Below are 110,399 nucleotides of genomic sequence, written 5' to 3'. Positions count from 1 at the left end.
TTGGTATGCCGTCTTAGCAATAGTTTGACTTAACGATGCCGGCACACACGACTATGCCGACTTTGCCTTCGTCTTCTCAGCTAAAGTGTGTCGTCATGACCCTACCCGGGGTCATTCCCCCAACACTAGTCTCCGAAGCTGTTGCAGTCCGGCAGGGAAGAATGTTGGACCACGACAGTTTCCCATAAACAAACCACTGAAGCCAACCAGGGCTTAGCCGAAGAGGATGCTGAAACAGCCCCGAGTTCTCTTAACCGAGATCAAGCTATTCCGACATATTGAATCGGCGTGCTTATTCAGCCCTGAGCCGAGATTCCTCTTTCCTCCGTGGCCTACAGTAGTAAACTTGCTCCTGTCGACACAGCTGCCACCTGTCGCTCGTACTTTGAGTTTTGCTTAAGTAACGCGAAGATAAGACCCGAAGTACTGCCGGCACGCTTTTTGAGGCGAGCGCGTCATCCCATCGGACAGTAAAGTCGACAGATCCATTAAGAGGGGAATTTCAGTTCCCACGCAGATACTTATCCTCCCGGATTCGACGGGATTCTTTGTGCCACGCTGCGCGGTTTCCGAACGCGTGCGCGTTAATGGGGTTGAATGCCCCCATGATCGTGTGCGTTCTTTCCGTTAGCCACAGGGACCCATTAGTGTGCCGCGGGTATAAATAGAGGGAGGGGGCGAGGGTAAAAAAACCCTTCGCACTCCTCATCTCCCTCGCTCTCCTCTGCTCCTTAGCTCCTTGCGCAATCCGCCATTGCTGCTAGCTCCAAGTTCTTCCGCCGTCGCAGTTCCTAGCTCTTAGCCACTGAGCTCGCCGCCGCAAACTCGCGCACGCTCTCTTGGCCCTCCGCCGCACTTCCTTGCTCGCTTGAGCCTCGTGCCAGCACCTTCTCACCGGAGAAGCAAACCCTAGATCTAGTTTTCCAAACCATGGCTTCTTCCTCCCGTGACGCCGCCGCCGTCGAGCCTGCTGCTCAGCAGGCCGAAGAGAGGATGGGCTCGGAGCGAGCTGGCAGGGAGGGTTCCGACGTCACCCCGGCGGACATCGCGTGGCTCTGCTGCTCCCGGCGGATTCCAGAAGAAGTGGAGTATCGGATCCCCAGCAACGAGATCGTGCCGACACCGAAGCCTGGTGAGCATGTCGTCTTCCTCGCTCATTTCAAACACGGTTTTGCTCTCCCGGACAGTGAATTTACTAGGAAGTTCTTAGATTTCTTCTGCCTTCTGCCGCACCACCTTCTGGCGAACGCCATCCTTACTCTCTCGGCGTTCGTCACCTGTTGCGAAGCCTATCTCGGCCTCTGGCCTTCCACCGACTTGTGGGCCAAATACTTCATGTTTCGGCCACAAGTTCTTCCCGACAAAGATAATCCCAGCGCCCCTAAGCCCATGACTCAGTGCGGCGCCGCCACCGTGATACCTCGCCGAGGTTCAGCCTTTCCTCGGATTCAAGGTCTTGAGTCCTGTAAGAAATGGCTCAAGACCTTCTTCTGTGTCAAGAACTCCTCCGAGGTCGACCAGATAAACCTGCCGGGATTCGTAGTCGCCCCCCGGAGCAGAAGAAGAACTGGACGTACGATCCGAAGGAGACCATCCCCGAGATTAATGAAATCCATGCCGGCATCCTCGAACTCAAAGAAGACGGGATGACTGCCGACGATTTGTTGGCAACTTTTGTGTACCGGCGGTGCTGCGCACTCCATCGCCGGACGCAGAAGATGTGCTTCTACGACGGTCAGTTCGACCCGAACCGAATGTCCACCGTCCGACTTGACCAGGGGCGAGGTCCTGCGCCGGGTTAAGGCAATCGCGAAGACGAATATGCCTGAGCGCTGGGAATGGGGTTTACCTGCATATAGTCAGAAGCACCGCGCTCCCCAGGTGAGTTCTTGTTTATACACACTTTCTATTCATATCCGACATATGGTTATGCCAGCTTTTATTTGACAAAGACTTATCTCGGCACAATCTGATTTCTCTGTGCAGAAGTTCACCCTTCAGCGCAACGAAGACGGGAAGTCTCCGGATGAACGCTTTGGGAGCCAACGCACAACCATCGACCATGAAGATCCGGACTTTGAGGATCACATGCCGATCGCCCACGCCGGCCCCCGTCGCACCGAAGGTAACAATCTCCGACATCTTCTTATAGTCATTAGAACATTTATCACCAAGATACTTACGTATGCACTAATCCGAAAACTGTCGACTCGGATGAGCCCGCCGCTGCTGAGGCGTCGGCTCCAGTTGCTACTGAGGCGCCGGCCCGTGAGAAACGTGTCGCCGAGAAGGATCTTCCGCGAACTGTGAAGCGGAAGAAAACCGCCTGTTGTGGACCCAAACCGAAGCCCATGACCGTTGGGTAAGGCTTACAACGCTTCAATCCTTGATGTCGATTTTCTTCTTTACTGTCATGAAAATAACCAACTTTAATTTCTACAGGGCGGCTCTGACGGCCACACAATCTCAGACGTGCATCGCGTCTGAGATCTCGGCGGCTCCATCTCCCCGTGCTGAGCCTACAACTCAAGCTACGGGTGGGACCGAGACTGCTGCGGATTCGACTTCCGTCCGAGATGTCGGCCCAAGCATCGACGCTACGAGCGTCGCCCAAGCTAGGACATCCGCAGCCGGGACCTCGGCAGTCGGGGCTGCTCCTTCCTCGGCGGCAGCCGAGACACAAACGAAGCCATTCGTCACGGAGACCCCGCAGCAGCCGGCAACGGGGCCCCAAGAACCCCAAGAACCACAGACGACTCCGCCACCGCCACCATCATCACCGCAGCCGCAAGTTACCCAAGGTTCGGGCCGGGTTTAGAATAGTCGGCCTGAAGCTTAAAAATTTCAAACACTTATTCCCCGAGGTTCGGGCCGGGTTTAGAATAGTCGGTCTGAAGCTTAAAAAACTTCAAACACTTATTCCCCGAGATTCTGTGAACCTTCCACTGTAATAAACTTATTTGTGGATTACTATTTTGCAGACCTGCATGAATAAGCGCACCGCCACCTTCAAGACTTTGCTAGCGAAGTATAAGAAGATGGAGGCGGAGCACAAGGCTTTGGTAGCCGATCGCCAGAGCCAGATTTAGTATATTTTACCGTCATAAAAGCTTTGTCCGAGTATTGATGCACAACAGAAACTGATACGTGCTCGTGTTTACAGCCGGGGACAATGCTCAAATATCTGAGCTCTTGAAGCGCGTTGCTGAAGTTCAAGGTATCATCTTATCCTTATTCCGGGTTCCTTCAATTTTAAACTCAGGCTTCTGTAACACATATCTGCTAAATAGATGAGAAGACCCGGCTCGAAGAGCGGCACCGGGATGAAGTTGCCCGACTGAAGGCGCAGGTCGCAGCGCAGGCGGAGGCGCACAAGATCGAGGTGGGTCAACTCACTTCAGCTCTCTCTACCCAGGCCGACGAGAAGATTCGCCTGGAAAGCGAGGTGCAGAAATGCAAGGATCTCGTCGCTGAGGTTGAAACCCGCGCCAGTAGTGCCGAGAAGGAAAAGGCCGAGAACGCCCGCCTGCTCAGCGTGTGCCGGCGTGACCTCATCAAAATCGACGCCATGTTGACTAGTAAGTGGCCCTTGTCCAAATCTCTTCCTATGATCACCTGTCCGTTGATAGCCATAGGGTGCCGAGACTCATTACTACCTTTTGCCTTTGTCAGAATTTTTTCCACAATCTGTTGAGACCGCCCAATCTGCCGTGATTAAAGCCTGTAAAAGGAGGGATCCAGCCGGGGCAGAACCCTTCAAATACGACTTGGAGGATTTCCTAGTTAGCATTGCGAGCCGGGTAAAGCCTCTGAAGTCCTTCGGGGTGAACATGCTCAACGCTGGCTTTTCGAGCTTTGTGGTCGGGAGAAGAAGCTCCGACCGGCATCCTAGAACTGGCAACACACCTTCTGGAGGTGGAGGATCGTCTGGATGAGTGGCGGGAGTCGGCCGCTCATGTCGGCACCGATGAGGCCTTGTCGTTTGTACTTTCTTGGTACGACGGCATCAACCTCGACGTGCTGCAGTCGATGCGTGTCGGCTCCCCCTACCTCTCGGACAGGAGCGAGCCTACTCCTTCATCCAATATGCCAATGTGCATAAATTTGTGGAGGGCCCGGTATCCGAAGCAGAGGCAGAGATGGCCGAGGGATAAGATGAGGAGGCAGTCGACGAAGAGATTGTCGTCGAGTCAGCTTCCACTGCAACAGATGCTCCGGGTTCTGGCGCCGCCAATCCTTCTGTCTCTTCTTAGGCATGTCGGACAAAATACTTTAAAATTATCAGATCCTCGGGATGCCGGGTGCAGGTGTAACCGAAGTATAACACTTTTGTTTGTGAAGCACTATATTTTTAATTTATTTAAGTTTTTAATTACCGAGTTCCCCAACCGAGTCACCGAGTCTATTTTTTCTGTTAGTGAAGTTTTATGACTTCGGTTCTTTTGTCTGCCTTGTCGGCGTTCGACGTATGAATCGCGAAGTCATAGAACAACTCTTTCAAAAAATTAAACTCGACAGACTCGCTTGGAAATATCCGAAACCGGAAGGGAATGCCGGGTTAAGTGAAACAACGCACACCTCGGCTCGCTTCTTTGTTGGTTTCTGCAATCGTTTTTCATGTGTTCAGCTATCTCGTTCCCAATCTCTAGCTTGCCATGAAGCCGGGTTGCGGACAGCAGCGAAGTCATAGAGGGGATTTTCAATACCGACACACTACTAAACCGACATAAGATTACACAATTAAGCCATACCGACATACAAGGGATAATTTCAATATAACACGTAAATAGCATGGAAGTCACCGGTTCCTTCTGAGAACCCGTCGGATAATTTCATTGTCTCAAAATATTGAACATAAGGAGAAAACGATACAAATACTCATCTTCCAAGTATAGAACGGACGAAGTAAAGCTACATTCCATGGCCTCTTGGTCTCCTCGCCTGACCGGTCCATCCTGTTTGCTTTGGGATCCTACGCATCTATAAGATAGTAGGAATCATTGTGCAGCGTTTTGCTCACAATGAAGGGTCCTTCCCGGGGGGCGACAGTTTGTGCATGCCGGCTGTGCGCTGCACAAGTCGGAGCACGAGGTCTCCTTCCCGGAATACTCGCGGGTTTACCCTCCGGCTGTGATAACGCCTCAGGTGTTGTTCATAGGTGGCCGACCGAGATAGGGCCAATTCCCGTGCTTCTTCGAGCAGGTCGACATCATTTTCTCGGGCCTCTTTTACCTCGACCTCCGTATACATGGTCACTCACGGGGAGTCATGATCAATGTCGGCTGGTAAGACAGCTTCCGCCCCGTATATGAGGAAAAATGGTGTGTAGCCGGTAGAGCGATTTGGAGTTGTCCTGAGACTCCATAGCGCAGCAAGGAGTTCATCTAACCAGCATCCTGGAGTGCGTTCCAGTGGCTCAATCAACCGAGGTTTTATGCCGGCCGAAGTTGATGAAGCGGCCCACGCAAGGAAGCGGTGCATTGTTGAAGCAGCCCGCGTTGTTGTCGGTGAAGCCCAGAGAGCCGAATCTCTGGACCAAACCGGAGACCACGCGCTCTCCGGTGACGAGGAAGTTTCCCGTCCGGATGAAAACTCCAGCCAGCGCCGCTGCTGGTCCCATGGTGGGCGCCAACTGTCATGGTGGTGTCACGGCAGATGCCATGGGATGGCTTATCTTGGGGCCGATGGACGAAGGAGGATCCGGAGGAGGGAGGACGTGAAGAGAAACACGCACGAATACACAAGCACACACAAATTTACCCAGGTTCGCGGCCCTCTTGCCGAGGTAAGACTCCTACTCCTGCTTTGTTGTATTAGCCGAGATAACAAGCTCTACAATGACGCTCCTTGAGCTGTATTCTTGAGTAAGAAGAAGAAGAGGAAAACCCTAGATGCCTAAGTCTTGGATCCCTCTCCTAGGAGGGGTAGTACTCTATTTATGGACCGCCCATGTCACACTGACATGCGGGTCGGAGCCTAACGTTATCTTCTTTGGACCCCGCCGGGCACGCGCCTTGGTTCCTTCCGGGTGGCGCCACAGGAGACAAGAAAACTTTACTTTTCCTGGCGCCCTGCAACAAGTACAGCAGTCATCTGTCGGCTTCCGTCAGAAATTCTCTTTCGGTGCTTCTCCGCGCAGTCGCCTGGCACCGCAACGTAAGCGGCGACTACTATTCCGTGATAAAGACAGCGCTGCTTACTTTACGCCACGCGATGAGGATAAGACCGTTGAGACATCTCGGCGATCAGAGTATTCGTCCTTATCCTGCAATCTTATAAGACGAGATAGTCGTGCCGGCATACACTTGGTATGCCATCTTAGCAATAGTTTGACTTAACGATGTCGGCACACACGACTATGCCGACTTTGCCTTCGTCTTCTCGGCTAAAACGTGTCGTCATGAGTCTACCCGGGGTCATTCCCCCGACAGCACCCATTCCCTTCCAATCCTCTCTTAACCCCGTGTAACCGAACAAGGGTGCACCGCCGCCAGAGGAGGAGGCCCGTTAACGGGCAACCTTTACCTGCTAGTGGTGACTCGTCTAGGACATGGTGGAAAGTCTTCTGTGATAGACAACACTGACGGTTGTCACTGCCTTGCTGATCAGTGGTGGCTTGTTGTTATCACTGATCACCAAGCCAAATACAAGCAGAGGGAATTGCATTTTTGATCCTTTAATTTTAGTTTTTTTTACTGTTTTGACCCAATTTAGTGGGAATTTTGTTTTTTTATCCGATTTAGAAAAACTTCTGCCACTGATGACCCCATTTAATCTTTTGATCTGTATCCCTCTGTCCTGACATGTGGGCCCCACTTTTCACGCCCACATGGCATGCAGCTCGGACGTGTCTTTGTTACGAATTGGTCGTCAGCTCTTGCCAAACGGGGTAGAAAAACGAAAATCGAACTAAATCGGATCAAAGCTGTAAAAAAAAGTGAAACCAGGATGAAACTCACTCCAAATGCAACCACATTTGGCCTGTTCAATTTATGAAACGAACACGCAGTCACGTGTATACACGAGGATGGAACAGAACAGTGGGATACAGTAGAAGGCTGCATGGGCTGTGCTAGGAAACCGGAGAGCGTGGCTTGCCCGGCGGTCTCTCCACTTGTCTCGTCTGAATGCTAGAACCCCGCTTAACGCTCCCTTCCCTCCGTCCAAACTCCCTTCTCCCCTTGAAAGCCACGACGCACTCTTTCCGACCACACCTTAATTCCCAGTTTACACATTCACACGCCATGCATCATGCATGGAGCGCTCCATGCTCTTCCATTCTAGCCAAGAACTGAATTTTGAATCGAATCGAATCCAATCGATCGGGAGCTCAATGCAGAGTACTACGTGTTCCTGGTCGTGGGAAATTAACTGAGCTAGCCCCTGATTCCCAGGTATATATACATGTGTGTTCGTCTTCGCTGGGTTTGATTTTCTGAAATTTTGTTGTTTTTTATACGATTATACGAATCAACTTGCACATTTGGTGATTTCTTGTTCTAAATCTGTCTCAGGATCTGGTTGATCTTTGGAGATACAGAGGTAGGGGGAGAAATTAATTCTGAGGAAGCGGATATGGATTTATGAAGCTGAATTGCATGAGCTGAAAGAATAAGGGGAGGAAGAGGGGATTGATTAATGGCACTGTTCGATCGGAACCAGAGGGGGCAGCGGTCGTCGCTGTTCTCGACGGCCACCATCGTCCTCTTTGTGGCGCTCTGCCTCGTCGGCTTCTGGATGGTCTCCACGCCGTCGGCGCCACCGGAAGCCCTCCCGACGACGACGACAGCCTCGGCGGCAGCCGAGGTCGTCAAGAAGGCAGACGCCGCCGGCGCCGCCAAGGAGAAGGAGGAGGACAGCTCCATTGACGCCACCAACAACTTCAAGCAGGACAGCACCAACGTCGTTGCCGCCGAGGTCGTCGCCACCAATGCCGAGACCAACAACCCCGACAATGGCGGCGGCGGCGACGGAGACAAGGCGGCGTCGTTCGACGACGAGAACGGCCGGACGGAGGGCGGCGAGCTCGTCAAGCCGGAGACCACCGCCGACGCGGACAGTGCCGCTGCCGCCGCAGCTGTCGCTGCCAGGAAGACCGTCGATGACACCACAACCGCGAAGGACGGCGAGAAGACGTCGGGCGACACGAAGAACTCTGACGAGAGTACGGTGTCGGCGGCGTCGAAGAAGCAGACGTTCGACGACGAGAACGGGAAGATGGAAGGCGTGGATGTGGTGAAGGACGACGCCGGCGCTAACAACAGCAACAAGACGTTCATCTCGGAAGACATCACCGTCAAGCCAATCGCCGACGAGTCGTCTACGGCAGCAGAAGCCAAGCTGACGTCGTCGGACAGCACCGGCGAGCAGCAAGCACTTCAAGAAGAAGATCAGATGAACCTCCTCCCAGAGGCCCTCCCTAACGGGCAGGCAGAGCTTCTCACCGAGCGCGCAGCCCAGAACGGGTCCTTCACGACACAAGCGGACGAATCCACCAACGAGAAGAACAAGCGCGCCGCCGAGCTGAAGAACAGCACCACAAAGAAGACAAAGAAGAAGAAGGCCAAGAAGCCCAAGGGCGCCAACAACAACAAAAACAATGGCACATCCTCCTTGTCTTCTTCTTCCTCGACGACGACGGTCTCATGGCCCTACGCATGGAAGCTCTGCAACACGAGCGCGGGGGCCGACTACATCCCGTGCCTGGACAACGAGGCGGCCATCAGCAAGCTCAAGACGAACAAGCGGTACGAGCACCGGGAGCGGCACTGCCCCTCGACCCCGCCGACGTGCCTCGTGCCCTCCCCGGCGGCGTACCGCGAGCCGATCCGGTGGCCCGCGAGCCGGTCCAAGATCTGGTACCACAACGTGCCGCACGCAAGCCTGGCTAGCTACAAGCATAACCAGAACTGGGTGAAGCTGTCCGGGGAGCACCTGGTCTTCCCCGGCGGCGGCACTCAGTTCAAGACAGGAGGAGCGTTGCACTACATTGATCTCATCCAGGAGGCGCTCCCGGAGGTGGCCTGGGGGCGGCGGAGCCGGGTGGTGCTCGACGTTGGCTGCGGGGTGGCTAGCTTCGGCGGGTTCCTCTTCGACCGGGGTGCGCTCACCATGTCCTTCGCGCCCAAGGACGAGCACGAGGCCCAGGTGCAGTTCGCGCTGGAGAGGGGGATCCCGGCCTTGTCCGCCGTGATGGGCACGAAGCGGCTGCCGTTCCCGGCGGGGGTGTTCGATGTGGTGCACTGCGCGCGGTGCCGCGTGCCGTGGCACATCGACGGCGGCATGCTGCTGCTGGAGCTCAACCGGCTGCTTCGGCCCGGTGGCTTCTTTGTGTGGTCCGCCACGCCGGTGTACCAGAAGCTTCCTGAAGACGTCGAGATCTGGGATGACATGGTGAAGCTGACCAAGGCCATGTGTTGGGAGATGGTGAAGAAGACAGAGGACACGCTGGACCAGGTGGGGCTGGTCATCTTCCGGAAGCCCAAGAGCAACCGGTGCTACGAGACACGGCGGCAGAAGGAGCCGCCGCTATGCGACGGCTCCGATGACCCGAACGCGGCTTGGAACATCAAGCTACGGGCGTGCATGCACCGGGCGCCGGCAGACTACCCATCGGTGCGCGGGTCCCGGTGGCCGGCGCCGTGGCCGGAGAGGGCGGAGGCGGTGCCCTACTGGTTAAACAACAGCCAGGTCGGGGTCTACGGCAGGCCGGCACGGGAGGACTTTGCGGCGGACTACGAGCATTGGAGGAAGGTGGTCCAGAACTCGTACCTCACCGGCATGGGCATTGACTGGGCGGCCGTCCGCAACGTGATGGACATGAGAGCCGTCTACGGTGGCCTCGCGGCGGCGCTGAGGGACATGAGCGTGTGGGTGATGAACACCGTCACCATTGACTCGCCGGACACCCTGCCGGTGATCTTCGAGCGCGGACTCTTCGGGATCTACCACGACTGGTGTGAGTCCTTCAGCACCTACCCGCGGTCCTACGACCTCCTCCATGCCGACCATCTCTTCTCCAAGCTCAAGACCCGGTACGCCGTCTTACCCTTGAGTCCAAGACGACGGCCATGAACCCATCAAATAATTCATTGAATGTGTGTTAATTCTCTGCATGTAGGTGTAAGGTGTTGCCGGTGATCGTGGAGGCGGACAGGATCTTGAGGCCGAACGGGAAGCTGATCGTGAGGGACGACAAGGAGACGGTGAACGAGATCGTTGAGCTGGTGAGGTCGATGCATTGGGAGGTCAGGATGACCGTCTCCAACCGCAAAGAAGCCATGCTCTGCGCAAGGAAGACCATGTGGCGGCCAACGGAGGTCGAGGCCAGAAGATGACCTTCATTTGATCTTGGGATTTAACATAGGAAGAGAGGATGATCCGTCGAGGTCACCAGGTATGTAGGTTGCGGAAATAACTGAATCTAGATGATGGCGTCCATAGATATTTGTTGTTGTTGTTGTTGTTGTTTGTGTTGTTCTTCTCATTGTTGCCTTCTCAGTGAGGAAGGAGAGTGTGCATAGATATTTGTGTGCCATGTATGCTATTGGGAATATACATCTATAGTTCTAACTTTGAAAGCATGTCATCCATTGTTTTGACACTGACAGAATACCAAAATGTGAATTCGCAAAGCAATTAGGTATCTGGGTCACTGGGTGAAGGCCCTGAAGGGAAGAATATAACAATAACGAAGGCCACAGTCACCTCACAGCGTACTGTAATTCGAACGTTACGCAAACCCTTGCCCTACAAAGCCAGACACTCCTGGCCTAAGGCCTACTTCAGTAGCGTTTGGAAAGGCCCATCGGCCCACGACTTTAACTCGAAACCAAATTCATTCGCGCCCTCCTCACAAGATGACCGGTTGGCAGCTTGGCGCTACGCAGCTCAGCCCCATGTAATCACAACTTATACAACACACAAGACAGCCTCTAGGCACTTCCAAGTTTAAAAACGAATTTATAAGGAAAAAAACATGCATGAATGTCAGTTTATAACATGCAAATTTGGCGAAGATTAATGAATGGTGTACTTGAAACAATGGTCAGATTTTATCTGTTGTGGAACTACTATACAAATTAGGAAAACTTGCCAGACATGACCACGTGTAAAATCTCAGCAAGTTACAACATCACTTTGTTACAATTCACCAAATTACAAGATGAGCTGCTATACCTTACACGTCAGCAGCTCACCGCTACACCAATCATTCTATCTACCAAGGTTGTTGCTGCCAATGGCAGGAGATACAAAGTCCCTGCCAACTAATCCGGCATGCAGATGAACCATACAGCAAGCCTATCTCAAAGCCCATTCTGACTAGAAGGGCGACCACTAATCGTCATCACGCTGGCCCATAGCATCATGATGCAATCACATGATCTGGCAGCAGCACGCCACTCGCAATTACGCCTTTTTGCAACACGTATGGAAATGCGGGTTGTCAGAGAGAAAACGCGAGTTGTCAGATTTCTGAGAGGACTCAGAAGTCCCAGCGATCGAGCTGCACCCTAGCTTCAGCCATGTCTTTCTGCGCTTTTCTTCGCCGGTAGAAAATAGGGCAGTCCCGACTGCGATGATTGCGCCAATAGGAGTTTTAAGCTTGTGGTTTAAGTTTAAAGATTGAAATGTGGTGATGTGCAATCGTTGAAGCATTTGCAAACCTGGTACAGAGAACATCCTGGTGTAGGGAGCCTTGGCACTCTTGGCACTGTGTCCATAGCTTCCCAAAGAGCATCTCCAGATCAGAAACTATGGATGTTAAAGATAAACCAGTCAGTCATTAGTCACTTGGAGAGATAGTACCTTAGCACATGAGAAACATTTCAGAGGATTTACGTCCTACCATTTGCTACAGTTTTGCAGTATAATTCTGCTTCTCTCCCCTTGCAATGTGAGCAAAGTGTTTGATTGGGGCCACTGCAGGTTGAGAATTAAAAGAATGCTTTACATCAAGGTCGTAGGAATATGATTTTAGTTCTAGAAGAGGGATATTATAGTGAAAGCTCCTTTACGATAATAGGGCAACTGCACGGCCATATTAAATACTGTATTTGAAAGCAAATGCTCACAAGTCCAACAGGAGAAGAACAAAGTGCCGGTTTTTTTGCAACATAGAAGGAGAATTACCTTATAACAGCTTTGCATCCAAGGCAAGTCAGTTGTTTCTTAGCAAATTTCATTATCCCGCTATTTGATGGAGTTGAGATTGAAACAGCTCTGGTGTGACTTCCATGAAGCAGTTCTCTGCTGGCGTTCTTCAGAATTGGTTCAAATATTCTCAACAGTGGCTGACAATTAAAAAAATGATTTGTTAGAAGTGGGAAAGAGAAGCTTTGAATATCAAGAAAGGTGTTGTGGACAAACTTTGCTAATTTGGTTCTCAAGGTAGTATTGAGGATCTATTGGTATGTTATTATCCAGAACATAAATAGGATCTTCTGACTTCTCATATGCCTGTATGCAGAAAGTGTATCAAAACAGATGCGATCACATAAGAAAATCATGACTCCACAACAGCAAGTCCACATGAGTTCACCTTTGCCCCTTTTGCTGCTTTTATTATAACATAAGGAACACGGTCACCAACAGTTGGTGCAGTAGCAGCATCCCTCTGCTCAAAAGAACCAGGATTGATTTCAATAGTGTCAGTTACGTCTCTATAGTCTCAAGGAATGGACAAAGAAAAGCACCGTTCAGAAAAAGCATCAAACATTCGTACCTTCCGCATCCTCTCAGCAAGCTCTACATGGGCAGCTTTTACAGCATAGTCTTCTCCTGTTTTAGTCAGACCCTGCAGATCAGAGTCATCATTAGCAACCAGAGGAGGATTTCAAGCTTTATCGCATTTATAGATACATTGCACAATAGTTCACCTTTGTTATAACTAGAAGTGACAAGTCCACACGGTTCATTAATAGATCAGATATGGTGTTCTTAACATATTGAACTGCCCCGGGAACATCTCGGTCCACTAGTATTTTGTGAAGGCACTCGGTTACCAGGTTCTTTACCAACAAACAATTGTCCCTTCTTACTGTTTCAATACCTGTAGGCAAAGGTAAAAGAACGAACGTTAAAGAAAGAAAGTAGGATAACACCTCAGACGAATAATACAAGAAATACCTTTTGTATCCATTTTGTCAAATTTCTCAGGATTTGTCCAGTACAAACCAGCATATCTCTTCTTGCTGATCAGCAGATATGGGAAATAGACTTTTTCAAACTCTAGCTTGATGGGCTGCAGGACAGATGTCAAATCAACAAAAAAAAACATTTCAAAGTTATTATTTCAGAAAATTGGATACATGGGTTACAAACTTTGAGCAGGAAGATACAGATTTAAACTTGGTTAGGATTTATTACAGGAACAAACATGCTATACTCTGATGCTGTACTTATGCATAGCAATACCTAGATCTGATCTGATACTGCGGGATACAGAAAAGCATGCTGCTACCAAGAACAAAGTAGATGAACCTCATAGAGAGAACCTAAATAATGGCAACGAAACAACAACGACAAGCGAGAAACGAGTTGGCAAAGCCGACCACCAATTCCTTGCGCACAACCTAAACAGTAGATTATGGCTCTTTCACAACCCTCTTGAACCCTTTACAACCCTTGGAACTTTGCTCTATAAAACAAAACATAGTGCTAAAAGAACAATGTAAGATAGTGATAAGTGAACAATGTAGGCATGTAGCTAAAAGAACAATCAAGTTCAAACAAGATGAACAGGTTGAACAAGGATTAGAGCTGTGTCCAAATAGGGCCATTACAAGATATTAAGTTTCAGGCTGGCCAGCCATTTTATATGGATATCATTATACAAGCAGAACAGGGCATCTGGTCTACAAGAAATGATCTCATCTTCAAGAGCATTGGGCATCCTTTAAGGAATCACCAGTACAAGCGTGGACTTGCCAAGTTGCCATCCTTGTACATCATGCAAGAAAGCCTTGCCATGTACTCCCTCCATTCCTAAATTCTCGTCGTTGTTTTAGTTCAAATTTGTACTAAAACAACGACAAGAATTTAGGAACAGAGGAAGTACTTTAAGAGAGATAGCTGACAATTTGTAATTTATTACTCCCTCCGATCCATAATAAGTGTCTCAGATTTTGTACTAACTTAGTACAAAGTTGTACTAACTCTAAGACACTTATTATGGATCGGAGGGAGTGCTTTCTTGATTTACTTATATAATCTCCAAAACTTCTTATTTATCAATATAAAATTATACGGTGGGATCTTTTCCCACTGTTTTCCCTCAAAACTTTGTTACGATATTATGTCAATAACAACAGCATTCAGAAGTACTTCGGATCACCTTAATAAATGTTCCACTAATATAATCTGCAGCTTCTCTGCCCAATTTCATTGCGTCCTCAACTGTCGAAACACCAAACTGTACCATCACAGAATCAGTATCTCCATAAATCACCTGGAATGTCCCAAAGAATTTGTGTCAACTATAAGAACATGAATGGAACAGTAAAGCAGGAAAAAGGATACAGATAGGAAAATGATCATTTTATGCTGATATCTAGGAATGTGTGGGAGCAGGATACCATATGAAGGTCAAGCGCTTGCTGGTTGCATATAAAATATAGCGAATATTGGGGCCATGCCACTGCAAAGTTGCATTTTGTATAGAACACCACAGCTATGAGAGTGACACATGGGTCCAGGTCCCACTCGTCATTGAGTACCAGTATCTTTTTCCCAAAGCTGCCAGCTTTGCAAGGGCATGGCTCATAATTCCCAGTTATTTTATCCTCGCAAATAGTTCCGACACTACATTGTGCTGATATATCTACCCAAAGCTCTTGTTGTATAGTTATACAAGCAGCACCGTACCAGAGGCCAATGTTTCCTTGGTTGGCGTGCCAGACGAATTAAGGCATTAGCAGTGACAAATACTTCAAGAAAAGGAACTGACTGGGCAGTTCCTAAATTTTCCCTAGCCATAACTCATCGCTTCACATCCTACAAAGGGCCTTTTAAGTTAGTGGTGGAGTAATGTAGTCTGGTGGCAGACCCTAAAGTTTTTGTACCCATAAGTCATTGGTTCAAGGAAAGAAACCTCAAGTTCATGGTAGAGTGCTAAGACGTAAATCATCAGCTAGAATCTGATACAGTATCTCTCAAGAATTCATATCTGAGGTATCAATGGGAAATGGCTAACTAAAGGATTAGGACTTACTAATGTTGAGCACTCAAGCAGGCAAGTTAGTATGAAATGTAGCAAGTTTATAAGAACACGAGAATACAAGATATGGCAACCAATAATTCACCTCTGCGTTATGCTCATAGCCTCCAAGTGTTGTGAATTTATCTTCAACAAGCTTCTTTGTATGCTCAATCATCTGTCTTCCTGTGGAATCAAATTGCTTCAGTGTTACACAATTCATCATATTTAGAACCTGTTAGGATACTATACTGCACAATCAATATGTGGAGTATATTAAATAAAACATGTTCTCACCGTAGCTTGTCACACTTGAAGAAATCTCTAAACAGGGCAATTGACCAACAGTAGCTCCAGTAAAACCGTAAACTGAGTTTGCACTTATCTGAAAGAAAACCATTAAACGATGTCAAGATTCAAGGAGTGGGCATTTTATGTACCACTGATTTGAGAGGACTGAGAGTGATAAGAAGATGTACTTTTAGGGCAAGCTGACGACCATCAAGAACCGCCCTTTCAAATGGGTCTTTTGCTTCCTGAAAAAGTAGGATCAAAGACCTGTATGCATGAATACCTACCATTTAAAAGTAAAAGATCTTGAGTACAATCTTGGCTCACAGCAATAACATGGGAGAAATATACCTTCAGATCTGCTTTTGCTCTTTTTCGAGCAGTCAACAGTTCTTCAAGGATTTCAGGAAGTATACCCTGATATTGGGGACAGATTGTTGGTTATGAAAAACTAGTTCTGTCAAGAAAACCTTTTACCATGCCAGGAACCAAGAAAAAATAGAAAATGGAGGTGGTACCAGTGGCCTCTGCATCGATCGATGCACACAGCCATCACTGTTTTTACAAAGTTATTACAGTAGTGTAGACTTTTCAATAATCTCATAGGAATTAAACTTTGCCTGGATGGAAATACCTTTTGCAGTTCTGGTTTCACAAATATTTCACCAGATGGGGTTTTGTACAGGCTTTCTGGAGGCAAGTTGAGTTTACGGACATCCTCAGGGGGCACCTTAAAAAAGCATGTAAATACTCGTTAATCAAATTTTCAGATAGCATTGTTTTTTCAGATATTAGCATAGAAATTAAAAGCATTATGTTTACCAGAGTGCAGTAGCATAGGTTATGTGCCATCATGATGGATGGATATAGAGAAGCAAAGTCCAAAGTTGCAATGGGCTTCTCATAAAATCCAGCCCTTGCCTCCAAAACCTAAAATTTAAGGGAAACTTAAATTATGGAAAAACAAGAATCATTGAATAATAGAGCGCAAATCAAACTATATTTTTTTTCTCGAACACGCCTTGCGGTATATTGTTCATGCATGACCCATTCAAAAAAATGGAGAAGGAAAAAAATATTGATGCATTTACTTCCCAGGTGAAAAAAGAGTCGGTGCACGCAAATATATGTTTCTGGTAAACAACAAAGATGCATTACACATGCATCAACAATAACTTCTGCATAACTCATGATAACTTAGTTTCAGTCTGGAAACTTCCCTGGGCTTACACAGTAAATATATGTACTGTCACTTCAAGGAAAGTAGTGTAAAGGGTATTAATGTGCAGTATGAAGTTTTTCTGGCATGTTAAACATATATCTTATAAGTGTGATAGCTGCTGCTGCTGCATGCCAGAAAAAAATTACAATAATAAGAAAATGCAGATCATGTCCATCAACTTACAGTTGCACCCTCAAAGGTATCTTGTCCAGAACCTTGGCCCTTTATGTTTGGTATAACAAGGTTTCTTTGCTTTGCTTTCCTGAGTAGCTGCGAGAGGACCTGAAGAACAAATGAAATTCTTGTTTAATGATAGGCTGGAAAATTTCCGTTGGCAGGATTTGCTGTTGTTGTCACCTTAATGCTCTGTCCTCTCGAGAGCAGAAATGAAATGGGAACCCCTGTGACCCTCGCCATCTCTACGTAGTTGTAGATGTACATCAATTTATCTAAGAGTCTCTGCGGAAGGTAAGCATCCTGTGGTTACAGTAATAGAAAGGGTTAAAGCATGTAGGGGGACACGCTTTCAGAAAAGGCAAGTGATAGACTCAAAGATACAAATAGTACAGGACATTTGCAAGTATCGTCCTAAGTTCCTAGCTTACAACTAAGCTACCGTCAGACCTACTGGCCAGATTTAGAGAGCAAATGTTTCAAGCCATTATTCATTCATTGTGGCAAACAATGTAACTTTCTTGGGAAATTTCTGAAGCACACCTCATATTGTGATCAGGCAAATAATGCAAGGTAAGTTTTCAAGTGAAGGAGATTATTAGAAATAAGATATATCAATACATTGTATTGGCCCAAATCATAAATATCTTGTTTTAGTCTCAACTAAGAATTCTAGGTTGATGGTAATTTGGCCATCCAAACCCGCACGTGCACTAAGAAAATGATATCTGTGAAACAGAAAATTGCAATTCACGGGTCACAAGGTGCATATTTTATGATCAGAAGTGTGATAACAACATCTAAGTATTCCTTTGACAAATTGGTCTGAATACTTCAAAGAACCTAGGCCATCATTTGAAAAGGGGGAACCACCTCAAAGATCAATCACAAATGTGGAACAAAGTGCAACAACTCAATCAGCACACGCCATAGAACAGTTCATCAGTTTAATAGCAGATAACTTAAAAAACAGTGTGGTTGACCTTTAAGCAATAGACTGCCAGCCGCCTTCGTGTCTCTGAGTTCCCATTTTGAAGATCAGATATAATTGAATGATGAACGTCTTCTTTCTGTTCATAACAATAGAAAGAAAGAGTATCCAATGTAAATATTACTAGAAATATAGTAGTAAATACTAAAATGACTTGTTCGTAAACAAAAGATTTAGAAGAAAGCCATCCATTAGATAAGCAACTTTGCAGCAGATAGACTAGAGAGCTAGCACACCTTCAAGTTACTTTAGTAAAATCAAATTGATTTCATATACAATCCAAAGAGTGTGCTGAACGTCAGTTTGGGTAGGGTGAAGGTCTGAAGACTGGAGATAGGGCACTCATCCCAACCGGCATGGCTCATCCATGACGTGGAAGACATGCTCTGGCTTACAGAACTTTTGATTATTTCATTGCTTAATCCAAATAATTACATGGTCGCCCTTTATATAGGTGATGCGGCTTATCCCATGAGAATAGGGTCTTCACGTTCCTAAGAAACTCTATCTCTATTTCCCTAACTAAATCAATCTCCTTTACAAAAGCATAACTCTCCCCCTAAATCTTTACCTTCAAATCTGATTGCTTTCCTGAGTACTAAAGGCCCAATGGGACCATGCTCCCTTGTATGAACCATTTAGCCCATAACAAAGGGACTGATCGAACACAAGAGTATGAATGATATTGGTATAAACGAGTATAAATACTTTGGGTGTGCTGACAGCAACTAAGGGCACTTAAAATGCTTGGACTTACTTGCTCCCCAAGAAAATGTGCAGATACAGAGTTCAGCGAATAAGAACTCAGCTTGTAATCCCTTTGCACAGCCTGTCCACATGCAAAAATTAAAGATAAAGAATGAGATACTGTTATATGATAAGAATAATAGCAATAACTACTGCTCTAGTTGTTACGTAAAATAGTAGATCACAACCTGCAGAAGATCAAATTGTACCCTTCCCTCCACAGTTACATCTTTACTTTCACGCACACCATATTGCCTGGATAAGTATAATAGATGCATCATCAACTTTGTTTTTAATGAGAATACTAGAAAAAATTCCTCAAAAAAACTAATACTCCCTCAGTCCCATATTAAGTGACTTAAATTTGTCTAAATATGGACGTATCTATATAGTAAAATGCGTCTAGATACATGTAATATTTCAGCACTTAATATGGGACGGAGGGAGTACTAGAAAATTACTGAATTTACATGTCTAATTGCTAAATTTGCACATCAAAATCATACATCACTGCACTGTGCAGAGTCGTGAGATCTTGTACCATTAACATGTGATAATTAAGGCATGGTAAAAAATTGTAGAATGTTGTGAAATCCGCAGTGATGGTGTTTTCCCTAATTCTCCTCCATTGCAATGTTATGTAAACAGGAATATCAAGTTGTTACTCCTCAAAGACTGTTGCAGAGACCCCAGTGATAAAATGGATACTGCATTATCCGACGATCTCATCACAGATTACAAATCTAAAAGTTGCCTACGCATGACCATAAAAATATGCCCCCAGACATGGATAAAATATCTGGAAACTTCTGCACAAGCAATAATATGTCCTCATTGCTGACAAATGAGCATGCTTAGCATACTGCCAGCTAGATCAGATCATAAATCGCTACATCTGCAATCAGAAATTATGCAACACTACAATCAAACAGAACACAAAATATGGGCTGCACGTGTAAGCACACAAGAAAAAATAAAGGAAACATCAATATAGTGGCTCACTGGAAAGAACCAGATAAAAATTGGAGAACTTCACAGCTATTTGACCGTAAATGGACTACCAGTCTACCACAATAGATACCTGAACACTTAATTGGCTAAAATGTGCTATGGATGAACTGGCATGGACTACAACAAGCAAATAAAAAATGCACAAAAGACTTAAATCACAAAAGGCAACCTTGAGTTGAAGGTAGTATCACGGACACGAACACGGCTATTTCTGATTCGACCAAGTAGCGGAAACTCCACTATCTTCAGAACTTCAGCTCTCTGCAAACGTGTGAAACCGTATTGTACTAAGGTATAGAAAATTGCCAGGTTGTCTAAAGAGTAAGAACGTGTGAACTTTACGAAATCTCTTGTACCTCAATAAGATAGGGCAGATCAAATTTGCAGATATTGTATCCAATTATAATATCAGGATCCGCCTCGCGTATTAAATCCTGCAAAATACCAAACCAGAATCAGGTTGTTCTTAATAAATTACTTGTCTGCCATCTGACAACATATTTGATTTTGGAAGAAGGAAACACAAAGAAACAGATGCAAACTGCTCTTTAAACCATAGATACAGGTCATATTTATATGCAATCATAAATCAAGTAAATTCAACTGAGGCTGTGAACTCAGAATGAGGTACACTCACCCTCCAAGCAAGTAGAATATCTCTCTCCGTGTCAAATGACATCACATCGACTCCAACAATAGGTGAGCATGATTTAAGGGTCATGACATTCCGTACGAAAGGTTGGGCTTCTCCTTGAAGCGTCAGTAAATTGGCTATCTATTGTACTCCAGAAAAGCAAGTTATTATGCACATAAATACATTTGCATTTGTAATTAAATGAAATCAAGTATCATAACATGAGGATGATGAAACAAACCTGAATAACAGGATCATGAGTTGGTTCTGGGAAGTGCCCTTTGCGACCAGCACATTCTATGTCAAAACTTAATATGCGAAATGGGGCCATCTTAGAGTATTCCCCTTCAGCAGCATGGCTTACTAAATCGGAATATCTGTTAGTTGTCTTAAGGAAAGAACCAGTGAATGATATTGCGATTTAGAAATAAGGATGAATGCATTCAGTTATGGAGGATACATGCAATCCAGCTCTAGTTGACAATACGACATGATGCGAGCTGCTTTCCTATACTTCCCACGAGGAACTTCAATCCAATTGCCACCAACAATGTTGCAGTCAATCATAAAGCGAAGGGCAAAAAGAATGTTGCTTTCATATGTCAGGAAACTCTTCGAACCAAAGCCTTCAATCGTTATGCCCCGTTCCAGGATGCCTATAATGTAAAAACACATGGCAGTTGTGGTAAGCTGGCAAAATGGGATGATGCTGCTAGCCGCAACCTCTTGAAAAAAAGAAAGAAATGGTGGGCACAAAGTAAATGCCAAAATTTCACACAATAATTTACTGCCAACCATGTAAAATGTTTTTTTAGGTTATACAGGTTATTCATTGAATGGAAAAAGTAGCGAGGCCAATTGACAAGCACTAACCGCGACAACTAGCAACCATTGTAGGTAGGGCAACTACTATCTTGAGGAAAGACTGAGATTTCTGTGTCTGGTAATGCATAATTGTCTGCTTCTGCACAAGATCAACTCTCTTCACAAACCTTGGCACGTTGCTACTTCTATTTGATTCCTTCATCCTCACCTGTAGTACATAGTGAAGAACATATAAGGAAAAATGTACAGCAAAGTAACGTGTTTATACGAAAGGGGCAACTAAAATAGAATGGGATATAAAGTAGAAAAAAAACCTCAAGTGCTTGCTGGAAGCGTGAAATATCATCCGGACCCATCCCTGATGGGCAGCTAATGTAGAAATATGGCTCAAATCCATGCACCTGACAGCAAACACTGTGACCTGAGAAACATAAAATTATAGAATAACACATCAGAAAAAAGCATGTGATAAAGAAAAATATTATTTGAATATGATAAAGAAAAATATTATTTGAATATAGAAACAAATAACCTTCTTTGGTGACACCAAAAATTCTGATTATAGCTGCAGGTCCGGAAGTGTTGGGGAGCAATTCTCTGTGGCTCTCGCCAATAACATAATCTATATCCAGCTGCTGAAAAGCTAGAAAATCCAACAAAAGAAAAGAGCATCAAGAATAAGATAAAGCTATATGTCCAACATAGAGCTTTATCGAAATTACATTTAGCGACTATTTGTGTAATGGCAAAGAGACGTTGAACATAGCATGCATAATGTATGAGGTTCATGATTCAATAATTTAAAGTTCATTTCCGAACAACCGTATGTTTGAAAGCCTTGGTGGTGGCACACAGATTGTGATTGCACAAAGGATAGGTCATATTAGGCTTTGCAATATTCAGCCCCAAGCCCTACTTTATAATTCCTTTTCCCGCCTCTCTGATTTTGGATTAGTTACCACAACTCTGCTTTGTGTGTGTTGTTCACTTGAGATATAGTTGTCGATAACATTCTGATGGCCATTCTGGTGTGTCCTTTGGAGTGAGGTATTTTGGTGACAGACAATTCAGGTATGTCTTTGCAGATTTATTTATTATTTTACATATGAATAGAAGGTCTAACAGACATGGAAACAACCCAGGTACGATCCTCGCAAAAAAAAAACCAGGTACGAAATGATAGAACACATTCAGTGCAAGGAATAATTTGTAACTATCAGTAAAAATGTCGACTGAATTGCAATATCCAAGAAAAGGCTGTTGCCATAGATAGATCAAGGTTTCTAGATTCCAAAACCATCATTCCTAGTTCTCCACCTTCCTATTCAACTCCGTTTCAACTCCGGGCACACCTCAGAAAGCTTTGTTGATCGCTTCTAGCTCTCTTCCTTCCAACAGAACATTGTGATCCCCTCCAGAAGCTGTCCTTTCCCAAGGGCAGCTTCTCCAGCGACTCCATGGCTCACCCAGGTTCCTAATTGATGGGTGTAATTGCACAACCCATGACTTCGCAGCTGCAGCACGAAGGCAAGGAGCAAGCAACGATTCAAAGGCGACTTCTCCATTCCCTACTACCCCTTCATGTTTGTTAGCTTTATATGTTGCCCAGAATCAGAGTAATGGACAATTCTGGTAGAATTGCCAAGAGTCAGGAAGAGCGCGGGTTGGTACAGAATGAGATATCTGCGGTGGAATGGTACATTGCGACCATTCTGGCCAGTTGTGGAACGGTATTGGTAAGTGTTGGGATTTGGGGAAAATAATTTCACACATCTGCACAAAGCCACCTGGAACCCGAATTTGAGAGTTCTCGAGGCCAGGCATCATCAAATCAATTCAATTAAAGCAGCATTGTGAACAAAAAACACCAAAACCTATACAGTTAACAGTTGCTTAAGAGCACGGCAACCCCCAATCTGTCCCCCAGTCACGCATTTCTCGCGGACCAAAACTAACCCGACTCGAGATCGACGAAGAGCGGGTGGAGGTAAGGGGACTGTACCAACGGAGCGGGAGCAACCGGAGACGAGGTCGGCGGGGAGGGCGGGCCGCTTCCACCGGGAGAGGCGGGAGGCGAGGGCCTCGTCGCGGTCGAGCAGCAGAAGCGCCGCCTCGTCCTCCGCCAGGATGGCCTCGTCCAGGAACACGTCCTCGTCCATCATGTCCTCCTCCTCCGCCGTCGCGGCCGGCGGGGCCGGAGGCGGCGGCTGCGGGGTGCCGGTGGTCGGCATGGGGTGGGCCCGCTTCGCCGCCGCCGCGGAGGGCGCTTGGGGCGGCGCCGTCCGCCGCTTGCCGCCGCGCCCGCCTGAGCTCATCGCCGTAGAGCGGGAGTGGGAGAGGGGATGTGGGTGGGGACTGGAGAGGCGGGAAGGCTGGGAAGGGGGAATTGGGGTTCCCGCCATTGCTGGAGATGTAGGGTTTATATTGCGGGCGATTAGTGGAATACGCCAACCCACAAGCTTTACGTAAACCAGAATTGACGCGAGCGTTCGGGGCTTTCGGGCCCGTCGAACGCTGTACAAATGTGCTGCTCTCCTACATTGGACAAGAAGGAGAATTCACGTGTAAAGTTTGTCCCCTGTAGAGTTTTTTCTGCCATTTGTTTATCATGTTTGTTTTTCAGCGAGAAAGCCAATGTCAAATATTAAATCAATCAATCTTCACAGGGCCATCTTTTATGTAAAAGAAAACTACACACAAATCCTTGTAGGAAAACGACGTTGTCTCTCTCCTACACTCACCGATGACACGTCGTGAACGAAGTTCGATGCTGCATCTGAATCTTCGAATCACGTCGGAGCCATGAACACGTTGTTGACTCAGCAGCCGGAAAGTCGCGATCGAAGCCAGAAGATGCCGACGATAGTGCTATGAGAAACAGACCTTGTCCAGGAGAAGAAGTTGACGAAGAGACCTAACCTCACTAGCTTCGTGACGGAGTCGAAGATGGCCGAACCTCAACGATCAGAGAAGAGGCACCATGAAACGAAAACCAACTGCAAAACACGAAAACGAAACCAAATCCACTATTCCAAAAGAGCAACAACCAAACGATACACTGCCCTCCCCTACACCGCCGATGAGGTGGATTGCGGATCGAGTAAACCTTATTCTTCTACCGTGACATATCCATATCCACCATAGTGCCATTACGGAGAAACCAAACCTTCTTAGAGTCCTAACCATCACACAACCCAGATCAAGGGTCCCCACCCCTTCCCGTCGTCGGAGCGGCAGGCAGCGGAGGAGGGGACTCGTGTTCTAGACGGTGGTCTGCACTTTCTTGGGTGAGATTGGAAGGGTGGTGGCTAGGTTTTCCTCCCCTGTGGGTGGCTGTGTTTTTTATATGGTAATGATTCATTGTTTACCATGTTAGTATCGCTTAATTACTAGTTTGCTAAGAATCAACATGTGCCTGGTAAAAATTTGGATCAATGCATTTTTATGCTTTTGATAGCATCTCTTAGTTGTTTAAACACTAAAATATTCATTCTATCAGCTTGAATTGCAATGCAATGTTTAAATACAAGTTTTTAACTTGCTAACCTTATCTCATTGATGGATCAATTATTAATATGGTAACCCTTCACAAATAAAATGGCAGCCATGATAATTTAACATGGTAATCGATGGCGGCGGAAAAATATCGTCAAAACATATTAAATTATGGTCTTGTCTTGAAGCACTTGTATCTTTAATCAGATTACTGGTTCGAGAGATAAAAAAATTTAAAAATTAAAATGAGCACATCTACGAGGGTGCGCACGTTCCGGAATTGGATCATCTGTTCTTTCAAAAAGTTTTGGAATTTTGTTCTTGATTGTTTTGGATCTTCCTCCAAATTTCTGAAATTTTATTTTGTATTAGTGAAAGTCAAGTCACAAAGTTTTTGAGTTCATCATGAATTAGTTTTAACACAGCGTAAACCGAAAACAAGTCCCGTACGCGCTACCACGATTCCAGAACGGAATCATCCCGTGCCATCGACATGGGCAAGGCTCAAGCCGGACCCGGCGAGACGCGGCGCAAGTACGAGCTCCTGGACTCCGCGGCCGCCCTGGAGCCCGGCACCGCGCAGCGGCTCTACTCGGCTGTGCGCGACATGCGCCGCTCCTCCTCCGCAGACGCCGACGGCATGAAGCAGGCGCGGCAGCTCCTCCGCGGCGCCATGTCCAGCATCGACGACTAAGCCGCCGTCTACAGGGCCTGGATCGCCATGATGGAGACCGAGGACAGCGGCATCGGCGTCGGCGTCGCCAGGGAGCTCGTCCTGGACTGGGGCTGCGTGTGCGCGGCCGAGGGCACCACCGACGAGTACGCCGCGTTCTGGATCGGCTACCTCGCCTTCGAGCTCCGCCACGGCGGCGCCGCGAGCGTCCGGGCCGTCGCGGCGGACGCGGCCAGGGCGTGCCCGCACGACGCCGCCGTGCGCGCCATGTGCGCCAGGGCGGCCGCTGCTCCTGCTCCTGCGCCGAGGACGAGGCTCCGTCGCTGGTGGACGAGACTCGCGCGGCGCACGCGGACGACTCCGTCGTCAGCGGCCATGGCGATGACGAGCTTCAGAACTAGACCGGATTCATTAGATCCTTTGTAGCACAATGTCGATGTAAGAAGATTCGAGCTTCAGAACTAGGCCGGATTCATTGGATTACTGATTGTACAGTTTATCTACGTGATAATTACAGCGATCCAGTGTATTGAAAGATTCAGTCGAGGGTTGTAAAACACGAAAAAGAAAATAAAGAGCAAGCTTGAGACCAAATCTATTCGCTCTCGTATGCCAATCTGCCAAGAACGAATAGGGTCCTCCGTCAGAAAACAGATGCAAACTTACATGGGTGTTTTCTTGCTCTAAACACACACCAAATACTTAGAAATTCTTTTCTGCAAAACACAAAAGAGAACATTTAGATGAAATCATGAACTCTTGTGCGATTATCTGAACCAGATGCAGCAAGTAGAGTTCTACAAACACTTAAATTTTTTTGAGTACTACCGGATTTCGTAAAAAGAAGCGAGGGTGGTGAGATCATGCACGTGCAGATGGGCAGATACAGAAGCGTGGAGTGCTGAAACGGCCGTTCCTCAAAAAAGAAAAAAAAGAAAAAGAAAAAGAAACAGATCAGATCAGATCATAGCAACAGGCAACTATTGCAGGCTGCAGCACAACCTGACAGACCAATCAAGCAATTCGATCGACTGAATTTATACAACTCTCAACTGAATCTTCCGATGTTCTACATTGTCCTACAACTACGAGGATCCAATGAATCCGGTCATCTACCTCCGAAGCTCGTCGGCCATGTCGCTACGAACCCACGCGGCGGCAGGCGAACAGCGACAAGCAGCGACGGCCATGACCGCCTTCGACGGAGCACGCCCGAGCCTCGTCCACCAGCGACGACACCTCGGCGTCGCAGGAGTACCCGCGGCGAGCCGGCGCTCCGCCAGGGCGCACATGGCGCGCACGGCGGCGTCTTGCGGGCACGCCCTGGCGGCATCCGCTACAACAGCCCGGACGCCCACCGCGCCGCCATTTTTTTTTTTTGAAAAAGGAGCACGCTCCCGATTTCATTAAGGAAATCGGACTACAAGATCCAAGTCTTAACGAGGTCCATCCTCAAGAAAGGTAAAGACAGGAAAGTAAAAACAGCCAGACCTCCAGCCTGACTGGACTCCACAAATTACAAGTAGAAGCATGGCTCCAGGCCAAAATCAAAACCAGTTCTCAGCAAAACACAGAGCTCCTCAAGTTCCCAGTATTCTTCTCTGACAGAGACTCCAGCCATGCCGAGGATGCAGAACATCGGTCGCCACCAGCTGAAGTAACTGCGCCCCCATCATCAGCTTCTCCTTCATGCTACCCTTCTGAAGACCCGCCCAGTACTTCAACCAATAACACAACAAAAAAAACCACGTTAGCAGGATCTTTTGGGAATTTACTTTGAAAAGAAGCCTCATTCCTTGTTTTCCAAATTGTCCAACAAAGAGCCGCCACACCAATAAACAAAATCTTACGATGAATGTAAGGAAAACTGTAAATCCAGTCACTAATTTGATCCATAGTAGAAGGTAAAGTCTTAATGCCGGTAGCACATCCAACAATACCCCATGAGAACTTAGCTACTGGACAATGTAAGAATAAATGATCAATAGACTCATCCAGACTACAAAATAAACAAGTACTAGGGCCTTTCCAACCTCTATGTAATAAATTGTCTCTAGTAAGTATGCTTTTCTTAGCTATCAGCCACATGAAAATCCTAATCTTTAAGGGTATCTTAATTTTCCAAATATTCTTAAAAGGCACAGCAATCTGATTGGCAACCAAAGAATTGTATAAAGACTTAACTGTGAAGACCCCCTTCTTATCAAGAAGCAAAACACATTTATCATTATCTTGACTAATGGGTATCCCATCGCAAATCCTAACCATCTCCATAAAAAGCTGTAATGTATCACCCCACAGGTGTCTCCTGAATTTAAAGCAGCCCCAACCTTCTTTTCTAACAGTCTCAACAGTAATATATTTCCTATCAGTTAAATTGTAAAGTCTACTGTATGTAACTTTTAAAGGGGAGTCACCTACCCACCAATCTTCCCAGAAACATGTATTTTTTCCATTCCTAACTTCCTTTTTACAATATCTGTAAAAAATCTCTCTAATATGAATTAGGCCAGACCAGAATTGAGACTTGGCAGTTTTAACATTGAATTCATGAATAGACTTAGCTCTAAGATATTTATTTCTAATCAATTGTTGCCAAATACCATCGCTAGTTTCTAACTTCCACAACCACTTGCATAGTAAACAAATATTTTTAATACTGACATCTGTCACCCCAAGCCCACCTTGGTCTCTAGGAGGACAGATAAAAGGCCAACTAACTAGATGATATTTCTTAACATTTTCTTTCTCTTGCCATAGAAGTCTAGCTCTAAAAAAATCAATTCCCTTAAGAACCCCTCTAGCCTTGCCTGAGCTCGAAGGCGAGGTAATCGATCCAGAACGCGGCGTACTCGTCGGCAGTGCCCTCGGCCGTGCACACGCAACCCCAGTCCAGGACGAGCTCCCTGGCGACGCCGATGCCGATGCCGCTGTCCTCGGTCTCCATGGCGATCCAGGCCCTGTAGACGGCGGCGTAGTCGTCGATGCCGGACATGGCGCTACGGAGGAGCTGCCGCGCGTTCTTCATGGCGTCCGTGTCGGCGGAGGAGCTGCGACGCATCTGCCGCACCGTCGAGCAGAGCCGCCGCGCGGTGCCGGGCTCCAGGGCTGCCACGGCGTCCAGGACCTCGTACGTGCGCCGCTGGGTCTCGCTCTCGCCGGGTCCGGCATGAGCTTTGCCCTTGTCGATCTCACGCCGCCGGAGAGAATCGACTAATCGAGGGACGGAAGGCTGCAGAGAGCAGGGGAGCGTGCTGGGCGATTGGTCGACGGGTAATTGGGTACGGTTTATAAGCTGCAGGGGTTCCCGGAAAATTGGTCGACGGCATGAGTTTTTTAAAAAGCTGCAGAGAGCAGGTGAGCGTGATGGACTTCTAAAACTTTTTTACTCAACTTGCACTAATTCAAAACAAATTTCCGGAAAATTGGACCGTTTCAACCTAAATATGGGCCCTTTTTAAAGCAACTCTCGTTGCTGCCTAGCTTCTATAGAGCTGCAAAATTGTGACCCTCAGGGTACCCTGACCCTCCTTAGTTCAACCAAACGAACTAAAATTTTAAAATGACACAACTTTTTTTAAAAAGACTCATTTGTTTAAACTAAGGAGGGTCAAATGGTCACTGCTCCACGCCTGGGCCTGGGCCTTGAACGATCTTGCTTCTTGGGCCGGCCACTGTGGGAAAGCGAAACGCGTTTCTGAACAAGGATCGATCAATACGGAGCACCGCGGCCCAGCGCGTATCGGTAGGCAGCTTCATCGTCTAGTTCACTCGCTCGACTAGGTGGAATCCTAGCGGCCAGGAGTCTTCGGATCTGCGTTTTTCTTCCGGTTCCCCTCCTCTCCGACCGCCGATTAGGCATCGGGTGACGAGGGAAATCATAGATCAACGTCTGACTGCAGTTTATCTATCTTCTTTGTGACGTTTTGTGTCCTCGTGACGGCATCTTGGTGGAGAAGGGACGGCGTATGGAATAATAGTCTCCCGGCTCTATCCTCTTTCTGGTGTAGTCAACACGATCTACTCCATGGAGCTAGCGGATCTCGCGGTTTGTTTTTTCGTTATTTTGGTCTTCTTTCTAGTTGGTTCGGCGACAAATCAGCAGATCGACAACCTGCCTTGCAAAGGGTGTGTCTCCGGTCAGAGTGCGTTCAACGATATTAAGTTCTCATCGGTTGCAGTGAGCGACTCATGTGGCTATTCAAAACCTACAAGGTTAATCTAGGTTGCGCATTTTTTGTCTTCTGCAATTTCATCACCGGAGAAATGGAGAGTTTCAAGATACGGATGACGGATCAAGAGTTTTTTACTTCAAAAACTCTTGACATAACTTTTAGTTTCATCAGAACTTTTTGTTGTTGGTTTTAGTTTCAATTGTACATTGTTTATTGAATCAAATAAAACCTGACGTTTCTTAAAAAAAACTTACTGGTTAATTAACCACTCGGAGTCGAACTAATCACGCGCTAACCAACCCATTGTATCTGCCTACGCACATGCAATTGGAGGCCGACGCCCGTACAAGAGCAAACGGGATACATGCATACAGCAGCCAACAGGATTATGGATCATTCCCGACCCTCCTGCTCCAACAAACGCCGCCGGCGGCCTGCACCCTCCCAGACGACGTAATCATCTCGGAGATCCTGGCGCGCCTCCCCGCGAAATGCCCGATGCGCTTCAAGTCCGTCTGCCGCGTCTGGCGCGCCGCCATCGCCGACGCCGGCTTCGCCCGCGACCACCGCCGCCGCTCCCGCTGGGCTCCGCCGGACGTCCTCGTCATCCCCCGCATCGCTGACGGAGACCACGAGCTCTCCGAGGATATCAGCTTCCTCCGCCTTCGCCTTGGACAGCTCCAGCCGCCGGCAGATGATGACGACAGCGCCATCGAGCCGGAGTTGATGCTCAAGAAATCTCTTATTAATCATCAGCCAACTGAGCAATTAGCAGGCATGACGAACATGATCTTCCCCACGCACTGCGACGGGCTGGTCGCCCTCGCCACTGCTGGAGACCAGGTGTTCGTGTGCAACCCGGCCACACACGAGTTCGTCGCCCTTCCACAAGGGACCCCCGACGTCCGCGAATGCCGGCCGGAGCCCGGCGCGGCGGCGCTCGGCTTCAACCCGTACACCAACCGGCACGTCGTCGCCACGTACTTTTACCGCCGCTACGAGGCCTGCAGCGCCGACGATGGTACCCTGGACTACGACATCGGCCACGAGTTGTTCACGCTCGGCGGCGGCGGCGGCGACGACGACGACTCCTGGTCATGGGAGCTCACCGAAGACCCGCCGCTGCCAATCATCTCGACCCGTCCGGTTTGCATAGAAGGAACCTTCTACTGGGCATCCACCAACAACAGGCTGCTGAAATTCAGTCTCCGTGACAACAAGTTCGCCGTGATCCCGTTGCCGCCGGGCACCTCCTACCATTACACACTAAACACCTTAACGAGCCTGGACGGGCACCTCTGCTACCTCCACACAGCATCGGCGACGGTCTATGACGTGTGGCAGCTTGCGGACGATGGCGGCGACATGACGTGGTCGCTGCCGTGCCGCATCGATACCTTCGATGAGGGCCTCGGCTGCGAGGCCTTCTTGCCGGTGTGGGCTGGCGCGGGCAGGATGCTGGTGGCCGTCGACTACGAGAAGCTCTACTGGTGCCGCGAGAAGAGCGGGCGATTAGAGGAAGCGCTGGACCTGGAAGAGGACGTGGATTTGGGGAGACAGGATGGCGAATTGTACCGCCACCACGCCGTTCCTTACGCTGAGAGTCTAATTTCTATCAGGAGTTGTACTTAAGTGTATATATATGATTAGTGAATTATATCTATCTGGAGTTGTAAGTGTGCATAACTAGTGAGGGGTCAACCTCTCCCATGTATTAACGTCGTAAATTTTCAGGAAATCTTGTAAACTAGTAGTGTGGCCCATCTATTTCTGTGACATTCAGATCTTAATCCAACGACTTTTGCGCATCGACTGAGATTTAAAACATTCTTCTGAAAAACCAATCGATTGAGAAATAGTCGCCGTCTTATTTTTATACATGTTGTTTTACTACACAATTTTGATCATTAGTGCAATTAAACAAGACAAAAAGGGGGAGCCTCGGCCTAAGCTGGCAGCCATACACAGCAAAAACTAAACCAGGTTCTGCTTTCCAAAATACAAGTTCAGGAACTCAAAAGCAACATTAAGACATCAACAATGTTCTCGGGCCAGAGTAATTAGTCTTCCTAGTTGCACATAGCATCATAAATATACTTTCCGTATTAAGTGATTCAAATTTGTTCAAATATTGATATATCCATGTATAAAAAACGTCTCACTTGATATGGGACGGAGGGAGTAGATACAACCGTACAATAGAAATTGGTGGCAGAATTCGAGTTTCTGATCATCTGATCGCCGGAGCAAAACTTTAGTCGTGCTTGTACAGAGCCACTTGGCGGCGATCGATTCTATTCTACTCTCTGTCAGAAAAACTCGGGAAACAGCAACGGACCGCGATCTTTGAGTACAGCGCCGCCAGCTTCAGTTCGAGGTGGCGGCTGCTCTTTCCACCGTGGCCGTCTCCGGTCGCCAGCTCGACGTCGACGAACTCCCCGTTGTCCTCCTGCCACGTCGACGGCAGCGGTGATGCAATCTGCGCCGTCGATGGCGTCGCCGCCTCGATCGAGAACACCGCGACGTCTGAACTCATCGTGTATTCGAACATACGTTTGCGTTATCGAGTCGTTGGTTAATTACGTATATTAGAAGCTGGGTTAATAACCTTAATCAGGAGACGACGAAATTATTCCGAGTCGGGGACGAAGACCGGCCAACTTGCCAATTGCAAGCGGACGAATCAGATTCAGATTCAGATTCAGATATGGTGCCATCCATCTGCGGACCGGGAAAATTAACAACCTGGCATAATCAGAGGTTAATTAACTTACCTCTGCCGAGGAGAAATAGTTAACAGCCAAGTGCTGAAATTGCTTCTTGCTTGGAGTACCCGTCTGTGCACTCTCCAGGGTGAGTTAACCTGTAAAATTAGTTGCGTGCAGGGATGGTTATGACAGGCGGGGTTGATGTGAAATATGAGAATTCATTCATTCAGGTTAAAGAACCACATTGCCTGTTTTTTATACTCACCACAGTTCTTTGTTACTCAAGAAGGAATTCAGAGATACTTCTTCGTATTCTTCATGAACATCGTTAAGATTAGTTGGTCTCAGCATGATGAGAGCGAGCCAAATCCATCTGATATGAGATTTGAGGTTAACGGATCAAGCATGGTCTACACTGGCTTGAGCACAATTCTGAATAGATGATCAAATCCATATTGGTTGCATCATATAGTAAATGCAATCATACAAACAGTACAAGTAGAAACTGCTGCAGAAAATCACCTGTAACCGTGTCAGTGTTGCTGCTGCATTTGCATAAGAACAGTGAGGAGTGAGGAACACAAATTTTGCGTAACTCCCCGAGATAGCTTATCAAATTTACACTTATGTTTGCCATTATATATAAAATGTAGTACTAGTTCGATGAAAGTCATTCAGATCTCCCGTACAAAATATTGCCAGTAAAATAACAAGTTCTGATAAACAGTCCAGTAGTCCACACAAGCTTCACAGCAACTGTTCCTTTTACTAAACTAAATGAAAGGAAAATAAGATTACTAGAACTTATACTGAGCTTGTCCTCTCCAAGCACATATGTTTTCCTTTTGCCTTCATCTATATCTAAATCTTTACTCTGCCCCTAATTGTAAACGGCGAGCCATACAAAAAAAGATAAATTATACAGTTTTTGCTATTTATCCGTTTTACAATAAGGCTTACTGGAAATTTAGAAACTGTTTACTTTGTGCTTTTTGCATTTTTCTAAGAGCTCTTTTACAGTACCCCTAATTTAATATTAGCCGTTTATTTGTCCTGATCCAGTGGTTAGTGTTAGATGGTACTCCATCCTTAGTCCCGTGGAGTACTGAGTCAGAAACACCGGAGTATCTTGAGTTGGAGGGCAAAATCGTAATTGTCTTGGGATAGTTTGGTCGATCCTGTGGTTTGCAATGAAAAAAAAAAGCTTCGTCCGCGCGCGGATGGGATGAGGTCACTGCACCATTAGAGCCGACCGAAGGCACTGCTGCAGCTGCAGGAAGGTCCGGTCTGGCGGTGGAGGGAACGAGGTGCTGCACCGGCAAGGCGGAGGAGGCCGCCGTGCGGCGATTTGAATTTTGGCAGTCGCGACACTCGTTTTGGCCGCCGCGGCGCCGACGGAGGAGACGAGGCCGGTCAGCCAACGGCGGAGATGGTACTTTCCAGCGGGCGCTGGGAAGATCGAGGTGACCCAGCCGGCGACGAGGACCATGCATCGATCGATCGAGCTGGGACGGCCTCTGATGCTCGATGGAGAGGACTGGGCGGCGCTGTGGCTCGATTGGCTGGGACTGCGGCGAAGAACGGCAGTGGGGGCGATGGGGAGCGGCGCTGCTGCTCGATTGGAACGCGCGGGCTGGGGTCGGCGAATCGATTTCAGGCGAGGAGTTCTGGCGTCGGCGATGGAGATCAGCCTGGGCGTTCTGGCGGCGATGACGGAGACCGGTCTGGCCATCTGGGTCGGGCTGGGCTGGACACACCGATTAGAATAGGAGAAAAGACCAAATTACCCTTTTGCTATTAACCATCAGATATGTCTGGTACGCCATGTTACGATTTGGAGTACCAGGATACCGTAAAAAAGCTCTTTTCTAAAAGTGACTCCGTCATTTTCGCATGAAACCTCGTATTAGCTTTGTCGATATCACCACAAGATGAACATGCATAACCATATGAACACTCACAACCAAGTAATTAAGATGAACATAGACTCATGCATGGAGGAAACCTTATTCAAGCACCAACCACATCTTTCCTCCTCTCTCTCCCGCACTCATCTAGCTAGCTTCCCGATCAAGCTCATCGAATCCACTGCCGTTAACAAATTTCTCCGATACGTAGCACTATCAACCCTCCGATTGTTTCACCGATTAATTTTTAACTTGTCTCATGCAACTTCGGCGTCTGTGGTGCATCATCCTTGGCGACAGCGATCATCTTGAGCGCGGATTCCCCAACGAACAAGGCCTTCTCCCGGAGGCCCATGTACTCACGCCAGACAACAGGACGGTAAGCAGGCCTGGGCCTGTCCAGCGTCAGGGCCTCATCGAGCGGGGCGACCACGGCCTGGGCCGGCGGGCCGAGGAAGTAGCCCAGCGAGACCCGGTGACTCTCGCGACTAACAACAGCACGGTGGAACACGTTGTGGAAGCGTCCGTTGGTGACAATGTTGAAGAGATCGCCGACATTGATGACGAAGGCGCCCGGCATCGCCGGCACGGCCACCCACCGGTCGGGTTCTCTGCGGAAGAGCTGCAGCCCGGGAACCATGCTCTGCAGCACGAAGGTGAAGTAGCCCGAGTCCGTGTGCGCGATCAGGCCCACAGCCCGCTTCGGGTCCGGGCACTTTGGGTACCAGTTGAGGTGCATGCTGGCGGCCATGGTGTCCGCGATCTTGGCGGCGGCAGCGCAGTCGGCGGCAGTGAGCCCCAGCGCCGAGAGAAACAGGCCCAGCAGCTTGTGGGCCAGCGCAAACATCCCCTTGTGGAACTCCTCCATCACTTCACTGCACGTTCAGAACGTAAGCCAACACAGAACTACAGAAGACCTCGATACATGCAGTGAAATTAAAGAAATTAGCGAGCATGGATACCAGAAGAGGAGGTAATGGGGGCCGGCGTCGGGCCAGAGCTTGAGGAGGTCAAGGCGGACATTGGCAGGGGCGAAAGTGTATCCCTCGGACCACATGGACTTGTCGAAGAAGCCGGAGATGGGCGGCGACCCGTAGCCGCAGGACTCGCCGCGCCCACGCACGGCGCGCGTCTTCTCCGACGCCGGCAGCGCGAACATGGCCTCAATCCGCTCCTCCACGCGCGCCACGAGATCCGCGGGAACCCCGTGGCCCAGCAGCAGGAACGCGCCCCACTGCTCCGCCGCGCGCGCCATGGCCGCCGCCACCTTGGCAGGGTCGGCGTCGCGGAGGTCGACCACGGGGACCTCGTCTTCCCCGGCGCCGGCGCCGCCGTCCACTACCGGGTGGTCGTGGAGGACCGGCCACTCGTGCGTCTCCGGCACCCCCCGCGCCGCCTGGAAGTCCAGGTGCGTTGCCGTCGGCATTGCTCGCTAGCAGCTACGTACAGACAAATTGGATCAGCTGGATCTTTTGGAGTACTAGGAATGACTGAATGAGGCACGAGGAGCGCCGGAGCGGGGGTATTTATAGGTCTTTGGAGCGTGGCGGATTAGCACGAGGTAGAGTGGAAACCATTGATTACTTTACTTAGCAAGAGAGAAAAAGATAAGTATTCCGTGTAGCTTTCGAGAGAAGATGGAGAGGATGACGTCCGGAAATTAATAAATGTGGGGGAGGAGAGAAGAGGAAGGTATTTAATTTTGGAGCAACGTGGTATGGATGTATATTGATCGGTATATATGCCAAATACATTGTTGGTACGTACGTATATATTGATGATCGGTACAGCTGTATTTTACAGTAGATTTTTCTGGCCTGCGAAACCACGTGCGCAGCAGGAGAATTTGAACGGGCCGGGGGCATCATATTCATCGCTTGGGAAATCTCACATGCAATGCGAGATGATCCCAGTGTAGGAGTGACACACACGTGGGTTAAGGCCTGTGTGTGTATTTGGTGGCTATATGGGGTGTGTAGTCTGTCACGTAACATCTTAGAAAAAGCTTTAGAGAAGAGAACAAAAAGTCAGCACTATATATCTACGGTTTTACACTGCACGAATACTCCTGGCTAGCAATAGCATACTGGCCTTTTTCGAAAAGGAAAGGAAAAACTAACACTCCACGATACTCCTAGCTATATAGCATAGGTAAAACGAAGCTCCATATATAGGTAATTTTAATCAATCGGTGGCGGGCAGTAATGTTATACTCCGAAACGTTCAAAAAAGACCAGTTGGCTTCACGACTGGGACATGAAAATTGAAAGGAAACAAGGACAAGGGGCCGGGTATAGCAGACACTTAAACACTTTAAACAACATATTTGTGCAGGTTCCGATAAAAAAACAAACATATTTGTGCATGTTACCAGGTCATATTTGTGTACATTACCAAAGCACGTTCGTAATTTTGATTACTTTGAATTGTCCCTGCTAATTTTGATGTGTTTCCCTGTCAAAAAGAAAAAAACAATACCACGGACTGAACTCTAGCTTGGACTGCTCCTACCACCTGGCCGCCACTAGACAACCTCAGATTTCATCTCTCGTCTCGGCCGGCCGGCAAGCACCGACGGGTCCTACCTCCTCAGCTTGCCGCTCCTGCGGCAGGAGGGAGTGGGGAACCCGGAATTGCGCTTGGCACTATAGCTGGTCTCTGAAATTAGGATTTGGTCAAATGACAGGGTGTTATGCTGACGATGACGGTATTTTACGGGTCAAGAATAAGTTTTACTTAACTGCTCTTCCATCTCGTCAACGACGATCTCATCGGTGTTGTTGAGGAGTGTGGGCCGGTTGGTTGCTACTCTTTTGCAATGGTGGATCTAGTTTTCTCATCGTGTTTTGCAGGTAGTATACATATTTCAGTTTACTGGTTCCTTTTTCGATCGGCGAGTCTCGACTAGTTTCAACTTCGTCATAGAGTTAGTGAGGCTATGTTTTCCTAGGCGGATCGGAAATGGTCATCCAACCCTCTTTTATCTCCTTCTTCTTCGGAACGGTAGTCTGTTTCTCATATCACTGTTGCTGGCGTCTTCAAGCTCTGACCGGCGACTTCCCTGCTATTACGAAAGCAATGTTTTTCTGGCTCCAACGTGATTCAGAGTTCAGAGATACAAAGGCAGCATCGATCAGCTTTGCTCATGGCGCGGCACAGGCGAGTATAAAAGGAAGACATCGGCCGTTTGTCCACGAGGGCTCGGAAATTAAAGGTGTGGGTAGATAGAAGAGTAAGGTTTTTCATTTTCGGTATACGTACCAAACACATTGTTTGTACATACTCCCGTCCAGTATAGTGGCTAGATTTCTAGCCTGCGAAACTACGTGCACGTGCAGTAGGAAAATTGAACGGGTGTTGGGAGGTCTATACGCACGTTGGGCTTGGCCATTGGCATGCACGAACCGGCCCACAAAACACACAAAGCCCACGGACTGAGAGAAAGCGAAACGCGTTTCCGAACAAGGGACGTACAAAGGATCGATCGCATTTGCATGCATGGATCAACGGATGGTGTTAACCGATCGAATTAATTAGTTAATTAGCGGCCACCGGATCGATTAATTCTGGTTAACCACTCGGACTCGGGATTAACTAACGCGGTAATCAACCCCAATATATACGCGTACGTACATACACACATCGATCCTGCAATTGAATCAGGCCGACGCACGTACAAGCAAATTAACGGGATACACTGACAGTCTACAGGATTATGGATCATCCCCGACCCTCCTCCAACAAACGCCGCCGCATCACCAGAAAACCGCCGGCGGCCTGCACCCTCCCAGACGACCTAGTCATCTCGGAGATCCTGCCGCGCCTCCCCGCGAAATGCCTGATGCGCTTCAAGTCCGTCTGCCGCGTCTGGCGCGCCGCCATGGCGGAGCCCGGTTTCGCCCTTCGCCACCGTGAACACCATCGCTTACCCCGCGGGGTTCCGCCGCCCGTCCTCGTCATGCCCCGCAAGAGCTCCATCGACGAAGAAGAAGAAGAAGACGAGCTCTCCAAGGATGTCAGCTTCCACCGCCTTCGCCTCGGCCCGCCGACATCCGCCGACGCCATCGACGAGGAAGAGTTGATGATGAAGAAATCGTTTGTTGTTAATCACTCAACACACGAGCAAGCAGCAGCCATGACGAACGCGATCTTCCCCACGCACTGCGACGGCCTGGTCGCCATCGCCACCGCCGGAGACCAAGTCTTCGTGTGCAACCCGGCCACGCATGAGTTCGTCGCGCTGCCGCCGGGGACACCCGATGCCCGCGAGTCCCGGACGGAGCCCGCCAGCGTGGCGGCGCTCGGCTTCAACCCGCACACCAAACGTTACGTCGTAGCCAGGTACTTCTACCGGCGCGACGACGAAGACGGCACCTGCGTCGACATCGGCCACGAGTTGTTCACGCTCGGCGGCGGCGGCGACGACGATTCTTCCTGGTCCTGGGAGCTCACCGAAGACCCGCCGCTCCCAATCGTCCCGTCCCGTCCTGTCTGCATAGGAGGAGCCTTGTACTGGGTATCCACCAACAACAAACTACTCAAGTTCAGCTTGTCCGACAACAAGTTCGCCGTGATCCCGTTGCCGCCGGCCACTTCGTACCATTACACCCTGGCCAGCTTGACGGACCTGGACGGGAACCTTTGCTACGTCCACACGGCGTCGGCGACGGTCTTTGACGTGTGGCAGCTTGTCGACGATGGCGGCGGCATGTCGTGGTCTCCGCGGTGCCGGATCGATACCTTGGATGAGGGCCTCGGCTTCGATGCCTTCTTGCCGGTGTGGGCTGGTGAGGGCAGGATGCTGGTGGCCGTCGACTACGAGAAGCTCTACTGGTGTTATGAGAAGAGCGGGCGTCTGGAGGAAGCGGTGGACCTGGAAGTGGATGTGGATTTGGGGAGAGAGGATGGCGAATTGTACCTGCACCATGTTGTTCCTTACGTTGAGAGTCTAATTTCTATCAGGAGTTGTAAGTAGTGAATGTGGTCCTCTCATCATGGAGCAATCCAAGTGAGTTCAATCAGCAATAGTTTGATAAAGGTGCTAAAGATGTACAACATAGTTTCTACATATTTGTCATACCTGTATTATATTTGGGCTATGCCCCTGTGAATACAAGTTGCATATTTTTTCACACTTTGATCTCCGTTTCCAGAATGAACCACATTTGCAACAAAAGCCAGTGATCCGCAATTTTCAACTAAAAACGTTCGTTTTCACTCAAGTGTAACAACGCAAAAAATTGGCGAGGCATGCCAAAAGCATAGAAGCATAGAGCCCATGACTGGTATTATCCAAAGTTTCTTCCCGGATAACACCAGGGACACAAATGTGCTCCTTTCATCAAGCAGCAAGTCAAGTGAGTTCGATCAGCAACAGTCGTGAATCACCACCCACGATCGTGAAGACAGCAGCAGACACTCGTGTGTATTGCTCACATCAGGCCTGTGAAATCTTAGAGTACTCCGTTGCCTTCTGCATCACAAGCTCCATTCTTTCTCTGTCGCCGTGAGATTTCTCGTATGCCAGGTATTTCTTGAACAAGAACTGCAAACAATGAGCATCGTAACGGAGAAACCAACATTAATAGAAGGAACGGTTAATAAAGCCCTTGCTGAAAATGGTGACATGAAATTCTAAATGACAAATATCAGGTAGTGTTGGGTCCTCGCTAAAAATGTAACAATCTGTTTAAATATTAATTCTGGATATCCCACAGGAAAAGAGAACAGGTCAGAGATATGCTGGGAAAGAGGACAGATAAAGAGTAAGGGTAAAAGTTTGAGCTCAGCCCAACTAATCAAGCTAACCAAGAAGGCATAGCAGTGCCAAGTTCCTGAAATTTAATTCATTACTGAAGAGACATTGCTTGATCACCGCATGCTCTCTCACGGCCAAGACAAGAATTCAGAATTACAGAACGTTGATTAGTCATTGTTTTGCTTTTTGTGCGCTAATCGTCCGAGTGAATGTTCATAGTTTTTTTGTGTGTGTAAGATCACAACATTAGGCATGTATATAAAAATTATAATCATCATATAACTTCAGTTCATCACATTAACCATCCAAACATGATTTGGCATTCAACCTGAATATCAAGTGTGGATTCCAAATACCTAAACATCCAAACAAAAATATTGGCATTCAATCTCAATATCCCGTGATATTGGCATTGGAGCCAATGCAATGCCAAGCTTTCCAAAAAGGTCCTCCCTCCGATCCTTAATTATTGTCGTGGTATTAGTACAAATTTGAACTAAAACCACTACAAGAATTTAGGATCGGAGGGAGTATAAAACAAGTGAGAATTTAGGCTATTCTAGTATGTGATATGTTCCAATGACACGTTCCTTTAGTTGAACACAACTTCATGTTCCTTCTTATCTATTGTTGACATGTTAACGTGTTACAATGATGACACAACTACACACAAGAAAATGAACTCACCTAGAAGAGTACAAGCTGTAGAACGTGCACGGCCTTGAACTGATGCATGATCCTCAGGCAAAAGTGATTGTATTTAGTGTCATGTTGTCCATATACATAAAAAACACCGGGGCTGAGCCATTGCAAATGTGCCATCTCGCCAAGCTGGACAGAGCATGGATCATAAGCATCCATCCACTCAAGCAACACCAGCTGGGGGGCGGAGATTTTGGCATTGGCAATCGGCCGACTCAGACGAAAGCATCGCCTCAGACACAACACTTTGAGCGCTGGTGCCATGACAGTGAGCTGCTGGAAGCCATCGCCTTAGTCTGTGAAGATGGTGACTTAGAATTTTTCTGAAAAACTTGATTTTGTGGTTTTCTAATTATTCGCACAACCATATTGAAGCAATCTATGTCCATATATTCGTCCATTTTCAATATGTTCCTTATTTATCTTAAAGATAAACTAATCGAATAAGGCTTAGAGCTTATCACCCATTCTCTTCTCTGAAACAACAAATTTTGTCAAGTATGACAACGAAAGAATAGTGTATTTGAACACAAAATGAATTTTGTTGGTACCTTTTCCTGCAAATCGTACACAAAACGTACACAAACCCTCTGCTAGGCTGCGCGGGTGCACGTAGGGGCCACGAGGCGGCGCGGGCGAGAAGGAGCACGGGCGCGTGCGGGCTTCCAGTGTATCCGCCCGGGTCACTGATCTATACCTGAGTAACTTCATGGTACAAGGTCCATGCGTGCTCGGTGATGCTGTCTCCTCGCCCTAGTGCACGTGCTTGCACAGACTCACCATATTGAATGTCCATGGTATTGACAAATTCACCATCACTTCGGAGTCCCTCCTGCAACTGGAGCTATCCGAGCTATATAGCTTCTAGCAGCTCACTGTCATGGCAACAGCGCTCAAAGTGTTGTGTCTGAGGCGATGCTTTCATCCGAGTCAACCGATTGCCAATGCCAACATCTCTGCCCCCCAGCTGGTGTCGCTTGAGTAGATGGATGCTTATGATCCATGCTCTGTCCAGCTTGGCGAGATGGCACTTTTGCAATGGCTCAGCCCCGGTGTTTTTTATGCATATGGACAACATGGCAGTACATACAATCGCTTTTGCCTGAGGCTCATGCAGCAGTTCAAGGCCGTGCACGTTCTACAGCTTGTACTCTTCTAGGTGAGTTCATTTTCTTGTGTGCAATTGTGTCATCATTGTAACACGTTAACATGTTAACGATAGATAAGAAGGAACATGAAGTTGTGTTCAACTAAAGGAACGTGTCATTGGAACATACCACATACTAGAATAGCCTAAATTCTCACTTGTTTTATACTCCCTCCGATCCTAAATTCTTGTAGTGGTTTTAGTTCAAATTTGCACTAATACCACGACAATAATTAAGGATCGGAGGGAGTACCTTTTTGGAAAGCTTTTGGCATTGCATTGGCTCCAATGCCAATATCACGGGATATTGAGATTGAATGCCAATATTTTTGTTTGGATGTTTAGGTATTTGGAATCAAGACTTGATATTGAGGTTGAATGCCAAATCCTCTTTGGATGGTTAATGTGATGAATTGAAGTTATATGATGATTATAATTTTTATATACATGCGCAATGTTGTCATCTTACACACACAAAAAAACTATGAATATTCACCCGAACGATTAGCGCACAAAAAGCAAAATAATGACTAATCAATGTTCTGTAATTCTGGATTCTTGTCTTGGCCATGAGAGAGCATGCCGTGATCAAGCAATGTCTCTTCAGTAATGAATGAAATTTCAAGAACTTGGCACTGCTAATCCTTCTTGGTGCATTTGTCTGCCCACCATATAACTTGGTATACCCCTTCTTGCTTGCATGCTTAGTTTTTATGGTTTATGAGTGACCGTTGTATGAATTTACTTCCATTCTAGACCATATAGTAATCATATATCCCAGTCAAATGGTATACTTGTTTGTAGAGTTTACAAGCACCTTTTTCTTGGTTCTGTTCAATGTTTTGTAGCCTGGAATTTTGAGCAATCTGGACAATTTACTGTCAAAAGAGCATACAACTTGGGTTTGTCGGTTTTGCTACAGGAAAATGGTACATGGCAATGCAGTAGCAGACCGGAGGGTGACCGTGCACTATGGGAGCAGATATGGCATGCTGCAGTTTCCTCAAAAGTGCGTGTGTTCAGGTGGAAACTTCATATGGGTTATATGCTAATACATGATAAGTTATCTGTACTGTATGTTAGTTTTTAATCTTTTGAGTGAAGCATACTCTTTTAGAGTTAAACGTTAGTACCAGACCATTGCTAACAATTGTTAGTGGTACAAAAGCATATATGCTTAATCTTGTTCCAGTTTGCAGAAAATAGCTAAGGGGATGCTGGAACGGAATCGTGTCTTTGTAATACTATGATTCGTTGATTTTGAATTTCACCAATAAATCTCTTTTGCCTACATTCATCTGTCTTTTATTTCTTTGCTAAATATATTTATTGTGTTTTTAGATTTTATCTGAGACATCATGCGTGGATCATGTGTTACATCTGCAAGCTACATCGCTACAATGACAACTTTTAAGTGGTTCGATGAGATTTTTTTAATAAAAAACAACTTGAAGAAAGATGAGATTCAAAAGAGATGTTTAATCTTCTCTGTGACGTGCATGCACGTGCAAACTTACTAGTAAAGTAAGGGTAAAAGTTTGAGCTCAGCCCAACTAACCAAGCTAACCCTGCCATGCTAGCCATCGATTTCAGCTACATACAAATGAATAACAACGATAAATGGGTGAAGCACGGAGTTTACTAGTTTGGAATTAAGTACACTCAGAAACTGAAGATGCATGACAAAATATCTCTGACTGGATTTTATGCATGTATTTGTTGATAGTAATATATACTAAGAATACACGGAAAATGTGACAAACCTTCATCTTTTTTGGAGGAAGACTAAGCCATGTCACCCTATCAAATAATGCTCGTATAACATCCGTGTCACCAAGCCGAACTTCCTGCAAAAGATAATGCTTGTCAGGTGACAGAAAAAGAGAAAAATCGTTACAATTTGCAGATGCAATATTACTTGATCAATGTAAACACTCCAAAGATCTGTTCTTTTTGGATACTCCCTTAAGAGAAGCTCAAATATGGATCTCCCTTCCTCAGGCACCCCACACTTGAACTCCAGGATAGCAGTCTGTGAGAGAAATTTAATACGCTTGCTCTGTGGCAGACTTAGAAGCGCGCGGTTTATGATGGATTTGATGTATTGAACATCCCTGCCTTGCTTGAGAGAAAATTGAATGCGGCGCAACCAGATCTACAATTGCATAAGGGAAGTCATAAATGTAATCCTAAAATAAGCAGGAAACTGACAAACTAACCTTGCATGAAGTCTTGAATCTTTTGGTCATTCTTTCGAAAAGTTCATCTGCCAGTTCGTGCTGTTCAGTTATCTCATACATTCCAAGAAGAGCCAAGTACACCTTTTTGGGATCACAATATTGCACGGCTCTCTGGAATATTTTGTTGACAGCATGCTGGTATATACAGCAAATCAGTGTCATCAACTGAGACAACAGAAAGAAGCTTAATACTGTCATCTCAACTCACCTCCCGTGGACAACCGCATTCATTTTCAAGATTAAAGTATGCTACCCAAACATTGAGTTTCTCCTCCTCTTCTCTAATGTTTATTGTTTTCAAAGCCCTAATAAACACAAGGGACAACTGTATTACGATGAAACTGTGTTCAACGGGTTTGAACATGATATAAAGTAACCAGATCTCTTTGTGAAAGAGATTGATATGAATGAAAATTCTCATGGAAACTTTTCAAAGTGGCAGCTCCGTATCGCCACCAGTTGAAAAAAAAGAAAGCAGAAAAACAATGATCCATAACAGCAGGTGTACCTTTCAGCTACTGAACGTGCTTTCTCAACATCTGCAAGGTCTAACAAAAATGCCATATAGTTTATCCAGATAAAGCTACTGTTTGGAGAGCTCCGGACCAACATCTCGAATTCATCTAGAGTTTGTGGTTTATCTTTCTGTAGAGCCTTTTCCTCCAAGGCACTGATATCTTGTTCCCTGAAAAAAAAATACATGATGCAAAGAGTCTGTAATGCCACTGTTGAAGGTACAAGGAGAACAAAATGTGTGAAAACCTTTGTTTTCTCGCCTTCTCCTTCAAACTTCTATTGCTCTTTTGAGCATTTGATCCAGTTCCATTAGCAATTTAACGACCTTCGTCATCACTCTCTTGGTCCGAACCTTCATATTCATCCAAGGAGATTTGAAGTGGTTCCTGCTGCTTTCCACCACCCCTTTTCTCCACCTCAAAGCTCCCCTTTCCACTATATCTTGCACGCTTGTGACTATTTGCATCTCCAATATCAGCAACACGACGAACAGAAGTAGGAGGAACATCAACAAGAGCTTTTGGTGATTCTTCATTGTCACTACTGCCATCATTCTCTTCGTAAATTTCAACACTTGGGATCCATGGACTAGCCATGCCTAGAACAGGAGAAAAGATCATATAAATAGCAGTCCATCACAGATCAATACCCCCAAAAAAAAACCTATATCCAAAAACCACAATAATTTTTGCCATGCCAGCACAAAATCAAAATAGTCAATACTCACAAATTGATACTCCCTCCGTTCCTAAATTCTTGTCGTTGTTTTAGTGCAAATTTGAACTAAAACAACAAGAAGAATTTAGAAACGGAGGGAGTACCCAATAGTAAATTCTCACATATTCACAGATTGATACGCAATATTCATTAGTACTCAATAGTCTATACTATACCCACAAATTCACAAGATTGATACACACTTATACAAAAATCAAAATCTAATAAGGTACTGTAGTACAATTGTGCCATGCCATTACAAAAATCAGACAACTTTTTGCCATGGACAGTTTCCTATCGCCGAGATGGCCACGGCCACTGCTGGCGACGCCGGACGAGGGAGGCGGGGCTGGCTTCAGGTCTGCGCGGGTGGGGCACCGTCGGGATGGCTTCACGTCGTCGTCGGTGAATGATCACGTCAGGTGTTACTCCCCGTCCAGCGGTAAATTGGACGATTGATTGAGGAGGAGAAGTGCCTGTGTGTCCCGGAGGGCTGGACCGCTGGAGGATTGAGGACGGCCAGAGGCCATGGTGGCGGCGCGCGGTGGGAGGAGAGGAAGGCCGTCACGTGGCGGGAGGAGAGGGAGGCCGGTCGGAGGAGGAAGCAACGGCGGCGTCGAGTTTCAGCATGCTCGATTGGGGGCGCCGCCAGGACGTGGAGAGTCGAGTTTCAGCATGCTCGATTTGGGGCAGAGCGGGCCTGTTTGGAATTTGGAGTCAGGCCACCTCTACCGGGACCGGGACCGAATGCGCGGTCTAGCTTGGCGATGCATTTGCGTCCGCTTTTCGTTCCGCGGAGAGACATTTCGAACACAAATCTGTGTTGGATTTGCGTCTCAAGGACCGAGAATCGGAACGCCGCTCGGTCCGTGCTTCTGCGCTGGGTCAAACCCTTTCGCCTTCTGGTCCCACTAGCAGCGATGTGGAAAGCACGTCCCGATCATATTAAATGGGGACCAGCCCCGTCCATATCCCACTCACCCACCCCACTTCGCGCTCTCAAAACCCTAGCTCCCGCCGACCACCGTCCCTAGCGATGGCTCCCAAGAAGCTGTGGCCGCCGGTGAGGCACGACCACGAGGCGGGCTCGTCCTCGGGAGCCCGCCACCGCCTGGCGCCGATTCCTCCGGTGACATTCTATATGTCGCTGCCGGCCCACCACCGGGGCCGGCATTACGTCGACGTCAAGCAGGCGGAGTACTTCTGGGACCACGGCATCCCCTTGCCGTGGTCCGATCTTCACCTCCCGCACAAGTGGCATCTGAGCCCCGAGCGGGTTCCAGTGCCCCCCGTCCCGGTGAGCGACCGAGCTCGCCGGCTCGAGATTATCCGCTGCCATGCCGCGCTCTCGGAGGACCTCCGCGACGACCCCGACTACGCGAAGGAGTCCCCCTTCTGGGACGCGTGGTTCACGGCGGAGCATGACCTCCGCCGTCGGGGCTACGTCGCTGGCGTCCCAGCGAGTAACGCCGCGCAGCCTCTACCTCCTCCAGCTTGGCCATCGTGAAGCAGGAGGAGGAGGACGAGCTGGTGCCGCGCACCGCGGAGGAGGAGGTGATGCTCCAGGCCGCTGGCCTGGCCTCGGCGCGGCGCTCTACGTCTCCACCCTCACCGACGAGGATGGGGGCGTGCCGCCACCGCCTCCGCCGGCGCCCGAGGTCGAGGAGGAGGAGGAGGACTGGGACCCCTGGTCCGACGACGATGAGGAGGAGATGGTGGCCTGGTCGCCGGAGCCGGAGATCATCGACTTGGAGTCGGACTCCTGAGTAGATGATCTCCTTTATCATATGTAGTATATTTTTATGTCTTTTAGTAGGAGTTTAACTATATATGTATGAACTTTGGACTACTATATATATGAAATGAGTACCTTTTGTTCTTGTCCTCTGGGTTTTTTTTTTTTGAAATGGGTCGTCCCACTGGACGTAGGGCACGACCCAAATGGACGATGGCCGGACACGAGGCCTTTTATGTCTGGCTAGCGACCTAAACGGACCAAAACGACCACAAAAAGTGGTCCGTTTGGCTCGCTTGGCTGGAGTTGCCCTTACTACAGCTAAGGTAGAAACTTCGCTGAAAGCCAGGCCTTCAGCGAATATATTTCATCAACAATAGTACTCCCTTCGATCCATATTAATTATCGAAATATTGCATGTATCCAGATGATTTTTAGACATAGATGGATACATTCATATTTTGACAAATTTGAAACAATTAATATGTTAATACGGACGAGAGGGAGCAGCAGATTTCTTCTCCTACGACTGTGGCGGGCCTGGCGGCGGCCACCAGCCCCCTCTTCCTCAGCGTCCAGCCTCCAGCGGCTCGCAGCCTGTGGGGCGCGGAGAGCGGTGGACTGCTTTTTTATTTTATTTTTCTCTTTGTCGAGCGTCGTGGCCTAGGGTAAAAGAAATGCCATCGAATTCATCTGCCTTATGCTTTTTTTTTGCCGAGACTGGAAAATGCCCGCGGCAAAGGCTCCGCCAAAACCCCGAGAAAAGGCCTTCGGAAAAAAAAAAACTTGCCGTGCCACGCGAAAAGGCCTTAGGCAAACATGGTTTGTGCAATAAGAGCCAACGCTTTACCCAATTCAAGGATTTTGAGGTTTGGGTTTGATGTGGCCCGAAGCTGAAGCCCCGCATCACATGGATCGGACGATTGTTAGCCGGGTCCACGGTTGCGTCGCACCGTGCATGGGTTGGAGAAGATTTTTTTCTTCAGAAATGTCGGAGATCATGGAAAGGAAGAACAGAACAAAGAAGATCCGTGCTGTGAATGTCAGTTTCGATGCTAGTTGAGCATGTTCCTCTGGTCGCTATCAACCTTTCCAGATCGAGAACAACGTCTTGCATGAATAGGAGTAGCTATTACAATCCAGATACCAAGGAAAAAACAACCTGTCTAACTTAACATCCATAACACCTAAAATTTTCACTATCAACTATATGAACTGGTTGAGAGAAATACTATAGTTCCTAAGAAAATCCTTCTTTTGCAGCAACTGATTGGCAGAACTTTCAAAGCGCATGCTGGAAAATAATCTAACTGAACAATTGATGGAAGCAATCTGTCATATAAATAAATAAGAAGCAGAAAAATACCATCATTATTTGCAAAATTGATTAAGTAATCCAGCACATTAGTAAGTTACTTCTATTTTCTTTCAGCAACAGAAACCATCTGTCATAGCCAAAATTACATTAGTTAGTACGCCCTCCGATCCATAAAAGGTGCCGTCCATTTTGTACTAACTTTGAACAAATTTTGTACAAAGTGTGCGATACTTTTTTATGGATCGGAGGAGTAGCAAATCAGGAGAATATATTACATTGTACAAAAATTGAGTAACTTTCTCTCAGCACATTATCAGTGACTGAAATAAATTTATTTGCCTTAATTACCTTGAAACAAATGTAGAGATTCTGAAACTACATCATTTTCCCATCCATTGATAAGCCAAACCAGTAGCTTATTTAGCGAGACAAAAAAGAAAAGAAAAAACAGCATTTGAAAATATATTGCTCGATCCATTGCCATGAATAAATCAGTAGTCCAGAGAGTATAGCCAGAAATACTAAAAGGAAAATTCCAACTGTTGTATTCTAGGGAAAAAAAATTCCAACCATAAATTTCACATAATGATCTATCCTGTTATGGAGCAGTATCAAAACAATGTCAAACTATGGAGGATGGAAGGATCAAGAATAAATGCAAACATCTGATACCTTAAACGTCCATGCAAATAGGACATCTCACCAGTCATGATGTATATACAAAGATACAAAATGGGAAAGAAGATTGAATAAGTGCAAAAGACGCACAGATACACTGATGTACACATATGTACTAAAGAACTGTACATTACCGAGTATGGAGCAACAAATGAAGCAGCACAAAAATAGCTTCATTACATGAAAATCGCTACAAAAAAGAGCTAATTTTAAGGGATCACTTACTGCAGGGGTTGGTGCCGAGTGCCGACTAGTACCAATGGTTAGATGCTGATTCTGCCCTTGAAGACGCCAGGTTAGAATTTGTCAGACAGAATGCATGGATGCTCTTGGTTCTCAAAATAGTACAAAAGTAGACAAATTAAGACCAAATCACTCAAATTTCGAAGGGAAATTCAAGAACAATTGTTCCATATTGCAACCCACGTTGCAGCCACAGTTCTACACCCTGAATATTTACAAAAACTAAATGGCTCTTTGACCATTTATAAAACTAACAAATAAATCGAATCAAACATGCTAAGAATCTAAAAGAAAAAAAACATGCATGCATGACCTGATCATTCATCCGATGCACGGACGATAGATCGAATTTTCCGCTAATTGGTAGTCCTGCTAATGACCTAAGGATGGATCAACCAAAATGGCTCTTTGACCACCATGCCATGCCTAGCTAGGTTTCATATTTACACATGCGAAGGAGGACTTCGCTGGAGTCCGGGGTCACCGGCACCACAGGCACAGGGGACGTCACCTTGAGCTGCTTCATCTTCTGATCCCTGATCTTTTCCACATTCCTGTGGCGGTTGGAGTGCTTGAGGCTGCTGAACTCAGGGCTCGTCGAGGGCCGGTACTCCTCACAAAGCTTGCCCATCTTGTACCGGATGCCGCACGCGTTGCACAGCGTGCCATTCCCGTTCGGCCCATGGCGCCACTGCGGCGTCTGCCACGAGCAGCAGTGGGTGCACGTCCTAAGCCGCCCGTCCTTGTCCAGCTGCTGCTTGGGCTCGGCCGAGCGTCGCTGCTTGCCATTGCCCACCCCGACATCATTGCAGTAGCCGACTAACTCGAAGTCTTTGTCTTCCACGTTGTCCTTGTCCCGCTGCCGCTTCTTCGGCTCTGACAAGCGTCGACGCTTGTTGCCATTGCATTTACCAACATTGCAGCGGCTGATCAACTTGAAGTCCTTGTCTTTGACGTCGTCGTTGGCATTGCTGTCGTCGTGGGCGGCGGCGGCAGGGCCGGGCGACGTCGTCAGGGCGAGCGGGAAGGACACGGGCCAGACCTGCCGCCTGCGGGCGGCGGTGCGCCGGTGGTGCGGCTTCGGCAGCACGGTCCAGCTCAGGTCCTCGCCGAAGTCCGGCGCCTCGAGGGTCCCCAAGAACGGGCCGGCGGACGTGGTGGACACCGGGATGGACGACGGCGCCCCAGGCACACCGTCGAACACCTCGCGGGCGCTCCTCTTCGTCCCGCCGGGGCTGGCGGCAGCAGCAGCAACCGGCAGCGCGCCGCCCCCGCCCTCCTCCAGCGCGCTCCTGGAGGACTCCTCGTCCAGCAGCGTCGAGCAGTCGATGCCGAGGTCCTCGAGGAAGCCGTCGTCGAGGAGAGCGACGTAGGTCATGACCTTGTCGAGCGGGTCGTCGGGCGAGCAGAGGCCGCCGCCGGGCGGGGAGAGGTCGAGGCCGTCGACGACGTCGAGGGCCAGGGGGTCTTCATGGAGGTAGACGTACTGCCCCGGCTTCCGCATGCGGTGGCGTCGGCGGTGAAGGCTAAGGCGGCGGCTAGGGTTCCGGGTAGTCGCATGGACGACGTACGGGCGGCGGCGTGTGGAAAAGGAGGAGAAACGGGGGGTGAAATTATAACGAACCCCCAGAATATAATACGGAGGAGTAATATCTAGTCGTAATTATCTATACTTCGTAACTAAGCGAGGCGGCGGCGTTCCGTGTGACGTTTACTTCTCCAATTAGCTTTGGCCACGTCAGCGGTCTCGTTTGGTCTTCCCCTCGGTGGGCTCTCGTATGTGGGAGGGTCACACCCGTGTTTCGCGCCTCCTTCATCGGCTCTCGTTGTTCCTCGGAACGGAACGATTTATCGTGCCGTGGATGTACCGCTACAACTGCTAGTACAACGAGTACAAAATATGAAAAGTACGCATAAGGATACAGCGATACTACATGGCACGTACGACATGGTGTGTGTTCAAAATTGTTTCACAGGACGCTATGACGAACAGGCTTCTTTTAAAACACAAATGAAAGTCGGAGTATCTTGGAAGTCCTAGCGTGCATCCTGGAGTAATATTTATCCATACACAGGACTCCATCCGCTTTTTGCTAGATGTTGTAACTTTTTCCCAATTCAAATTCCTCTTATTGGAAAAAAAAACATGAATATAACAAGCAAGAAATTTAACATGATGTCATATCAAAATTCTACAGGAATTCGAAACAAATGAAATCAAAACATGAAAAGTTTAATCAAACTCACAGCCCTAAGGCATGAAAGAAAGAAACTGGGTCGTTGAGGTTTTTGTCCTGGTGATGATGGCATATGGAATAATGCTCTCCCGGCTATATCCTCATCGGCGTAGTCAACATGGCCTACTACTTCATGAAGCTAGCGGATCTCACGGTTTTTATATAGAATTATTATATTTGTCTTTTTTTTCGTTGGTTTGGCTACGACCGAATCAGCAATTCGACAGACTTTCTTACAAGGGTTGTGTCTTGGCACATTGTGCGTTCAACAATCCGGTTATTCAAAATCTATGGGGTTAGTTCATCTATGTTCTTTTTTCGGAATTGTATGCAACTAGTCGGCGGGGCGGCCACGGGAGGTAGGAGTGGAGTCGGATTGGGGCGAGGGGGCTGCTTGTGCCGTCTGGGAGGATGAGGCGGCCACTGGAGGAGCCGAGGAGGGGGAGGGGCGTGGGGGGCCGTCGGCCACGGGAGGAGGAGGGGGGTAAATCCATTTTTGCAAAAAAGCCCAGTTCCGTCCTTAAATAGGACTACACGTTGATTCTTAAAGAAACGAAGGGCTAAAACGAAAAAATGCACCGATGGACGAAACCCAATGACGGAAATCTTACTCCTTTTATTATTAGGGGTAGATTAGGATTTTTATTGTTGGTTATGTTTTACCCTTTTTATCCTTTCTCTATGTTTTTTTGAATCAATAAAGTCGGTTACTAATTATTTTTTTATAGATTTAGGTTTTTCTATGATTTAGTTAAACTCAAAAAATTGACTTACAAGGTAGAACCACGGAGGGAGTACTCTAGTTGGATAAGGGGAGTGCTATCGTTACTAAGGAAGTACTGTAATAAGAAGTGTAACAATAATTAAAGTGGAAGTGTTGCGATAAACAAAAGAAATTCACCCTCATGTTGAATTTTAGTGCGTTAACACACAACAAGAACTTTTAGTCACGACGTACAATTCGTTATCACACAACGAGAACGCCGGCGAGAGGGCGCGCATGATGGATTTGGGGATCGAACAGTGGACGCCCGAAAATCGGCTCCCTTCACCCTCCTTTTTCGTCGTTTGTCGAATTCTTGTCCCGCACCCTCGCACGCCTGGGCCAACAAAAGACCGCAACCCTTAATGGCCCAGCCCAGAGTCCCAAACATGTTTTCCTCCTTCTCTCTGACCCGCACGCACACGAACGGATCGAAACTGCCTAAAAAAACGCGAACGGATCGAAACGAGCGTCGCCTAGGGTTTGGCTGCACCGCCACCCTCTTCAACCTCGCCGATGGCAGGAGCAAAGCGGCGACCGCGACCTGGGAAGTGGACGGTGGTTCCAGGGACGCAACGGGAACAACGGCGGATAGTCGACGCAGGCTGGGATGAGGGCGGTGACCGGCGCGGGCTTGGAGAAGAGCGGCGCACGCGGCCTGAAGGCATGGGCGAGGAGGGTGGAGCGGGACCGTGTGCTGAGAGGCGGCGGCCGGCGCGGCGAGTGCGGGGAGGCAAGAGGAGGGTGGCGCGCTGCCCCGTCGGCGTTTGCTGGGAGGAAGGAGGCGGCAGGTGCATGTGCTAGGGCCTAGGAGGTGGCAAGCAGGGTAGAGGGAGGCTGCGGCCATGCGGACGCGGTGAGGCACGTGTGCTGGGTGGCGGTCAGCGTGGGCGAGGACGGCGGCCGCCCTGCCGGCGCGTGCTGGGCACACAATGCTTCCCCGATCTAAACAATGATTGCTACAGGACACGAACACAGGGCACACAAATCCACCTCTATGCAAAAGCAGCGATGATCCAGATTCAGTATGCAGAGTGACAATGGAAAGCTTGCATTACTCCATGTCCAGAACGTGAGTGATTTCCCTATTCTAATTGTAGGTTTTACCTTTTGTTGCTTTCCTAATGTTTGGGTGCTTAGTAGTATTGTCATCTTGCTTTTCTGCATCTTTTTGTTTACATCAAATTGGTTGTTTGCTGCATGTTTGATTCATGTTGAGCTCTTTTTGAATATCTGAAAAAATGTCCTGGATATCAAAAGTTTGTCAAGGTCAAAGGTAGAAGCTAAAATTCAGTCAGGACCTTCAGAATCAGACGTAACAGTTTTAGTTGCTCCATCGCTGAGTGGGTCGAGATTTTTTCCTGCTATTCAGGTAAATTTATTTTTGTGAAGAGCATGGATTTAGAACTGTATATCTTTGCTGCATAGAAGTTAAAATGGGTTTATGCGTGCAGGTATAATGCACATCTCATGATATGTTGATAAATTTATGAAGTTATCAAAGAAGGTTGTGACCTTTTCAACTATCTCCATATGCAAGCATTGGATGTTACCCAAGGTGAATTTTATTGGGAAAGTCCAGAATGCCCTTCTCTAATACTCCATTTGGTCTATGGGAGTATTGGGTACCGTATCTACCTTATATAACGATCAGAATGAACATTGGTAATTTAGTGTGATAATTTTTTTTTTGCCGAATGCTACCTTGAGCTGAAGGCAATACTAAGAATATTCAGTCATCAGAATGGTTTTGTCCGTTACATACTCACATGAATTATGTGCTTTGCATTTACAGTAGTCATGACAAATCCGATAATTTCAGTTGACCTTTACAACTTGTATACAATATGGTTCTACCGTGACAACTATGATTAATTTTCAAGTTGCATGAACGGCTTCAAAAATCCCATGGTTATGATGTATTGAAGGCAGAAGCAAGTGCAAAGGTAAGTTAACAGAATGGGCTCTGAAGTGCATTGGATGTGTAGGGAGAGCAAGGACAGAGGAAACCATGGCACAATCATTGAGTTCGGCAGAGTCCGGCGGTATGATGCCTGCGACCATCTTTCAAAGTGGTCGTGACGACCATTGTGCGCCTGCCACGAGCGCATTAAAAAAGTGCCGTGGCAACGCACGGGCAAACTGCTAGTGTAATCAAAATACGAAAACTGCCAGAGAAGAGCACGTACGGCGTTGATCGATCCATCGGATTTGAGAGCAGATTTTGAAACCAGATTTTTACGATGTGTGATCTTTTTTTCTCCAACCATGAGCAAAAAAAATTAGGATCATATATTAGGAAATTAGACTTTATGCACACAAAGTTTACAGATCTAACAAATTTTGGACCTAAGAAATTTCAGATCAGAGAAAAGTCCCCATTTATGGATCTAAATTTTTTTGATCAGATAAACACCGCCGAAATACACACACTTGCCCACGTGCTCAATTTTCCTGCTGCACACTTGTTAATTTGGCAGGACATAAATTACATTGCTGTAAATACAGCTATGTACACTACGGATCAATATAGTACACGCATACCACATTGCTCCAAATTTAAAGACCTTCCTCTTCTCTCCTCCCCCACATTTAATTTCCGACGTCATCGTCTTCGTCTTCTCCTCAAAGCTGTAGACCTGTAGTATTTATCTTTTTCTCTCTTGCCAGGTAAGTAATCAATGGTTTCCACTCTACCTCGTGCTAATCCGCCACGCTCCAAGCCCTATAAATACCCCGCTCTGGCGCTCCTCGTGTGCCTCATTCCCAGTACCCCACAAGAATACTAGATACAGCTGATCCAATTTGTCTCTACGTAGCAAGCTTTAGCCATGCCGACGGCGACGCATCTGGACTTCCGGGCGGCGCGGGGGGCGCCGGAGACGCACGAGTGGCCGGAACTCCACGACCCCCAGTGGTGGACGGCGGCGCCGGCGCCGGGGAAGACGAGGTGCCGGTGGTGGACCTGCGCGACTTAGACGGCGACCCTGCCAAGGTGGCGGCGGCCATGGTGCGCGCAGCGGAGCAGTGGGGCGCGTTCCTTCTGCTGGGCCACGAGCTCTTCCGCAGAGAACCCGACCGGTGGGTGGCCGTGCCGGCGATGCCGGGCGCTTTCGTCGTCAACATCGGCGATCTCTTCAACATCGTCACCAATGGCCGGTTCCACAACGTGTTCCACCGTGCTGTCGTTAGTCGTGAGAGTCACCGGGTGTCACTGGGCTACTTCCTTGGGCCGCCGGCTCAGGCCCTGGTCGCCCCGCTTGAGGAGGCCCTGACGCTGGACAGGCCCAAGCCTGCTTACCGGCCTGTTGTTTGGCGTGATTACATGGGCCTGCGGGAGAAGGCCTTGTTCGTTGGCGAAGACGCCCTCAAGTTGATCGCTGTCGCCGATGATGATGATGCCACCGCCGACTCCGAAGTTGCATGACAAATTAATTGCTGAAACAATCCGAGGGTTGGTAGTGCTACATATCAGAGAAATTTGTTAATGGCAGTGGATTCGGGGAGCTTGATCCTGAAGGCGAGCGAGGAAGAGAGAAGGAAATAAAGAGGGTGTGGTTGTCCTCAAACCGAGTCTATGTTCATCTTAATTGCTTTGGTGTGCATGTTCAATCGGTTTTATGCATGTTCAATTTGTGGTGATATCGACAAAGCTAATATTGAGTTTCTCGGCAAAGTGATGGTGTCAGTACAGAAAGACCCTTTGCAACAAGCCTTGTTGCTTCTTCGAAAAAATATATGAAATAAGCCTTATTGCAAATAGAAAAATACGGAATATAGTAAACACAGACGAGTACTTTATCTTTTTTGTATGGTCTGCCATTTGCAATATCAAGAGCAAAACGACTGGAACCATATATGTGACCTTATACATTTTCCTTTGCAAGGACCTTAATTATGCAATTGATAAAGCAAATATTCGGATAATTATAGCCCACCTTATCTCTGATAAGGAAAAGAGCTGGAGCCATGTGACTGTTTGTAGCAATATTGAAAACGGTTGTCTAGCTTCTAGCAGTTTGCAAAGTTTTGCCAAGGTAATTAAATAGATGAGCCTAGACACGCAGATCTAATTTCTCATATCCGTATTGATTGTTGTGGCTAGTTGGCTATTTGGAGTCGGTTTTGGGATTCTGGTTCGGAGATTTGACGTGATTTCTTGGTTAATTTTGAAGATCTCACTCGATATTTGATTTCCCAAGATAGAAACTCTTCAAGTTAGCCATTGTCCCAGCGGCTATTATCGCACCATTGTCCCAGCGGCTATTATCGCACTATTGTCCCAGCGGCTAGGTACCTGGTCAAGTTACTCAGCCCGCCTTGACGTGTGTTCACTTATTTTTTGTTAATATTTCAAACTTTCGTGAAAAAAAGCTTGATGGGAATCGAATTCTGGTTTTAGGCGTTTAAATCTAATCTAATATCTAATTAAAGTAGCATCTATCTAACATCTAATTAAAGTAGCAGAAACTTTACTGTCTAAATTTTACAAAAGTTACCGTACGGTCTATATTAGTTACAAACTAATCAATCGATAAGAGATATATGAAGCCAATCAGGAAACCGATCAGCGTGGAGATACTAATCCAAAAAAACATGATACGGACTCCACGTTTGGTACGCCAGATAGCAAATCAATACTTTTCCTATTTTATCTCTATAGGACCTTAATTACTTTCGGATTAAATCCTCCTCTCGAGTCCTCCTTGCATGAGCACTAGAGATACCCCTGCGACACGGAACCAGACGATGCCGGCCGCCCCGCCGCCCGGGAACTGCTCCATGACCAACATCCTCGCCCCACGGTACTCAAACAAGAACAGCATCACGTATACCAGATTATACACTGGAGAACCACGATCTGCACCATGAGAATCCCCGCCACTGAAAACTAGCAGCCCGGGCACTGAAAACTTCAGTTCAGAATTCATTTCGGGAGCAGCCCGGCCACTCCTCGGCATCTCGCGCGACAGGCCTGCCGGCTCCCCTTGGTGAGTAGTGACCCTTACTCAGTTTGGTTCTGCCATTAACTAAGCATAGACATGCCAAGGCCATGCGTACAAACATGGCTAAACAATCAGGGGCTCAATTTTACTTCCGCTGACATTTTGTACTGCTGACACATGTTGCGCATTTAATTGCTCTTTCTACCTGATTATATTGAGATTATATCTCATTCACAATATCGATAATGGATAAACGATAGATGCCTAAAATTTATTCTCTATCTATACAAAGAGGAAATTTTGATTTGACTAGAATGTCAACAGTATTTGCCTACATGTATGTACTTTTCTATAGCCAAAAAATGCAAAAAAAAAACATTTTCGAACATGTAGTTATCCGTTTGGGCGACGCCATTGCCATTGGGGATGAGGGCGGACACATGTCCACTTGCCCCTCAAACGGACAAAAAAACCATTTGGGGGCACAATTTGGAGGATCCCATTGGACACGCTCTAGCAGCCGGAGCAACAAATCATGCATGTCCGGAGTAAGAGATTTCATTTGAAATAAATTAAGACATAATCAATATATATAATGAGCATGATAAAAAAGAACAAGCTATGTCAAGAAAAAAGAGAAACTATTTTTACTAAATTCTTATTAAATGCACCAATAAAATAAAAGGATTAAAACGCCATCACGTTCATCGGATAAGTTAAAATATACCTACCGTTGATTTTAGATTTTAATAGTTACGATCAGATACTAAGAATTCAATACAGATCACTTATGTAGCAGCCAGACCGATTGAATTTCACGTACGTGGTCGTACTCCACAGCGAATCGTTCGTAAGCCGGACGCCGTGAGGGTGCACGGATTAACTTTAAGTGCTAATTAAAATTAGTACTAGTGCCCTAAATATTTTTTCTATAAAGAAAGCAATCCCGTATGTCTCCATTGGGAGGGAAGCCATCGAAACCGGCGATCCGACAACATAAACTTGATCGAGTTGTTTCAAGACACACGACGACCCAAAAGATAAAGACACCAAGGACAAGCAACTTGCCAGAATTTATTCATGGCAGCTTTAGCAGCGTCATGGGAATTTAATCCACATCAGCTAGCCAGACTAACCAGGCGGTTGCTGACACCACAACGCTAGGTGAGGAATGAACGAAATAATTGAGTCAATCGAGCAATGTAAACGATTATTTTTGGTTTTCAAAATGGGAAGCTCGGTGGATACGACCAAAATACGTATTAGCCATAGCCAGACGTACCGTGGTATTCGGACCAACTGTATCAGGCACTGATGTGCGGCTTTCGAGCTGTAGCCATGAAACCAAATGCAAACTAAACAAACCATACATCGAATCTATGAACCCATTTAGAAAAAGCCATATGTGCCAATGGATGATGGGCATACAAAAAATAACTCAGGATAAAAAAATCTAAACGAAGATAATCGATGTCTGAAATGAAACTTTTCAAATATCTAAAATATGAATTTTGCCCGCAAATCAAAACAAAACAGAGAACACATATGTTACCCATAGAAACTCAACACTTTTGTATTGCACACAATGTTAATAAAAAAAATTCTCCTGCAAAAACATGTAATGACCACCTAATCTACGATATATTATGTTACATACATCGGTTCATCCACATAAGTTAAAATATACCTACAATTGGTTTTAGGTTTTTAATGTTTACGATTAGATACTACTCTCTCCAATCCATATTAATTGTCGAAATATTACATGTATCTAGACGCTTTTTAGACATAGGTACATCCATATTTGAACAAATTTGAGACAATTAATATGGATCGGAGGGAGTAGAAAATTTTGGTACAGATCACCTATACATAACTGGCAGATCGATTGATTTTGAACCCATCTACATAACTATATATTTTGGTAGGTAAAAAATGTAGCAAATCAAATATTTCAAAAATCATTGAACAATTCCAACTATAAGCATCTAAATTGCATACAAAATGAATATATTAGATACCATAAACATAAAAATATCATTTTATTATAAAAATCTAACTGCGCAATCTGCACGGGTTACCCGTTAGTTCAAAAAATTCAAACAAAACCGGTATTTTTTGCACGGTAAGAACATTTACTGTGGGTAGATGGTAAACGCGGTTACCGGGCGGTAACCAAAACCCTATATGATACGCGAAATTGATTCAAGCACGACACTTCACGTCGGACGGCTGTACGACGTGCAAAAAAAATCAGAATTTCTCAATGACTTTTCCTCTCTCATCACGAACATGCGAGAGGAAAACATGCGGGCCCATCTTCACAATCTCTTTCTGGCTGATCTGCAAATAAAGGTGTAATCTGCAAGTCAGATTTGCAAGCCAGATTTCTTGCCCGACGTTTCCTTAGACTTAGACTTGGATGAGCACAGCAAGACAAGCCATGCATTCTTTGCTATACGCGTGACCGCCGGCGACCGACCAAGAGAAGGACGAGATGGCTGCAGTGGCAGCAACGACGACCAAAGATGAGGACGACGTGGTTGCTGCAGCGACCAAGGCAACGACGACATGGTTGCGGTGGCGACCGGAGACGAGGAAGGAGCTCCACAGCGTTGCGAAGGAGAACCACAAGCACGGGCAGCACTCGCAGCATTCCAGCGATGGGTCACGGGCACAAGAGAGAAAACGACCGCGAATGGTTCATATTGGTCTTGGGCTTGGGCTTGAGGCTTCAGTTTGGTCCTGGGCTTGGATTTTGGCTAGGCAAAGAAAGAGTTACCAGAACTTGCATGCCACGGTTCGCAGCCACGAAGCGTCGTACAACCGTCGGACGTATAGCGCGGCCGTACAATACGTGCTTGCCCACGAGTTGATAGGATAAACATGTCCTTGCTGTCATCGTTGCTCTCCTAGGCGGTTGGTTCTCTTGTCAGCCGGCTGGAGAGAGTGTGAAGCGGCGTATGAGGACGAAGCTGTTCGGCGTGGAGGCATGCATGGGAGCGAAACGTGGCACCTTCCTTCCACGTGTCCCTAGTCGTCTCGGCATGGCTACTAGCCTTCTTCGATTCTGCAAGCTTGGCCTCGTAGGTTTTGCCATTAATCCCCCGGTCCAAGCTGCTTCTCCTCTCTCCAATGGATCCAGGACCCCAACACCCGTCCACGTACCGCCACTTCTCGCCAGGAAACGCGGCGGGCAGCGGCGGCGGCGACCTCCTCCTCTTCCTGGCAATCCCGGCGGGCCGGCTCATCGGGCTCTCGGCCTCCCTCTGCTCCCGCGCCTTATCCGCCTTCGTCGGCCTCCTGCTCCTCCCGCCCGCCTCCCTCGTCGGCGCCCTCCGCCGCGCCGCGCCCTCCCTCGCCCGCGCGGCGCTCGCCTTCGCCGCCCTGGCCGCCGCTTTCGCCGCGTCCCTCCTGCTCGGCTTCTTCCTCGTCCGCCGCTGCTCGGTCGAGGGCCCCGTCTCCGTCCGCCGCCCGCTCTACTTCGACTACACGGAGCAGCAGCCCAGCGCCGCCGTGTCCCTCGCCGGCGCCGCCGCCTCGATCCCCGCCGGCCACTCCGTGAAGGTCTCCGTCGCGCTTCTCCTCCCCGACTCCGACCACAACCGCCAGATCGGCGTCTTCCAGGTCCGAAATTCCCACCCCCAAATTCAACTTATCCCCTTTTGCAAAATCCCCCAAATCCTTCCATTCTTCCGTGCCTCTGATTCCTGACCTGGGGAATTTCAAATTCAGATCAAAGCGGAGGCGATCGCCGCGACAGGGGTCCCGATCGCGACGGCGACGCGGCCCTACATGCTGAGGTACAAGAGCGGCGCCGTGCGGCTGGCGCAGTCGGCGCTGGCGATCGTGCCGCTCGCCACGGGCCTTATGGGCGAGAGCCAGAGCGCTACGATCAGGGACGTGCTGCAGTACAGGGAAGAAGGCAACAAGAAGAAGAGGACAGGGCTCGTCAGGGTTTCGCTGCAGCCGAGGGCCATGACGGTGGCGCTGCCGGAGGTGTACAGCGCGGAGGTGCTCGTGCAGACGGCGCTCCCCGGCTGGAGCAAGGCCCTGGCGCGCGTCTTCAGGTGGAGCCTCTGCGTGTGGGCGTCGGGGTGCGCGTACGTCCTGCTCTCCGTGCTCGCCGTCTGCGCTTGGGTCCGGTGGAGACCGGCTGACCGGCGGCGGGTTGATGGTCGGAAGGCGATCGCTGATTTGGGTGGAAGAGATGATGACGGAGCTGGGGAATTGTCTGGAGATGTTGTTGTCAGGTGGAGGGAGAGGAGAGGAAGGCGACAGCGAAGGATTCATGGCGGCAGGGATGGGATCAAGCGCGACGAGGGCTCAGCTTCTGCTGCCGCAGTCGGTGATCTCTTGGAGCCCTCTGCTTAGTCGTCCTCTTCTGAGTTCATTTAGTTTAGTTAAGTTAAAGGAGCAGTTGCTGTGAAGTTTGTGTGGGCTGTTGTTGATCAGAGCATGTTAATTACCGGCAATCTTTTGTAGAGGAGATCCAAATGACTTCCTTCCATAGGAACTATAACTACACATATAATGCAAATAATGGCAAGACATAAGTGTAAGTTGATAAGCTGTCCCGGGGAGTCACGCAAAATTTTGTGTTCCTTATGTCACTCACAGGACAACTTTCAACTTCAGTTACCTTCAGACTGTTCTTATGCAAATGCAGAAGCAACAGTGACACGGTTACAAGTGATTTTTTGGAGCAGTCTATACTGGTACTGTGTCGTGTTGCTAAGCAATAAAATTCCTCTCTTACAGTAAACAGAAAGATTATTGAATAAGACTTCAGAGTTGTGCTCCATCCAGTGTAGACAATGCTTGATCATCTCCAAACTCATATCAGATGGATTGGCTCGCTCTTACGGTCTTACCATGCTGGGGTCAGCTAATCTTCACGATGTTCAGGAAGAATGAAGAAGTATGTCTGCATTCATGCTTGACTGTCGATTAACAAAGAACTGTGGTGAGTATAAACAAACAAACAATGTGGTTCTTTAACCTGAATGAACGAATTCTCATATTTATTTAGGTCTCCCACCATACGAGAGGGCCTCTGCTTCATTCTGGTGGAATGGTATCATCAAGCTAATTGATAGATACAAGCAACTCTCTGTTTGCAAGGTTAAGAGTGGTGCATCTACCATCTTTTGAAAGGAACGATAATTGGAATGGCACACCTCTGGAAAGACATTGGCCCCATCTTTTCTCATTTGCTATTAACAAGGATGCCACAATAATGCAAGTTCTTCAGGGTGACACTCTGGAGTCTGGACACGTTGTTCCAGCTTCCTCTCTCGATTAATGCATATGAACAGTTCACTCAACTTCGGAACCTTATTGGGAATTTTCAGCACTCGGATGAACAAGACACAAGGACATATGTTTGGAACAAATACTATTTCATCCCTGCTAAAGCTTACATGGCTCAAATCAACCATTTGGACCTACCACTGGAATTTGGATGGCTCTGGGCATCATGTTGTAAGCTGAAACACAAATTCTTTTACTGGATGCTTCTCATATGGCCTTAACACCAGAGCTATGCTTCTCAAAAGGAGTTTTTTCATTCCATCTTATGAATGTGTCCCGTGTGGAGAAATGCAACCTGAGACAAGAGATCATTTATTCTTCCACTGTCCATTTGCCAAAGCCTGCTGCACCTATTTGTGCCCGGACTATGTCCCTCTGCCCAATGTACATGCTAATGTAAATCAGCTCAAGCAAAACCTTAAAGTGCCATTCCACATGGAGACCACAATCCTTGCTGCTTGGAGCATTTGGAAAAGAAGAAATGAGTTCATCTTCAATGGCAGAACTCCAAGCTTATATAGATGCAGACAGATCTTTAAAAAAAAGCTCAATCTTGTATTTCATAGGGCGGAAAGAACATATGAAATTTATCATATTTTGCCCAATTATCTTGTATTTTGCCACTTGGCTCCAGAACTTTAGACAGCTCTGATTTCTTATTTTCCTTTTTCTTCACCTGTACAGTTCAGATTTTATTTAATACTCTTTCCGTCCCATATTAAATGACTCAAATTTATCAAAATATGGATGTATGCCTAAAAAATCGTTTAGATACATGTAATAGTCACTTAATATTTGATAATATGTGACGGAGAGCCTAAGACAGTTCATAGGCATCCCTGCACGAATGAAGATCGGCGCTTCTAATTGTTGCAGCTTGCACTTAAACTCACCCTGCAGAGTGCACAAAAGGGTACTCCGAGAAGTTACTTACATTGCAGGGCCCAGCTGCAGGTGGGGACAGCATGACAGAGCAATTTCACCACGGTTGTTATTTCTCCTCTGCAGAGCTAGCAGACCTCTGAATCTGATTTGCCTGGCCAAGAAGTCTTCCCTCCAAATTAATCAGCCCCCACTTCGCAATGTTCGCATGCATACCGCCATGGCGAGAACCATTACAGGCTGACATGACAGCCTTATTACAAACTAACGTGCGTACTCCAAATTTAGCAAACGGGACAGCAAGGGTCTCTCCCCCAGCAACGTGCTTGCAGGCCATTCGTTTCGCCACCACCCAGAGAGACCGATCGATCGAATAATGAGCCACAAGGACGACGGCGGCAGCGAGGTGTCCGCCGTCCTCGTCGAGAGCCACGGCAACAACGACAATGGCGTCCCGGCTGCCGCGGCGAGCGACGAAGAGTCCTTCTTCCATTGCCACGATCGCCCCTGCGTCGCGCCGCGGGCCAACGACGTCCCGGAGTTCCCCTCGGACGACGGCGACGACGTCGACGCCCGCGCCTCCTTCGCCACGGCCGTCGGCGACCACGAGGAGCAGCTCGACGAGGCGGGGTTTGACGAGGATGATTTCGAGCTGGAGGAGGACGAAGACGTGTCGAGGTACGACTACGGGCTGTGGATGGCGGACGAGCCGGCGCTGCCCATCAAGGAGCGCCGCCGCCGGCTGCTCCAGGGCATGGGGCTGGGGCTCGCCAGCAGCCGGGACCTCCTCCGCAGCCGCAACGCGCGGGCGGCCAGGGCGGGCCCGCGCGGCGCCGTGTCCAGGCGCCTGCCGCCGCCGCTCGCCGACGCGCCGGCCGCGGCCGTGAAACGGTGCCGCTCCGACAGCCGCCTCGCCGCCCGCGGAGGTGGACGCGCGAGGAAGCCGCCGTCGTTCCGGCGGGTCTACTCCGTGCCGCACTCCCTCCTCCACGGGGGCTCGCCGGCTCTCCGCCCCCGCTGCCCGTCGCCGTCGGCGACATCGAAGAACGGCGCAGGAGAAGAAGAAAGGAGAAAAGGCGTTAATAATGGCGACGACGGCAGATGCAGCACGATCAAGGACGGCAAGGAGGAGTTGAGGCAGTGCGCCGATGGCGGCAGCAAGACGGCCAATGCTGCTGCGGCTTCCAAGAGCACGGGCATGGACGATCTGGAGCGGTTCGCGGGCTACACGCTGCTGGCGAAGCAACTGATGCGGCGGAGCCAGAGCTCGGCGGCGGGGAAGGAAGGCGGGAATAATAAGACGCCGGAAGGGAAGAAGAAGACGCGGTGGCTCCGGAACATCAAGCTCGTCGTCTCCGCCGCCGGCCTCATCCACGACAAGGACAAAGACAAGGACAAGGACCGGTCCCCGTCGTCTTCCTCGTCCGCGGCGGCCGCGGTGATCATGTCGAAATCCAAGTCAGCGCCAGCCTCGGCATCATCGCCATCGGCGGCATCGACGTCATCGTCGTCGTCGTCATCAACAAGCAGCGGCACGGAGCGGCCATTGAAGGTGCACCAGGCGGGGGGGAAGTCGAGCAAGGAGCTGACGGGGCTGTACCTGCGGCAGGAGGTGCGCGGCGCGCACGAGGGCTCCATCTGGACCGTCAAGTTCAGCGCGGACGGCGGGCTCCTGGCCACCGGCGGCGAGGACCGCGCCGTGCGCGTCTGGCAGGTCGTCGTGGTGGACGCCGGCGCCGCGCCGGACCTCCTCCTCTTCCCCGGCGCCGGCGCCGCCGCGCAGCTGCCCCCGCTGGCGCCCACCGACGGCGGCTCCCTGGCGGCGGCGGCGCCCGGGCTGGCGGCGCAGCTGTCGAGGAAGGTGACCCGATCAGGGCGCGGTGGCGGGAAGAGCGGCAGCGGCAAGCACGCGCTCCCGGAGCACGTCGTGGTGCCCGACTCCGTCTTCTCGCTCGCCGAGAACCCCCTCTGCGTCTTCCTCGGCCACGACGACGACGTGCTCGACCTCTCCTGGTCCAAGTCCCAGGTAATCAAAATCAAATCCCCAATGAAATCAAGTCAAATCGAAAAGAAAAGGTCAATTCAAATGAACGAATTGTGAGCAGAGGAGGCTGCTGTCGTCGTCGATGGACAAGACGGTGAGGCTGTGGGACGTGGAGAGCAAGGCGTGCCTCAAGGTGTTCGCGCACAGCGACTACGTGACGAGCATCCAGTTCAACCCGGCGGACGACGGCTACTTCATCAGCGGATCGCTCGACTGCAGGGTCCGGATCTGGAGCGTCGCGGAGCGGCAGGTCGTCGACTGGAGCGACCTCAACGACATGGTCACCGCCGCTTGCTACACCCCCGATGGCCAGGTACGCCGCTATGGACGGACGCTCGATTGAAATTGAATGCATCCGTGTTTGAGCTGTAATTTTGTTTCCTTAGGCTGCCATCGTTGGATCACACAAGGGGTTCTGCCGATTCTACAAGACAAGAGGTACTAGTGAAATTTAATTATTTCTTGGTGATGCTCATCGATGTATGATCAAATTTTCTTGCTAGATTGCAAGCTGAACCAGGAGGCACAGATCGACATGAGCATATCCAAGAAGCGCAAGTCGCAGGCCAAGAAGATCACCGGATTCCAGGTTATTAACCTGCTTGCTTGCTGCTTTGCTTAATTAAGCCAACAATGGCTGTTCTGAATTTGTGATCCGGTGTGGATCAGTTTGCGCCGGGGAACCCGTCGGAGATGCTGGTGACGTCGGCGGACTCGCAGATCCGGGTGTTCAACGGCATCACCGTGCTCCAGAAATTCAAAGGTACGCGCCCGCAAATGCCCTTCAATTAACAGCAAAAACAGCAGCAGCAAACTCCAAAACGAAACAGGGAACTCGTCTTGTTTCTTCTTGCCAGGGTTCAAGAACACCAGCAGCCAGATCTCAGCGTCCTACACGGGCGACGGCCGCTACGTCGTCTGCGCCAGCGAGGACTCCCACGTCTACGTCTGGCGCCGCGCCGCCTTTGCCGGCGCCGGCGCCGGAGGGGTCGGCGTCAAGGCCAAGACCTGGCTCACCAGCCGCTGCTGCGAGTACTTCTTCTGCAGGGACGTCTCGGCCGCCGTGCCCTGGCCAGGCGCCGGCGGGTCGTCCCCTTCACCCCCGGCGGCGTCTTCGTTCCGCCGCGACGGCGACCGCTCGGGTTCTTCGAGCTCGTGCCATGGCGGCAAGGTGGGCGGCGGCGAGGTGCCGCCGTTGCCGCTGCGGCCCAAGTCCGGGCCCATGGGGTACCCGGGCGGCGGAGAGGCGCTGCGGAGGGGCGCGTCGTCGCGCGCCGGTGCGGCGGACGCGTGGGGGATGGTGGTGGTGGCCGCGAGCCTGGGCGGCGAGATCAGGGTGTACCAGAACTTCGGGATGCCGCTCGGGATCAGGGGCCAGAGCAATCTCTTCCACTAGCTACAAAGGAGACGATCGGGCAGAAGGAGATTAATTTGGATTTTGGAGTGGATTCGAAAGGAGCCAAGGACAGAGGAGATTTGTTTTTTTTAGGGGATGGGTCCTGGATTTCGAACTGGGCTTACAAACAGATAGTAACATGAAGAAGAAGGAAGCGAGTTGGGCCCAACTAAACGTGGCCCGTACATGGGCCGAAGAGGATTGATTCCTTTCCGTTGGGATTGTCCTCTTCTTCTTCTTGGCTCACCTTGTTTGTTTGGGTGGTGCCGGGAGAAGTTTTGGAGCATGCAGGACCCAGGAAAGGACAATGTACAGTATAGTTTGACAAAGTTAGCGGCATTACTGTTGTGCTTTAAAGTAGTTTAAAGTGTAAACAGATACAACTTTGTAAAAGAGGGAGATATTTTGGTATGATAATGCATTTTTGGGTGCGTTTGGTTTGGTGCCAAGATGTGCCATGCCAAATGTTTGGTCTTTGATCAATAGTTGTTTGGATGTTGCCAACTATTTAGCGAACAATTTCATTGCCAATTTTTTTTGTGTCAAAGTTAGCTAACTTGAGGCAACTAAAACTGCAACCAATTATTTGACTTGTCAAATGTGTGAGGTCAAACCAAACACATTTTTTACGTAGCATTAGAAACCCTCTCACTCGTCCTCCTCGGTGAATCACTTTGATTTCAAAACCTACGTACTCCCTTTGTCCCATATTAAGTGACTTTATATTACATGTATGTAGATATTTTTTAGCCATAGATACATCCATATTTAGGGACATTTGAGTCACTAAATATGGGACGGAGGAAGTACATGGTTTCCATCTGCCCAATCATTTTACTGGAATGCTCCACTTAGGATTAAATTCACTTTGGTTTTAAAATCTACATACATGGTTTCAATCCGTCCGGTCGTTTTACGGGAATGCTCCTCGTACGATTAAATTTGTATGACACAATGACGAGGACAACTCGTTTGGCATCCATTCTTTCATTTCATTTAGTTGAAATGAAATACTACTCCCTCCGTCCGGAATTACTGTCGAAATCTTACATGTACATAGATGCTTTTTACACATTAGTACATCCGTATTTGGACAAATTTGAAACAATACCGGTCGGAGGGAATAAATGAAATAAAATGTAATTTTTGATAGAATTTCATATGGTTGAATTTGAATTCCGAGTTCAAAAATCATGTTTGTCTACCACATGCATTTGTAGAATGTGAGACAATCACATAGAAATGATGGCTTTTGAAAAGGAATTGGTGTTAGTTATAATGTAATTTCATGAAATTTAAGATTGATTTTTGTGTCCAATTCCGTGCCAACCTCACAAGTTGGCCTTTGAAATTCAAAATAAATTTCAGAATTTTACGTCCAAATGATGAGTGCCAATCAAGACGTGATGATTTGTTTTCATTGTATCAAATGTTGTGGCCTTCTGGACCGTACCAAAATTGTACGAATCGATCGTACGCTTGGGGGTCGTATAGCACCTCTCGTCATTTTATAGAGAAAATTACTTAAAACCACCACATTTGGGGCACGTGTCTAGGAAAACCACCATTTTTTAATTTTTTACAAATTACCATTGATTTTGTCTCTGATCGCGTTTTGACACGAAAACTGACAAGAGGGCCCACACGTCAGGTCCATATAGGCTCCACACTGGCCCAGGCTGTCCACGCCGGTTCGACCGGACCGAGCTCGAGTTGCTCTTACTTGGCTGGACCAGACCCCGAGCCGTAGGCACATGCGAGCAGGGAGGAGTTCCACTTACTGGGACGCCGCCGTCGCCGCCGCCATCGCCGAAGCAGCCGCACGCCTAGAAGATGGTGTCCTGGAGTGAAGATTCCTCAAGCGACAACTCGCTCCCGCGTGACTATTCAGACGTGGTAAGTTTTTCCATTAGTTCCAGGGTTAGGGTTTGCCGATTTGGGGGTTCAGTTCTTTGCTTTTGCTCTTTTCTGTCGTCGGAATGGACTTGTAGTGTCCGGACTGGTTGTATGATTCCGATTTCCCTGGGGAGGAGGAAGAGATCCGTTGCCATCATGGGCTTCGCGGATCAAGGCGAGTGGCCAGAGGCGGCGAGCATACATGCAGACGCTACATTGGTTGCTCGAACATTGTAAGCCTGTGAGTGTAGTTGGAATTTGCATGATTAGCTTAGCGATTGATTGTTATTCTTCATGTGTAGATTCAGGACTGTGATTTTGTGCACTAGGTTGATCCGGAGTGGCCAAACCCAATGAAGAAGAGGCTGCTTCACCTGTGGAGCAATTATGAAATGGGACAGAATTGCCAGAGAGAGATTGAGAAGGCTGGTATGATGGATGCTGAAAGGAGGAAGGCAATGGAAGAGAAGATGAAGGCAGAAGAACTGTTTTTCAAAGCTGTTGAAGAGAAGAACATAGCTGAATTTGCACTGAGGAAAGCAGAGGAAGAAAGAAAGAAGGCAGAGGAGATGAAGATGCAGCTAGAGCTCCAGCTTGCTGACATTGAAACTGAATCAAAACTTAAAGTTAAACGGCTGAGACAACTGGTACTACAGAAGGAACAATGGCCGATGTATGTTGGTGGTGTAGTCTTGCTTTTACTAGGTTTTGTCCTAACTGTGGTAGTAGAGAAGAATTATGTGTAGTGACAACAGAATATGTAGTGTGTTCTGTGTTGAATATATCTCTCTGGTGAACTAGTGAATGATGTTGTTGCTTTGAAGCTCTTAACTCAGTTTGAACTAGTGAATGATGTTGTTGCTTTGAAGCTCTTAACTCAGTTTGAACTAGTGAATGATGTTGTTGCTTTGAAGCTCTTAACTCAGTTTGAACTAGTGAATAATGTCATGTCATGGTGTGTATGCTATCTATTTATGTTTGAATCTTACATCAGGCATTAAATTCAACATGAAAGCTTACAGACCATACAGGGCAAAACACATAATAGCAGCACAACTTCATCTTACAGACCATTAATTCAACAAAATAGTTGTTCACTGCCAGTTCACATCTGCCAGTTCACATCTCTAGAAGGGCACATCAGCTAGTTTCATCAGCCATAAAGCTTACAGGAAGCATTACAGCACAAGTATCAGCCTACATCACGCATTACAGAACAAGTTCATCAGAATTAGTTAGCTTACAGACCATTAAGTTTATTGACTAGCTCACAAGCACCACTTGAGATCACAGTAGATCACATCACAGTGGGCTTCACAAAATAATTGTGTCTTACATCACAGCAACAACAATCGCTCCCGTCTGCCATTACCAACAGTGAAGTATTACATAATTTTGTTTCCCTTCTTCCTGGGTCTACTTGCTCCAGCCTGCTCTTCATGTTCTGCACCTGATGGCCTTGGAGCTGAGAAAGCAGTCGCTTGTCTTGTTGATCTTCTTGGGGCAGGAGCTGGAGCAGCTGTGCCGGCTTGAGCATGCCTTGGTGACCTTCTTGGGGCAGGAGCTGGAGCAGCTGTGCCGGCTTGACCTTGTCTTGTTGATCTTCTTGGGGCAGGAGCTGGAGCAACTGTGCCGGCTTGAGCATGCCTTGGTGACCTTCTTGGGGCAGGAGCTGGAGCACCTGTTCTAGGTGGTGTAGTTGCTGTTGCTCTGCTGCTAGAAGATGTTCTTGGTAGTTCTTGCTCTGCTTGCTGAGAAGATGTTGGAGCTACTTGACCTTGTGTTGGAGAAGGTGGGTTACTGACATAATCAGGGACAGTCCTGTTTGCCTGCAGAAGAATGGAAATAATAGTGAATTGCATAGGAAAAAGGTAATCAATTGACATGTTACAGTACATAGCAGTCATTATTGTTCATACCTTGTGATTATTTTTCCTAATCTGAAGTTCAGGCCTCAGTGCTTTCTTGCAGCTTAAGTAGTTATGTCCTTGCAGCTTGCAATTACTGCATGTAATAACTCCCATTATAGAAGTGTCCCTAGCAGCTGGAGGCTCAAACTGTCCCTTTCTCCTTTTATGCTTTGGTCTGCCAGGATGCTTCAAGAAGATAGGGGGATCAATGTCATCAGTGTTGGTCTTGGTCCAATCATGCTGACCAGGTACAGGATAAATGACAGGGCTGTAGGTTTGGAGATACAACTCTTTCTCGAAAAATGGATGAACATAATCCTCTGGATGTTGTTTAGCCTTGTAGATTGCTGCAATTGCATGATTGTAAGGCATGCCAGTTAAATCCCACTTCCTACAGCCACATGTCTTAGCTTCAAGGTTCACAGCATGGGTATTCTCACCACTTGTCACTTGCCATAATCCAGGTCCAGCACAAATTGGTCTACAAAACCTAGCATACTTTTTTTCATTTTCCAGCTTCTCACTATATGATGTTGTAATATCCCATCTGTTTCCTGCAACTCCATCTCTTTTGTTCACAAATCTGGCCATCATTTTTGTCCTGATACCATCTATCACGGTGACTATTGGTTTGGACCTGACATCTAAAATGAACCTGTTGAAGACCTCACTTAGGTTATTGACAACTAAATCTATATGAACAACAAAGTAATAGTTTAGCACAATGTAACTCATTTAACAAGTGTTAAAACACTACATAATAGTAAACAAGTTATGGAGAAAACTCACCAATGAATGGTCTGATCCATTCAGAAAACCTTCTTTTGGGCCATTTACACAGAAGAACAACCCATGGAATCTAGGATTCTTTCCAGGTTTTGGCCTGACCGTTTGGACTATGCATCTGCTACCAGGATTGGTATCTATTACAGTCTGCATGTAGTCCCTTATCCTTGTATACTGCTTGACATGATCACCAAGAACAACTTCTATTGCTTTATTCTTAGCCCTGTAAGCCATCATCTTGGGCACTTCAACTCCAAAATCTTCCATTGCTTTATCCATGATTGACTTGACATTTGTTGTGGCGTCAGATCTAATGGTACCTTCATATGCCTTGCTCAACCACTTTGCATTGATCCTTGTACTCTCTTTTGTGATCCCACACATGTGGTCCAAAAAAATCTTCTTAATGCAAAAGGTCTTCTCATTCTTGATTTGAGATGCAACCATGTAGAATGGACAGTTCTTTTGCTTGAAATTAACAATAACCCTTTTCTTACAATTCCTATGATACCTGAAGTCCCTGCTCTGGACAATGTGCAGATTAACTAAACCTCTTCTAAACTGATATACATCAGCAAAGCACAACTTCAGGCAGAACTGCTCATGAGCTGCCTGCCTTGATTCATCATAGTATATCCTCTTTGCCTGCTTCTTGGATCTGCTTTTCCTCCTTAAAGGAGCCACAAATGACATTCCCTCTGCCCCATCATCATCTCCATCAGATATAGGACCAGGATCACTATCTTCAGAAGAAGAAATGATGCGGTCAGGAATGAAGCTAGGACCTACACTTGCATGTGATCTGGTTGTGGGGCCTTTCCTTGTTGGTTTCTTCCTTTCTGGATTAAGCATTGGTTGCCCATCCTCAACCTCAATGTCTGAAACAAGTTGAGGCTCTGGGTCATAAAGGTCTTCAACATCTGTATCCCCCTCCAAGTGTTGCTGTGGATCATTCCTCTCAACTCTCATTCTGGCTACCAACTGCGCAAGCTCATCTTCTTACTGCTTCTCATCTCCTGTGTTTTGTATTGGTGTACATTGTACTCACCACAATCAATGTCTGCATCTGCATTGCTGTCACTCTCAAAATCCTCAGAGTCATATTCTGTTGATGTATCATCTGCTACCTGTGCTTTTCCCTTATCAATTGCACCTCCAACTTGAGCTTCACCCATCATGTTTACACTAGCTTGAGTCTGAATGTGCTGCTTAGCTTCTGGTGCTTTTCCCTTATCAACTGCACCTCCAACTTGAGCTTCAGCCATCATGTTTACACTAGATTGAGTTTGAATGTGCTGCTCAGCTTCTGCTACTTCTTCATCCTCAATTGTAATCACATCTGGCCTCTTCCTCTTCCTTCTGCCCACCGTCGGTATATTACTGTAAAATTCAGCAGCTCTCTTCACGGGAGATAAACCATAACCCCTGCCCTTCATCACTGTAATATTCAGCAGCTTGGAGGACTGATAAATCTTCATCATCTTGACCTTGTCATTTCCATCAATCATAGCCGGTCCTCTCAAACCAACCCCTTCCTCCTTAACATAATGCATGTAATAATCCTTTCCAGACCCAACACTCTCCATCAAACCAAGAAGATTGAGATAAATCAAATCTAACCTACCCATGTACCTCTCCACCGTATGCCCGCTCTCAAATTTCATTCTAACCTGCCATATCTCGTCATCCAACCTACACAGAAATGCAAAATCGACAAAACTCAAAAAAAGAACTAAGATTACTTCCTACATCGATGGAATCGAGAAACCCCACCCCCCAAATCGAGCACATTGAGATGAACCCTAGAACTGAAGCAACCCCATCCCCCAAATCGAGCACATTGAGATGAAAAAGAGATAAGAACTTACTGTGTAAAGTCGATGTAGTCGGTCTAGTGCGGGCTGTTGCTCGACGCCGCCGGCAATGGCGGAACTGACGGCAAAGACCCACCTCCGCCACTTGCCTCCGCCACGCTTGCCTGGGTCAGGAGCGCTGCGAACTCGTTGCCTCCCTCATCGCCGGTGCCGCCGCCATCATCGACGACCTTGGAGGTCGCCATCGCTTCCGACGTCGCCAACCAGAGAGAGACGGGGACGGGTACGAGATCTAGGGTTCCAGGCCGAGGGCAAGGTCGGGCTCGGGTCGTGCTAAGGGGCTAGGGTTAGGTCGGGTTCGGTCGGGTCCGGACACGGTGGACGCCCTGGGCCAGCGTGGAGCCTATGTGGACCTGATGTGTGGGCCCTCTTGTCAATTTTCGTGTCAAAACGCGATCAGAGACAAAATCAGTGCGCGGGAGTACAACTAACGGAGAAAGTGGTGATAATTTATAAATTTTTTTAAAAAAATTGATTTTCCTAGACACGTGCACCAAAGGTCGGTGGTTTTAGTAATTTTCTCTCATTTTACAACCCCAAAGCGTAGCCCCTTCCAAACGCCGCTGACACATGCCCTCGCGAGCTCACCTTGGCCCTTGCCACCACTGCTGCGAGGCGGCCTGCGACCGCCTACCTCCTGCTCTCCCCTTCATCTCCCAAGCTCCTCACCGCCGGTGCCGCGGCCGGAAGTTCCTCGTCGTCGTGGAGCTGAATGATTGCCCGCTGCGCGCGGTGGATCGGGATCACGCGAGGTCTTCTGACTGCAAGGTCGTGCGCTTGTACGTGCTGCAAAACCAGGGGCTACATTGACATCCATGCTGCAATGCCCACGGTCCACCCAACCTTTCACTATCTTCCAGCCGATGGTGGTTCATTTAGCCTTAGTCCATGCAGCCAAGGTGTTCGACGAAATTACCAAATGAGTAGAAGTTCCTTTTCTAAATCCTTTCATGGTCTGCTACATGTTGGTTAATAAGGGAAACCTGGTTTGCGTATGTATGATGCTCGTTTGTGTACTCTAAGCTATGCCCGTGGCTCCAACATTGGCATTAGCCATTAGGCATGAGTACTTACTAGTTACAACTAATCAATTTGGTTTTGTGTTTTGACTGTTTTTTCTTGCTTTCAGCTCGGGCCAAGAGGCACTAGTTCAAGAAGCTGCGTACTCACTCAGAAGGATCACCACCATCAAGAAGATCATATAGGCAGCTGATTATGTCAAGAAGCAGATCCAGCCAACACAGGGTGAAGAGAAGATTGTGGAGATGTGGTAGATGGATAGCAGGTTCGTCGTGACCATATATATGCTCAGCTTTGGGATTCTTTTAATAGTAGAGTGTGATTCTTGCTTGCTTTTTGCTGTGGATGCAGTTCTGGATGCGTGAGTGAGCCTGGAACACAAGTAGAGATGATGGCGCTGATCGAGTGCCAAACAAGGCCTAAGGGGGTCATCATTCACTAGAATGCCTGAGGTCAGAGTTTTTTAAACCTCTGATCAGTAATTAATGAAAGAGTGTGGCTATGTGGTTATGTCTTATGCAACTTTTTTAAGCAGAAGGTTTAAATCCCAGTCGACGTAAGAAGGTTGTCGGATTAGTATCTAGATGTCATCCCCGCTCTCTCTCTCTCTCTCTCTCTCTATTTTCGTTCCAAATCTTTTAGTACAAAGCAGATCTGACCGATCTCTAAAAAGAAAAATATTTTTTCCTCTAACAAATTAGCTAATAAAAATGAAGATATTGTTATATAGAAACTACAACCCACCATTATATTTTCGTGAAAAATAATTCAAAGTATAATTTATTACAGTTACTTTTTTTTGCTTAACTAGTTATTTTACTTACAAACAAGTACAGATGCAGAATCACAGTCAAACTTGCCAAGTGGATACCGTGCAAAAACAAAAATCTCATCTATTGTTTCAAAAAAAAATCTCATCTACTTTTGGAATGGAGAAGTGCATATTTAGTTAGTGTATCAGTTTTTGTGGACTAGTATACCTGCCCATAAATTAAGCAAAATCAGAATTAATCATGCACTAGAACAAGCAGTGACTTGTGGGGATTAGGAATTAATTCAAAATGTCAATTTATTCTCTCTGATCTTGATTGTATATTCAAAATGAATGTTATGGTTGGATCATAATACACAGAAGCTCATGAAAAATGTGTACTCTGCGTCAGGCAATATATGTGAACTGAAACTTGATACTGTATTATACCCCACCAATACATTTTCATTCACAGGATCTCCTCACATCTCCCACTAATGTACATTTACAAACCACATTAAAACCCAAACATTAAAAAGAAAAAAAAAAGGAAAGAAAGATGAACCCATAGAGGTACTAGATGCCACTCCAAGCTACAAATCACTCTATGGCATCTGTTGACCACAGCACATTCTGACAGTCTCTCATGCCACCATATATATTATATATGTTTATATGGCTTCCGAGAGAGTAGACTGCCGAATGGCACTAACACACATCTGTACTTAACAAACCTATTTAGTTATATCACAAAAACCCGTATGTAATTAATTGTACACTTAATTAAGTAACTTAACAGGGCAAGAAGAAGCTGAAGCTGAATCTGAAGCTCTGCAGGTGCATAGACATGTTGTCTGCTGCTGTCTGCTGGGCTCAGGTTGATCAGTTCAGTCTTCACTCCACCAATTCCTTGGCTGTCGCTGCCGCTGCGGCGAACCTGGGCTGCTTGTCTTGGAACTTCTGCTTCACGTACACCTCCATGTAGTCCCCGAACATGAAGCTTGGGTAGTCAGAGTTGGTGTCGGTGGTGGCGGGTGTCGCTGGAGATATGGTGGCCATGCGTGCCGGGTTGTAGAAGGAGGCGATGGATCGCCGGTTGCCGTCGCGGGTGGCCAGCACGCGGTGCCAGGCGCTCTTATACCGCCCGTTGCTCATCACCTGAAATCAAATCAATTGAGTTGCTTTGCAATGAGTAATCATTCTTGTCCAAGATTGGGCAACTAGCACTAATTCTGGTCAAACATTTGAGTATAATGCTTTGGGATTTCAATCTGGAGCAAACTTATTAAAGCGATCTTTTTGACTATGTAAGGAATTGATCAGGCAACACAGTGTTGAGGTGGCTTCTTCTTGGGTTGACTCAAATATTTTAAATAGCAGCAGCCTCTCCAGATCACTAAGCAAGCAGGCACAACACCACAAATCTCAACTGTTATCAACGTGAGCTCAAGTCCACCAAGACCAGCATGGTACTAGAATACTCAATTAACCTCGCCAGAAGCGTGGTCATGGACATGGTGGGCTCACTCACCTCGATCTGGTCGCCGGTGTTGATGACGATGGCGTTCTCGACTGGCTGGACATCGGCCCAGACGCCGTCGTGGCCCAGCACCTGCAATCCGCCGACGCGGTCATCCTGGAAGAGCAGGATAAGGCCGCCGGCGTCGGTGTGGGCACGCAGCCCGTCCACCATCTCCGGCCGCGGGCACGGCGGGTAGTGGCTCACCTTGGTGCCGTAGAAGGGCTCGAAGTCACCGTCCTTGGAGAAGACCTTGGTGATGTGCCCTTCCTCCAGCCCCAACAGCTCCTCCATCACCCCCAGCATCTTCTCCGCCAGCTTCTTCAGCTCCCTCCTGTACTCCATCATCGTCTCCCTGCACATTCAAGCCCCACATGTATGCCTGATCGATCAGAGGATGATCAGCAAAAAGGGGTTGCTGCGGTAAGCGACTGATGAATTGGGGGCTTACTTGAAGGTGGGGGGGATGGAGGGCCAAGGCATGTCGTCATGGAGGGTGAAGACGTCCTCCCAATCCATGCCTTGGACCTTCCTCGCGGGGAGGCCCTCGCCTTCCTGGTCAATCAGGGCAGCGAGGGCCTTGACTGCGGGGTTGGACTCCTTGAACCCCTCCTCGCGCAGCTTGTAGCAATCGCTGCACACCTTCTTCACCCTCTCCAACAGCTCATCGGGGATGCCGGTGTTCACCAGCTGCACCACAAGTCCTCTCTTATAATTAGCATCATAGAAGAATGGCATCCATACATTGATGAACATGATCTCCTGAAAAGCTATGCCTATATGTATGCTTACCTGGAAGAACCCCCACTCTTCGAACCCGGCGGCGATCTCCATCAGAGCCACCGCCCTGTCATCTCCGTCGAGCCTTGAGAAGTCAATGACAGGGATCACCATTGTTCCGAGTGAGTGTTCCGGATTAGCAAGCTACCAACAATTGCTAGAACTTGGAAGGTGGAAGAAGAAGAAGAAGAAGCAGAGATGGTGTGTGGAAGCTGGGAGACCAATCCCCCCCTTTTATAACCGCAGCATGTTAGGTGTCAAATGTTTGTTTATTCATCACACAAAATATTATATTCCCCTTCGCTGTGGGAAAGCTAGCTATGGCCCCAATTAAGGGGGGGTTTGAATTGGTTTGCAAGCTAGGCAGAGGCGATGAGATCATTCTGGCCGGTGTTTACCTCGGTTCTTGCGAATTGCGATGCAATTGTTTTGTATTTTTTATATGTGTGTGCTCGATGCTGAGGTGCTGGTTCTTAATTGGGATTAAATAAATGTGTTTGCAAGGTCAATGCAGGGGGTACACATAGATCAGATGAGATCAATTATAGAGCGTGCAGTGTAGACGGTTAGCTCGTGGTAACCGATTTTGATTAGTTTTGTAAGTTCATTTCTTTGTCTTTCTCAACTGCTAAATGTAGGTCTTGTATAAGCGGTCTTGTATGATAAGAAATTACATTCTTTTCCGCAAAAAAAAGAAAAGAGATTACAGTCTCTATTTTTGTTTTTATACAGTCCTTTGCAATGTTTCTCAAAATATTTGTATATTTAGATTTCTAAAGCCTACTAAACCATTTTGCTCTTACTTTTCCTAGATGAATAATTTTAACGCTACCATAGTATAGTTATTGGGTTAGGAGAGGTGGAATTGAGTAGATATTGGAGGAATACTGAATAAGTACTGCAGCTATTGCATAAAGATAGGAAAAAAGAATCTGTCCACTACTTTATTTTGTCTTAAAAGACTGCATGTATAAGTAAAAGAAACAGAATGAGGATAAAGGTATGTGTTCGGGAGAGATTTTGTGTGGGAGCCCAGGAAATTCCCACCAAATTTTTGTACTGTATTCATGAAATAAAAAACTTTCCAGATTGGGTTTGTTTGGGAGCTATGGTGAGAAAAAAAATCGGCTTTGCTATTTCTAAGGCGACTGAAAAGTAACTATTTCTAAGTCGACGCAAACAAAACACCTGATCCAATCACTGAGATTCGTACAAGATTCATATAAGTATAAAATGATGAGAAAATCTTAATTGGATGACTATGATCGTCGACCGAGAAATAACTATTTCTAACTTGACCGAGAAATAAGCACTCCCCAAAAAAATCGGGAATGACCCTATCCTATCCTTGACCATGGGCAGGCCTAGCTGAATTTTTGCAAAAAAAAGAATATATGTATTATGTACTCTATATATGTATGCATCTAGAAAGAATTTTGGGCTAAAACTCAAAGTATTGAAGCATTGAGCCCTAAAATGCACTGGCCATCTATCTCATCCTTCCCTCGAATTGGCCCAATGGTCTAAGTAGGATTTTATATAGTTGAAAATCGAACTATCTCGTGCCTCCTCGCCTCTTTTTAAATCCTAGCAACTTCTCCTATGCCTCCTCCTCGGCGTCTCCGCTTTTGGGTGTTGGCCGGCTAGGCAGGGTGATGCTCCGCGCTTCGCCACTTCCGTCATAGAACAGCTACACGCACTACACTACACTACACACAAGAGGATAGCACCTCACGGATCACTCGATTAGAGACGCAAATTAATTTTTCACCAATTAATTTGACCAATGAAATTTCGAAATAATTTTGAACAATTTTGAATACCCGGTGTTAAAATCCTGGGCCAGCCCCTGAGATCTTGACCCGTATTATTTATCTGGTCTTGGAAAGCAGATTCGGACAAGAATCCGGAATCTTGAGGTCCGAAAAATAGGGGTAGTCAAAATGGGCATTGGATGAATATAACGAATTCAATTGGGCAATGTGTAAATTGGCGAATAGTGCGGCCATGAGAAAGACTAATTTGGTAACGAAACCGTAGCTACACAATTAGCTATCAAGTTTAACATTCAGCCTACTTGAAAAATCTAACATATAAATGTAAAATGATGCTAAAGTTCTACTATTTGTAATTGTTTGCTTACAATTCAAACAATCTTCATTGGAAAAAATCTTAACGGATTCCTTTGAAATTTATGTGGGTAAAAAATGCCCTTGTCGTACTTGCATAGTTGCATGCAAAGCATAAGGATGTACTACCGGAGCTAGCTAGCTCTCCCTTGGGAAATACTAGCTACTAGACACTACTCCACTTGGCACGTAGGAAGAGATCAAGTTTAGAAGTGTCGACCATGCATGTGACGGCAGCTGCTAATTAAGCTAGCTTAGACGTGTAAGCCGGTGTCCCCTTATCTTCTCTACCGCCCCTAGCTTGAGTGAAGCTGTGAAGGAGTTGACCCTAGCTTACGCGTACCTTGAAAATATTACTAGCTCCATCCTTTCACTCGCTTGTTGCCGTTGGGGATTAATGTCTTTTGGCAGTTGCACGCATCCATCCATCGATCGCCTCTTCTCTTCTTATTTGTGTTTTTACGCAAACTTTAGTTATTTCCCATTATCATGGCAGATCAGCGTCGTAGCCCAAGCTGACACATTGACACATGCGATGCGTTAATTGTTGGCTCAGTCATGTACACTAGCTACAGTTGCCGGCCTGATGGGCAGTTTTTCTTTCGTAAGGAGTTTATTTTAACTTTTACTTAGCCATGTGCATTAATCAGAAAAAATAGCATGCTTGCATTCATGCAACATATTTGTCGATTGTGGTTTTTAGATGAGCTTTTGGCGCTCCAACGGAAATTCTCTCTGCCCCTGCGGTACTCTAGCTTTGTAGTTTCCACCGCTGTCCAAGGTTGAGCCCTAGGATTTGACATCGGACTGGAAAAACCACTTACAGACTCTTTACGCCCACATTCCGGATGCTGGCACGGAGTTAGCCGATGTTTATTCCTCAGATATCGTCATTGTTTCTTCTCCGAGAAAAGAACTTGGCGACCCGTAGGTCTTCCACCTCCACGCGGCATTGCTTCGTGAGGCTTTCACCCATTGCCAAAAATTCTCCACTGCTGCCTCCCGTAGAAATCCGGGCCGTGTCTCGGTCTTAGCGTGGCTAATCATCCTCTGAGACCAGCTACTGATCATAGCCTTAGATGTTGGGCACATAGAATTGAAATCCTATAGCTTAGAGTTCTCATAAGAAGTTGTATTTCTGTATTGAAAAAATAAGTTGTATTTTTATTTCTTTCCTACTTATAAAGTTTCCACTTGGTGGTCGTCAATTCAGTTCCCATGCATTTTCTCCCTGAGCACTGGCAACTAACAAATTGGCCTGTCCAAATCACAATGACCTCACTTTGTTGTATCACTCCATATCCTCTGATATCTTCTTCCTTTTGCAGCCTTTCCCCCAATCAACCGGTAGCTGCCGCCTCCATTCTCCGATCCCTAATTTCCCATCAACCAGACTATTAAAGCAGAATAAATAGTGGTAACAAAAATCGAATGTAAGGTGTTCCGTAGCATTGCACAGGTGATGCATGATGTTTACCTTGCATGATGTATGAGACTTCAATAATATTTAGGCTATGTGCATCGATTGAGGCCGGGAGGTTTTTCTTCTTTTTGAAAAAAAAATGGATGGTGTTAAAACTGATTTGAGTCGAAGACAGAAACATGCAGTTCTGTAGAAGAAGAAGAATCATACCTTTCAAAAGATGAGAAGAAATCAAACATGCCAACACGGCAACTACATGAGCATTTCTCTTTTCGGCAATGTACCCCTCGCCAAAGTACAATTAACAAACAAGGTGGCGCTTCTGTCTAATACACAGGAAGGCGACATCTACAGAAATATTAGATTAATATCTGTCAACAACTCAGGAAGTCTGCAGCTTACATATTTGTTCATTTATATATGCCATATTAGCGTATGAGTGATCAATCATGGTGCATGCTTGAGCACGTTGCCGACTTCAACTAGTTGACTTGTCTCAGTTAATTAGCATGGTACATTTTTGTGTTGTGTATTCATTTATATGTTAATTCCATATCCATTTGGCAGAAACAGAATTGCTGAGGAATTGGCACGGTTTGATAGACGACATGGGAGTAATACAAGGAAAGGAATCCCTTGATCCTAGCCGAGTATCTTGGAACAGAGCATTTAGCCTAGCGTTTCTTTTTCTGGTGACCAATGCTTGCCAACATATTTACCCTTTGGATGGCCGGCGAGGTGTATCTCTGAGCCATCTCTCTGCTGCAAGAGTCATTACGGAGCAAATGGTGTCATGGAAAATTACAAAACGTAAATTGTCTTGAAATTCAGATTTGGATTTGGACAATAATGTAGAGGGGAAATGATAATTAAACGTCCTACTCCTAGTAAAACTAACCCCTCTTATCTTTACTCATGGGGCTTATGTGTAAATTTCTATTGCCGTCCACTTCTTTTGTGTAAAAGTGGATTGGTTGTTTGCCATAGAGATTATAGAAGCTATCCTGCAAATATTTTTTTTCCAAAAATTGTCATGATCATTTGCATCATGTCCAGAAGAGAATGAGCTCCGCCGCAATCGCGGGAAGCACGGGGAACTTTCTCTTATTAAACTTGGGCCCTATTTACCCATTCCAAACAGTCGAGAGTCAAATCAAAGCAACCCTGGCAACGCAAGGTTTCTGTCCGGGATTTTGGTGGCAGTGCTTAGCAGTAGTAGCATGCGTCAATAGAATTATGGAGCATCTTAAGATCACATTGCGCTGACTTTGATTAATTGAGATTATTTACTCTTGTTTTCTTGTTTGTTGGCTGCTGGCCCAACCACGTAGCTGGCTACTCGCTTACAGGGGAGCACGTACGCATGCCTGGGGCCCCACTCATGAGCTCCTGATCTCTCTTGGCATTCTCCATTTGGCTCTTCCAAGGCTTCACATTTGACTTTGTGATTTTGAAACGTCACTGGTTAGTGAGCAGGGAGGGTAATTAACTGATAAAGAAATGGTTTAGCAAACGTAAACATGCATTATCAGTCATTAATCAAGTTGTTTGAGGACCATTAATTAGTTAGTACCATCGATCAATATGATCGGTAATTGGCTAGACCGGCGACAGAGGCTTCGTTTAACTATTTTGTTGCCATGGCTGCTCTGTGTGTTTGTCTATTAATTTGGCTAAGTCAAAATGGTATGATTTTCGACAAGATAAATAAACTCCAATTCTTTGTAACTGGCATCTTTTCGTGTACACACTGGCTATGATCCTAATCCAGATTATAGTTTTTGGACAGGACAAGAGAGCATTTTTTCTTGCGTGCCATTCTTTGAAGGTGGTAGCCGAAGAGCTCTTCGTCGAGCATAGATGGCGGTTTTCACACTACGTTATGTGTGGTTTAAGCCCTTGATGTGTTTCCGACCTTTTTCTTACCCTTTATTGTTATTCATATCCTCTGTTTTTGGCTATGACTTTGTTACGGTGGCCAGATGGCTGCACTATCTTAATTATGCGGAAAAAAAGGCAATAAAACTTTATGATTGTAGAAATAGATAACTGATGTGACTTTTATCTAGGTTGTAAGATGATATATTTTGTCTGCCAACCGAAATAGATATGCTCAATTTCTTGAACTTTCTCAAACTGAGGATAAATTTTGAATTCTTGAGCTGGGGTTTCATCATGTAAAAATAAGCACTCTCTGCTCCTCGTCACAGAAAATGACATTTTGGATGTTGACACATTCTTCAAGATGTAACTATGACTTCTAGTTTTTATTGCAAGATGTTTATAATACCAATTTTATTGTAATATTCGAAAAATACTTTTCAGGACATATGAAGTTCCCAATTCAAAATGATATAAATGATATTGGCAATCAAATCTTTCATAATTTGAGTGAAGGCATTTTGAAAAAGTCATTTTTGGTGAACCGCAAAATAATTTTGTAAATACTCACTCATAGAATCAAGCACCAATATATATTCTAGTAATCTTAACGTTAGACAATTCGAACATCTTGTTTTCACTAGGGCAAACTAGGTTGATTAATTACCAAGTGGTCGGCGCCATTGATTGCTGGAAGTTACTGATTAACTTGAGATGAAGGCAAGCGTGTACATGCTATGCCTTGCTTGTCAACCAACCTCAGCTAAATTAGCTGCAGAACCCCATAACATGTTTCCCAGTTGCTGTTGTGCCTTTCTAGCCACTCGGTAACTCGTCGACAAAGATATCTTATGGCGCATGTGGACGGATCAAGGCCTGCAAGTTGCGTAGCTGATGATCCTCGATGCAGCTGATTAATCAATCAATTAACTCGATCTCCGGATTAAGTTTATGAGTTTATGATCCTGGGACCAGGTAGTTTAGTTAGACTGATTGGTTTCATTCCTCGAGGCGATTAATTAGTAGTAGGCCAAATGCTCGACCATGACTGTATGGATTAATTTTATGTATTTGTCAAGTAAATATTGTGATCATGTGGCACGTCTGAGTTCTGAAAGTTGGTTCATGGGTAGATTATTCAGGCAAATTAAAGTTGGTTCTGTTGAGACTGCAGGAAGTCCCAGCTCTGAGGTAGCCATTGCAACCGCTGGTTGATGGCTCCAAAGATCCTGGCAAATGACAAATGTAGTAATATGTCATCAACTACTGTTCATATATAAGTAGTATTGGCTCAGCTCTGAGGTATCCCATCAGCTGCTGTTCATATATAAGTATTTCCTTCTTCTGGTTCGATTTCCCCCCTTTTTAGTTCAGTTTTTGAAGACTTGACCTTTGAAAAGAAAAGGATGTGTTAGTAGTTTGAGGGCTGGAGTGTTGAATATTTCAGAAAGCTGCTCAATTTGGTTTCTTCCTAACCATAATGGATCTTCAGAGGTTCAGACCTGAACCAGGAAAACCCTGAACACCATAGTCTAGTCATTGCAAATCAAAGATATTATTCCATAATTGAAGATTGAAATTTTCCACTTCTTTCCTCTTTTTGATATATAAGAAATTAATGATCATGTAGACAGATTAGAGCTTACACCAAATACAGAGACTCAATGCATGCATATATGCTCTGACTCTTTGACATGTTCCTAAATATATATAATTTATACATCTTCTGAAAGAAGCATCCAAACATGAACCGAACTTCCATTTGGACTTGCCGATTAGAACAACCAGTAGACTGAAAACGACCAGCAGGTCGAAATTAAAGAAGAAGTCGCATGCTCCATGCTGCATAATAAAACTTGAGTTTCAGAAGATAAGAACAGTTTTAAACATAAGGAATTATTCAACCTTGCCTCTTTCGCTGGATCCATCACAGAATTGAAAATAAATTAAACATATGATTTCATTCCATTGGTTCTTATGCTTGAGCTGACAGGTGTTGCTGATCTCTGCTGTATATTATATATCTGAGGATGCTGCGTTGACAAGAAGGAACAAACATAATTAACTACAGGTTAATTAACAAACAAAAAGAACTAATTGTAGGTCCAGATTGATTGACATCATGTGGAGATAGTCAAAAGGGCATACCTAGCATGCGCCAAGTCATCGATTGAGCAGACAAAATTAAGTGTGTTATTTTTCTAATCGAGAACCTTGCACCAAGTCATAGATCGGCTGCTGAACTATGCATTGTTTCTGAAGGATTTATGGGATGACATGTGGTAGAAAACAGCAGCTTCGTCCTTAATTTAGCTCGTGATGATCTAGAAGGATGGCTAAAAAAATCCTGAGACTTGGCACGATGAACTGAACCTCTCCGTCAAATCTGAATGACCATATCTAAGGAAGCAGTAGATTATTCAGGCTGCATGCATGTACCAAGTCACCAACTGCCCCGGGTAATTAATTTAACCTTGTTTACCCGTCAGACTATGATCAGTGATCACCTACATGCAGAGAATTCCACTGATTAAACAACACATTGATCAGTTCATCCTGTCATGCTCTGCAAATTTGGGCTAACCAGTAATCGGCAGCAGGAAGTTACCAGTGGTTTTCTCAAAGCGGTTTTGGAGTCCGTTGTTTCAGGTACAGATAGCACGAAGTTAATAACAGAAAATGGAAATATGTTCCTTGTAGGAGGTAGAATATTTATCATTTATCACACAGCACAGCTTAATTCTTCGAAACGCCGTCCATTTAATCCCTAATTGCTTTCGGCTCCAACGCTAGAAACTCACATGCTATATGGCCATACACCATAAAAATATGCAAACTGCAGAAAAGAATTATTATTATTATTTGGTGCTTTTTGTTTTGAGAGGATTTTGGTGCTTGTTTTTTTTTTGAGGAAATTTTGGTGGGCTACAACCCCTACAGCCCCGTTGAAGAAAGGCTCAAACTGGGCAGCAGCCCAGGGCCCATATGCTTTTCGTTCCGCTTTGGTATTCCTCCCTGAAGGCCTGAACCGATGATCTCAAAACCCTGCAGTTCCGGGGATCTGACACACGGGGAGATTGAAGACGATCCACAGGCAGAAGGCCAACGCAGCGCCGCACGACGCCACACCGGCGCTCCGTCGTCCACGGAGCCGCAGCTAGCAGGTACGCAAATCCCTAAAATCCCTAAAGCTGAGTTCAATTCATGGTCTGGCGGTCGTCGGAGACAATGTACGGGAGGACCGCGCCGTCGCCGCTCGCGCCAGCAATGACGCTTAGTTGCTCGTCTAGTGTTCGACCGCGTGCTCGTCCGGCCTTGGCGCCGGCGCGTCATCCCGTGGCGTCCCCGGCGGCCCACGGCCGGCGACGCGTCTAGCCGCGCCGGTGCTTCGCGGCCGAGCTCGCTCGCGGCATCGCTTCTGGCCTCGCCGTCGATCTCCACCGTCCATCCACCGCGGCGTTCAGTTCATCCAGCTGCCGCCACGTACAGTTGTTTTCACGACCACCAGGTGTTTGACAAAATGCCGTAGCCACAAAGCGCCAGCCTGCCATTGCGCCTGCCTCTGTCTGCTAATTTGCTGTGATCGTGATGAGGATATGCATGGCATCGGTGCGGTTTCGACCTGCATGCACCATTCCCAGACCTAGTTAAGACCAGCTGTGTACGTTGCTGGGTTCAGTTTTAGTTTTTTCGTTCCTTTCAGATGCTGGGCATATAAGCATTGGTTGGGTGATGTTTGAGGCAGTGTAGCACAGTGAATTATTTTGATGCTGCTTCAAGTCCAGAAAGGCTAGTATTCAGAGTAGAATGTTAGTCAGTCTGGGTTGTTTGTGGTCTACTGCTGACAGTAAGGATTGAGAGGTCCTCCTGAAAAAACAAAAACTACATTGTATGCATAAATCGGGCTTTATATGCTGCAAAATGCAAACCACTTTGGTACTTTGATTCCTGCCTAATATGTTTCTCTCTTATAGTGAAGAGGAATGAATGCTCTTGGTTTATCTGTTGCACCTCTCTTTTCAATTATTAATGACTTGTAGAAGTTAATGTGAATAATCTCTCTTTTAACTACTTCAGGTGTGGAATCTATTCAGCGGAAGGGGTTATAGTATAATCTTTTGAAGAGTCTGTTTGTGGCACCAAATTGATTTCGCCACTCGACTAGTGACACGCGACCAGCTCTAATCTTGGAACGGCCAGGCTTTATGTTTTAGTGCTGCAGCATTTTCATGGAGCATAACATAGCAAGTTGGTAGACTAAATACTCTTTTCAGTTTCTGCAATTTTTGCTCTGAAATAGATATGCAATTTCTGCTCTGTAACACATAAGTGTGATCTATGCAATTATAAATGTAGGTAATAAAATGATTTTGCGTGCTCAAACGTTATGTATCTTGTATTGATTACGTATAAATACTTTAATTCAATTCATTAGTTTGATATGAATATACTTTGTCTGTTTACAGCAAAATGAGAGGACCAAGCTGCGACGTTTATATATAAATTCACTCATAGATGTTATCGGAATTCAATCTTTAAATAGGATTTGAAAATGTATATGGAAGCACACCCGATTGGTGTAAATATATTCTTTCTTACGTTGCAAGAGTTACTAGGTTTCGAGTACTTCCAATATGCTGGTGTAGTTAGTATTCTCGTCAGTCTATCATGCAGTCTAGCTTATATGTTCCATAGGACGCTGAAATTGGTGTTCCTTAATTGCTGCCATATAATTCACACTCTAATTCGGATAATATTCTGCAATGCTTTGTGTAAGGAGTGGGAGCAATTGAGCAAGCAAGCAGATTCCCTCATTCCTTTCTTTTTTCCTTCTCATACTAGAAAGTGAAAAGTGTTGTCACGATTTCAAATCTTCGATGCTTTCCATTATTTTCTATTTGATGTGCAAAGTAATATGTTGTTCATAGTTTTGTTTGCTCAATTGTTGATTTTTAATAATTAATTAATTGATTTTTACAGGGATGGATTTTCATAGTTGGCTTCGGTCCCTTGATGATGCTGTTGGGTTTAGATGCCCAAACCCAACAGATGCTAGTGCCAAGAACACCAGGCTAGAAAGTTATGGGAAATTATGTGTCTTAGGATTGATAGTTATGTGCTTCGGTAGAACTGCTGATGTGTTGAAAGTCATTCACGAGACTAACAAGCATCATGGATACTATTGTGTCATATACTTTACTTTCTCGTTGTTAATCATGTTGATGGGATTAGTCACAGTTGCATTTTCGAAGTCAGCACCACTGCATATGTTTGTTGCTGCTCTGGGAGCATGGCAAGCAATGGTTTTGGTTTCTTTGGTTGCTTTTTTGCACTTGGGTTTAGTTGAGTACCTCCCCTCACCTGAGAATGCAATATACTTAATGATGGCAACTCCTGTCCCATTTACTTTGTACTGGTGGTTTAGTGCAAGTGACCCATGGGTAAGAATTCATCGTCTTATGAAAAAATCATTTATGTATTGTACTCCATACTTGTCATAACCGAATTTTATATTTCCAGATTCTATACAAAATTGGGCGGTTGGTGATGTTGATCATCATGTTGCCTTACCATGCTGTGTTCTGGCTTCAATCAGTAGGATACCAAGCCGGTATTCGGATTCAAGCAAAAGGGATAAATGCTGGTGTACATGCTTGTAGAACATTGGCACGCCACTTTCCTTGGTATTGGCTTGCATTACACACCATTTCTACATTTCGCTGCACCAACCTTGCCTTGTAGTGCACTTGAGAGAAATGCACGGTTATCCATTTCTACTACTCCCTCCGTTCCTAAATACTTGTCGCTGTTTTAGTTCAAGTTTGCACTAAAATAGCGACAAGTATTTAGGAACGGAGGGAGTACTTGTGAAGGAAAAGAATAACTAATGGAGTCATGTTCTTCTCTTACGGATGGTTACAGGTACCACTAGCCACTGTTTACATGTCAAGCAATTTCATAAATAATGCAGACAATTCTTGCTGAGTGATGAAAATAGTCCAGGTAATGTAATGCTTCTTTGTTTTTCTTTTCTTACCTAAACCAAGGCAACTGCTCGCTCTGGCAATGGTCTAACCTAAACTCTACATGCATTGCAGATAGCTAGCGTGAATACAAACTGGAGAGCGTAACCTACATGGAGGACATCCTGGTCATCTCGCAGGTTGCTGGGGGACAACAAGATGCCTCAGTTTTCCTGATGCAGTTTAGTTAGAATAGCAACATAGAAGATTCTTCTCATATCCCATGAAACTATATGATGTTCATTCTCTTGTCTCCTTGGGCAGAGTCCCCATGTTTTATCTCATCAGATGGATCTCTTATCTCTCCAGCCATTGATAATTGATTGATCTTTAACTGCGCAATTTGACTAGCAACAGTAGTGTTTCTGTAGTTTCCAAATTGATGTTGAGCACTTGTTCTTGTTGGCACTTTGTATAGTGGTTCAAAATTCAAACACAAATGGCTCAGAAGCAAAGTGTACTCCTTTTGGGTTGAAATTACATCACTCATCTGTACAACCGTAATTATCAAACACAAATGGTTTTGTATCTGGTGTAACTTCTACTCCGAAGTACCAGGAAAAATACGTTTTCTGATCTGCTGGCTGCTGCGAGTAAAGTGTAATTTCACATCAACTACTCTAAAGCTGTATGTACAAGAGTTACTGGGCAAATTATGCTTGTTTCCTTTTTGCAATTACCTGCTTGAAAAGATCATCGATGTTAATTCAGCTGGGATTGACTGGGAACGTTCCTTCTATTTGAGTGTAGTCACTCACAAGGCATTTACTGTCACGCAGTTCCAATATGCAGGTACGCCTCTGTAACAGTCTGTCAAGGTCAAATAAGTTTGTATGCACAGAACAATTGGCTATCGTTGTCTATAAGAACAATTAAAAACATATTTTAGTGATCCTGTGAAGTAAGTTTCTTCATGATATTATATGACATACCTGGCATGTAATTAGCCAGTAAAAATCTTCCCAGATTTTTGGATTTCAACTCAAACCCATTTCAACCTTGAAAAATCTTTGTATCGGAAAAAAGGCAGTTTTCTCAAACATATATATCATCTTAATTTTGAAAGAGATAACCTTACTTTTTCAAAAATGAAGAGACAACCTTTACTAGTGGAGAATTTTAAAGTATCCTAGTACTCCCTTAGAGAAGCTAGGAGTACCTACCAAATCTAATCATCCATTTATAGGGGTGATTTCACTAATGTTGTGTTTTCAAGTCTGGATAGAATCAACCGCAACACCTGGCTCACGACGGAATCGGCCGCCGGGAGCCGCCACTGAGGCACTGAGTCAGGGGTGGAAATTGTACGGATAGTTTTTGAGGAGTCCATCCGAAGGGTACAAAATATTACATGCAGACAGTTTTGGTTCAATCATGGTCGTTGGCTAGGCTTCTCCAAGAAAAACCGTAAACTTGATAGCACACACGTCCCAACAAAAAAAGAAAAAAAAATACTGAGATCATACGGGAGATGCTTAGAACAGAGAATTAATTAAAAGCTAAGAAGTAGTTAGAATGCAGTGAACTGAGAACTAAGAAAATAATGACTCATATGGAGGTTTGTACTATGAATAAAACCAAGGACTTGCTTCCCGTTTATGACATCATGGACAGGATTTACCGAGAGACTGTTGCAAGCAAGGTAGGCAACTTGGATGAGGTACATGGATTTTTTGGTGATCTTATGATCCATACCCATAGGAGGCGTGAGACTACCGAGCTTTTGGATGTGATGAGTTTCTTATGGCATAAGATGTATTCCATTGCCATGTATAGAAGAGTGCCTTCATATGCATCTCATGTCTCATGGCTTTGATTCTCTCTAAGATTATTTCCAATGGAGTCACCTCCAAGATTTGAGGAAGAGCCATCCGCCGAAGCAAGTGAAGAAGGGGATGATGACTTTGTTGTGCAAGCGAGAGCTCAAAGGAATGACAATTGAGGTCTTTTGGCTCAAATGAGTGTCGAAAGATAAAGAAGCTATTTTGCTTTGAGCAAGCCAATGAGAAGCGTCTTTATGAAGCCCATGTTGACTCCAAGCACAACCGCTCCAACCCAAAGAAGATGATGCAGAAGATGGAGTTAGATGTTCCAAATGGTAGTGAGGAGAGCATCACTCCATTTGAGAGCAATGAGGATCCGTTCATGGCAAGTCTTGACCGGAGTATGAAGTCATTCTTCCACAAGGTAAAGAAGAAGAGAGCGAGGATGAGGACGAAGATGAGGATCCCCAATAGAGTGTAGCTAGTGAGGGGAGTATTAGGAGTGACCAGGAATTTCGAGAACTTATTTGCATTTTTATAAGTTTAAAAAATATTTTTGACCTTTCATTAGAGGTTTTTATGTTTTGATACATTATGCATTATGCATTGTGTGGTATTCCTTCGTGGCATAGTTTGTGAACTATTTGTGTAAGACATGGCTATCTTTATAATGGGGCGGCGTATCTGACAAAAACCCTCGTTCGGTGCAAAGTGTGCAAACTTCATAAAAATCATGTTTAGTATGATGTTCTATGCATTTAGAAGGAATTAAAAAGAGAAATATGCAAATGAATTGTGTCAAGCAGGAAGGACCACTATTTTTACTGAATTTGTTTGAGTTTGGAGTGCGATGTCGCCGTAGTTTTATTTTTTGTCTCAGGAATTTCCGGCTCGTGTCCGGGATTACACTGTGAGTGACTGTTGATTGAATCTGAGACATGGACTAATTGCCGTACGTGGTGGACATAATGGGACAGTAAATAAAATCAAGGGCAAGTCAAATACTCAAATGGCAACTTGGCAAGACGCAAGCCACAGCCTCAAAAGCTCTCGATCGAGAGACCAATTAGCCGACCATTTATTTCCTCGTGCTCACCAGCCACCACAACAATGGCGGGGGCGGCGGCGTTCATGGACGGCGAGCTCGGGACCCTCGTGAAGGCATCGGCGGCGGTCTGGGCGGCCATGGCTTACGCCCGCATGGCCGCCGCGGACATCCGCCCAGGCTCGGGCCGCCTCCTGGCGCTTCTCCCCGTCGTCGTGCTCTTCTACGGTATCCCTTTCGCCTTCTCCTCCACCACGTTCCGCGGCAGCTCCGCCTTCTTCCTCTGCTGGCTCGGCACCTTCAAGCTCCTCCTCCTCGCCGCCGGCCGCGGGCCCCTGGCAGACCCGTCCCTCCCCTTGCTCCACTTCGCCTGCTCCGCCGCCCTCCCCGTCAAGCTCCGGCAGCCGCCGCCCAAATCAAAGCTGAAGCAAGATCCCCCTTCCGCCCCTGCCGCTGCTTATAAGATCCTCGTCTCCGGCGCCGTGATCCCCTTAATCATCTACGGGTACCAGTTCAAGGATTCCATGAGCCATTGGCAGCTCCTGGCCATGTACGCCGCGCACATCTACTTCTCCCTGGAGCTCCTCCTGGCCGCCGTCCGCATCCTGATCCACGGTGCGCTGGGGATGGAGATGGAGCCGCAGGTGGACCGGCCGTACCTGGCGTCGTCGCTGCGGGACTTCTGGGGCCGGCGGTGGAACCTCATGGTGCCGGCGATCCTCCGCCCTTCCGTCTACAACCCCGTGCGCGCTTGCTTCGGCGACGCGGCCGGCGTCATGGTGTCGTTCCTAGTTTCGGGACTCATGCACGAGGTGATCTTCTACTACATCATGTGGCGGCCGCCCAGCGGCGACGTGACGGGGTTCTTCGTGCTCCATGGGGTCTGCACGGCGGCGGAGGCGTGGTGGGGAAGGCAGGCCGGGTGGTGGCGGCCGCCGCGGGCGCTCGCGGTGCCGCTCACGCTGGCGTTCGTGGGCGGCACGGGGTTCTGGCTCTTCTTCCCGGCGATGATTAATGGGGGTTTGGATGAGCTTGTGATGCAGGAGTGCCAGGGCTTGTTGGTGCTCATGGAGCAGGCCGGCCGGCGGCTCGCCGGCGCCGGCGCCAAATGAGGCTGTCTGTCTGTATGATCTGTGTTGTGGTCGCCGGATCTTGAAAAGATGTGCTGCTGATGCTGGCTTTTTGTGATTGATACTCGTTAGGAATTAAATACTCCTCAGATCTCGAATCGCTCATATGGCCAGTCTGGCGATATAGTTTCTTTAGCCCCTTTTCTGGTCCTATGGAGTTTTTTTTTTTAAACTCGAAGACCAACTTATATTAAACTGGGTGCGCAGCAAAATCGCTTGCGACCAAAGAGCGCGCGAAGGTAGGAACATCACCCGGCCAAACGGCTTGGGGTTCATCATGAACCATCTTCGCGCCGAACGCCGCCATGGCGTCCGCTACTCTATTACAAGCCCGAGGGCAATACACAACATCAAAAAACATAAAGTTTAACGAAACAAAGGAACGAATCTCCTTGAAGATCATCCCATTGATGGCCAGATCATGTTCACTGCTCTTCAGCGCATGCACCAGAAGCAGTGCATCTGTCTCAACCTGGACTCTCGATATGCCCCAATCCTGGGCAGTATGTAGGGCATGGAGGCTCGCTTCTGCCTCAGCCTGCAGGGCGTCTTGCAAAGAAGGAACACGACCTGCACCTGACACAACCACATCGCCATCACAGTCCCGAATGACAAAACCCCATCCGCCAGAACCATCACTGAAACTGCCATCGATGTTAACTTTCAGAATGTCGCCCATTGGTGGAGTCCAGTGTTGTGGTTTCTTCAGTGGCTCGTCCTTCACGGTAGCACAGTGTCGCTCATACTCTAAAGCAGCTCGTCCAGCCAACAAGACAACAGCAGCGGTATCGCAAGTTGATTCTCCAGCATTTTCTTTATTTCTGGCACACCACCATTTCCAGAGCAAAGCCAAACAACGAGTCTGTTTCCCCACACTGAGACGGAGTAAAAACTTCAACACCTCCTTCGGACCATTACAGGCAACACACTGAAGTCGGATATCTTCCAGGCCCATGTCTCTCCATACTTGTTTGACTTTCTTGCAACGGAAAAACAGGTGCCCACCATCCTCGTTCTGCCTGTGGCATAGGAAACAAAGTGGCTCACAATCAACACCACGTCGTTTAATGTTCGACAAGAGTGGCAGACTGTTATGTGCTAGCCACAGAAAACTGTTGAACATTACGTGGACATGGGGCAGACCACACTGTTAGAGTTTGTAACAACTTGATTAGCCGTAGATATCAATCTTGTATAGTCGGCATGATTCTCTAGTTGTATCTCTAACAACTCTATCTCTCCTGGGAGTTTAAACTCCTTTTCTTGTAACACAAGATGTACTCAACCGACTTGATCGGTCTTCTATATAAACAAAGATGTGACCGAGACAAAGGGTGAGAACGCTTCATAAATTTCACATGGTATCAGAGCCTTCCTCTTCCATCCCCATCTAGATCCAATCTCCAAACTTTTTCCATGGCGTCCTCTTCATCCAACCCCATAACTGCTCTCGGTGGCACAGTTACTGAGAAGCTCACCAGGGAGAACTATCTCCTATGGAAGGCACAAGTCTTTCCTGATGTGCGTGGTGCACAGCTCTATGGCTGGCTCGATCAAGGCACCCAGCAAGGAGCTTGAGTATGAAGAAGCCGACAAGACGATCGTCAAGAAGTCAAACCCGGCCTACGTGATATGGGTTGCGCAGGACCAACAGGTCCTTTCTTACCTGCTCAAATCTCTTTCCAAAGAAGTTTTGATGCAGGTTGTCTCGCTTACGAGCGCGACAGAAGTCTGGATTTATCTGGAAAACATGTTTTCCTCTCAGTCCAGATCAAGGGTCAACAATCTACGGATTATGTTGGCCAACGCCACCAAGGGCAACCAGACGGTTGCTGCCTACTTCTCCAAGATGACGAGCCTCGGTGATGAACTTGCTGCTGCCGGGAAGCCGCTAGGAGAAGATGAGATGGTGTCCTACATCCTCGCGGGGCTCGACATCGAGTACAACCCGCTCGTCTCTGCACTAGATGCAAAGACCGATGGCATCACACTTGGTGAGCTGTACTCACAGATGTCGAACTTCGACACACGCATGGAGCTCCTTCAGGGCGGAGGCAACTTCAAGTCTTCAGCCAACGCTGCCACACGTGGACGCGGTGGCTCCTCATCTCGTGGCCGCGGTGGACAGCGCGGACGCGGCAATGGTGGACATGGCAATCGCGGCGGACGCACCTACACCAACAAGAACCAGCATCCAGGAGGCTCCAACAACAACACCAACAACGGACGTGGCAATGAACCACGACCTATGTGCCAAATCTGTTCCAAGGTTGGGCATGTGGCACTTGAGTGCTGGTGGCGCTTCGATGAAGACTACCAAGCAGAGGAGAAGGTGGCAGGCTCCATCAACACTTCCTATGGCGGTGATACCAGCTGGTACACCGACAGTGGAGCCACTGACCACATCACCCGCGAGCTCGAGAAGCTCTCCATTCGCGACAAGTACCGGGGGCAGGACCAAGTGCACAACGCCAATGGATCTGGTATGAAAATTGATCACATTGGTCACTCATCAATTCGCACCCCTAGTCGCACATTGCATTTAAATAACATCTTGCATGTTCCAAGTACATCAAAAAATCTTCTTTCTGTTCATCGCCTCACTACCGACAATCAAGTCTCTATTGATTTTCATCCTAAATTCTTTTTGATCAAGGATCAGGTCACAAGGGGAATAATTCATTGAGGCAGATGTAGAGGAGGACTCTACCCCCTAGTTCCACCAAAGTTCAAGTTTCGCAAGCAAGGTCTTAGTGCCACCAAATTATCTTCGTCTAGGTGTCACAGTCGTTTAGGTCATCCGTTGTCTTCAGTAGTTCATGAAGTGCTTAGTAAAAATAAACTCCCACATGATGGTGAGTCCTTAGGTGATTCGGTTGCGATTCATGTCAGAAAGCAAAAAGTCATCAATTGCCATACCCTATTTCTACAAGTGTATCCACTGTTCCATTAGAGTTGATATTCTCTGATGTTTGGGGTTCGGCCCCCACTTCGGTTGGCAATTTTTCTTACTATGTGAGTTTTATCGATGATTATAGCAAATACACATGGATCTACCTCATCAAAAAGAAATCTGATGTTTTTGCTGTCTTTCACAATTTCCAAGCACTTGTTGAACGACAATTTGACCGAAAAATCCTTGCCATGCAATCTGACTGGGGAGGAGAATATGAAAAATTAAATTCTTTCTTCCAAAAGATAGGAATCATGCATCATGTTTCCTGTCCACATGCCCATCAAGAAAATGGTTCGGCTGAGCGAAAATATCGCCACATAGTTGAAGTTGGCCTAGCTCTCCTAGCAAACGCATCTATGCCACTCAAATTCTGGGATGAAGCTTATCTTGCTGCCACATACCTAATTAACATGCTTCCAAGCAAAGTTATTAATTCTCAAACTCCATTAGAGCGTCTCTTTGGCACCACCCCTGATTACACCTCTCTCAGAGTTTTTGGGTGTGCGTGTTGGCCCAATTTGCGGCCCTATAATTCCTGCAAGCTAGCCTTTCGCTCTAAGCAATGCGTTTTTCTTGGATACAGCTCACGCCATAAGGGGGTCAAGTGCCTAGATGTTGATTCTGGCCGAATATATATATCTCGTGATGTTGTTTTTGATGCGAGTGTTTTTCCCTTCAAATCTCTTCATCCAAATGCTGGTCATCTATTTTGGTCTGAAATCCTTCTTCTCCCGGAGCACCTCCGACCTCTTCATCATGAGGGCGAATTTAATGATGATGATCAAGTGATTAATACTCGTACTAATGCTGCTAATAGTTCTAATGAGTCTCATGCAGCAATTCCAGCAAGTTTCAGGCAAACAAATATATCCGTGTGCAATTCTGGTGTGCATCAAGCAGAAGGCCAGGGAGATTCTCCCGCCACTGCCATCACGCGATCCTAGGCAGACTCTGCCTGCGTGCGATCCCAAGAAGATCGGGGCAGTACTACTGCAGGCGGAGCTTCCCCGGATCAGCAGACGACACCTGGCGCAAGCGCAAGCCCGACAAGCACAGAAGCATCGTAGATGATGCCATCTCCCGCCCAAAACTCCGGCGGATCTTCTGCGGCAAATTCCAGATCTTCTGCAACAGATTCAAGTAGCTTCGGATCCTCTGCGCCGTCAGCTTCACCACCTGCACCACCAGCTTCACCCCCTCATGCCGTGACCCGACTCCAACAAGGAATTGTTAAGCCACGAAAGCTTTTCCCTGGTATGATACGCTATGGTCTATTGACATCTACAGGTGAACCAGAAACATTGGAGCAGGCGCTTGAAGACAAAGGTGGAAGGAAGATGGATATAATGCCCTGATGAAAAATAAAACATGGCATTTGGTACCGCCTCAAGAAGGTAAAAATCTCATAGATTGCAAATGGGTCTATAGAATCAAGAAATAGTCAGATGGTACTATAGACAGATATAAAGCAAGACTTGTAGCAAAAGGCTTCAAGCAACGCTATGGCATAGACTATGAGGACACTTTCAGTCCCGTTGTCAAGGCTGCCACTATTAGACTTGTCTTAGCCATTGCTGTGTCAAAAGGTTGGAGTTTGCGCCAACTAGATGTGCAGAACGCGTTCTTGCACGGTGTTCTGGAAGAGGAGGTCTATATGAGGCAACCACCAGGTTTTGAAGATAAGAATTCTCCGAATCACACTTGCAAGTTAGACAAAGCCTTATATGGATTAAAACAAGCACATAGAGCATGGTATTCTAGGTTAAGTAGCAAGCTGCAGCAGCTAGGCTTCATGCCATCAAAATCAGACACTTCCTTGTTTATTTTCAACAAGTCAGGCATAACCATATTTGTGCTCATATATGTAGATGACATTATTGTCACCAGCTCTTCAGGTGATGCAGTTTCAGCCTTATTGAAAGATCTAGGGTTTGAGTTTGCTCTCAAGGATCTTGGTGATTTGCACTACTTCCTTGGTATAGAAGTAAAGAAGAATGAAGATGGCATTGTACTGTCCCAAGGAAAATATTGGGATGCAGCATTGCAAAGGATCGCCAACTCCATTGTCAAGTATAGAGAAACTGTCAGCTCATGATGGAGAGCTACTTGAACAGGAAGATGGCACAAAATACAGAAGTATAGTAGGTGCACTTCAGTACTTGACTTTGACATGTCCTGACATTGCTTTCTCAGTGAACAAGGTATGTCAATATTTGCATAAACCCACAAGTGTTCATTGGACAGCAGTAAAACGTATCTTGAGATATATCTGGCACACTTCAGATCTTGGTAAAAATAGCCAGAAAAAAAATGACAGAAAAAAAAATAGGCGAGAAAAGAAAAACCCGAGAGAAGCAAAAGTAACTTTCGAAGGTTTAGTTACGGAAGCCCTACCCAACGGAATGTTCCGCGTTCGTCTAGAGAATGACACCATCATCCTGGGCTATATTTCAGGAAAGATTCGGTCTAGTTCTATACGAATACTGATGGGGGATAGGGTCAAAATTGAAGTAAGTCGTTATGATTCAAGCAAGGGACGTATCATTTATAGACTTCCCCATAAGGATTCGAAGCGTATCGAAGACTCGAAGGATAGTGAAGATTTGAAGGATAGCGAAGATTTGAAGGATTAGGTTTTTCTTTTTCAGCAGATCACCATCTAACTTGGTGAGTGCCTTCTCTGATTCGGATTGGGCCGGTTGTGTTGATGATAGAAGATCAACAGGAGGATTTGCAATCTTCTTTGGACCAAACCTCATATCATGGTGTGTAAAGAAACAAGCTACAGTTTCAAGGTCAAGTACTGAGGCAGAGTATAAAGCTTTGGCTAATGCAACTGCAGAAATTATATGGCTGCAATCTATACTCAAAGAACTTGGAGTAGAACAAAGAAGAACTCCACATCTTTGGTGTGATAATCTGGGAGCTACTTATCTATCTGCAAACCCAGTTTTTCATGCTAGAACTAAGCACGTTGAGATTGATTATCATTTTGTGCGAGAGAGGGTTGCTAACAAGCAACTGGATATACAGTTCATTAACTCTGGTGACCAGGTTGCAGATGGTTTTACAAAGGCGCTTCCTGTGAAGAATCCGGAAGCTTTCAAGCGTAACCTCAACTTGGCCAAGTTGTGATTAACGGAGGGTGTTAGAGTTTGTAACAACTTGCTTAGCCGTAGATATCAATCTTGTATAGTCGGCAGGATTCTCTAGTTGTATCTCTAACAATTCTATCTCTATCTCTTCCGGGAGTTTAAACTCCTTTCCTTGTAACACAAGATGTACTCAACCAACTTGATCGGTCTTCTATATAAACAAAGATGCGGCCCGAGACAAAAGGGTGAGAACACTTCATAAATTTCACACACACCTCGTTCCATCTGAAACCATCCTCCTGCAACTGAAGGTGCGAGCTACTCGTCGGCTGGTTCCTTGCTGCAATTTCACGAGCTAACCTGTAGGCTGAGCGGACTGAAAAAATCCCTTTCGGATCAGGGTGCCATGCCCAAACATCTTCCATCTCATCTTTCAGCGGCAGTGCACGACTGAAATTGCCATCTTCAGGCCAAAAGATATCCTCAATAAGCTGCGTATCCCAACTATTTGTATAAGGATCAATCAAGTCTGACACCCGGTGCAGTACAGTTTGTCCTCTGGGTGTAATCGGCCGTCGTGACCAACGACAAGGAAGCCAAGGATCATCCCAGATTTGGATAGACAGACCATCACCCACTCTCTTGATCACTCCCTGGTTGAGAAGCTCAACTCCTTTCATGATGCTTCTCCAAGTGTACGAAGCCCCATCATTTACAGTAGCATGCAGGATGTCAGTAGAAGGGAAATACTTTGCTTTTAGGACCTGGGCACACAAGGAGGTAGGATTGGTAAGCAACCTCCACCCTTGTTTTGCTAGCATCGCTAGATTAAAAGTATACAGATCTTTGTATCCCAACCCACCATCTTTCTTTGGTAGTGATAGTGTTGGCCAGCTTAACCAATGAATCTTATTTTCATTTTCTTGTTGTGCCCACCAATATCTGCACACCATGGAACTGATTTGATCACATAAACCTTTAGTGAGATCAAAACAAGACATAGTAAATGTTGGGATGGCTTGTGCACATGCTTTGACCATGATCTCTTTCCCTGCCTTAGAAAGCATTTTCTCTTTCCAGCCTTGAATACGCTGCCACACTCTATCCTTGATGTAACCAAAAGTTTTAGCCCTAGACCTCCCAACACATACAGGAAGTCCAAGATACTTCTCATTTCTTGATTCTCGCAACAGCCCCATTTTATGCAACATCATCCGCTTATCCGGCCCCTTAGCATTTTTGCTGAACACAACCGAAGACTTATCAACATTGATTGTTTGCTCCGAGCAATCCTCATACAGTTTTAGCACATGTTGCAGATGATCTATACTGTCCTCCGTAACTTTCAAGAGGATTAGAGAATCATCCGCAAACAATAGGTGATTAAAACTCGGTGCATTTCGGCTCACTCTTACACCCTCCAGTCTGCCCTCCCTCTCCGCAGAATTGAGCAGCCCTGAAAAAGCCTCCGCACAGATGAGAAAAAGATAGGGTGAGATTGGATCTCCCTGCTGAAGGCCTCTAGAGGGGATCACCTCTTCCGTAAGTGTGCCATTGAATCTGAACCGATATCGCACTGTGCTACAACACCTCATAACCAAATTGATCCATCTTTCTGCAAAGCCCATTCTTCTCATCATCTTCTCCAGAAAATGCCACTCGACCCGACTCACATCTAACTTTAAAGAAGCATACCCTGCCCCACCACCTCGCTTGTTCTGCAAAAAACGGTTTACCTCGTATGCAAGCAAGATATTGTCAGTGATCAGCCTCCCAAGAATAAAAGCACTCTGGTTTGGGGAGATGATATGTGGGATAATCACTTTGAGTCTATTGGCCAGGACCTTCGACAGGATTTTATACAAGACCGTGCACAAGCTGATTGGTCTAAGATCCTTCATTCTCTCCGGGTTCTTCACTTTTGGTATTAAGACAACACAGGTATCATTTCAGGACGTTGGTATCTCTCCCCCATTCAGAATATGCAGGACTTCTTGCGTTACTTTTGGCCCCACTAAGGCCCAGAATTTTTTATAAAAAATGGCGGGCATGCCATCAAGACCTGGAGCCGTGAGATCCCCAACACTGTCCAAGGCCTCTTTAATCTCTTGTGCAGAGAAATCAGCCAACAGATTTTCATTCATTTCACGAGTAACACTTGGGGAGATTTGGGGCAATAGTTCATCCATACGTGTACCTGCAGAAGAAGAGAAGAGGTTTGAAAAATAGTTAGTGATCTCCGCCGCCATCTCCTCTTCTGCCTCTACCACTCTACTATCATCTTTTTTCAGATATTTGATACGGTTTCTCTTCTTCCTCTCCAAGTCATACGCACGAAAGAATTTTGTGTTTTTATCACCCTTCGTAAGCCAATTCACATGCGCCCGCTGCTTCCAATAGGTATCCCGTTGTTCTTCCAGTCGGTCTAGTTTTGTACCGGAGGTGTTCCCTGTCTACGAATTCTTGTGAAATATTTCATCTCCGACACGCTTCTAGTTCCTTCTTGAGCCGGGCAATACGTTTCTCCATATCCCCCAGATTATGAGAACTCCACTCTTTTAAGTCTCCTGCCACACCTTTAAGAACTTCTGCCACCGTTACTCCCCTACCAACCTCCTCCCGACGCCATGCATTCTCCACAACCGTAGTACACATCTCTTCTTGTAGCCAGCTTGCTTCAAACTTAAAGCTTCTACCTCTAGAACTACTGTTCCTCAATCCTCTCCCATCTTCTTCCAAAGTAATGATCAGTGGGCGGTGATCCGAATGCCTCGGCTCCCATGACAGACCGGTACGCTGGATATTTTAAGCACCAAGAGTTTGTCGCAACTGCACGGTCAATCCTCCCCTTAATATAATTCTCCTTGATGTGGCTATTATTCCTCCAAGTGAAAGCATCGCCACTGAAACCCAAATCATGTAACTCACAATCATGGTCCTATGGAGTTGGTGCAGTAGATTCTTTCCTGAACTATACAATACACAATACAGTTAGTATTTTTCAGTGAAGAGACATTTCAGAAAGTCCTTCTAAAGCAGTATATTTAAGATACGAAATCACCGAACCGGATGCATTTTGAAGTGAGGTTCAGTACTACAACTCCTTCGATCAAGTACGAAATCACTGAAACAGATGCATTCTGAAGTAAGAAGACAATACAAAAGGTCTATCTCAATCAGTACAACTCATTCGATCAATAAGATACAAAATAACTGGATAGCATAGACATATCTGGGCATGAAAATCAACACTAAGAAATCAACCGCTCACAGCCGAATTGGCCAACGCCAGCCGCCATTCAGTCAGGGTTGGAAGTTGCACGGATAGTTTTCAACCAACCATTCGCCGAATGGTCCTGGATATTAATTTGGACAAGATTTGCAGATATCCATCGGTCATGAAAACGGATACAGACAGGAATACAATCCGTGTGTACTTGTACATTTTCGACATCATCCGGTAGAGGTCGGTAGTATCCGACCATTGTCCAGTGGCTATTCCAACTATTATTGTCCATTGTGCATCTATGCCCTATGCCCATAGTGTACCTGGAAGAAAGGGATGATCCTTCCATCGTCTTGGAAAAATGAGACCTCTAGTTTTTGAAGAAAAAATAGCTCAAGAGAAGAAAAGATAATTGGCTCGGGCCTGACTGGACTTTGGCATATCGGAACCTTCTATTGGGCCTGTTTGCAGTGCTCGTAACACTTTTTTTTTCACAGACTTTTTTTTGTTGAGGGAAGACTTTTACTCCATTCTAAAAAAAAAGAAAGCATAGTTTACCCCGTCGGTCTTCTCCCCACCCAGATCCGGAGCCACTCAGATCCAGAGCCATACGCCATGGCGTCCTCCCTTCCCCTCCTCCTCCTCGTCCTCCTCGCCGCGGCAGCCGCCCACACCGCCGGCGCCAACGACCTGGTCGGCGAGCTGCAGTCCCTCCGCTCCCGCTCCCCATCCGGCGTGATCCACCTCACCGACACCTCCGTCACCCGCTTCCTCTCCTCCCCGGCCCCGCGGCCCTACTCCGTGCTCCTCTTCTTCGACGCCGCCTCGCTCCACTCCAAGTCCGACCTCCACCTCCCCCAGCTCCGCCGCGAGTTCGCGCTGCTCTCCGCCTCCTTCCTCGCCAACAACCCCGACTCCGACTCCTCCTCCGCCCTCTTCTTCGCCGACATCGAGTTCTCCGAGTCGCAGCACTCCTTCTCGCAGTTCGGGGTCAACTCGCTGCCCCACGTCCGCCTCATCCGCCCCGACCACTCCCGCCTCGCCGACTCCGAGCAGATGGACCAGTCCCACTTCTCCCGCCTCGCCGACTCCATGGCCGAGTTCGTCGAGGCCCGCACGGGGCTCGAGGTCGGCCCCGTCGTGCGCCCGCCGCTCGTCTCCCGCAACCAGGTCGCCCTGCTCGTCATCCTCTTCCTCATGTCCGTCCCCTTCGGGATCAGGCGGATCGCGCAGGGGGACACCATGCTCCACGACCCCAAGCTCTGGATGGCCGGCGCGCTCTTCGTCTACTTCTTCAGCGTGTCTGGAGGGATGTACGGGATCATCAGGCACACGCCCATGTTCCTCACCGACCGTGCCGATCCCAACAAGCTCGTCTTCTTCTACCAGGGTTCGGGGATGCAGCTGGGCGCCGAGGGGTTTGCTGTTGGGTTCCTGTACACCCTCGTGGGGCTGATGTTGGCTGTGGTGACACACTTGCTGGTCAAGGTGGAGAGCCTGCAGACGCAGCGGTTCGCGATGCTTGCGGTCATGGTGGTTGGATGGTGGGCGGTCAGGAAGGTGATTTTCTTGGATAACTGGAAGACTGGCTACAGCATTCATACTTTCTGGCCAAGTGGCTGGAGGTAAAATGCTTGCTCAACCGGTGATCAATGGTTCTTTTGGAGGTATCATATAATTCATATCTCTCTGTTTTCTCTCCTGTACCTGGGATTTTTCCTTGAAATTACTGGAATTTGAATATGGGACATGATTAGTTATATTTTAGTAATTCATGCATGTATGTGTATGATGAATCTTGTTACATACTTGCGTGAGTGATAGAATTAAGCAATTCAGAATTCTGGCCAAGTAGCTGGAGGTAAAATGCTCGCTCAACCCGTGACCAATGGTTCTTTCAGAGGTGTCATATAATTTATATCTTGCTGTTGCCCCTCCTGTACCTGGGATTTTTTTTCTTGAAATTACTGTAATTTGAATATGGGACATGAGTAGTTATATTTTTAGTAATTCATGCATGTATATGAAGAATCATGTTACATGAGTGATAGAATTTAGCAGTTCAGAATTGTTCGGTCAATCAAAAACAAATGATCACCGACTCACAATGGCATATTAACGCTAAAAACGAAGAATACGAAATATGTTAAGTGAAACCTGCTGGCTTTGTCTCACATTACTTGGCTAATCTCTCAACTTAAACTGCAGAGTAAAATGGCAAAACACATTTAGAAATTGGCAGTGCTTAAAGAGAGGAAAAACATTACAATACATTACAATAGCCCTATATTACGAAGCATTTAATCCATAAATTGAGGAGACAGAAATCTTGTAGCATCAACAGGTCATAGTTTAACCTGAAATTAAAATAAACAAGCCATGCATTTCAATTTCTAATGAAAGAACAGGAATTCTATGTGCAAGCATATGAACTTTTGGCTTTATGGTTTAAGTTCATATATACAGCACACACTTGTTGCCTTGTTGGTTTATAAATGAGCATAAAAAAAATCATACCTAGCTACCTCTTCCCTGCACTTTTCGTGCATCTTCTACCATTACAAAACCAAGTACTTCCTCCGTCCAACAAAGGATGTCTCAATTTTGACTAAATTTGAATGCATCTATACAGTAAGTCATGTCTAGATACATCCAAATTTTGACAAACATGAGACATCTTTTGTTGGACGGAGGGAGTACGTTTTATCATTTTTTAATCACAAATTTGAGCAAAACGAAATTGCATGCATATTCAAGAGGTCAAAGGGAAAAGGATTGTTTTCCCCATCAAATTCTTCTTTTGTGCTTGGTCAACCATACCTTATATTCATCAATACTCACATCGAAATGAACGGATTGAGCTTCTATTCAACTACACAGATTGCTCATGTTCCAGCCATGGAAATACTGGATTGGAAAAAGTCATAAATGATACTGGTAGCTGACAACTTCTATCTTGGATGCTGAACGATGAATGCAGTTCATGTAACTGGATAGCAGTGTTATCACCATCAGAAGCACATGGTTTGGCTTACATCATAGATGCAGCAATTGAAAGTTTTTTCACAAGCAGTACTTTAATGTTTTTTTTTCCATTGTATGAACCTGTACTGAACAGTGAACGGAAAACACAATTTTTTTACTGAGAATTCAGTAAGTTATCCTGCCGGACAGTTAAGCCCACCATAACACTTGCTAATTACTAGATGCATGCCCTGGGGCGTTGCACCGATGGCTGGCTAAAGCACCAGTGAATTGATGCATCCACATCGAAGAGTTGTGTGTGCGCTGTACTGCTGTTCCCCTGTAGAAGTCAGGCCTCCAGAAGTGCCCTCCCGGCCTCCGCGGGACAAACGATGGCAGTTAGTGCACTAATCAATCACATGCTGATTAAGTACACGTCCATTAGTGAATGGTTGCGTCACTTGATTCAATGTTTCACGTGCATTGCGATGCTTGTGCTGTTTGAATTCCCTCAATCTAACGGCGTCCAAACCATGGATTTTTAGGATTTTGGTTTGAAACTTTTTCGCCCCCGAGAGAAATGGGTGAAATTCGGACGAAAAGCATGCAAACCAAAATTTAAAATTTAAACTTAAGTAGTATAGTAGATAAATAGGATATCAACAACAAAATACGCAGGAAAAATGTTACTCAGTGGTAAATAGGAAAATGCACAATATTTGAACCCCACGACCTCATGGATGGTGGACACGAGCACACAACGCTTAGCTACATGCCTATAGTTGATCAACATGCCTTATTGGTAAGAGCAACTCTAGCAGATTGGAAATGGGCGATTTGAACTAGTTTTTCGGTTTTTGGCCAAAAATGCGGCCTGAACAGACACCGGAAATGGGCCCAGCCCGAAAAAATGAGTTTGGGGGTACCGAACAGCCGCCTTCGAGGCATGTATATCTTCGGCGTGGAGGAAGTTCGGTACCAAAATTGAACAATCCGCCGCCACCTCTGCTGCACCAAAACCCCTCTCTGCCGCCTCTTTCGGCACGTAACCCTTCTTCTTCGGTGATCACCTTTCCCCCTTCCCCCCAAAATGTGACCGGGGGGCGGCCGTATCCCTTCCCCTCACGGCTGGGGAAACCCTAAAGGGGGTGACCGTGGAGGGGCCGTTACCGACGAGGCCACCCCATGTCGCTCTGAGGGGGCGCGGAAGCGAGGACTCCGTTGCCTCATCAATACGGCGGCCTTATCGGCCCCTTGCTGTCGTACCAAGCTGCCCTCCTGCGAGCAGAGGTGGCGGCTGTGAGCTCATCCGCACAGTTTTACCGGGCTTGACGAAATAGCCGCATTTTGCCCAAATTTTTTTTTTGCCGAAAACTAAAATACCATTCTAAACTCTGAATTTAAAACAACAACACATTGAAATCTCTTTTGGAACACATGCTTTAAACAATTTTTATTAAATTAGCTGTAATGATAGGAATATATCGAGATCTCAACAAATCTAGAACAAATGGTATCCCAGTATCTTCCAACGCTGGTTCCATCGAGCACGATCCTCTTACCGCCCTTTACCGTTGATGGAACTCAGAGCCGTTTGTCTCCAAAATTTGCCCCCCCTCCACGAGCAGATAAGATAATTTGAAATGGAAACGATCTCGAGATGATAACCGCTTATACTGTAAGATTTTTTTTCGGATCTGCGGGGCCGAATCGATGGGTGATGTGGAGAGCCCATATTGTTGGGTCAAATCCATACTTCCATACTCGATGGTCGCCGGTTTGATGTAAGGACGTGTAGTGTGCATTTTTGTGTTATAAAGGCCGAGTTACAGGATGTAGCAGAGCAAATTTTGATCCGATGTTTTGGACATGTCTTCAAGGCGTCGTGGCTAGCAAAAGATGAATTAATTCGGTGTCATGGGTTTCAAAAGTAAAATACTAAACATTGTTACATATTTTATTTATATTATTAAGACTTCATTTTGTGATTCATAATTAACTTTGTTATGACCGTATATTTAATGTAAAGGATGGTTTGGAAAATTGTTAAATAGACTCATACTTGGATTATCTCTTTATGACAAAGTATTGCATAATTTACAAAGTTAATAGTGTAAAACAATCTTTCCTAGGTATGATATTGATACCTTTGTTTATACACCAAAGTAATGTGTTCGTGTGTGACCATCTTGTTAGTGACGGTGGCTGAAATGGTAACAAATTTATGAGATTTGCTACCAAATAGTGGAGATCATCGATCAACATATTTCTTAGTGCCAATATTAACATCGACATTGTATTGAACTTTATAGTTTCTTAACAGTATTTTATCACTGTCTTGCTTTATACTCTCTCCATTCCAAAACACAACTCATGTAGATTTGTGCATTTGGACCAAAGCGGCTCTCGTTTCCAGTGCCTGACCACTCATATTGGATTAATAGTAAATGGATGTGACTAGTTATTGGCCGGGTGCGGATCCAAGAGAAAAACAAGGTGTGTTGTGGAACAAATGAGAAAAATCTATATGAGTTGTGTTTTGAAACGGAAGGAGCAGTGAAGCAGTAGCTTCTTCCAACAATATACAATACAACAAGCAATACTCATAATATAACCTCCAATGTGGTTCGCATTTATTAACAATGTGTATAGTATTTTGGGAGCTTCCGGTGGGTTAGTGCCAAAACGAGGTCAAAAGATCCTACACTGGGCACTATTACTGACTCAAATTTTGACTCATGATGGTTAAGCTAGGCTTCTAGTGAGATCCTCCAGTTAATTAGGATGATTGCTTCCTTAAAAAAAATTAAGATCTTTTTTGAGGACATAAATCTATTATAAGGGTACAGAAGTGGAGTATAAAATATCCCAAACATAATAAACATGGAGATCAATGCTACACAATGGGCCTCTCCAGTGACGGTTAGCTCTGGCCAAATGGAAAGTCGCCACTGGAGGTTGTCCGAACTACCCGAGCCAATCCGGCGACAGCCTCGTTGACGTCTTCTTTGTGGCCAAAAATGGATCCGTCACTGGAGGGTGGCCGCGGTTAGCTCTGGCCAAATGGAAAGTCGCCACTGGAGGTTGTCCGAACTACCCGAGCCAATCCGGCGACAGCCTCGTTGACGTCTTCTTTGTGGCCAAAAATGGATCCGTCACTGGAGGGTGGCCGCCAGTGGTGTCTCTATCAGCAGTCGTTGACACGCCAGGAGCCATCACAACAGAGACATAAAAAGAGTACCGCACAAATTGAAGAAAAAACAAGCCACGCTAACATTCATATGGTGATTCGATCAAAGTTCATACAATTTTTGGTCTAACATTTAAATCTAAAGCAAAAAATAATTAAAAATTAGGCCGCAACGTCGCCATGATGGCTTCGGATCGAATGCTGTTGGAGGATCATCTCAAGTCTCCACGGAATCCCTGCCTCGTGTTCTTCAAGTGCCAAACCAGAGTAAGTTTATGGGGATTCGTTCTCTAACTCTTGTGTTATATCGGTTTAGGGGTCACAGCGCGCTTATGGTGTTCCGGAGGATGGTTGCCTTGTCGATCGTCGCCGGTGAGGCCATCCTTGAGGAATGGCCGGCCGATCAGAGTCCCTACAGCCCTCCCTCGTCCTTCCTCGTCAATGCAGCAGTCGCCCCCGAATTGCCGATAAGTCGCCGCATAGTCGAGCGCACGAAGAATGGTAGGTGAAGAGCCATGAAATGGAGCGGTGCAATTCCAAAGGCCAAATTGCAGGTATTCATACGTTCAGTTAACCCTATTTGGCAATTGTAAAAGACTTATCGCTGGTCAAAGGGACACACAGTCAAATCATACCTGATCCGACAAGCTTAGAACCGTCAGTCAACCATTGAATGTACTTTTAAGACCCAAATTTGTATTCTCTATTTTCCTTGAAATAAAGCATATTAGTTTTCATTAAAACAAGACATTGACCACAAATTATTACGTTAAAATGTGATTTATATGATATGAAATTAGTATCGTTAGATTCGTTATGAGAAAATTACCCAAAACCACCACATTTGGAGCAGCCTTCTAAGAAAACCACATTTTTTTTTCAAATTACCACCGGTTTTGTGCACTAAGGTACTCCCGCGCACTGATTTATTGGTTTAGAGCGTTTTGATGCAAAACCTGACAAGTGGGGCCACCTGTCGGCGCCACCGTGGCGCCACGTGGACAAGGTTCTCCTTCATGGAAAGATCCCAACTCCTCTTCCTCGTGCTCAGCCTCCTCGCCGTGCTGCTCCCTAATGCTGCGGCAATCTTCGGGACGACGCGGCTAGAGCCTGGGGACCCATACGAGCCGACCCTCCTCGCTACCCAAGTCTCGCTCTTCTACTCGTCGGACATGCCGACCGGCTACCTGCCATGGCCGAGTACGAGGTGCTCGAGGCGGCGCGCTTGGCCGACGCCGGGGCTCCCTTCCCTGGTCCGCGCCGCCGCAAATCGCTCCTGCTCCGCCTCCTACTGCCCGCCTCTGTTTGCCCGCAGGCGCTGCTGCCACTGCCGGGTCCGAGGCTCCGAGCTCACCATCGCCCGCATCTCTCTCTCTCATCGAGAACGCCATCAGCCGCCTCCGCTGGGGCGCACGCGGCCAAGCCCCAAAACCATGAGCTCCCCCCACCCACGCCCACGGAACGATCCAACCGGCCCCGGCCCCGGCCCCGGCACCGCCTCCCGCACCCTCCTTGCTCCTACTGTTTCACTGTGCCGCTTCCTAGTTCCTCACAGAGCTCCTCAATCAAAGCCAACATGACAAGACGTACATCATGGAGCTCCTAGAGCCCCAAAGCCAAGGAAATCATACTACCGGCACACGTGCACGCTTGATTAAGCGGCAGCAAAATGTGCCGAGCAACGGATTGGGCGAGCTTGCGAGCTTGCGGCGCAGTTGTTGGGGAGGAGCAGGTCCGCTCGGGGGATGGCAGATACTGGGGCGTGGCCTGCTGCCCATCCTCATCCCCTCCCAGACAGGAGGAGCAGGTCCGCTCACGGCCTGGAGGTGTAGCGGGGCGGATCGAAGATGAAGGAGCAGCGGGGCTGGAGAAAAAGCGCGCCGCCACTGGGGTTGGGGAAGAAACGCCATCCGTGTTCGTCCTCGCTCAGCCGCTGGAGTTGGGAAAGAGAAGTCAATGGGTTAAGTCCAGCGTGGCGCCACGGTGGCACCGACAGGTGGGCCCACTTGTCAGGTTTTGCATCAAAACGTTCTAAACCGGCAATTCAGTGCGCGGGAGTACCTCAGTGCACAAAACCGGTGGTAATTTGATTTTTTTTTAAAAGGTGGTTTTCTTAGAAGGTTGCCCCAAATGTGGTGATTTTACGTAATTTTCTCATTCGTTATCAAAAGTATTTCATAATACTTGTGATTTCATATCTTACAAGCCACATATTAATAAAGTAATTCTTAGTTAAAGCTTTGCTTTCAAGTAACGGAGAAAGTACTTTCATAAAATTAGAACCTATTTGACATCCCAAAAATACTTCTTTTAAGACCAAAGGTGTATTTTACTCGGGAGGAAAAAAAAGGGGG

General features: G+C 46.7%; 14 protein-coding genes, 3 long non-coding RNA genes, 1 other non-coding gene and 1 pseudogene across 28 annotated transcripts; 11 read left to right on the top strand and 8 right to left on the bottom strand.

Annotated features, from left to right (window-relative positions):
- The first annotated feature begins 2,187 nt into the window (after positions 1-2,187).
- On the top strand, positions 2,188-4,375 carry LOC112268790. Its single transcript, XR_002960255.1, has 5 exons — positions 2,188-2,362; positions 2,443-2,801; positions 2,982-3,217; positions 3,291-3,578; positions 3,673-4,375. It is a non-coding gene; the product is annotated as an uncharacterized LOC112268790 (long non-coding RNA).
- A 2,866-nt stretch (positions 4,376-7,241) lies between these two features.
- LOC100827097 (probable methyltransferase PMT24) lies at positions 7,242-10,603 on the top strand. Its single transcript, XM_003576167.3, has 3 exons — positions 7,242-7,394; positions 7,515-10,034; positions 10,121-10,603. The coding sequence occupies exons 2-3, from the start codon at positions 7,639-7,641 to the stop codon at positions 10,335-10,337; spliced, it is 2,613 nt and encodes an 870-aa protein (XP_003576215.1). The 5' UTR covers positions 7,242-7,394; positions 7,515-7,638; the 3' UTR covers positions 10,338-10,603.
- Positions 10,604-11,014: 411 nt separating this feature from the next.
- Positions 11,015-23,515, bottom strand: LOC100827521 (DNA polymerase delta catalytic subunit). Its single transcript, XM_003577709.4, has 30 exons — positions 23,094-23,515; positions 21,624-21,734; positions 21,406-21,512; positions 21,140-21,299; positions 20,727-20,922; positions 20,508-20,643; positions 20,270-20,407; positions 19,989-20,066; positions 19,802-19,893; positions 18,810-18,876; positions 18,632-18,703; positions 17,867-17,953; positions 17,067-17,186; positions 16,893-16,991; positions 16,310-16,417; positions 16,122-16,217; positions 15,839-15,904; positions 15,676-15,732; positions 15,494-15,581; positions 15,303-15,382; positions 14,336-14,449; positions 13,129-13,243; positions 12,879-13,051; positions 12,725-12,796; positions 12,542-12,616; positions 12,370-12,459; positions 12,133-12,293; positions 11,849-11,922; positions 11,667-11,754; positions 11,015-11,573 (listed from the first exon to the last, which is right to left on the bottom strand). The coding sequence occupies exons 1-30, from the start codon at positions 23,491-23,493 to the stop codon at positions 11,486-11,488; spliced, it is 3,408 nt and encodes a 1,135-aa protein (XP_003577757.4). The 5' UTR covers positions 23,494-23,515; the 3' UTR covers positions 11,015-11,485.
- Positions 23,516-26,735: 3,220 nt separating this feature from the next.
- On the bottom strand, positions 26,736-29,973 carry LOC112268672. Its single transcript, XM_024454602.1, has 3 exons — positions 29,857-29,973; positions 28,070-28,554; positions 26,736-26,977 (listed from the first exon to the last, which is right to left on the bottom strand). Exons 1-3 carry the CDS (start codon positions 29,971-29,973, stop codon positions 26,947-26,949), a joined length of 633 nt encoding a protein of 210 aa, XP_024310370.1. The 3' UTR covers positions 26,736-26,946.
- A 238-nt stretch (positions 29,974-30,211) lies between these two features.
- On the top strand, positions 30,212-31,066 carry LOC104585046 (putative F-box protein At5g52610). Its single transcript, XM_010240954.1, has one exon. The coding sequence runs from the start codon at positions 30,212-30,214 to the stop codon at positions 31,064-31,066; it is 855 nt and encodes a 284-aa protein (XP_010239256.1).
- Positions 31,067-34,144: 3,078 nt separating this feature from the next.
- LOC100826477 (gibberellin 3-beta-dioxygenase 2-3) lies at positions 34,145-35,529 on the bottom strand. Its single transcript, XM_014902852.2, has 2 exons — positions 35,012-35,529; positions 34,145-34,924 (listed from the first exon to the last, which is right to left on the bottom strand). The coding sequence occupies exons 1-2, from the start codon at positions 35,473-35,475 to the stop codon at positions 34,297-34,299; spliced, it is 1,092 nt and encodes a 363-aa protein (XP_014758338.1). The 5' UTR covers positions 35,476-35,529; the 3' UTR covers positions 34,145-34,296.
- A 2,655-nt stretch (positions 35,530-38,184) lies between these two features.
- On the top strand, positions 38,185-39,024 carry LOC104585045 (F-box protein At2g43440). Its single transcript, XM_010240953.1, has one exon. The coding sequence runs from the start codon at positions 38,185-38,187 to the stop codon at positions 39,022-39,024; it is 840 nt and encodes a 279-aa protein (XP_010239255.1).
- Positions 39,025-43,436: 4,412 nt separating this feature from the next.
- LOC100826167 lies at positions 43,437-45,008 on the bottom strand (annotated as a pseudogene).
- Positions 45,009-49,533: 4,525 nt separating this feature from the next.
- LOC104585044 lies at positions 49,534-50,607 on the bottom strand. Its single transcript, XM_010240951.1, has one exon. The coding sequence runs from the start codon at positions 50,605-50,607 to the stop codon at positions 49,534-49,536; it is 1,074 nt and encodes a 357-aa protein (XP_010239253.1).
- Positions 50,608-59,954: 9,347 nt separating this feature from the next.
- LOC100825854 (seipin-1) lies at positions 59,955-61,621 on the top strand. Its single transcript, XM_014902849.2, has 2 exons — positions 59,955-60,676; positions 60,785-61,621. The coding sequence occupies exons 1-2, from the start codon at positions 60,185-60,187 to the stop codon at positions 61,421-61,423; spliced, it is 1,131 nt and encodes a 376-aa protein (XP_014758335.1). The 5' UTR covers positions 59,955-60,184; the 3' UTR covers positions 61,424-61,621.
- Positions 61,622-62,027: 406 nt separating this feature from the next.
- Positions 62,028-64,090, bottom strand: LOC112272460. Its single transcript, XR_002966283.1, has 2 exons — positions 63,297-64,090; positions 62,028-63,038 (listed from the first exon to the last, which is right to left on the bottom strand). It is a non-coding gene; the product is annotated as an uncharacterized LOC112272460 (long non-coding RNA).
- Positions 64,091-64,580: 490 nt separating this feature from the next.
- LOC100825540 (WD repeat-containing protein 44) lies at positions 64,581-66,684 on the top strand. Its single transcript, XM_024454600.1, has 6 exons — positions 64,581-65,270; positions 65,347-65,601; positions 65,675-65,726; positions 65,792-65,877; positions 65,958-66,051; positions 66,146-66,684. The coding sequence occupies exons 1-6, from the start codon at positions 64,689-64,691 to the stop codon at positions 66,682-66,684; spliced, it is 1,608 nt and encodes a 535-aa protein (XP_024310368.1). The 5' UTR covers positions 64,581-64,688.
- A 2,941-nt stretch (positions 66,685-69,625) lies between these two features.
- LOC100825235 (translation initiation factor IF-2-like) lies at positions 69,626-73,413 on the bottom strand. 3 transcript variants are annotated; one of them, XM_024463286.1, is made up of 4 exons: positions 73,145-73,413; positions 71,280-72,968; positions 70,500-71,182; positions 69,626-70,409 (listed from the first exon to the last, which is right to left on the bottom strand). In XM_024463286.1, the coding sequence occupies exons 2-3, from the start codon at positions 72,243-72,245 to the stop codon at positions 71,177-71,179; spliced, it is 972 nt and encodes a 323-aa protein (XP_024319054.1). In that variant the 5' UTR covers positions 72,246-72,968; positions 73,145-73,413; the 3' UTR covers positions 69,626-70,409; positions 70,500-71,176. The 3 variants fall into 3 exon arrangements, with proteins under 3 accessions (XP_024319054.1, XP_010237872.2, XP_003576212.3); XM_010239570.3 differs by having other exon boundaries at positions 73,145-73,407; XM_003576164.4 differs by having other exon boundaries at positions 70,500-71,145; positions 73,145-73,407.
- Positions 73,414-73,636: 223 nt separating this feature from the next.
- On the top strand, positions 73,637-81,827 carry LOC106866836. 7 transcript variants are annotated; one of them, XR_002966282.1, is made up of 3 exons: positions 73,637-74,435; positions 74,522-74,622; positions 81,340-81,827. It is a non-coding gene; the product is annotated as an uncharacterized LOC106866836 (long non-coding RNA). The 7 variants fall into 7 exon arrangements; XR_002966280.1 differs by lacking the exon at positions 81,340-81,827 and adding an exon at positions 76,245-76,462 and having other exon boundaries at positions 73,640-74,435; XR_002966279.1 differs by lacking the exon at positions 81,340-81,827 and adding an exon at positions 76,234-76,462 and having other exon boundaries at positions 73,641-74,435.
- On the bottom strand, positions 75,340-77,419 carry LOC100827208 (1-aminocyclopropane-1-carboxylate oxidase). Its single transcript, XM_024463287.1, has 4 exons — positions 77,233-77,419; positions 76,892-77,130; positions 76,453-76,795; positions 75,340-76,079 (listed from the first exon to the last, which is right to left on the bottom strand). The coding sequence occupies exons 1-4, from the start codon at positions 77,332-77,334 to the stop codon at positions 75,816-75,818; spliced, it is 948 nt and encodes a 315-aa protein (XP_024319055.1). The 5' UTR covers positions 77,335-77,419; the 3' UTR covers positions 75,340-75,815.
- A 3,813-nt stretch (positions 81,828-85,640) lies between the features above and the next one.
- LOC104584619 lies at positions 85,641-89,234 on the top strand. Of its 3 annotated transcripts, none has more exons than XR_001407576.2 (6): positions 85,645-85,817; positions 86,731-86,905; positions 87,634-88,094; positions 88,174-88,337; positions 88,576-88,656; positions 88,752-89,156. XR_001407576.2 is itself a non-coding variant. In XM_014902204.2 (5 exons), the coding sequence occupies exons 1-4, from the start codon at positions 85,685-85,687 to the stop codon at positions 88,583-88,585; spliced, it is 768 nt and encodes a 255-aa protein (XP_014757690.1). In that variant the 5' UTR covers positions 85,641-85,684; the 3' UTR covers positions 88,586-88,656; positions 88,752-89,234. The 3 variants fall into 3 exon arrangements, 1 of the variants encoding a protein (XP_014757690.1); XR_732426.3 differs by having other exon boundaries at positions 85,649-85,817; positions 86,731-86,901; XM_014902204.2 differs by lacking the exon at positions 86,731-86,905 and having other exon boundaries at positions 85,641-85,817; positions 88,752-89,234.
- A 2,117-nt stretch (positions 89,235-91,351) lies between these two features.
- LOC100824933 (probable long-chain-alcohol O-fatty-acyltransferase 4) lies at positions 91,352-92,714 on the top strand. Its single transcript, XM_003576163.4, has one exon. The coding sequence runs from the start codon at positions 91,550-91,552 to the stop codon at positions 92,594-92,596; it is 1,047 nt and encodes a 348-aa protein (XP_003576211.1). The 5' UTR covers positions 91,352-91,549; the 3' UTR covers positions 92,597-92,714.
- Positions 92,715-94,502: 1,788 nt separating this feature from the next.
- Positions 94,503-94,641, top strand: LOC112269060. Its single transcript, XR_002960647.1, has one exon. It is a non-coding gene; the product is annotated as a small nucleolar RNA Z247 (small nucleolar RNA).
- Positions 94,642-102,437: 7,796 nt separating this feature from the next.
- LOC100826386 (probable dolichyl-diphosphooligosaccharide--protein glycosyltransferase subunit 3) lies at positions 102,438-105,064 on the top strand. The gene is made up of 2 exons (XM_003577707.4): positions 102,438-103,558; positions 104,772-105,064. The coding sequence occupies exon 1, from the start codon at positions 102,507-102,509 to the stop codon at positions 103,518-103,520; it is 1,014 nt and encodes a 337-aa protein (XP_003577755.1). The 5' UTR covers positions 102,438-102,506; the 3' UTR covers positions 103,521-103,558; positions 104,772-105,064.
- The last annotated feature ends 5,335 nt before the right edge of the window (positions 105,065-110,399 follow it).

The sequence above is a fragment of the Brachypodium distachyon genome, chromosome 4 (genome assembly GCF_000005505.3).
Source record: "Brachypodium distachyon strain Bd21 chromosome 4, Brachypodium_distachyon_v3.0, whole genome shotgun sequence".
Taxonomy (NCBI): Eukaryota; Viridiplantae; Streptophyta; class Magnoliopsida; order Poales; family Poaceae; genus Brachypodium; species Brachypodium distachyon.
This window is presented reverse-complemented; position numbering and strand designations above follow the sequence as displayed.

What these genes read in the sequence shown, in the direction of transcription:
- LOC100827097 (XM_003576167.3), top strand. Translation starts at nt 7,639, where the DNA reads ATGGCACTGTTCGATCGGAACCAGAGGGGGCAGCGGTCGTCGCTGTTC. An exon ending in TTCTCCAAGCTCAAGACCCG is followed by an intron (nt 10,035 to 10,120) that starts GTACGCCGTCTT and finishes CTCTGCATGTAG; the next exon opens with GTGTAAGGTGTTGCCGGTGA.
- LOC100827521 (XM_003577709.4), bottom strand. Translation starts at nt 23,493, where the DNA reads ATGGCGGGAACCCCAATTCCCCCTTCCCAGCCTTCCCGCCTCTCCAGT. An exon ending in TTAGTGGAACATTTATTAAG is followed by an intron (nt 13,244 to 14,335) that starts GTGATCCGAAGT and finishes TCTGTCCTGCAG; the next exon opens with CCCATCAAGCTAGAGTTTGA. An exon ending in TTGCTGAGAGGATGCGGAAG is followed by an intron (nt 12,617 to 12,724) that starts GTACGAATGTTT and finishes TCTTTTGAGCAG; the next exon opens with AGGGATGCTGCTACTGCACC.
- LOC112268672 (XM_024454602.1), bottom strand. Translation starts at nt 29,973, where the DNA reads ATGGCGGCGCGCCAGACGCGGCAGACGGACTTGAAGCGCATCGGGCAT. An exon ending in GGGTGCAGGCCGCCGGCGGC is followed by an intron (nt 28,555 to 29,856) that starts GTTTGTTGGAGC and finishes GAACCCCTGCAG; the next exon opens with CTTATAAACCGTACCCAATT. An exon ending in TACCTCGCCTTCGAGCTCAG is followed by an intron (nt 26,978 to 28,069) that starts GCAAGGCTAGAG and finishes TATTGGTTGAAG; the next exon opens with TACTGGGCGGGTCTTCAGAA.
- LOC104585046 (XM_010240954.1), top strand. Translation starts at nt 30,212, where the DNA reads ATGACGAACATGATCTTCCCCACGCACTGCGACGGGCTGGTCGCCCTC.
- LOC100826477 (XM_014902852.2), bottom strand. Translation starts at nt 35,475, where the DNA reads ATGCCGACGGCAACGCACCTGGACTTCCAGGCGGCGCGGGGGGTGCCG. An exon ending in CCCCATTACCTCCTCTTCTG is followed by an intron (nt 34,925 to 35,011) that starts GTATCCATGCTC and finishes CTGAACGTGCAG; the next exon opens with TGAAGTGATGGAGGAGTTCC.
- LOC104585045 (XM_010240953.1), top strand. Translation starts at nt 38,185, where the DNA reads ATGACGAACGCGATCTTCCCCACGCACTGCGACGGCCTGGTCGCCATC.
- LOC104585044 (XM_010240951.1), bottom strand. Translation starts at nt 50,607, where the DNA reads ATGCGGAAGCCGGGGCAGTACGTCTACCTCCATGAAGACCCCCTGGCC.
- LOC100825854 (XM_014902849.2), top strand. Translation starts at nt 60,185, where the DNA reads ATGGATCCAGGACCCCAACACCCGTCCACGTACCGCCACTTCTCGCCA. An exon ending in GCCAGATCGGCGTCTTCCAG is followed by an intron (nt 60,677 to 60,784) that starts GTCCGAAATTCC and finishes TTTCAAATTCAG; the next exon opens with ATCAAAGCGGAGGCGATCGC.
- LOC100825540 (XM_024454600.1), top strand. Translation starts at nt 64,689, where the DNA reads ATGTCGAAATCCAAGTCAGCGCCAGCCTCGGCATCATCGCCATCGGCG. An exon ending in TCTCCTGGTCCAAGTCCCAG is followed by an intron (nt 65,271 to 65,346) that starts GTAATCAAAATC and finishes ACGAATTGTGAG; the next exon opens with CAGAGGAGGCTGCTGTCGTC. An exon ending in CCGATTCTACAAGACAAGAG is followed by an intron (nt 65,727 to 65,791) that starts GTACTAGTGAAA and finishes TTTTCTTGCTAG; the next exon opens with ATTGCAAGCTGAACCAGGAG.
- LOC100825235 (XM_003576164.4), bottom strand. Translation starts at nt 71,299, where the DNA reads ATGGATCAGACCATTCATTG. An exon ending in ATGGATCAGACCATTCATTG is followed by an intron (nt 71,146 to 71,279) that starts GTGAGTTTTCTC and finishes GGTCTTCAACAG; the next exon opens with GTTCATTTTAGATGTCAGGT. An exon ending in TTAGGAAAAATAATCACAAG is followed by an intron (nt 70,410 to 70,499) that starts GTATGAACAATA and finishes ATTCTTCTGCAG; the next exon opens with GCAAACAGGACTGTCCCTGA.
- LOC100827208 (XM_024463287.1), bottom strand. Translation starts at nt 77,334, where the DNA reads ATGGTGATCCCTGTCATTGACTTCTCAAGGCTCGACGGAGATGACAGG. An exon ending in AAGAGTGGGGGTTCTTCCAG is followed by an intron (nt 77,131 to 77,232) that starts GTAAGCATACAT and finishes CTTGTGGTGCAG; the next exon opens with CTGGTGAACACCGGCATCCC. An exon ending in ACACCGGCGACCAGATCGAG is followed by an intron (nt 76,080 to 76,452) that starts GTGAGTGAGCCC and finishes ATTTGATTTCAG; the next exon opens with GTGATGAGCAACGGGCGGTA.
- LOC104584619 (XM_014902204.2), top strand. Translation starts at nt 85,685, where the DNA reads ATGATCTCAAAACCCTGCAGTTCCGGGGATCTGACACACGGGGAGATT. An exon ending in CACGGAGCCGCAGCTAGCAG is followed by an intron (nt 85,818 to 87,633) that starts GTACGCAAATCC and finishes TGATTTTTACAG; the next exon opens with GGATGGATTTTCATAGTTGG. An exon ending in TTAGTGCAAGTGACCCATGG is followed by an intron (nt 88,095 to 88,173) that starts GTAAGAATTCAT and finishes TTATATTTCCAG; the next exon opens with ATTCTATACAAAATTGGGCG.
- LOC100824933 (XM_003576163.4), top strand. Translation starts at nt 91,550, where the DNA reads ATGGCGGGGGCGGCGGCGTTCATGGACGGCGAGCTCGGGACCCTCGTG.
- LOC100826386 (XM_003577707.4), top strand. Translation starts at nt 102,507, where the DNA reads ATGGCGTCCTCCCTTCCCCTCCTCCTCCTCGTCCTCCTCGCCGCGGCA.